At 36.2% G+C, this 144,179-nt stretch overlaps 10 protein-coding genes and 2 long non-coding RNA genes across 21 annotated transcripts; 7 read left to right on the forward strand and 5 right to left on the reverse strand.

Moving 5' to 3' along the window:
* Nucleotides 1-2,225: 2,225 nt before the first annotated feature.
* LOC131435510 (MICOS complex subunit MIC13 homolog QIL1) lies at nt 2,226-2,891 on the forward strand. 2 transcript variants are annotated; one of them, XM_058603491.1, is made up of 3 exons: nt 2,226-2,354; nt 2,416-2,566; nt 2,639-2,891. In XM_058603491.1, exons 1-3 carry the CDS (start codon nt 2,347-2,349, stop codon nt 2,849-2,851), a joined length of 372 nt encoding a protein of 123 aa, XP_058459474.1. In that variant the 5' UTR covers nt 2,226-2,346; the 3' UTR covers nt 2,852-2,891. The 2 variants fall into 2 exon arrangements, with proteins under 2 accessions (XP_058459474.1, XP_058459475.1); XM_058603492.1 differs by having other exon boundaries at nt 2,416-2,542.
* Nucleotides 2,892-3,286: 395 nt separating this feature from the next.
* LOC131435508 (proliferation-associated protein 2G4) lies at nt 3,287-8,187 on the reverse strand. The gene is made up of 6 exons (XM_058603489.1): nt 7,812-8,187; nt 7,295-7,392; nt 5,888-6,024; nt 5,358-5,835; nt 4,718-4,850; nt 3,287-4,408 (listed from the first exon to the last, which is right to left on the reverse strand). Exons 1-6 carry the CDS (start codon nt 7,909-7,911, stop codon nt 3,978-3,980), a joined length of 1,377 nt encoding a protein of 458 aa, XP_058459472.1. The 5' UTR covers nt 7,912-8,187; the 3' UTR covers nt 3,287-3,977.
* Nucleotides 8,188-10,853: 2,666 nt separating this feature from the next.
* On the forward strand, nt 10,854-12,442 carry LOC131435509 (nedd8-activating enzyme E1 catalytic subunit). Its single transcript, XM_058603490.1, has 2 exons — nt 10,854-11,135; nt 11,192-12,442. Exons 1-2 carry the CDS (start codon nt 10,979-10,981, stop codon nt 12,382-12,384), a joined length of 1,350 nt encoding a protein of 449 aa, XP_058459473.1. The 5' UTR covers nt 10,854-10,978; the 3' UTR covers nt 12,385-12,442.
* Nucleotides 12,443-16,671: 4,229 nt separating this feature from the next.
* LOC131437155 (uncharacterized) lies at nt 16,672-17,446 on the forward strand. The gene is made up of 3 exons (XR_009230723.1): nt 16,672-16,787; nt 17,073-17,329; nt 17,390-17,446. It is a non-coding gene; the product is annotated as an uncharacterized LOC131437155 (long non-coding RNA).
* Nucleotides 17,447-17,549: 103 nt separating this feature from the next.
* On the reverse strand, nt 17,550-18,329 carry LOC131437156 (uncharacterized). The gene is made up of 3 exons (XR_009230724.1): nt 18,087-18,329; nt 17,727-17,955; nt 17,550-17,664 (listed from the first exon to the last, which is right to left on the reverse strand). It is a non-coding gene; the product is annotated as an uncharacterized LOC131437156 (long non-coding RNA).
* Nucleotides 18,330-20,411: 2,082 nt separating this feature from the next.
* LOC131435576 (vitellogenin-1-like) lies at nt 20,412-29,377 on the forward strand. Of its 6 annotated transcripts, none has more exons than XM_058603608.1 (5): nt 20,520-20,539; nt 25,393-25,549; nt 28,095-28,340; nt 28,403-29,036; nt 29,098-29,377. In XM_058603608.1, exons 3-5 carry the CDS (start codon nt 28,100-28,102, stop codon nt 29,360-29,362), a joined length of 1,140 nt encoding a protein of 379 aa, XP_058459591.1. In that variant the 5' UTR covers nt 20,520-20,539; nt 25,393-25,549; nt 28,095-28,099; the 3' UTR covers nt 29,363-29,377. The 6 variants fall into 6 exon arrangements, with proteins under 6 accessions (XP_058459590.1, XP_058459591.1, XP_058459589.1 ...); XM_058603606.1 differs by having other exon boundaries at nt 20,537-20,677; XM_058603607.1 differs by lacking the exon at nt 25,393-25,549 and having other exon boundaries at nt 20,412-20,539.
* Nucleotides 29,378-29,400: 23 nt separating this feature from the next.
* On the forward strand, nt 29,401-42,988 carry LOC131434293 (centrosomal protein cep290). Its single transcript, XM_058600957.1, has 13 exons — nt 29,401-29,974; nt 30,050-30,113; nt 33,139-34,243; nt 34,295-34,450; nt 34,505-36,027; nt 36,080-36,233; nt 36,292-36,520; nt 36,575-36,791; nt 36,859-37,241; nt 37,300-37,965; nt 38,022-38,792; nt 42,015-42,187; nt 42,253-42,988. The coding sequence occupies exons 1-13, from the start codon at nt 29,804-29,806 to the stop codon at nt 42,884-42,886; spliced, it is 6,246 nt and encodes a 2,081-aa protein (XP_058456940.1). The 5' UTR covers nt 29,401-29,803; the 3' UTR covers nt 42,887-42,988.
* LOC131435577 (charged multivesicular body protein 5) lies at nt 42,978-44,110 on the reverse strand. Its single transcript, XM_058603613.1, has 3 exons — nt 43,960-44,110; nt 43,651-43,802; nt 42,978-43,592 (listed from the first exon to the last, which is right to left on the reverse strand). The coding sequence occupies exons 1-3, from the start codon at nt 44,026-44,028 to the stop codon at nt 43,136-43,138; spliced, it is 678 nt and encodes a 225-aa protein (XP_058459596.1). The 5' UTR covers nt 44,029-44,110; the 3' UTR covers nt 42,978-43,135.
* A 3,493-nt stretch (nt 44,111-47,603) lies between these two features.
* On the reverse strand, nt 47,604-84,519 carry LOC131434975 (integral membrane protein GPR155). The gene is made up of 7 exons (XM_058602358.1): nt 83,669-84,519; nt 60,055-60,344; nt 59,847-59,989; nt 58,651-59,586; nt 49,015-49,511; nt 48,442-48,951; nt 47,604-48,379 (listed from the first exon to the last, which is right to left on the reverse strand). Exons 1-7 carry the CDS (start codon nt 83,866-83,868, stop codon nt 48,178-48,180), a joined length of 2,778 nt encoding a protein of 925 aa, XP_058458341.1. The 5' UTR covers nt 83,869-84,519; the 3' UTR covers nt 47,604-48,177.
* Nucleotides 66,099-68,832, forward strand: LOC131434976 (zygote defective protein 12-like). Of its 2 annotated transcripts, none has more exons than XR_009230416.1 (7): nt 66,099-66,331; nt 66,391-67,202; nt 67,393-67,651; nt 67,716-67,789; nt 67,853-68,179; nt 68,339-68,461; nt 68,520-68,657. XR_009230416.1 is itself a non-coding variant. In XM_058602359.1 (7 exons), exons 1-7 carry the CDS (start codon nt 66,301-66,303, stop codon nt 68,752-68,754), a joined length of 1,941 nt encoding a protein of 646 aa, XP_058458342.1. In that variant the 5' UTR covers nt 66,101-66,300; the 3' UTR covers nt 68,755-68,832. The 2 variants fall into 2 exon arrangements, 1 of the variants encoding a protein (XP_058458342.1); XM_058602359.1 differs by having other exon boundaries at nt 66,101-66,331; nt 68,259-68,461; nt 68,520-68,832.
* Nucleotides 84,520-90,452: 5,933 nt separating the features above from the next.
* On the reverse strand, nt 90,453-95,602 carry LOC131436348 (probable E3 ubiquitin-protein ligase HERC4). Of its 3 annotated transcripts, none has more exons than XM_058605019.1 (9): nt 95,469-95,602; nt 95,012-95,121; nt 94,766-94,952; nt 94,115-94,508; nt 93,648-94,062; nt 91,961-93,588; nt 91,677-91,902; nt 91,506-91,619; nt 90,453-91,435 (listed from the first exon to the last, which is right to left on the reverse strand). In XM_058605019.1, exons 2-9 carry the CDS (start codon nt 95,078-95,080, stop codon nt 91,283-91,285), a joined length of 3,186 nt encoding a protein of 1,061 aa, XP_058461002.1. In that variant the 5' UTR covers nt 95,081-95,121; nt 95,469-95,602; the 3' UTR covers nt 90,453-91,282. The 3 variants fall into 3 exon arrangements, with proteins under 3 accessions (XP_058461002.1, XP_058461003.1, XP_058461001.1); XM_058605020.1 differs by having other exon boundaries at nt 94,781-94,952; nt 95,377-95,596; XM_058605018.1 differs by having other exon boundaries at nt 95,377-95,596.
* Nucleotides 95,603-98,602: 3,000 nt separating this feature from the next.
* Nucleotides 98,603-102,916, forward strand: LOC131438241 (uncharacterized). Its single transcript, XM_058608115.1, has 5 exons — nt 98,603-98,750; nt 98,808-99,779; nt 99,831-100,242; nt 100,306-101,177; nt 101,235-102,916. Exons 1-5 carry the CDS (start codon nt 98,676-98,678, stop codon nt 101,577-101,579), a joined length of 2,676 nt encoding a protein of 891 aa, XP_058464098.1. The 5' UTR covers nt 98,603-98,675; the 3' UTR covers nt 101,580-102,916.
* Nucleotides 102,917-144,179: the final 41,263 nt, after the last annotated feature.

Consider the following 144,179-nt stretch of genomic DNA (forward strand, 5'->3'; position numbering starts at 1 on the left):
TAGTAGTAAACGTTAGAAAAAAGTTTTCTCTTTCGTCTGGTCTGAAAATTAATTCTCTGTTTTCCATAGCTCGCCTGCAATTTCTTTCAAAAGTGGATGTTGTAAGGTGGTTTATCGGCCGTTTCACAAGAACTACATGATGTATTCTATTTTTTTCAAACTGAAATGACAACCACACTCGCTTTTTGCACAATGTAATCATCCGTTCATTTAACATCACGAGCTCTAATGACGACAATTCAGCTGATTTTCAAAGAAAGGCATATCTTACACAAGTAAACAAATCTAGTTTCTCTTTCAAATGCTTCAAAATCCTACAATTTTGCCTGGAAATTTTGATTCTACAAAAATCTCATCTATAAAGGGTGAAACTGTAATTCCATTTGTTTTCATAATTTTTACCCTCACGTTAATGGTTTTAAATCGTCAAATAAGTAGAAAACAACAAAAAGAAATGCCTATTAAAAAATTTCACCCCATTATAATTACAAAGGTTCTCAGTAAACTTAATTTGAGTTTCGTCAGATTGCTACAACCTCCTTTTTGGGCTCTATTGTTTTTTTTTCTAATAGCATAATGGTATGAAATAAAGTGCTTGTTGCTTTCACGTATCCATTGATTTTTTAAAATTATTTATTTATTGATGTATTTATTCATTTTTAGCTATCTCATACAGAATCATTGTGAGAACCGAGTTTTGCAATCATTGTGAAAACCGAGTTTTGAACCGAGGCCAGGAAGGTCGAGTGTCATATACCAATTTCAATTTCAAATTACTTCCTCAGTTTCAACAAACTTAGGGTCAAATGAGCGGTCTCATGTTTTCATACAAAACTTCTGAAATTCATCTCGATCCGACTTCCGGTTCCGGAACTACAGAGCGAAGAGTGGTGAAAATTTCAAACCCTCATATAAACGCACGTTACGTATATGCGCTGGTTCGGACGAAGAAAATTTTTGCGTTCGATTTCATACATGCGGTAATTATAACGAAAACCTACACCAGCTAATACGCAGCAGATTTTCCATGCTTCGTGATGTATACGAAATTTTATTATCATTATTCTACATAGTATGAATTTCATATATAAAAGCATTTCAAGCGCAGGATTTCGCTTGTTTGATTTTATCAACCAGCTTGAATTAAAACAAAGTCATTGTCTCTATAATCAATATTCAGAATGGAATATTTTTGCCTCTCTCTTGAAAAATCGACTAGTAGAAATTGTCCTATACCATTCGACACAGTTCGTCTAACTGAGTAATGTTCGTGTGTGTCTTGAAGCAGCAAAGCAAAAACCGTAATAAAATTTAAACTTGCCCCAAAACTACTCCAATTTACAAAGTCATTGTCAGTAGACGGTCATACAAACTAATATCGGCTTTCCTGGTTTTCGATTAACGACTGGAGATTGCAGTTATCTATCCAAAATAGGATTACACTCACTTTTCTCGAACCAACTTCGATTATACCGGTTCCCGGATTCCGGTTTCGGTAGTATGATTTCCAATTGGATTTCGAATCAGATACAATAACCGATTCCGAACCGATCTGAGTCGGAATCAATTGATTTGATTCGGAATCCATTTGGAAAATCATACTGGAATCCGCATCAAATTCCAGACGAGTTGAGTGGGAATGATCAAAATTTTAACGCAGAGATGCGAGATCTGCAGAGTTGTCAGAAAATCTATAGATTGTTTAAATTTTACAGCAGCCATTCTTTGTTGCAAACTTTTAAAAAAAATTTTTTTCGCAGACATTCGTCGAAATTTACAGACTTTTGAAATTGACGCAGGTTTCCATCACAAACCCTATTCCCTATATTACCATATTTTACAAATAAATTGAACAGCCCCCTGCTATGACGTCATGAAACTGTGGCCAGCATCATTCTGCAAAAACCAAAACAATGAAGAAGAATGGCTAACAAAAAATTAGATATTACAAACTACTTGTTTATTCAGCACCCTTTACCGCACTTCCCCGCAAATTATCTATCGGAATATCATCACTACGATAGGGAAATTAAGATTTTACTCGATTTGAAATGCTCGAACGTTTGTTTACCAAACTCTGAGCGCTCTGATTGCCCACCAAATGCCCCAGATGTTGGGTACGTTAGCACTTGCTGCGGCGCCCTATCCTTGCCACCAGGCTGGTTTCGAATTCACAGACTAATCCAGCCCTGTCTGAAAAAATGTGAAATTTTCATCTGGCATCTCTGATTGAAAGTGACACCTGCGCGAGTGTCAGTAGGTATTTTCTTTTAAAATAGAATTACGTAAACAATAAATTTGGTGTCCGTACTTTTACCATATGACGGGTCAGCTAGAGGCTTCTAAATGTTAAAGTAAGTATTTAGTCGGAAATATTTTATTTGTATAGTGTTCAACTGACTTAAAACTTTTTAGGATTCTCATCAAAACCGGCCTAGCCGGTAGTGCTGTATATTATACACGCAATGAGGGCATTTGGAACGAAAATACGGATAAAGTATACGAACGATATTCGTCTGCAATGCAGCCCCATATTGCATCGGTAAAGCAGCAGATTCCTATTGATGTACGGCTATATTTGTCTTCATTTCATCCTATGTCATATCATTTTCGATATTAATTGAATTTTCCTTTTTAGGTTCCTGCCTTACCAAAGTCAGGTGAGCTGTGTTTTTTGACCACCCATTACTACAACGCGGGTGTGAAAAACACAATCTACTTCATCCATCGTTTACCGTGCTATCTGGGGCAATGGACTAAACAGACTTCTGATGCAATTAAAAAAGCAATAAACCCGCCAACGGAAGCTTCGCCCACTACACCTACTGCGGTGGCAGGTTCGAAAAAGTGATTGAAGTCAAAAATATGAATAAAAGTATTTAAATGATTGATTACTGTGTAGTATTGTACTAAAAAAATCCATTTGTAAAGTGGGCTAGTATTACTAATTATTACCTATATTCTGGTAATATGATTCTATCGCGACGTGATGTTCAGCTCTGCAGTTGTATGTAACAGCTGTACTAAAGAACTGTAACATTTGCATTTGCTGGAAATCGATGCTAAGTTGTTGTATCAGTGAATGAAAGCAATGAATCCAAATCTGCTGTTCGATGGCTTTCTAATCGACTCATTTCTCAGGAGTTGTAACCAAGTGGAATTGCTACTGTTAATTTCAGAGACGCTATACCATGGGTTTAAAAATTACCTGCAATTGGAATATTAAGAGGTGTTTCGGAAGAACAGAAGAAGGATTACCAAAAATTTTAAAATCAATAGATTCAAGTAGTTTTGTCAAATTTATTACGAAAAAAAAACAGAATTACATTCTTGCAAACGACTTGACTGTGGCTTTATTATACAATATGAATGATTGAATTGTACATTATACTGTTCCAACAAAACGACTTTTGCATTTTTTTTTCAGTAAAAGGTACTAGGTACGTGTTCTACAATCTTTTTTTTCTTCCTGCACTGAATAGAATGAATCATTTATTATGGTTTAGATATACTTTCCAGTGGGAAGTATTAATGATGCGCAGTACTAGTACGGATTGGACTTGAAGCGCTTCATTAAAGGATTTTCTGGATTCTCAAATGATGTTCAGCAGACGTTTTCAAGTCGTGCGTGACGCGATTATTGCTAGCATTCAGTGTGCCAATCGTAAAATTTGACACAAAAACTATCGGACTATGTTTACTGTACGAAGATTAACATCTTTTGACATTTTTTTTAACGTTTTTCATTGAAACAAGTATCGAACGCGTGATTTCTCTAAGCGCTTTTGTAACCAACCAACCAATAAGCAGAAAGAAACTTAGACTATTCTACAATATATGTCGCTGTTGGTGGCGAACATTTAACAGAAGTCGTAAAGAATGGGGAGGCTGGGAGTAGCAGGGAGAAATCGACAAAAACGCGTATCGAATGCACTGAACTTTGTTCAACGAACGGCTGCAGTGTGGGTAGTAGGATATTATGGCTTGATCGCATTTTCCTTGTTTGAGCCCGTCGTCGCTTTCGAAGCCGCGGTTGCTGTATTCGTATCACCAGCTCCAGATTCTGAGGCAGCAGCTGCTGCCGCAGCCTTCTTCTTCTTCTTTTTCTTCTTATCCTTTGCTGCTCCTGTAGTTGAAGCACCATCACCAACGGGTGCCGCTGTACCGGTGGCTATAGTGGTGGTGGTGGTGGCATTCCCGGCGTTCGTGGACGATTTAGTCAAATTAACTACCGCAGATTTTTTAGCATCAGCCAGTACCAGGTCGCTCTCCAGAAGCTTTTTCATGTCTTCGTCCTGTACACTGTACTCACTTTCAAAATTGCTTGAATCGAACGTATTGCTGGTCACAATTTGTAGGCCATTTGGAAGAATCAGTACGGTGTTTTTGAACTGGGCGACGATTTCATCTGCAACGAATCGAAAAATTAGACCGTTATTGATAGTCTTAACAACGTGGCCTTTGCTATAACAGAGCGTGTCCGATTTTTCCTTGGATAGCACCACGGCACAGTGCCGTGATAGGAATTATTCAAAGGAATGTTTAATCACGGTTTGACGAGATGTCGAGCCGGGAAAAAACTATCGATTGGCAAGGAAGTTTAATCGTTTCGATTTGGCAAGGTGTCTGGTCACAAATCCCCGAAATATGGAAGTGCGTAATTCTCCTTGCAAAGCACCACTTACTTAGTTGATACAACATAACTTTTGATACTCACTGTGTTTTTCATATAATACTTGGAAAGGCTCAACCAGTTTGTGGGTTACACATTCATTCACACCCATTTTGGCCTTAGCCTCCTCTTCGAAGTTACGCAAGTTAAATGGCATCGTGCCGTACTTTTTCTTCACCTGTTGAAAAGACCATAAAACTATTATTTTCTTGCGTATGTGTAAAATATATAACCAAAAATTTAGAGCATTTATTTTGTTATAAGGAGACACCCCTCAGATCTCATAATCTTACCTACTCATTGGGAGGTTTTTCTGAGCTCGAAACTATCAGAAACCAAGCAAACCATGAGGACCAATCGGCTTTAGTAATAGTCACAAGACTTTACTAGAAATATCCTTTTTCTCGAAACAGATATTCGCGGCCAATTGATTTGATTTCGCTCACATGTATGCAAAGTTCTTCTTGTAACTCGCCTTGAAAAACACGTACCCCTCAAGCGCTATGGTTTACATCATTGGGGCTCTCCGATACAGAATGACGCTCTTCTTTATCGACAGCAGTTAAAAATTCTGACGGCGACTCGAACAGTGGGCGCAGTTTGACACACCATCATCGGGATTAAACCGACAGAACCATAACTACGACGCGGCTAAAATACGAAAAAACAGGGAAAGCATGATTACCTCAGCATAAAACGCACGAGACGCCTTCAATTTGAGCAAATAATTTTCATCCGTCTTCTTGTAAATGGAAACCTTGGTGCCCAGTTCCTTACCGAGTCCCTCGCCAGTGCTAACGAGTACGTCCATTGCGTACACCTCATACTTTTCAAATTGACATTTCTCATGCTCTTTCTTTTGCGCGATCGTCGGATTCTGAATGATGGTCTTTTCTCCGTCGATCTTGAACTGTTTCAGCTGATGACTGAGCATGCCCTCGATCGGTTTGCACTTGTACTCGCTGGCGATCTTCTGTACGGCATCTGTCACGGCATAGTTGCTAATGCCGTCCTTTAGTAACCGTAGAGCGGCTTGACTGGCGTAGTGTGCAGCCAGTATGACATCGGCCGTACGACCTTTGCACTTATTTTCCGCTGTAGCACCGACTACGATTGTATGGGCCGCCACTGCAATAAAACCATCAATGTGCGCTCCGAGATCACTAAAAAAATATAATTATCAAATTAAATAACTAATTGTAAATCGAAACTTACATCTTCACAACATCGCCCACTTTCAGTGCATAGTCCGGATCGTTTTTCGAGGGCGAGAAATGGCAAATGCAATTGTTTACCGAGAGGCATGTCGGGAAAGCGATTCCTTTTTTCATGTCTTCCTCATTTTTGTATTTCTAAAATAATTTGAACGTTGTTAAAATTCACACAGTAAAAAAAATATCGCTTTCCTCATATAAGCAAACATCACCGAAGTGTTGAGAGTTGCGCTGCCGCCGCCGATGAGAGATAAACATAATACGTGTGTTGTGTTGTTACACACGCGGTGTGCCCTCATATATCATTGTGGATAATCACGGTGAATCAAATACAATCTAGCTCTTCCGTATGGATTTTTAATCATAGGGCAAAGTTCATCTCTCCCCAATAATTCGACGGCACACTTACAACAAACAGTGAGAATTATAAAGGAAAACGAGTTTTTCAAAACCCATCGAGATTTGAACCTCTGACCAATTGCTCAGCGACGATCGTGCTCGTTGCCAAACTATCGTCAAGTTTCTTAACTCTGTGAAAGGTTGGGCTTAAGGTAGCGCTTCGCCGTGGTCAAGTCGAAGCGAGACAACTCACTGCTTCCTCTTGCTTTGTCGCCGAAATTTCACTCTAAATTGCAAATTTCTCCAATACTAACCCGATTCACGAAAAATCAAAAACATACGATTGTAGGTAAATGATTTTACTATGCATTTGGCGAAAAATATTAGTTAGAAAGCTTTTCTTTCGCGAGATTTCGTGCGAGTTTTGTTAAACCTTTTGTTTTCTTTTTTTCCATTTCTCGCTATAAACAACTCGCATATGTAGGGATGTGCTACGTTTTCAACAAAGCGTCAAAGCTAGTAGCGATGAAAATCATTACTGATTTCTGGTTCTACTGAAACACGAATAGAAATTATTTTACAAAGTAGTAACACTTACTTACATTTTCTACTCATCTATATTCAACGTTTACACAGAGAGAACGGACAACGAAAACGAAAGAAATGTTGTTAGCGTCTACCGCATGTGGCATTTTTCACACCCCAATGCATGCGTTGACATTGTGTGCGTGCGAAAGAATAAGGAAAAACTCATTTATTTTTAAAACTCGCACGAAATCTTTCGATAAAAACGTTTATCAGGCACAGTTTATATACGAATCGATAGAAAAATTAATTATCTAGAATCGTATGTTCTTGGAATTTCCTTTTTCTTTACCGTTTTCTCACAATTTTGGGTAAAGTGCGTGAAACCTCGGGATAGGCAGCGAACTCCCGTGACCACGGCGAAGCGCTACCTTAAATACGAAAATGAACTTCGTGTCACTGACAGATTGATATGTATATCCAACATATAGTTGACACTGTCAATGACCAACAGTTCCGTTCGTTAGAGTTATAAACCGTTTACCTTGTTTGCTTCCTGTTCCAGCAGGTTATCTCCCTTCTGACAGAGCGCCTTCGCCGATGCTCCTACTTTACACGACTGGATCAGATTCTGGAGGGTTTCTTGAAAAATATAAGAAGAAGCAAGTGAATTATGTTAACAAGATAAAAAAAAATAGGAAAAAATTGATGCTTCAGTTAATGTTTTTTGAAGATTGTTTCTTCGGTTTCTAGGTTATATTTTCCCAAAAACTAAAATAAAGATTATGGAGTGATTTTTCGACAAAAACAAGTTATAATGAAACAAACGACTTTGGTTAGAACTTACATAAAAAAAACTAAATCTAAATTTCAGAGATTACATCAAAATTAAGCCAGATCGCGAAATCTTCCGAAAACGTGGCTCCTTTCTTTCGAAATTTGCCATCTCCTTCACTCGAATGCATTCGTCGCCCGTGTCGAGAAAGAGAAAACCGGCCTCCTGGTAGGGGTCGCATATCGGGCATACCCGAAACGATCGGAACCACATTCCGGATACTTACTGTTGACGATCGCCCCAGCAGTTTTATACTTTTGCACAACCGTATTGTCAGCAATGGTATTTTCATCCTCCTGTATCTGCTGTTTGTCGTTGTTAACCATTTTGTAGCAGACTCAATCTATTGACAAAAAAAAGTACTGCACTGAGCAATTGAGGCGTCCCTTTGGCAGCAAATTTCGTAATCACCAATGGTACTTAACTACTATTCGGAATTCAAAAATAAATTCACAACAGCGAAAACAAGAAAATTACTTTGACGCGGCAGAAAACTCGTAGATGGAAAGATTATTTGCCTTCTACGTGGGTGAAAAACGCGAAAATGCGAGCTTCTTTTGCACGAGTGCGTGCGTTTAAACTCGGGGGGCGATTCGATAGAACTAAGAAATAATTTGACAATTTTCGATAACTTTTTGACGACTAGGAACACATGGAAAATGACCATGGCGGGATTGGTCCACGTTACACAGAACAAAAAAAATATACTAATTTATTTAATACTTTTGGGTAATTTTGAATATAATATAAACTAACTATAAAAACCGACCTTTGACATAAATGTACTTAGTATCTTTTTAGAAACTAAGAAGTTACAACTAAAATAATTCACACGCATAAAATTTCATTGCATTGTACCGGACCATGTCAGCTTGAAGCGAAATAAATCTCCCGTTCAGCAACGCCATCGCAAGGAATCGTATTTAACAAATCACGTCTAGTATATAGGTGTGCTGTGCTGCTATTTTCCCGTGGGGTTGTTTGAACTATTGATGCGGAACAAGGCAACCAAAATTTCAAATGATCCATATTTTCAATCAAATAGTTCAATCAATCTATATCTATGTGTTTACTAGTGCTACGGATTTTGAAATCTAACGTATCGTATCCTTTTCTAAATCTAATCATAAATTAAGTAAATCTAGATTTCCCACTGTACGGAGACACTAACAGCGCTTTGAATGAGGAACGGGTGTACTTTTTTCCATTAGCTACTGTAGTGGTGTTAAATGCGCAGGCAACTTAATACATACATTTTAGTAGCATTTACGCACCCATTCTCCACCAGACAGGGTTTTTGGTGTCACGGGCTGCTCAATTACATTACGATTCCACTAGGGAATTTAAATGTATTTTATTTATGATCTAACCAAATGTGTAACGTAGCGATTCGTGGTCGCTCTATAGTTCTACAAAATTAAAATAATAATACCCCATTCAAACGGATCACTAATGTTCGGTTAATCAAAACATCAAATTAACACAGCCTATCCCTCAGTTATGTCTTGGCAGCAGTGTTGGTGATTGCCGAAAATTTGACAGAAGCTGCTATATTGCTATCTATATTGTATCAGACCCTGTCAGCTTGGAGCGAAATCAATCTTCAGTTCAACAACGCCATCGCACGGCATCACATTCAACATATCATGTCAATTGTATGGGTGCGCAGCCCTGCTATTTTGGCGCGCATGAATTTGACATTTCTCTCCCCTTCTTCTATGTATGAGATTCGATGCGAACTCACCTGATGGCGACATGCTAGCAAAAAAGGATGTTGCCAATGATTTGTTCCTGAAATGTGAGAGCTGGATATCTTGTTAATATGATGTCTTTGATTGTATACAACATTTTTAATCCGGTAGAAGATGATACAAAAACTCGAGTCTCTCAATGCATGAACCGTGAAAGAATTTTGCTACATTTCTTCGCTCCACTTCATACTCTGAGTATTTCACGCCCTTAAAAAAATTACAGTCTGATAATGATCGTTGCTGTGTGGAATTTTCCAAGAGAGAATCGCAAGTTGACAATTATCGCAGAAAATCGAATAGATGATTCAACTTGATGATTCTCATACTAGGTTGCAATATTTCAAAACCCTTGTGTGGAACATTCACAGACATTTTCATAGACACAACTTATACAAAGGTTATATGCACATAGTTAGAATAAGCGGCAATAGTAAAATGATTCTATCGCAATTGTCAACTGCCTGTATATAATCGGATCGCGAAACGAGAATAAGCGACCGTTTGTTGCTTCAGAGAGGATCCCCACAGCAGCGTGCTAACCTTTGATTCTCAGAGATATCATCGAGAGAAATTCACTCTCGCACTGGTGTCGATTCTATGTTAAATGAGCCATGCCAGGTGTTTGTTGCGATGATTTCCGTTTCTCTTTGATGGCTCTGATTCAATCGTTGAAGAGTTGCCAGTGAACGTTCTTTGATACGATAAAAGCCATCCTTGCTTGGCAGTTTGAAATGGTTGAAAAAGACATCAACTACCAACTCAACGACATCAAAGTATGCTCATGTTTTCTATGCAACTGAATCACTGAGTTGTTATGTTTATAATTGTGGAAAAATATCTTCTATGACATAGAATAAAGCAAATGCCAAATCATCATATCATATTTAAGCAAGTTTGAGTTTTAGTTTTATATCATTCATTCAGAAGGTCGTTTCTCAAGACGGGTAGAAGGAGGACTGGAAATATATTTTCCTGATCACAGAACAATGTACATCCCCAGTTAAAACAAACAAAAATAAATATAATGAGGTTTGCAAATGGTAGTTGACATACTAAATTTAGTAAACTTGTTCCTAATAAGCGGGATAGTAAATATACTAGAGATAAGAACAGAGTACATTGTCATGTTGACAGTGCACCACATGACGTGAAACATGTCCTCGGAAATTCGTCGGATCATTCTGTATTATAATTTGTATTTGGTTCTACATAACGTGCTACTTGGGAAGAATCTTAATTCAAAAGTTTACTGCTCAAAGCAATGTCAATCTTAGAATGAAAGTTTGTCAGTCCTAAAACCATTGTTTATACTCTTGGCAGAAAAAGACCAATGAATACTCATGAATGTGATCTTCTTGATTTTTTTGTTGTTTTTTTTGGAGTTCATTGAATGTAAATTATTCAAAAGAGATCATTTTCTAGTTCCGTGTCGGAACATTAATTCCCATACTGAGTAGTATTACTTGAGCGTGCGTTATTTTTTCCCCGCTGTAATAAAGGCGAGCTTGCGGATCAGCTGTCAGCTGTTTTGTTGCCATTATCTGTTTATAGTTTCGCAATTTAATTTGGACCGGCAATTTTCGCGTCCGTTACCTATTACTTTTTGGCATTCAAACATAGTCTATCTGATTCAGTCATTGAAATGGAAGCCGGCCTACAACTGAGTGAACCACAAAGTAAACGTTGGAGCCATTTGAGAAAGATTCTGGAAAGATCGGGTCCGTTTTGCCCACCGAACTTTGCGGCATCGACCGAAACACTGGAATTTTTACTTGATACTTGCAAGATATTAGTTATTGGTAGGTAAATTCATATTGCCAATATTTTTTGAAACGTTTTTAAATATTTGGTTTAGGTGCTGGCGGTTTGGGATGTGAATTGTTGAAGGATTTAGCATTGATGGGTTTCCGAGATATTCATGTTATAGACATGGACACGATTGAGTTGTCTAACTTGAATCGACAATTTTTATTCCGCCGAGCTGATATTGGCAAGTCTAAAGCTGAATGTGCTGCTACCTTTGTGAATAGAAGAGTACCAGGTTGTGTTGTAACACCACATTTTTGCAAGATTCAAGATTATGACTCCAGTTTCTATCGCCAATTCCACATAATCGTTTGTGGATTGGACTCTATCGTGGCACGTCGCTGGATTAATGGGATGCTGATTTCAATGCTTGAATACGAAGAAGACGGTTCGGTGGATGAGACATCCATCGTTCCTCTTGTGGATGGTGGAACTGAAGGTTTCAAAGGAAATGCTAGGGTGATTTTGCCTGGAATGACTGCCTGTATTGATTGTACACTCGATTTGTTTCCACCGCAAGTAAACTATCCATTATGTACGATAGCAAATACACCAAGGCTTCCTGAACATTGTATTGAGTACGTCAAGATCATCCAATGGCCAAAAGAATGTCCTTTCGGGACGGATATTATTTTAGATGGCGATGATCCCCAGCATATAACGTGGGTTTACGAGAAAGCTCAAGAACGAGCCAATACATACAACATTACGGGACTATCCTATCGATTAGTTCAGGGAGTTCTAAAAAACATTATACCAGCTGTGGCAAGCACTAATGCAGTTATCGCTGCTGCTTGTGCCACTGAAGTATTTAAAGTAGCCTCCAGCTGTTGCGAACCCCTAAACAACTACATGGTCTTCAACGATAGCGACGGTATATACACTTACACTTATGAGGCCGAAAAGAAACCCGATTGTCTAGCATGCAGCCAGGTGCCTCGTCCTGTTGATGTTACTGATCCAAATACCATGACACTGCAAGATTTGATACAATTCTTGTGTGATAGTCCCGACTTTCAAATGAAAAGTCCAGGTGTTACGGCCATTATCAACGGCAAGAACAAAACACTGTACATGGCAGCGGTTAAAAGTATCGAAGAAGCGACTAAGGGCAATCTGACCATGTCGCTTGGTGAGCTTGGATTGAAGGACGGTCAGGAGCTTACGGTCGCCGATGTCACAAATCCAAATGCGATATTAATTAAACTCAAGTTCCTTGGCAACGAAGTAGAAATGGCTTAAAAAGTGTTTTCGAATGAAATATCAATAATACAAAAATAAATAAGCTGGTAGAACCCAATCGTTCGTACATTGTTATTTATTAGGTCAAACATAGTTTGGTTATTAATAGAGTGACTATAACCAGAGTGACGACTTCTCATCCGCAATGTTGGCAAAAATTCGAAACATTCAATCCGAAATATTGGCATTGTCGTTAGCTTTACGTTTTAGTTGACAGGTCGTTTGCTTGTTTGTAAATGGAACCTGTCATTCCAAATGAACAGCTGTCGTCACTCTGGTTAAAGAAACTCTAGTTATTCCAACCCTTGATATTTTTGAAGTCTGAAGATGAGAAAAATAGATTAGGTGAATGTATTTTTCGCACTTTCTTCTAATCCTAACTCACAAACTGTAAATGATGAAAGAAGGAAATCAATTAAGCACTTTACCTGAAATATTCACTGAAAACAAAATCAACAAAAGGCTAAATCTAGGAGAAAGGTTACTTTGAGCCAATTTATCGCTCTTAATCTGTAGTCTCATATTTATCCAAAATACTTCTTCAAAAATATCAGATTATCGTTTATTTTTTAATTTTAATTTTCCGTTAAATTTTCAAATTGTCGATAAGGAATTCAACTATTTTTCAGTGTGTATTCTTTTAGAGCACCCACTTGATTTACTACAACTCTTTCTGGTACCCCATTTCTGTGCAACAGATAGTTTTCGAATTACTACGATTTATAGAAAAAAGGCACAATTCAAATAAACTTATGAAAAGTTAAATGAATTGTATGTATTAATGTCTCGAGAACGGTTACTTCGCTATGAGCAAATTTATTAATTTTAATCTATAAAATCATATTCTACTTTGCATTCGGAAGTTCAATACAAACTGTTAAATAGACGTAAATGTTCACTTTGTTTGAGAACTGTTATTGCACGGACGAGCCGAAATCAAAAAGTAAATAAAAATTAAAAAACGAAAAGTAAATAAAAATTGATAAAATCTACTAAACGTCAAAATCCAGTGTTCAAACAGTGGCGTACCGAGGAAATTTGGCGCCCAGGGCAAAATAAGAGATTTGCCGCCCCCATCGTTGGGTTAGTGAGTAAAAAATAAATCTAAACTCCATCTCCGGAAATATGACTTGGGCGAGCAAAAAAGAAAAAAAGATTGGTTCGCCGCCCCCTAAAAACATTGCGCCTGGGGCGAGTGCCCTCTTCGTCCCCCTAGATACGCCACTGTGTTCAAAAAAGAAAATAATCTTATATCACTTCGTCTACAGACTCGACGCATCGTGCAGTGTACTGGAAGACGCTCATATTCATCATCGGTTATCCGGGACACGAAGTCTCATTTTGTCGTGAATACGATTTACTTACTATGGAGTGCCTTTTCAAAATTTACCCTGTACAAGAAAGGGTAGATTGATCGCGAATATCTCTCATTGTATTTAACGTAGCAACATAATTCATCCGAAATATGGTTAGCAATTCATGATAAAATTTTCAGTAGTATGAGATAACCACGACTAACTCAAAATTGTAGTTTTCTATAATGTTTGGTATGAACGAGCATTAAGGTGAAATTCAGTACCAAAATAAGGTGCGCTAATTGCAACCACTTGAGTTGAACGAATCATCACACAAAGCGTATCGTGCAAAACCGACACATAGAGTGGTTGAGTGCAGTGGGCTTACGATATGTTGTTTCGCTAGCAAAACAGACACTAACTATGTGCTCTTAGAAACCATGAATATTTTTCAATTGAGGGAGACACATTTTGCATGATAGCAATAATTCACCTAGTTGAGTCCGACAATGTATGATTTTATAAAATAAGTGAATATTATTCAAACAAGATCATTTTCATGTGGAATTACAACTAGATTGTAAGATGTTCCCTAAAAATATCTAATTTGTGAAGTGCATATCATGGCAGTATAAAAGTGAATAATACTCATGAATTTTTGGAGAAATTTAAGATACATTTTGTCCTTGGCAGGTAGATATTAATCATTTATATTTAACAATTCTTAAATTCGGTTCAAACAATTATTCTTTCAAATCGTTATACAATATATTTTTTCGAGACGAGCTTGACAAGTAAGGTATTAAAAAAAAGTGACATTTTAATTCCCAACTTAGATCTAGAAATCCTAGATGGCTAAAACATTACGTTGCGTTATGCAAGTGACGTTTTGAAAGTTTGCAAAATTCACCCAATCAACTAGTTCGGTCGATTATCGATATATTAATGTGTGGATAAGTTGATGTGTCTGACATTACCCACTCGTCTTTTATTTTAAATTTTTACCGGGAGCAACTGATGAACGTATCTTTCTTTATTTTGTGGATCTATATTGGCAGTTCTGCTGTTGAAAGCTCGGTAAAAAATTACCGAAATATTCGATTTTTTTTAAGTATTTAGCGAACTTTTTGGGTGTGGATTCCCCACAGAAGTGCTTGGGGAATGCATTCAACCGTCAACCCGGAACTATGCCCAGAATGTGAATCTATTATTAAGAATTGTGTAAGCAAAGCCTGTATATGATCTGAGGCTTTCTGTTGGTACGATCATGTCGCGTGAAAAAGACAAAGATTTATCTCAAACTTTAAAAAATCGCGTACGCTTTCTAATGCCACAGTCTGTAGGTTAACAAATGATTGCCGAAATTGACGAATCAAGAGGCCTGAAAATTCTGACTAAGGAAAACGGTTCCATTTTGACAAGACTCACGTGCTTTCAGTATGAAAACTCGACGGGTTGTAGAGAGGAATCGGCTCATGAACCGATCAATATCTTTCGAGTTGGAACAGCTGCTTCCACTTGTCGTATAAACAGTACATTTGTAGCCCACAACAAAACGGCCTAACTGCAAATGATAGCTTCTTTTTGTTTATTTTTTCTTTCACGATATATCGGATTGATTTTTTATTTGACGGTTTACTCAGTGGTGTACCGAGAAAATTTGGCGTCTGGGGCAAAATTAGATTTGCCTTCCCTATCGTTGGTATTGTGAACAAAAAATAATTAATTTCATCGCCGGGGAGACCGCTTGGACGTCCCAGGGCAATCCCTGCCGCTCCACCTAAAAACGTTACGCCCGGGGCGAATGCTCCTGGGGGCCAAAAAAGTGGGCACTTCGAAGTCAAATGTTCTTCGTGCTAAAGAACGTTTGAATCTTCGAACCTATAAGAAGCAGATACAACCAAAACGTAGTCCGAAACCAGAAGCATTGATCAGGCCGAGGGTTCGAAAGCTGTACAATACGATTCTTGCTGGAAATTTGAACTGCATAATCATGGACGACGAAACCTACGTGAAACTCGATTACAAATCTTTACCGGGATCACAATATTATACGGTGCGAGAAGGGCGAAGTCCGAGACATCGACTGAAGTCGAAAAATTTGGTAAGAAAGCTATGGTCTGGCAAGTAATTTGTAGCTAAGATTTCGAAACCCTTCATCACCACTGCTTCATTGAACAGAGAAATATACATCAAGGAATGTTTACAAAAACGACTTCTACCCATGATTCGAAGCCACAAGGATCCTGTTGTCTTCTGGCCAGATCTTGCTTCTTGCCACTACTCGAAATCAACGGTAGAATGGTATACTACCAAAAATGTCACTTTCGTCCCAAAAGACATGAATTCACCAAATTGCCCACAACTTCGATCAATTGAGGAATTTTGGGTATTAACGAAGGCACATCTTAGGAAACATGTCTCGGCAGCCAAAACCATTCAACAGTTCGAAAAAGATTGGAAAAAAGTGTCAAAACTTGTTGCCAAGAAGTCTATACGGAATTTAATGAGGAACGTTCGTAAGAAGGTGCGCCAGATAGTCTACAATGGCTAAGTAGCAAATGTTGAGAATAATATTCTGTTGTTGTAGTCTAATATTATCAGTATATCGAATTAAATTTGAATATCTTACACTTGTGAATTATTTACAGCGAAATCAAAGTGCGTCCATACTTTCTGAGACAGTCTTTAGTCCAGGACTCAGGGGGTTGTTATCTCAATTGAATTTCGATGACCCATTTCGAGCAAATCGTGCTCCGAGATCACCGTTCTATCGACCGGCCCCGCCTCAATGCAATGTTTGCATCAAATGGATTCAAACATTACAGAAAGACTGTTAATCTAATATATTGATACCTTAAGTTAGAGCCAGATTTGCCATCTTTTTTCAATGCATAGGTTCAAAGGGTAGATGAATATGCATTTGTTTTGAATAGCAGAATAGTTGGCTAAATAATGTGGTGGTACGGATGGTGAGATACTATTCGCGACTACGAAGTTGAGTTTGACAGCTTATGTGTGTGAAGTGGAAGTAAACAAGCAAAAGAAAAAAGTGATACATTTTCAAACGTACCGTTTTCTTCGATTTTAGTTTTACTCTTTGAATTGGTAAGTACCAGTGATTCTTAAAATCTTCGAAGATACTAATTCAGTTAATGAGTATAAAAAAATCGCTTTGTGTGATGTCTATTTTCCCATGTAAAAACAAGTGATCGGTATGCGAAAAAAAGTAAACATAATTTCAGAACAATATTCATGAATGAAAATCTACTGCTTTTTTTGAAAATGCTTTGAATTGTATTGAAACTGCATGTTTTTTATTTGTGTTGAAGTTTTTTTGTCGAAGTGCTAACTTTAAATGTGAAAATAATGCATTTTTCGATTCATCTTCAGGAGCCTTCAAAAGGTTTTACATGCACTGTGTTGATGAATTTGTCGGAAGTTTTTAGCTACGCTGCCGGAGGAATCCGTTCGGATATGGATGGATTTGGTTTATTTTCGACTTGTCTACAGTCATCCTCCAAGTGTCGAGCCGCATACAATAAAAGTTTACACTAGCAGTTAACGCTCTGCTTGGTTATTTGCATGTACTTGCAAAACTAGTGAAGGAAAATGCAAACATGTGATAGCTGTTTGGATCATTGATGGAGGTTTGTTTTTTTTTTAATCCGTGTTCCAGATCACAAAATTATTATTTTTATTTGTTACAGAAACTCGACTCAATAGAACGGTTAACATCCAACGAGATTAAAACGAGCGGCGGTCGTATATTCCGAACCGATAACATCATGTTTGAAGGACATTTGGCATTTGTTCATTAACTACATTTTATTGTCAGATGAATAAATTTAATAAATACATAAATATATAAGTTTATAAATTGACGACACTCGATAAAATTACAGTTCAACTCCTTAGTAGGGACAGGAAGCAACGGGTACAGAAGAAGTCCTCAGAATTACTCGCATAGTTAGGAGGTTCAAACCTGAGAACAGAATACGAATTACAGTTTTGTGAATTTGAGCTAGAACAATATTCAATACTTACTGGGGGGAACACAATTTATTGCCAGAGAAATGTAAATTGCACCCAAGTAGTTTTCGTTGACTCGATTCTGAACCATTGAATCCATATTACGTATCGTTTATTTTACTTGTTTGGGAGGGATTGAATCGATATACTAATTCTGGAACATAACACTGTTCTTATCAGAATTACAAACACTGTCATGAAATGTTTTTGCAAGCCCATTCGAGCAAATTTTCAGATCCATGACCTACAATATTCAAAGAAAAAAATTCTTAAATAAATCTCAATTACCTTTCTCTGTATTGTAATGCACTGGATTGCCGCATTAGAATAACTAAGAATAGTTGTTTGATCATAAAATTTCAAATATTGTCTTACCTATGCGGATTACTAGTGCCGGAAGAGGAGTTTTTCCCGCTTTTTACTCACGAAATACCAGCAATGATGTACCGCAAAATAAGTTTTAATAACTAAATAGAATCTTTTTAATACTTCAACGCTGAAAAAATCAAATGAGCAAACAGAGAATTAACTAATTTTACTTGAGTGAAAAAGTACCCTGCTTTGTTTACATTCACTTCACACACAGATTAAACTTTCATAGATAGCAGCACCGTTCCTTCTAGGTCGCGAATTGATACAATGACCCAACCATATCACTTGACAATCTCGGTGAGTAATGAAACTCCCGCTACTCTAAACTTTCATGTTTATGGATTCTTTTTCAGCAAATGACAATTAAATGATCTCGAGCTTGATAGCATCACGATTCGCTCAACGATTATTTGAAATTACAATTTTTTCACTAAATATAAATTCATTCTCTTCGGGAAATTAACAGATGTTATTTAATATGAGCTTCAATTGTTTAGCAATATCATAAATATTAATAAGTATTCATGTAGATTTTACAAAGATGACAAAATTAGGATCCTATTCAGATAAATTGTTTTTCTGATCCTATTCAGATCAATTGTTTTTCAGTTATTGTTTTTCTGAAACATCGTTTCGAATTTTAAGTTACTTGATGATGGGCGGGTACATATAAATATATATTTGCACAAATAAAGTATCTTCATTCTTATTCATCACAGTTTCGCCATCTCATATATTAAAAATAGTAGTTAGAATGAGTTTTGATATTCCTGTTCAATGTTTCGAATCAAAAAATAATTCAGATGTGATATTGCACGTCTGGACTGAAATAAATTCATTGATTTATAATACATCATAATACGTAGACTACAGACTGAGTAATCAGTTCTAAATAGTGTGGTGGGGACTGGTATAGTGTGATGAGTAAGTAGATGTCTTTCAAGCATGAGTTCGATTCCCAATTGCGCAAATAGGGTCAGACAGTTTTTCAGGCCCGAAGAGGCGAATGACCTTAAGGTTAAAACCTCTACAATTGAAACAAAAATAATGTTGATACAATGAGAATCTATCACTTCATTCAATGACAATCTCGGTGAGAGTTTAATCTTCCGCTTCTCCTAATCAAATAGTTTGATGCGGTTATCTTTCCAGTAATTGATGAAGGAATAATTCAAACTGGTTAGCATTGGCGATCGCTATTAATCGAACACTTATCTGATAGCAAACGAATATTTAAAATGACAAACGTAGCACTATTCCGTTTGGGACCTGTTTATATAATTGTTCGGCTCCGCACGTTGGGTCACCTGGATGGAAGTAACTTATGAATTCAGAAGCAGTCGCCCCTGTTGTTAAGCGCTTGTGTTCGTCACAGTATCGCGGTTTTTTCTGAAACTGGTGGCTTGGGATGCTTCAGAAATGATAATTACTTTACTTTTAAAACTGTTGAATGAATATTCGGTAAAAGTATTAAGTGTTTTCTTTCTCATTTTATTCATTTTGAGGATGTGAACTATTTTGGAGTAGGAGAACTCTGCTTTAGTGGTAAGCACAAAGAGAATCCTGCCCAGAAGGTAAAAAACTATCTTATATTTCATCTCATATCTCAAAATTTCGAATATGTTCCGACCTGAAATTTTTAATAAAAACAAACTCAGATCAAATTACGAAACAAAATGACACTACAAAAATGATTCACTGAGAAATTATTTGTTATTTGTTCTCATATATTACTTGTTATTTAAGAAGATAGAGCTGACCTGTTTATTTTTATTTAATTGAAGTAGAACTTTTGGCATGTATTTTTATCAACAATCATTATCTTTTGTGTACATTTTTGAAAGTCACGAATGTACGCAACTTCTACCAGATTTCTCAAATCTGCAACCATTTCGTAAAACGCAGTAAATGTGTATGTATCCAAAAAAATCGATTACTTCCTTTTCTATTGCAAAGAAGTAGAGAACTATCATTCTTTAGTCATCAGTCAGTCATTCTTAGAGAAGAACTAGTTCTCTTGGACCGTACGTGAACAGATTGTCCATCTCTAACGAATTGCCCATCTTTAACGATCATCTACTTTTTCGTTAATCGAAGATGTAACTTTGTTAAAACAGAACTTACTCGGGCAAAAGGAAACATTACAAACCCGTGCAACGCACCAATTTTACTGAAACAAAGCCGTGATCACCTCTACGGAAAGCAGCTTATGAGTAAGAAATTCTCCAGATATCGCTAGCGCCAGCAACACTCTGATAGTTAATTTTTCCCGCGACGTACACAGCATCAGATAACGACGCACGCCAACGACGCGACGTCAGGAGTTGCATTATACTAGCGAATAAAACCATATCTACGGCAGTGTATAGTTCTAATTGTAGAATAATGAGTATATAAAATTCAACATTTTAACAAGCGATAGATTAGTTCGATCTGGTGTTCCAAAGCGTCGACAGGTACTACATCTGATACTAATCAAAAACTTAGATTCCTGCTAAGTGAGTGTAGCGAGATCGGAAGAAAGTTGGCAGTGATTTGTGCTTATAGTAATAACATAAAAACATATAGTTTGTATGGTGTTCCTTGTATATCAGGTGTGATTTTGATTTTCTGGAATATCTATTGATCGTTAAGAGTACATTGAAATATGTATTTCTGTTAAATCATTCAAAATTGTATGTTTGAAATTAAATTTTGAATTCCAAATATTATACGCTAGCCACGTACTTATGATCATCGAAATCTAAAAAAAAGAAGAATTGTTAGTGTCACTTATTGGAAGTACAAATTAGTTCTGTTCGATTTTTTTGGCCAAAAATGCATTTATTTCAAAATAAGAATTAAAAGATTAATCAAAGTATCGTTTATCGCTAGTTACTACCTTTTTGCACCTCTCAGGCTATTTTCGAATTCTCCGTGGGAACAACTAGTAATCAGAAGGAATAATGTCTCTTAAACGTTTCAAAATATTTTTTCAAAACCTTTGCGACATTAGGCCGAGCGTTGTCATGCAGGAGAATAACTTTATCATGTCTTTGCTTATGTTGCCTTAGAATCAGCTGTTTCAGTTCATAAGGCACCCAACTTTCTTGGTTTTGGATTATTTCCATGGATTTTAATCGTACAGAAACTGCTTGTTGAATCTTTTCCAATGATTCTGCAAGTTTCTTCTGCGTTTGACTCGGATCTTCTTCGAGTAATGCCTCCAACTGTTTGTCTTCGATTTTTTTGGTTGTCCAGAGCGAGGCCCGTCTTCAATGCTGAAATCTCCATACATGAAACGTGGAAACCATTTACTTGGAAATGGAAATATTTACTTCTATTTTCATGCACATATTTGGAGCAGGAAATTGAATATAAAGTAACTCCTCAGATCTTTACTTTTCAATATACTTTAAAAGCAAAACTAACCCCTAATTAAAATACCCACATATGTATGGCTGCCAGATGACTGACTAAACGCTACCAGCGGGCAAAATATGACTGTAAACCATTCTGGTGACCGACTGACTCACCGCTGCCAGACATACACCTCAAACGATACAACCGTATCCACCAGGATTTCTCCACATCGAAATCTTTAACATTTTCAGCGAAGGTGAAAAGATGAAAACGCTCGACTAACTAAGATACAGGCGACTATTTTTTACTGAATCAATTTTAGTAGCCGTCTGGTGGCCATATGGCTGCTCAGGTAGCCAAAAGGCCGTGCGTGAATTCATTGAAAAATCAATTTACTTTCACATCGATGATGGATTTCAATCAAACCTTTGATTCAATTGATGTCTATTTTAAAGTACCATTGAATTACATGTCGTGTGAATTTCATTATTTTTTTCTGTGTATACTGAAGAAAATTATACGTTATATATCAAGTATTTAGACACAATTTTTTACGCTTTGTAAGCAATTATTGACTTGTAACGGAAAGTCAACAATTGCTTGTAAAGCGTTAGAACTTGTGTCTAATTTCGCTTCCAAACATCATTTAATTAGCATTCTTACTATTGGGATATGGGGAAAACCCAAAAACACAACTATATCGATATTTTTTAAAGGTTTTAAGTGAATTTTGTCGATTAAATGATCTTACATGCACATACACACACTAATTTTTTTTAGGTGTCCAGTGATTATTTTGACCATTCTGATCTTTAGAATAGATTGGTGATAGAATAAAATTCGACTCATTGAAAATCCCATAAAAATCGAAGTTATTTCCTATAGAAGAAGTAAGCACACTTTTTACTTTTTTTATAAATACAAAAAATAGGTATAGAATTCGGTATTTCGGAAAAAAATTTCGAGGCCCGGAGGCCCAGTGTCATATACCAATCGATTCAACTCGACAAACTGAGCAAATGTCCGTGTGTGCGTGTGAGTGTGTTGTTAACAAAGAGGTCAAGATCTCAGAGATCACTGGACCGATCAAACTAGTCGCAAATTAAAAGTCTCCCCGCCACCCTGAACGCTATTGAATGGTTTTAAGATCGGATGTTTACTTTTTCAGTTATACGAAGTTTTATGTTAAAATATTTGTCACAATTGATCTTGAAAATAGAATATGTGTTTAGACTTAGATTCCGAATGATAAACGCTATCAAACAAGCCATAGATTGTTGAAATCCGTCCATTTTTAACGGAGATATAAATATTTTTGTTCAAGCGACTTCTCGCCTTATCCCAGTAGTAGGAGTTGATTAAAAAGCGATGTGTCGGAGCATAGTGAAACACGATTTTCAATACTGTTTTATGCAATTGTTTCTTAGCACCTAAAAGACTATGCACAGCAGAAAGATGGCAGTATTTTCAAATTCAATACAATTTTATATTTGTATTGATTTATACTGCTCACAACAATAATTGCTGGTAGAACACAACTTTTTACACCCTTATACAGTTCAAGGAAGTTCGTCTAGATAAGCAAATTTGTGTGTGAAAAATAATTTCATTGATTTTTCTCGGAGATGGCATAACTAATTTCCACAAATTTATACTCATATATATGAACAGTTCTATGCACCCATATAATGTTTTTTAAATTTCATTTGGATACGATTTCTGGTTCCGGAACTGTAGGATGTTATATGTAATGAAATTAAAATAATGTCACTCATTTTGCTAGTAGATGGCTGAATCGATTTCGTCTATCTAACATTCAAATAAAAAGTCTTAAGGACTCATAAAAACTGCTTGTTTTTTTTTATTTAAAAGGTATTTTTATTCAGGCCTATTTGCGTACAAGTTTTACGTGGCCGAATTAGCCGATTTTTTAAATAATGTGTTCTCGTTGTCACTCTTTTTCTAGGAGGAGAGGAGCTTCCATTTCCCTCCTGCGAGGGTTGAGGGGCACTTTGTTCGTGACTCGTTTCGTCATCCATTGCCGCATCGGTGGTTTTGTTGATGATTTCCGTCTTCTTTTCGTTTTCCTTGATGTTCGCAGTCTTGAGCTCGTTGTTAGTTGCTGTAGATGCGCCTTGTTGTACATTGGAAAAACTGCTTGTTGTCGTGAATACGACTTACTTTACTATGGGGCACCTTTTCTAAATTTACCCTCTGTGAGAGTAATAAGTTTTTGATCGTGAACATCTCTTGCTATACTTTTTTTTTTTTTTTTTTCAAATAAAATTTTTATTAGGCTCATTTGCTTTAGCTTAACGTGGCCGATTGTCTTGTTGTTAGGGAGAGAGAAAGGGATGCCGTATTACGGGGCGGCATACTCCCCAGTTAGTAAGGGGACATAGGGAGGGTGGGACCTACACAGTATTGAATTGAAATTTGAATACATCATTGGTTTGTGGCATACATCTTTTAGACACATTTTGCGTTCGATGAATCTTCATGTTTTTCAGCTTGTAGCAATGAAGAGATTATTCTGGATTGGGATGCTTCGTTGGTGTGTTCTGACGTTGATGTGACGTTTTTGGGTAGCTTCCAGCAACTCAGTCAGTTCAAGGCAGGTGCATGCTCCGAAGCATCGTTTACACAGGCCATACTTCCAGCAACGTAAAGAAGAGTGCGGTAGAGCTGTAGACGAGAAAGAGATAGGGAGAGCACTAAATTTGAGCATTGATAGTTTTCAAGAAGTTATAGATGAGAGTCATATAAGGAAGATTTCGAGTTGCCAAGACGTCGCGGACTGGTACGAAGGGTGGTATACCTCGGGCCCGAAGGGAACCTATGAGTTGGGACCTGGCATCACAATACTCGAGACATGTCCAAACAACATGTTCGATGTCATGATAACCCTCACCGCAAACGCAGACACCACTCTCAGCGAGCCCCACACGACGGAGATGCGCGCTGAACATATAATGATTAGACATGAGCCTTGACATTACACGAATAAAGTCTCGGCTCACGTCTAACCCCCGGAACCAAGCTTTCGTCGATACCTGTGGGATTATTGAGTGTAACCATCGTCCCAGAGTTCCACTATTCCATGTATTCTGCCAGCTAGCTAGAGTTTTCTGACGACAGCAACTGAAAAATTCATTGAAGCAGATTGGTCTTTCATAGATATCACCTTCTAGTGCGCCCACCTTGGCTAACGAGTCCGCCCTCTCATTGCCCCGTATGGAACAATGTGAGGGGACCCAAACCAAGGTAATCTGGCATGATTTTGCAGATAAAGCACTCAATTGTTCCCGTATTTTCCCCAGGAAATACGGTGAGTGCTTTCCAGGCTTCACTGAACGGAGAGCCTCAATGGAACTGAGACTGTCCGATACAATGAAGTAGTGATCTGTGGGCAGAGTGTCAATGATCTCAAGGGTATACTGAATTGCAGCTAGTTCTGCGACGTAAACTGAAGCTGGATCACTGAGTTTATAGGAAGCGGTGAAATTTACATTGAATATACCGAAGCCAGTGGACCCGTCTAGATATGATCCGTCAGTGTAAAACATTTTATTACAGTCGACTTCTTTAAATTTATTATTAAAAATTTTTGGGATCTCTTGAGGGCGTACAGGATCCGGGATTCCACAAATTTCTTCTTTCATGGATGTGTCGAAAATCTCTTGCTATACTTAACGCAACAACATAATTTTTCCTCCACGCTATCAGAAATATAATCAGGAATTTGTGATTAAATTGTTAACAGTGTAAAATAACCATACATAACTCAAAATCTATGTTTTCTCAAACTTTTGATAACAACGAGGAAAACTCATCACGTTTGCTTGACTTTTTCGCACCAGGACGACGGTTTTGAGGTAGTCAGGCACAGATCAGTTCAGATGTTCTACTGACCGAGTGTAATAGGTAAATCTTAACCGAGAATTGTTCATTCTTTCTAATACGTTAGATGGAACTGGATATCGTGCTGAGGTTCTTCTACCAACATCAGTAATAATGAGGTGGTAAAAACCTCAAATGCTCAGGTGGAATCAATGTAGCTCTTCTTCGCATTCGGACGTCGTGGCTAGCGGTAAACCAGCAGTAGCAGAGAACTGAATTTTTAGGTAAATTCAAGAACTAATCTCAGAAACTAGATTCTGGTCCACCTGAATTCTGAAGTTAATTTTAAGTTCATACTTCTATTTAAAAATTTAGTTCCAGATTACAGGTTCAGGATTTAAAACTATGACTCTAAAATTGAATCCTATTTCTGGATTTGGAAAATGGTTTCAAATTTAGTTCCTTATTCAGGGACTCGAATCCAGAGATATGATTTAGGATTTTTCAGAATTCATGAACAAAATTCAGGATATGAATATTAGATCTGGATTCTGAAACTACATATTAGGTCTGAACACAGAACCTTGATTTAAAAACTGAATTGAAAATTGCTAAAAATAACTTCAGTTCCTTACTTCTAGAGCTAAATTTATGACCTGAGTTTTTGATCTAGATTCCGAAAATTTGCAGCTGAAATCGGAGCGTGCCCCAAATTTATATATTAGTTCTTTAATTTTAACAGTTATAGCCATTTAACAAATTACGCACAGCGGTTTTTTAGAACCACTAAAATTTTTTCCAAAGGATTTTAAGAAGTTTATTTCTACTAGTATCTAAATCTACAAAACTGTATTTGTTCGGTGTTATTTAATTGTATGGTAGAATATGTTTGCCGTCAATTAGTCGTACTGTAGTATAGATGCATCGTTAAAATTCTGGAAGAGAAGCAATGAAAGTTGAAAAATATACACAATCTAATCTGAATGATGATCTTTATCCAAAAGTGAGAAAGAAACATGTCAGTTTTATTCGTATTCACGTCCTCCAGTTATGTCTGTGACATTACCCACCCGCCCTTTTTTATCAGACCTGACTTCGGATTCAGGAGATACAGAGTGATCAGTGTATTTCACATAAATTTATCGGGTTTATCAAAATTTTGAGAGTCGACGACCAAATAAACTGATTTCAGTTTTACCGGTATTCGGTTTTCGATCCCGGAAGGTACCCAAAAATTTTATGTGGAACGCACTACAATTTCTCTAAGATGGCTACACTGATTTTCAAAAATTACGAATTTAATTAAATCCATTAGGCGAATTTAATTGACTTCGGCTACACCGATTTCCGAAGAAAAGAAGGCCAAAACGAGTTTAATAAACAAAAATTCAAAATCAAATAAACTTATGGTTCCATACAAAATTGATGAATTTTATTCGATTCCGAGTTCCAAATTTGAAATTACAGGGTGATGAGTTTTCAAAATTCAAACCGTCATAGAAGATGTCGATACCAAAAAAAACCTTAGAAGTTGGGCTCAAAACTATTTCAATTTATTCGTTATACTAATTCGTGGACATACAAACTATTTGTGTTTATGCTGGTCTCTGAATACCGTTTTTGGAAGTACCCGAAATAATGACAAAAACTTTAAAATGGAACTCACTTCTACATCTCATGGAATGCTTAATCCATTGTTACACGTTTAGATTGAAAAGAATAATGTTAAGGCTTCATAAAATTTCTATCTTCGATTCGTCTTGCAGTTCCAAAATTTTCATAATTTATCATTAAAATTATTTCATGAAAACTAAACACAACGAAGAATATACACGCAAAAAACACATGCAAATTTTTCTCAATAAAACTGAAAATATTGGCTCCGGATAAGGTCAGCGTTAAGTGAATAAACAAAATTAGTGGAAAATTACCAATAATAACAACATTGTTAAAAGTAGATACAAATAAAAAGCCTTACGCATAACATATTCCTGCATTCAAAATGATGTTCATAATAAGTGAAGTAGCACAGAAAAACAGATTGTCGAGAGTGCAAAGTTCGGGCGGTCAAACAATTCTGAACGATAAAACCGAACCGAACAGCTCTCACATGTTGTTTCATTATTCAAACTTCTAAGCAATGTATTTCCCGTGAGAACATTTGTCGTGTTTGGGGCACTGTTAGTTTTGCACGGGAAGCGGATTCGTCTCAAATGAATCATCTGAGTTAACGGTGCAAGTTACAACGAGCTTTACTAATCTCATGTAAATTGTAGACGCAGCATGTCAAACGGACGGGTCAAGTAGTATAAAGCGTCCGTTCTATGTAGAACGCTCACTTCCTATTTTTAAGATATTCTGAATTTTTTTAAACATTATTCATATCAGCAGTACTAACTTTCCGTAAGATCTATTTACAAGTTTGGTAATTATCGTCTGCTGCGAAATGACAAAAAACTTAAGGAATCATTACGCAGCTTGTAATGCTGATGTAAAATTTGCATCTACCGAATAAGATAACTGTTTACTTTTACTGTTTTTATCATTCAATTTTCATCTTATCCACCAACAATGCAAAACAATAAGTATCTGAACATGACTTCAACGAAATATTCACAGGAAAACTAATGATAAATGAAACAAATCGCTACTTTTTCTTAAGGGGACATTTTATAACATTTGCCTCTATAGGCTTAATTACTGTTATGTTCAGACCGGTATTTCGTCATGACAACGCATACGTATTCTCGTATTAGCTTATCACATTATTACATGTACTTAATTTATACAGTAAAATTTGATTTTACAAACCTAAACTTTTAATTTCAGAAGTGATGGCGAAGTCAGCAACATTATTGCTTCTGCTTCTCTCATCCGCTTGCTATCTGTCGGCGCTCGACTTGAACAGCTTGGTCAGCAAAGCCGGTGATGCTGCGAAGGTTGCAGCCAAAACCACCAAAAGTCTGGTAGACGCGGCTCCCCAAATATTTTCACCCGAACAGCTGCTCGAATTTGGCAAGCAATCCATTGCTGGGGTTCCACTGGAGGCACTAGCTGGAGCAATCAATAAAATTTGTGAGTTGTTGGTGCAATGGTGTAGGTTCGATTTTTTTAAATAAAGATTGAATTTCTTACAGGCTCAATTGCAGTGTCCTCAAATGCTACTGAATCGGAAAACTCAGTTAACATCACGGAAATGAACTACATTCTGATGACCGAGAATGAAAATGTGTCCATTCCATTGCTTGAGTCTGAGGATCTGTGGAGTCATTGGTTGTTTAACGATTCCTATAGTACTGTTATTCTAGTCACCGGTTGGACTTCAAACATCAACGGCTCGAATCGGGCGATCGATACAATCTTCAATGCTTATCGAGCACGGGGAGGCTACAATTTTGTTGTTATCGATACCTCGGACTATGTGGATACCTTATACTCGTGGTCGGCTTTCAATACTAACGACTTGGGTAAAGCATTAGCCGAAGGTTTGGAAGAAATGATCAGATACGTGCAGTTGGATTCAATACATTTGATCGGACACAGCTTGGGAGCTCACATTGTTGGATCCGCTGGACGGTACTTTCAACAAAGAACTAATCAGTCTATACCAAGAATAACTGGATTGGACCCTGCGAATCCATGCTTCAACGAGGGAGAAGCTTTAAGCGGTATCTCCCGTGGTGATGCAGATTTCGTGGATATTATTCACAGTAACGCAAAGGTGCTCGGCAAGCGAGACCCGATGGGAGATGTGGATTTCTATCCAAATGGGTAATGCATTAGTTTGAGAATATCGAGAGGCATTAATCAGTTCGGACAAAATAATTTTCAGAGTTGTATCCGTCCAACCAGGCTGCTTGAATCCATCTTGTTCTCACGCACGTGCCTGGGAACTCTATGCCGAAACCGTTTATCCAGGGAACGAGAATAATTTGCTGGCTATCAAGTGTAACTCAATTCTATCGCTGGACACAGGCGCCTGCCCTGGTAAACCGATTCCATTGGGTTACGCATGCCCGACATCTGCAAAAGGAAACTATTTTCTAAAGACAAACGAAAAAACGCCGTTTGGTAAAAGCTTTGAAAATAAAGTATGATGATTTAATAACGTACAGATTTGTAATTTCCGTGCAGTATGATGTTTTTGTTAGATCACTAATTCCCTTAAACTACAGTCAGGGGTTGAATACACGATGAGAATTACATTTATTTCTACACTTCGATCGTTAATTTAAGTAAATTTCAATACTGTTCATGCCAATGATACTCCACTAAAATATTGCACATAACATTGAAGGCACGTGTAGGAAGCAGCATTATTCTTCTATGAACATTGAAAATAGCAGTTATGCTTCCGCCCCTCTTTGCGGGCGACAAGGATGGCAAGCGCGCGTAGTAACACACCGTCCTAGCAACGAGTCGGCAATAACAAAAACAGTTTCCCAAACAGTGTTTACTCTCGGAGGTGCTGTTAGCAGTTTTCACCAAACGATCGGTTTAATAATTGAAATCGAAACATTTTCAATAACTTTCTAACGATGGATTGGCGCTACATGCTGTTCGTGTCACCACACAATGTGACTGACGAAAGGACGGACGAATTGGCTGTTAATTTGTCCGGTATTCCGACTGATCAAAAAATGGACAGCAAAAGCTGCAAAAAGCTATTCCGACTTTCCCAGGTGATTCTACGTTTCCGTAATGAGCAGGTACGGTGAATGCATGATTTTTGAGTTCGTGTTCCGGTAGTCTTTGATTTGGACCGATTTCTTTTCGTTGAACAGGTTACTCAATTGAAGGAGGAGGTCGAACAATTTATTGCACAGAATGAACAAAGGAAACTGGAAGGTAAGATGAAAATGAAAAAGATTAGTTGGTTCGGTACTTGCAACGATTGTTCGAAAATGATCTGTTTTGTCATGCTGATTTGTGAACAAAACCGATAATTTTCACCCCATTCTACAAGACCACAAAGGCTGCTTATGTCATCTTCGCTTGATTTCATACTAACTGCTGTCAACCCGTTGTTTGAAGTCAGTTTAGACACCATGAACTGGAATTCGGGTCAGTTTTGAAGTTCAGTGAAAATGAAGTATGAAAATAAAAACACCTTGGGCCTGTTTTGGGGTTCTCAAACTAAAAAGACATTACAATTCGATGATTTTCAGTTATTCTGTTTGTTATTCAATATATACAGGAACCTATAAGAATACGAAATCAGGTTCTGAAAGTGCTGAGTGAATATTACTTTGCATAATGCCTGCTGTTCAATTGCCAATAAACTTATAATTGATTTAAAATTTTATATGTAACGGCAATTAAGGGATATATCTTTCCGGTCCAAAATAAGAAGCCAGATATTTTGATTATTCTTGGAAGTGTGAAAATGATTTTATTCACTCTTTCACGACCATAAGATGTCCAGGACAAAATATGCCAGTACAACTCAATATTTTAGCTATTGTGGGTGTAAAGTAAGAGAATATCACCAGAAAAACATAACAGGGTGCATAAGTTTCCTATAATTTTATGGAAAATATTTTTCCCTATGATCCTCAGAAACAAATAAACGAAGAGTTGGGTTTAATTGCTTTGATTATCAGAATAGTACAAATAAATAGTTTGTTATGGTATTCTACGAAACGTGTACTTGTTTAGCACAAATGGACGTTTTTTTCGTTCAGAAACACATTTGTCGTCTTGGAAATAAGTGTTTTACATTAAGTAAAAAAAACATCGATTTAATAATAATTGAAGAATCTATAACGATTTTTATAGAAGGGAAAAATATTTCCTTTGAGCGTTAAGGGGTTAATGAGATAAAAAAAGATTAAGCTATTGTAGCAATACTCATCTCGTTAGTAGAGTCACCATGTTATTTTACCGATTACTCGACTGTGAACCAATGAACTGTGATAAAAACGGATATAATATTTTTGCTTCGGCTCCAAGAAGCGATATCGCAGAAAAAATGGTTGTGCAATATTGCACTTATAGTGATGCGAAAATTCGAAGCGAATGCACCTATTTTTATCTCGCCCTCAAGGTCAATCTATCGAACAAAGACAGAAGAATTCACTCTAACTAATGGTTTTCGTATATGAGATGGCTACTGGAGCTGAGATGAATGAGGGTATCGTCACTCTACAAATGAGTCGAAGTACACAGATAAAAGTATTTTGTGATTTTACATTTATTTTCAAGCACATATTTGGAGCAGGCAATTGAATGGAAATTTACATAACAAAACGAAGCGGTTTGTAAATATACAGTCTTGTTCAATGGAAAATTTGAATGAATTTTAATGTAATTTTACATCAGTTATGGTTTTAAATCAGATTTTCGTTTCAACTGATGTAGATTTCATAGTACAATCGGTTTACATGTCGTGTAAGTTTCATCTTTTCTTTCTGTGTAAATGAAAATCGATTCAGTTACCAACACAGATAAAAATATTTTGTGAATTTACATCTATTTTCATGCACATATTTGGAGCAGGTAATTAAACATAAAATTACTTTACAATTCTGTACGTTTCAATACAATTTAATCGCAAAATAAGCGTTAATTGAAAGATACAGTTATATTCATTGAAAATTCAATGCAATTCAATTTAGTTTTGCATCGATAAAGGTTTTCAATCAAAATTTCGATTCAGCCCATGTCTATTCCATGCTACTATTGATTTACATCTCGAGTAAATTTCATTATTTCTTTCTGTGTATGAGAAAATGAAACGAACTCTGTTTTAAAGTTTTTGACAACAACTTCCATTACTTCCGGAGTAGAAAACTGAGGACCAACACAGTAAAAAATTATGAAAATTACAGCCGACGCAAATCGACATATGACTCAATTCATAAGAACGTAATTCGTAGAAATAACTGAACTTTTCAAGCAGGCGTGTAAATTTATATGTATATCACCTAAAAATATTTCGGAATGCATTAAATATGTGTTATATCAGCTGTATAAATAAGTTTTTTACGCTCAAATATGTCGGTCACAGAAGACGTAAATTTACACAATTTTTTCTAGGTGTGTAAATATTGAAATAGTGTTGAGTCCAATTTAAACGAATTTTGAAGTTTTCTGTACTATCGAACTCATCGCCTTGTTATTCCAAAACCCGAAGTCGGACTCAAATAATGTTCTGTAATTTAAGAATGGGATTATAAGTGCTATTATTTCAATCTGAGTTCACGAAAATCGGGTTTTGCCGAAATCGAAGTGTGCAAACATTACCGCATTTTAACACTTTCTGGTCATTCGTCGCACAACGCCCGTTTTGTTGACCTACAATTGTACTTTATGAATAAAGATTGATTCTTGTACTCTTGAATAAAGATTGATTCATTCATTGATTCCCAAGAAAACTTGTTAACTATTAGCTACTAAGCTTCAAAGCAATTGCATAGGTGTATCTACCAGGCAAATGTATGTGGTATTTTCCGTTTATTAAGTGAAAAAAGAATAAAAATTACTAATGTGGCTACGCCACATCGTTTTGGTTCATGTGCTGTCTGACCTCACTACCGCTCGATCGGACCTAACTAAAGCAAAGAAACCTAGCTTTGAGTAGACCGAGCATTTCGGCGAAATGACATTCGGCGAAATGGCACAAGGCGAAATGGCATTCGGCGAAACGACTTTCGGCGAAATGACCCGCTCCCATCATTCAAGAAATGGTGTTATCTCGATTTTTTTAAATCAACTCGCTAGGATTTAGAAAATGCATATCTGTGCGAGAATCCGGTGCACACGGTACTGTTTTTTCGGTTCCAAATAATATCACTCACCATCTGCGACGAATCATGGATGCACTAATCAATTACCAGCTTCGAACCACGGTAAATTTTCATTTCCATTTCAGAAGCCTCAGAAAAAGAACTGCTACGCGAGCAGGTCAAAGAACTGAAGCGCACAATCGAAAAACTAGATGCAGAGAAGAACGCGAATCGAACGAAAATTAAGGAAATGACGGAAGAGATCGCTTCACTACAGCGGAAGCTTACAGAGAGTAGTCATTTCGGTAGTGAAGGAGAGGATTCACCGGATGCACTGTCTGAGATCGATCGACAGCAAGAATTGTACAACAACATAAGTATGAAAAACAAGCACATAAAGCGTCTGCTGCGGGACATTGAGGACCTGGAGAAGCGAAACAAACTTCAGGTGGATACGATCAACAATTTGCAGGTTAATTTGGAAGATGCTACGATAAATTTGACTGCGTTGACGCATCAATATGAACAATGTAAAACAATGATAAATGACAAGGAAAATCTGTTGGGGGAAGCAAACGACGTGATAAAGAAACTAGAGAAGGAGGTTAACGTGTTAACAGAAGAAAAAAATAAATGCGAAGATGATTTAGAGGACTTTGAAAAACAGTTGGAAGCGAAAATAACAAAATGGAAAGAGGTGTTGGGATCAAAACAAGCGGAGATCGATGAACTACAAACGAAATATTCGGATTTACTGGGACAGTTTCCAGGCTATGACATCGAAGCGGAACGAAATGAATTCAAACAGATTACGTTAAGGCTCAGTGAGAAAGATGTGCTGATAGAACAGCTAGAACAGAAAATCACTTTGCTCTCGCAAGAAATTCTCGCGTCAACGGAACTGATGAACAGAATATCACAAGAAAAAGAAAGTGCTAGTAAAAAATCAACCAGAGTTAGTCAGTGTTGCGAGGAGAGCCGTATTTCTCTCGACAAGGCAAATAAACGATGCGAGGAGATGCAGGAAATTCTTACTAGCGTCGAAGAAGACAATATGTTGAAGTCGAAGCAAGCTGTGGAAGCAATTGAAGCACTGAGACGATACGAAAGTGGTGAGGATGGATTAGCAAGCGCGTTGAAAAAAATCAATAGACTTCATGAGAAGGTTAATGTCAGGGACAAACAAATACGTGAGCTTATTGCAGAAATAAATTTGGCAAACGAAATAGCGTTAGAGAATGCTGTACTAAGGTAAGTTCACAAGTACATTGAGGCGAAGGCTGTTTAATACTGATTTTATAGGAAACGGTTAGGAATTAGCGAAGATGAGGCCATCCCTACTCACTCTGTTTTATCGAAACAAAGAAAAATCGAGAAGGTGAACGAAAGGCTTGCCCTTAAGTTACGAGCTTCGGAGGAAATGCGCTTGCAACTTAAACTCGAGAAAAATGACTTGAAGTAAGTAAATTTTGTGTAACATATCGCTGTTAATCTAATTCGTAAATCAATTAGGAGGAAAATGTTTCAATTGTCTCAATCTCTGAGCAGTCAGAGAGGACAAGACAAGGAAAAATGTGATGAAATGGTTTCTGAAAATGGAGAAAATGTGAAGACAGAAGAGCAAATTCCGACAGATGCTGACGACGTCTCGAAAATCAGTGATCTTGAAGCTGTAAAGTTTTGTGAGAAGTGTATGAAGCAATACAATGTGATCGATAGCATGAAGTATTGCAAAGCTTGTATCTTTAGACAAAATTTTAACTATTGTGATGGATGTCTAATAAAACTGAAAGTGAACATGAATGATGGTTCCAGCTGTAAAGAAGGCCAACAAATTGAGGAACTTAAGAAGAAATACACCGCAATTGAAGAAGAGAATGATAACTTAAGAATAGGAATGCACGAGATTCTACAAAAGCTGCGTGATTACGATGCCATATCTAACCATCTTACGATTGATACGTCTATTCTCGAAAAATTAATTCAGGTCTTGAATGCAAGCAGTTCCAACCGGTGGTATCGCCCAGGAATCCATATGCAAAATGAGCTGCTAGAGAGTAGAGAACGATTCAATCTAAAGAGTAAACAAAGTACACTTTCATTGGGAAGTAGAGACGATTCAGGAAATGTATGCGATGAGGAAGATAATATCATAGAGATCGATCAAGGAGTCGTTGAGCAACCAGATTTCAGTGAGCAGGTTTTGCTGAAATCGGTAGAGATCGAACGGCTCAATGATCAGGTGGAGCAACTGCGAGAGGAGAAGGATGCATTATTGATAAAAAACGATGAGCTTCAGGTCACGAAGAAGTTGTATGATGAACTGCTAGAGTTTACCAGAGCAACGGAGAACGAAAAAGACATCATACTCGTTAAAACGTTAGACCGATTGAAGCAAATTGAGTCAAATATAATCATTTTTCAAAGGAAGGTTGATTTTCTACAAGCAGAGAACGATAATATTTACAACACAATGCGATCTCTTAAGTTGGATCATTTAAATATTTTACATGGACTAAAGTCTGAGCTAGCCGTTAAAAGTGGAGCTCTCAAGAAGTTTGAAGAATCAACATTCAGCACCGACAACAACAGTGATAATCAGGAACCGGAAACAGTTGAAAAGTTGGAAAAAGAAATAGAGAGAATGAAAATAGAAACAACGAACTTTTACACGATATTTTTAAAGAACATTCCGGACATCGACAAAGACAACCTATTTGAGCTTGAGTACGAAAGCTTGTCTCGGTTTGGTTTAGTCGAATCTAATTTGACCGTGGAGTTTATGCCAAAAGATGAATTCAAAAGATTAAAGAAACAATTAGAAGCAACCAAAGAAGATTTGAGAAAGCTAAGTGTCAAGTCAGATCATTTGGAAGAACTATTAAAAATTTCTCAAGAACAAATTCGATCACAGCAAATGTTAATAACTAAGTACTCGGATGAGGAGATCAATATGAGGCATTTGGTTGCAGATCTGCAAAGTTCATCCCATGAAAAGTATCTACTGGTCAAAACTCAAAAGGAATTGGATGCTGGTAAGTGTAAATGGTATAAAACACTAATTACTATCTAAACCTGATGAATTAGTCAAGGAACAAGAAGAGTTGCTGAGATTGGAAAACTCTAAATTGAAGCAAGCCCTGATTGATGGATCAGAAAAAATTGCCAAACTGAAGCAAGATATAGCGCAACAGAAAGAAGATTTTCTTCATTTACAAAAAGATAACAATTTAAAAATCAAGTACGATAACTTAACTAGGTAATTAAACACTTAATTCAAGGAAATTTTTAAATTGAAGGTTTCTCACACAAAGTGTTAAAAAGTTACATGAAAATTACAACTCTTTTACACCAACATATGCAGTAACGGATTTCGTGAAACAATACATAAAACTGTTACAACAAAAAAAGGAGTTGTGTACAGATACGTTTTTTTCTCAGAAACGCAGCCGAGAAGAAGAATATGGGCGATTGTTTGATAAACTAAGGGAAAACTTGGAGGGTAGCCAAATACAGGATAAAATCAATGTAAAAAATAGCTTAGAATTTAGATTTCCAAATGAGACAAAATTTTAATTTTAGTTGATAAAATTCGAAAGCCAGTGTGAATACCTTACGAAGCAACTAATTCTATATCAAGAACAAATTGAGCAATTGCATCGGGAAAATTCAACTCTTAAACTAAGGGAAGTTGAAAGCACAAGACATTGGGATACTATCGAGTTGGTATTCATTGGCGAAGAAAAGTCGAAAAAACAAAATGACAGGTATTTTGACAAAGAAATTCAAGTGTCTGCGGGTAAGTGCAAGATATTAGATATGATGATGAGAGCTCGTTATTCTTATGCTTATCATTTCATGAACAGAAATTAGTCATAAATGCATCAACACAATTCCGATCATAGATGATAGCTTAGCCGAAAAACCACGACAGGGGACGCCACCATCTACGCCAGTTGTCAAACTACCCATGGTAGAAACTGGTCAGATGACAGATTATTTAGATGAACCAAGTGGGTCTTGCAATATAACACAAAAATCGCTTGAATCACAGTTGAAACAAGCAATGATGTTGGCCTCAACTAGAAGTGCACTGCTGTTGGAAACTGAGAGTCGTTTAACCGAATGTCATGGCCGAATTAAACTTCTCGAGAAGACCCTGGAAGATAAAGAGGGACAGTTAAAAAAGGAAAAGTGTATTAACTCAGAGACTGGTGGGAGTGATAAAATAGGTGACGGTATCCTAAGTGTAAGAGCACCAGAAATTCGTAAAAAAACAGTATAAATGACCATGATTATTTTTCCAGTCGACAATCGGATCCTTGCAAGATCTTCTTTTGCAGAAAGACACGACATTATCCAAGTATCAGGATTTATTGGGGAATGAACGCTTGGAACACTCAAAAGCTTACGATGAAAATATCTCTCAGATCAGGTCGCTGAAAAAAACGATTGATGAATTAGAACAGAAGCAGTACGATAAGCAAAAAGAGATAGATAATATGATTACTCAAATAAATGATTTGAATAAGAAAAGCGCAGAACAAGAAGCGAACGCAGCACATGCAACCGTCGTTTCCGGAGCAGGAACCAACAGAACGGAACTTGTGTATACCGATAAAATTATAGAGAACATCTATGAGTTGGACCAGAAGAAGGAAGGGGAGATCGAATCACTTAGAGTTCAGTTAAAAATGTTAGAAAACAAGCTCTCTGAAGCTGCTAAAGATTCTAGGACATTACAAGGGCAGCTAAAAGAGAACGCCAGCAAGGAAAAGCGAATGGAAATGATATTGAGAGAAAAAGAAGCAGAAATTAGAATTCTTAATGAGAAAATCTCGAAAGAACATGATGATTTGAGAGAGTTTACAGATAATGTAGCTACGGCACAGGAAGTGGAACAGTTAAGAGAAATGCTGGAGGATAAAGATCGCCATATACAGGATTTAACGGAGACACTCAGCCAATTTCACGTAAGTTACAATTGAGTTGTATTATTGTGTATTGTCACTGAATCATATGTTTTCAGGATGACCAGCAAAGATTCATGAATGACACATCACTGCACTCGGCAGAACAAGTCTCACATCTGAGTGCAGACCTCAATCGTAGCGAAGCTTCAAACCGTATTTTAAAAACACAAATCGATGCTTTGAAACGACAAGTGATTAGTATCCAACAACGCGAAAAGCAATCTCGTGACCTGGTTAAAACTCTGAAGAATCAATTAATTAAGCGACCGGTAATCGCAATGAAACCAGAAAGGATACCCACACCAAGGGAAGATCAGCTAGCTCGAAAGGTCCAACTACTGGAAACGGAACTGTTGGATACGAAGGACGATCTACGTAAACAAATCAGCATCAATGAGAATCGCCGGGCGAAGAATGCGGCTGAGTTGGATCTGTGGAACAAGCAGAAACGGTGGCAACAAACAGCAGATAAACTTAAAATTCAACTCAAAGATCGTGAGACTGAGCTGGAAAAGTTAAAGGTTCATTTTAATTCCGCCAAATCTGCCATTGTACGAATGGAACGCGAAAAAGCAATGCTGGAGGGCCGAAGTATTCGAGGAACCAGTGCGGGGTCGGCCAAGAGCGGCAAATGTGGTTCCACGACTGATAATAAGTACACTATCGCTGAGTCTCCGGATTGTTGTACGAGCGAAAGTACAGGGTCGGACGAAGCCAGCACAGAGCTGAACACGTTTGCTCAGAACAGCAAGGAGATTATTGAAGCGTTGAAGAGTCGAATAGAATCTCAGCAGAGAAGGATCATCGCAATGGAACTAGAGCGAAAGGTAATATTTGATACGATTTAAGCTGCAAGCGAGCGATTTTCGTAGAATTCTACCTATCTAAAAGTTTGATAGATAGATCTTCTGGAATATAACATATTTTACAGTAAGTAGATCACTGTAAAATTTGTTAAATATGTTATATATGGATCTTGCTATAAACTTTGTCTACGGTTCCTGGATATCTAAGAATTCTAGATGCACTCGAACTAGGCTTCTTTTACAATATTCTTCCTGCATTTCTTCTTATTTCAAATTATTTATCTGGTAAAAGTTTTATGTGATTTTATTTTGTCATTTAGTCATAATAAGGAATTATGACTTTCGGACATAAATGTTTTAAATGTATTCCAGTTTGCAGAGGAAATTGTCCAAGGCTTTTATTTAAGATATTCATAAGATAGTCTTAAGAAATTCACAGAAATGTTTGGATGAGTTCCATAAGTTACGTATTATGATAATCATTTTGTAAAATTGTAAACTTTCTGCAAATGGATTAGAAACTTGATTTTATCGAACATCTCACGAAGTAACTGTTTAAAAACAATTCGAAAATATTTTTAGTATAAACCACTTGATTTTGAAGACTCTTAGCATATAGAGTAGAGTAGAGTAGAATATACAAATAAAATTTTCCCTTGTGTTGTGATATGTTCTAGATGCAAACGATTCTCCAAACAAACCGTCTCCAAAGTAATTTTTTGCAGTTGGATTTTATTCTTGGAACCAAAATTATTCCATCCTCATTCGCATTTAATAGATAATAGACAACAATTAAGAAAATCATAAGACTGTTTATGATAATTTCTACCACTTAATGGACTTAATTTCTTCTTGGTTAATAAGTCCTAGTCTGATGAAACTCCTAATTATTTTTTTAATTAGGTGTAGTTATTGAATTGGAATGATAATGAACTAGCTGGTCAAAAGCTGTTCAATGTGTTTTCTAGTGCAACGGGGAGAAAATATTTCTTTCTTCTAAAACCCGTTACTTTGTTGCAACATGGGAAAGTTATCATAGTAAGAGGTGATGTTTTAGTCGTTTTTATTTGAAAAAAAAAATCTATTTTCTCTCATTTGTTTTAGCTCAACGTGGCCGATTTTGTACTGGGGATGCTACGGACAGACGTAGAAAAAGTGCCGTTGTCCTTGGTGATGATGTCTGTGTCTCGCAAGTTTTATCATGTAATGAACAGGTTTTTGACAATATTGACATGTGGCCAGTTGATTGTGGTAGGTGACAAGCGATTCACATGGAATTCTCGTGTCCTCACCAAGGCACATAAGAAGGCTCAGACTTCTTTGAAGTGTATGCGTAAGAAACGTACACCACACTTCATTTCGATGGAAAGTATCTCTTCGTACTGGTGTTTCGAATAATAACCGTTAGCGACAGAGGGTAAATCATTCACACACACCGTCTAAAGATCGAATCGTAAAAACATCATTATTTCGATTTAAAATTCTGTATGTAAAGCCTTGTCCAAACGGAACAATATCGACCCATTCCTTAATCAGCTGATGATAAAGAAGTAGGTCCCATACGGAATATTGTGCGAAAACCATCGTGGTCAAAGCACGATAAAGTAATTCAAATCACTACTGTCAACAACTGCACCGTTTAAAGTTAACGATTGATCAGAAACATCTAGAACTGGTGAACAGAAAACGTTTCGGTTTCCATCAGGCCAACGTCAGGCCACACGTCAATAGAGACTCGTAAGAAATTCCTTGAAAATTTATTACTAGCGTTTTTCAACAATAGAAATCAAGATTTTTATGACAGAGGCGTTATCGAAAAATCGGTAAGTTCTTCCCGACCATAAACCTGTTGCTCCAAATTCAAGGTTTCTTATATTGGATGCCGTTTAGAACATCATGTAGTTCAAGTTTTTGGATATACAGGCGAATTGCTATCGAAATCATTACGTTCTCAATTTATCTCAACAAAATAAAATTCAAACAGGTGTAAAAATGCAACAGATCGAGTACTTTGCTTCCTGTAAACTCCTCCAACTATTTCTTTTCTTCGCGAAAAAAATTAAAGTAAACAACAAAATAAAGATAATCTTTCAAGGTATAAGAAGAATATCATAAAAGAATATAGTTATTTTATTTTATTCATTAGGCGCAGAAAAAAATCTAATCTATAACTTCAAAAGGCGCAAAACCTTCTCATCTTGCACACCAGCATGTTTACAAATGGGTCTGTCTACTGGGTTTACAAATGGTCTGTCTACTCAAACTTGAAGCGAATAAATTAGAGTAATACGAATAAAAATGATGAGGTGGGTATTTTTTTTTGCGTATCAATGTATCTCTGTATACATCGCGCTGTAGGGAAACAGTATGAGATTCTTAAAACGGCCAGGTCCATCTCTGCTTTTAAATAAAGGCCCATTTAATTTACTTTATCTACAGCATTCATTTGGTCATGTACATTTTAGTAATTATTTGCTGGAATCAGTGGTGTACCGATTTGGTACCCGAGCAAAATAAGGTTTTGTGAGCAAAAAAGCTGGACTCCATCTCCAGAAAGATGACTTGGACGTGTAAAAAAAAATAAAGTGTAAAGGATTGGTTTGCCGCACCCCTAAAAACGTTGCGCCCGCTGAGAGTGCCCCCTTCGCCTTCAAAGAGGAGTTATTCTTGATCAAAAACTTGATTTCAAGAATCACATCAACTACGTAATTTTGGAGGCTTTCAAGCTCATGTGCTTCATATGTCGGATTACCAAAAATTTAGTTAACATACACTGCTTGAGAACTCTTTTCTTTGCACTATTCCGAGTGCACAGATTTGAAACATTGAAAGAATCTGATGATCATAAGTATGAAAAAAAGAATCTCCAGCAATTATCGCCTTTTACGACATGGAAGTAGGAATCCAATGGATCTATTATTGGATATTTTTTTCAGCCGGATTTCACACGGTCTGTAGGCTTGCCCTGTCCGTAGAAAAATGATAGGTTCTATAAATCTTCTAATGAACCCCATCCCCTATCTATTCAATAATGTAAATATTTTAAAAAGATAAAGTGAAATATCAAGCTTGTTTTATAAGTCGGCCCCATTTGTAAACATGCTGGTGTGCAAGATGAGAAGGTTTTGCGCCTTTTGAAGTTAGAGATTAGATTTTTTTCTGCGCCTAATGAATAAAATAAAATAACTATATTCCCATACATTCGTAACATACATATATATTTTTTTAAATTTCTTGAAACAGGGCTCCAACTCTATGACACACGAGCTGGAAAGGATGCAAGAAAAAATTTCAAGTTTAGAAGCTCAAAACATTCGTCTGGAGGCAAAAGCACTTCAACTCCAGTTGGACAATGACATGCTTCGACAAAATGATGAATCCGAACGATTACGGAGTCAAACTAGGCACTTAGAAGAGTAAGTCATCTCAAACAGATAACTGGTACTATCTGATAACACTTGGCATTAACTCAAAACTTTAGGTACATCGTTGTTCTGAAGGAGGAATTGACTAAAGCATCAGCTGGCTGTCCGGAAACAATAAATTTCGAGAATCTGTGTCAACGGTGCGTAAGGTCTAACGCTGGAGGCACACCAACGAACAGTGAGTTAGCAAGTTACAATGCTAAGCTGGAGCAAACTGTAATCGCGCTTCGCAGGGTTGTTGAAAAGCTCAAGGTGGATAATAAGCAACTCAAGGAAACGAAAGTGAACGCTGGAGTTCGCTCTATTGACAAAACTTCGATGGCTACCTCTAATGAAGACTATGATCGTTTGAAGAGAGAATATGATAAGCTTCAACAGAATTATACGGAAGCGATCAATCGTGTTGCTGCACTTCAAGTTGAAGTTGAGTTGCTGTCCAGTGCCAATTGTCCACGTTGTTATCCTAAGGAAGAGAAACAAGACTTACCTGAAGGAACCGCAGAGGACAAACAAAAATGCGAAGAACTGAAGGAAAGTTTAGAAAAGAAAACACAACTTTTAGAAAAGGCAAAATTGCTGCTTACGAGAGCAGCTGCTAAAGAGCGCTATTTGAAAGAGCAAATTTCATTACTAAGACGAAAATGTTCAGATTTGCAGAATGTACCTGTTATAGACGAAATTAGTGAGTAAAGAACGTACAGACACTGCCAATTCATTTCCATTACTAACATTTTGTGCTAATATTTTGTGGTTTGTTCACTCATATCAACAATTACCATAATTTACAGACAAATTACTATCATTTACTGTATTTTCAATAAAACAAGAAATTATACATATTATTTAAATTGCGTGCAGTTATTTTACATACCGTAGAGCGTACTTCTTCAAGCATTCAAAAACGAATTTTTAAAAAATGACGTCTTACACCGAAACAAATTAAGAGGTTTTCACTTGCGCTGGAATTTGCGGCAAACCGAACTCATCCACTAGGATACCATCTTTGTTTGTAACGCTATCCGCCCCTGGTTCCTTATCCGGTGCAGCTGGAGCTTTTACCACGTCGTCTAGATAGCTGGTGTCATCGTCCAGCGCAATTTCGTCGCCCAATGCATCCAATTCTGCCTGCAGTTCATCGTCATCAATCTCAGGCATTCCGTAGGCACGCCCCATCGCTTCTTGAACTTCATCTGCCTGCTCTAGCATATCGGCCATATCATCCTGTATATCTTCGATTTCTTCAATGTTAATCTTTTTGAACTCTTTCTTCATTGATTTCATGCCATCCTTCATAGCGGCAACTGTATGGTGTGTGTCTTTGAGTGTTTGAGCTGCAAAATTGGCCTGTTCCATGTTGAACGATTGATTTCGAAGATTCTCTACCTGATTTTCATATCTGAAATCATGTTAAAAATGTGAAATTTCGGTCAAAATAAATAACAACATAAAATTACTGCTTGCGTTGCTTCAGTACACGCATCGCCTTTTGTTTAACGGCATTTTTGGCAGGACCTTCACGCATTTTCGCCATTTGATCCTTGTACTTCCGCAGCTCGACATCGAGAGTTTTAATTTTCTGATCAATTGTATCTGCCCTTGCATCGACCTGTTCGTAAATATCGAATAATTTATCAAAGTTACCAACTTCGAACACATATTTCGAGTATTTTCCAACCACACAATAAATTAGTCAGATGAGTCATGGTGTGAAAAAATGCAAAATCGATCCACCTTCAGCAGGAATGATTATCTAGAAAACTTACTCCTTGAATACAATCGTTTATGCTTGGCCCTGGTTCCTTGGGTTTTGATTTTCCGAAAAGTCGGTTCATTTTTTGTAAAAAATCACAATTTAGCGAGCGCACAAGAAATTTATCGAAAATTTTGTTTACTCTAGTCGTACTGCAGAAACAAAACAAAGTGTTCTGAAATTACTGTCAAAATACATGATGTCTGAATCAGACGATGATACGAGTTGTGTAAAGTTTTCACATGTAGATGTCGCTTTCCATTGAGCATAAATTAAGTAAATCATATTTGATGTACGATCATAGGATCCAGTGATTTAGGACGGAATATGTTATTATAATAACAGGTATCCAAACTATCGTAATCATCATCGGACTCGGTTCCCATTTCATTTTCGAGGATCGAATTTCATCGAAACATTTATAAAATTCTATCCTCGGACATTAGTATTGTGAGCGTATCAAATAACCTAACAGTAGCTTTAAAACTAGTCTAAATCTTTCGAAATTGATTCGTCACTTATATTATTCTATCTCCGGAACCGTAAGTGACAGCCATTCGATTTTAGAACTTGATCAAAAGTCCGATTAGCACATTGTCGCAAAGCTGATTTACCGGTAGCGACACCTACCGATGCAAAATGGAACCAAGAAAAGGAGGATTCTTTCGGAAATTTTCATATCGGCAATAGTGATTTGCAACATTTTTATCGTTTATTCAATAGTACAAATAGATATCAGCAATAAAAGTACACTCGGAGTAGAAGAAATTTACTTTCAAAGTGATTACTACTCCGTTTGTTAGTGTAAACTACGATTAAACATGGAAAATCTTCAGAAATGTGTGAAATTGGGTGAGGTTAGCACAGACTAACAGACATGACAGTATGAGTAAATTCTTATAAAAATCATTTTTCGTGATGCACTAGTTCCACCTATATTGTACTGCGCGAACTATTTACTATCTGTACACCCCTTGTGTTATGTAAAAGTTTTTTTACTAGTTGGTTTCCCCTCGTTTGTCAACACCGATCAGCTGCTTGCAGGGATGCCTGATTTCATCAAAATATTTGAAAATGAATCGTCACAATAAATTATTGGATTACGTTGATAATATATTTAACTTTTTCGCAATGTAGGAAGGTAGCCGTTTATTTGACTCAACGTTGTTCATCTAGACTATTTTCTATTATGTTGGTAGTTTTCACTCGAAATTAAGTGGTGGCAGACCAGAAAATATTGTAAATATTGTAACAAAAAGGGTTCGTTTTTGTATTGCGTTGGAGGATGAGAAGTAGGCACAATTATGTATATAGTTTTGGCAATATGTATTAAATCTGAATCCTGCATGAAATTCGCATGGACATATACAAATCAATACACTACAGGTAATTCTGTATGAACGGCAACTCTGTTGGTAAATGAAAAAATAAACACAGTTTAGATGACAGACAGGATGTTTTTGATAGGGTAACGTGGCGCCATCATGACACATGTGAGTACTGTCCCAAATAAAGGAATATTCGAAATGACCGTTAAGATGATTGAAGAATCTAATTTGAGTGTCCTGTCTGTTAGTCTGTGGTTAGGTTTTTTCGGATCAACATTTTTTTAAACAGAAACCAGTGTAATGTTCATTTTTTCGAGTACTAGAATGTATAGCGATCGAGTACTATTTATTTTGGATACTTTATTTGTTATTTCCAGGCATTTGAAAAATGGTATCAAACCAAGTTTAATGCTCTATTCTGAATAAACGGTAGATTTCGCACAATGAACTAAGATCAACATTACCACCTCGGAGTAAAAACTTTTTCTTCAACTTCTACTATGATTTTTCAAATGAATTTGCTCGTTTTCATTAGAAATCGTTGAAAAGGTTGAGTGATTAGAAATTTCCCTACCGATTTGAAAGCTCTTGCTGAAAGTATCATCTCTAAGCAAGCAGCGCCTCTACATTTCAGTTTTGCGACAATATGCCAAGGAGCTTTCAAACAAGTCTAAGCTTGTTGAAATCGGTTCAGCTACACACTTAAATTTTCTTGCAGAATCTCGGTAAAAAAATGCCGAGATTTGCACAGCCTAGTGCTCGGTAATCGCCTCGGCAAAATGTATAATCACTGAGAATCTCGGCAATCCAAAATTTGTTAATTGTCAATTATTGCCGAACTTGTCAGAAGAAATTTTGCTGTCAGCTCGGCAAAAGTTATCAAGATGGAATCATGAATTGCCGAGTCATCAGTAATCAAAAAAAAGTATAGATTTTTCTTTATTATTGTATGAAATTAATATCACAAAAGCTAATTTTGATGAAAGGGGTGTTTTATTGATGTTCATTTCAATTCATCAAACAAAAAAAAGCAAATGTATAAATATTTATAAATATATATGCAAAATAGATAGTTTTTGATCTCACTTATTTTTTCATAAAATATACAAATCTTCTTCCTTCATCCAATTTACATGTTTTCCAGTTCCTACGAGCAATGGCGAGGTGATGCGACGTGAATCGAAATGAGACATTAGATGATAAGTGTCTCACCGAGTTTCAGGAAACGGTTTTGCTGATCTCGCTATATTTGTTACTGACAGGTTCAGTATAATATTATGTCAAACTTCGGTAAAAGAACGCGTTGAAGCATTTTACTTCAACGATTTTCGGCAAAGTGCATGTAGATTACTGAATGATCAGTTAAATGTTGTGTTGCCGATCTAGTTCGGTATTTCATTATGCCGAGCTCGAGAAACGGTTTTAAGAGTGTATCTCCGAGAAAATAGAGTGTAAAAAAATTGGAGGAGTGCACATATCCCGATCTCGTCGAGCTGAGTTGAATGGTTTATAACACTATGGGTCTATGAGGCTCACTTCATACTGGTATTCCTAGTACAAGTATTCACCAAACTAATACACACTACTCATATGCGAGCCTGTATATTCGTTATCTGTGATTGAAGGTTTGGATACAATTGATACAAAATAGAACATTGGGTGCAAACTGGCTGGTTGATGAAGTGATGATCTCGGAACACGATTTGTTCTGTATACGAAACGGGTCATCGGAATTCGATTAAACTAACCTTGTTTGTAATTTGTTCAATTCGTTCTTCTGCTGGTCACTAAACTCTATTTATATTGCATTAAAAACTCTAACTTGAAGAAGCAAAATATTCAAAACATTATCCAATTTCAGTTCCGATCAACAACGATCTAGCGTGTTTATGAAAGTTTAGGAACGATTGTGCGGGACAGGAAAGTTTTGGATTAATTTGCGGGCTCAAGAATGTTTCGGGAGGATTGTGCGAGATCAGTAAACGTTAAGCGAGATTTGCAAATAGTATAGGAGGGGTTGTGTTGGAAAGAAGTGAGTCGAAAGTCCAGTTTGTGCTTGACGCAATATTACCAAAAATTTAATTAATCATTTCTTTATCGAATGCAGATCATAATGGTATTAGAGATGAGTTAGATTACTCTCGAAAATTTTCTTTACGTTTTTGCGAGCAATAAAACAACTTGACAACCTTCCGTTTGAAATATTAGCGATATTATATAATGAAGGAAAATAAAGTTGAAAGACAGTGGAAATTAAATATTCAAATTGCATTTGAAATTCTGCCGGTATGTCATCATAATTTAGTATACATAAGTATCACTCCACTGCTTGCGAATGTATAAATACATATAATTTTTTATTTATAGCAGATATTTAGATGCTCAGAGGTTTAACAAAATTGTTACACAAGTATTGTTTATTTGAGAACATCCTCTCAAACTTTAATATACTCTTTACAATTTTACAATTTGAAAGCTAGGCTTTTGTAGGCTAGGAATTACTTAATATTTATAAACATTGGTCTACCTTCCTTACGTTGATAAAAAGCTAATATTTACATTTCTTTGTTTGAATTTCACTGCAATTCAAATAATAATAATAAATACTTAAAATTCAAGTTCGAGACGAAATTTACTCTATGGTATCCCTCTTAAATTTTCATACAAAAACTATGCATCACATTACTTTCCAGTTTCGTCATTTTTGGTATAACATTTATTCCAGAGTCCTTGGTACTATCTGTTGACTATCCCTAGAAATCTTTGTAGTTTTAATTTGTTTACTAATTATGAGCTTGGTAAAATTTCTAGAAATACTGGCTGCAGCGAGATAGAGCTAAGCACTCCAGATTTGGTTCTGTGTTTAAAAGCAGAACTAAAACATAAAAACTAAAGCCTACAATTTACAAGCGATCGCAAAATGTGTACAGTAAGTTACGATCGTGAAAATGGTACACATTATTTATGTGTCGTAAAACTCGTCCGTCTACTAAACGACGAGCATAGTGAGTCGCATCCGAACGATCTTTAGCGAGTCCCAGTTCCAGAAGCCAGTCCACGAATACATTGCCGTAGAAAACTTTCTTATAGGTTTTGATGCGCCATCTGAAATAGGGAAACAATATAAGTGTAAACTTTGGAAGGTAACATTCAGTAAAACAAATAACCTTTTATCTTTGGCAATGGCCTTTCGACATTTATCCAAGTGATGTGTTGTGAATTGATCACAAATAAGTCGCGTTTCGGAACTGATATCGCTCCATATGGGTAACTGTAGCATGTTGGCACCGTACCAGATTTTACGCCAAAATTTCATCAATGGTAGCAATAATTCCCCTGTATCGGTTATAAACACTGCCAGCACGATTATAGATTGACCGAAATTCAGGAATGCATCGAGAAATGTTAACTCTACATAAATTCCGGACATTCCTTCCATGATCAGGGTCCATACTGAGAGAGCCAGCCCAACGAACATTGAACAGAGTAGCAGAATTAGAAGAACCATGTGCTTGAGAGTTTGATGTTCATCTGCGTCGTTGTCTAATTCTAATGGTTCCAGGCCGTCGCTAGCATGCTCACGATATCGATCGATAAGTGATTGACACTGTTGCTTCGATGATGATGGACAATTGAATTGGGATGAGCACATTCCGTTGTCAGCAATGGATTCTTCGCTGAAGGTTCCAATAAATGTTTTAATACCAAATATTTTCTGCTAGTGAATAAGATAAACTTACCTTTCTATGTTGTTCACACTCTGTTGAATTATCAAGTCTTCAATATCTACTACAGAACGAACGGTGTTTCGGCTTGTACAGCATCCATTCGAGTTAGTTCCATCACAGCCTATCTTGTCGTTGGCCCGCAAGATTTCATCGTCGCTCGACGTTAATGAATGTCTTCGCCTATGCACTTTGTCATCATTATGGTGAGTTGATTCTTGGATTAAATTAGTCACCGAGCTTGATCCCACGGTACTGCTATCCATATCAGGAGACGATACTTCCCTTGACAGGGTCATATACTTCTCGTGTCGTTTCTTGAATCGCTGATGAAGGATCAAACATCCAACGGTAACGATGAAGCACATTACTAGTAGAAACACGGCAATCGCAGCCTGTGCGTTGCCGTACTGAAAGCTAGGATTGCGTTTTTCTGTAGGCGTAATGTTTTTAGAATCCAGCAAAAATAACAGTGACACAATCAGTGTAGGCAGACCCCAAGCTGCAGCAATCTGTTGGAAAAAGTTGTTTAAAGTATTATTATGATAACCGAGTTTTATAGACCAATAGGACTAACAAAGTATCATTCAATAAGTTAATGTGCGATTCTAATTACTGAAGCTACCATCAGTTCAAGGCATTACCAGTGAATGCGGGTAGACTTACAGTAGATCCGAATTTGATTATCAGATAGCTTTCATATAATTGCTGTTAAGAAGGTCAAAATGGGTTTTGAGGACCCGGCGCCTTCCAGCAAGAACATCCGACCATATAACAAAGAATTTCGCTGTACCAGCTTAAACCCGCCCGGTGGTTTGTTTGTTAGAAGTGTGCGTCTTACTCATTTCAGACTTTCAGGGAGAAACATAAAGCTTTCCCCACGTGACTCAGGTTGGCAATCCACTTCATCATCCAGTCATTCACTTGTAAGATACCCTGTTGTACTCCCTGCCCCTCACCAATATCGATATAATTAATCATAATACAATATAATATAATATCATACAATACAATGTAACTTAATTTAATATAATACAATACAATATAACATAATATAATATAATTCAATATAACATGATAAAATATAATATAACTACAGAGAACAGACATCCAAGCTAGTACAACCTGTTTAAAAAGCTGTGTAAAGCATACATGTGAAAATCCTTTAAAAATCACCATTGCACACAACTTTGTACGCATGAATGTCTGTTGGATATCTGTTCTCTGTGATATAACATAATGTAATATAATATCTATATATATTTATATATATATATATATATATATATATATATATATATATATATATATATATATATATATATATATATATATATATATATATATATATATATATATATATATACATATAGATATATATATATATATATATATATATATATATATATATATATATATATATATATATATATATATATATATATATATATATATATATATATATATATATATATATATATACATATAGATATATATATATATATATATATATATATATATATATATATATATATATATATATATATATATATATATATATATATATATATATATATATATATATATATATATAAGGAGAGCTCTTCTGGGCCTTGGATAGTCTTTTTTAGACGTATATCAAAGCCATTAAACATTTTACAAATTAATAAAGGTTTGACATCACGATACTCTTCAATCAAAGAGATCATAAAGGTAAATAATGATAAAATTCGTGTTGTAGTAAATAATTTGAAACAAGCGAATGATATTGTCTCTTCGGAACATTTCAATAAAGAGTATAAAGTTTACATACCCTCCAAAGATGTCGAAATTGACGGTGTTGTTACCGAAGCGAGTCTTTCGGTAGATGATTTACTCAAGCATGGTGTTGGTCGTTTCAAGAACTCTATGCTTGAGGGTGTGAAAATACTGGAGTGCAAACAACTGTACTCAGTAGTTCATGAAGAGGGAAAGAAAGTTTATCGCCCATCAGACTCGTTTCGAGTGACATTTGCCGGGTCTGCGTTGCCGTCCCATGTCTATGTCGATAAAATTCGCCTCCCTGTTCGGCTTTTTGTTCCAAATGTAATGAATTGTACGAACTGCAAAAAATTCGGCCACACAGCTACTTACTGTAGTAATAAACCAAAATGTATTAAGTGTGAAGGGCCTCATAAAGATAATGATTGCAACAAGGAAATTGAAAAATGTATTTATTGTGGGGAAAGTCCTCATGAGGATATTTCAGTATGCACTGCATTTAAAGTACACAAAGACAAAATTAAGCTTTCTTTAAAAGCACGGTCTAAGCGCACATATGCAGAAATGCTTAAAACGGTCATTGATGTCCCCCCTTTGGAAACCGAAAACGGGTTTTCAAATCTAGAGGAACCAGAGGACTCTGACTCTGACGAAAATAGTGAAGGTAATTCGTTTATCACTACCCAAGGGTCAGTTAAGAGAAAGAAGTCTTCTTCCAAATTACCAAAAAAGGCACCTAAAATTTCATCTTCAAAAAAAGATCCCCGTGTTAAACAAAAAAAGTCAAAACCAAAGACTGTGCCTCCTGGTTTGTCAAATTCACAAACCAATCCAGGATCTAGCACAGAAAAAGGTAATAATCCTGTGGGCTCTATTTCACAGCCACCAACAGGATTACTGAAGTTTTCGGAAATTGTTGAATGGATTTTCTCAGCATTCAATATATCTGAACCCTTAAAGACCCTCATAATGGCATTCCTTCCAATAGCTAGAAATTTTTTGAAGCAGTTATCAGCTCAATGGCCAATTGTCTCAGGTTTTGTATCTTTTGATGGATAATTTATCACCCGCCGCAAATGATACAATCACTGTCCTGCAGTGGAATTGTCGAAGTATCATGCCAAAACTTGATTCATTTAAAATTTTATTGCATAGCCAAAAATGTGATGTATTTGCTTTATGCGAAACATGGCTTACTTCAAACATAGCTTTAAATTTTAATGATTTTAACATTATACGTCTCGATAGAGACTCTCCGTATGGTGGAGTGCTTTTGGGAATTAAGAAATGCTATTCCTTTTATAGATTAAACATCCCTTCAACTTCTAGTATAGAAGTTGTTGCTTGCCAAATAAACATTAAAGGCAAAGATATTTGCATAGCTTCGGTTTATATTCCTCCAAAAGCACAAGTTGGACAGCGACAGCTTAATGAAATGGTTGAAGCCCTTCCTGCTCCACGATTGATTCTGGGGGATTTGAATTCGCACGGAATGATGTGGGGTTCCGTTTACAATGATAGCAGATCATCTTTAATACAAAACATTTGTGACAATTTTAGCATGACGGTATTAAATATGGGTAGCATGACACGGATCCCAAGACCTCCTGCACGCCCAAGTGCATTAGATCTATCTCTTTGCTCAACATCAATTCGACTAGATTGCACCTGGAAAATATTGCCTGATTTACACGGTAGCGATCATTTACCAATCATCATCTCAATTAGCAATAGCAATTGCATTGCTACTTCAGCTAGTATTCCATATGATTTGACAAAAAATATCGACTGGATTAAATACCAAAGTAGTATCTCTAGTATTTTGAATTCAATGGAAGAGCTCCCTCCACTTGAAGAATATGACTTCCTCATTTGTTCGATTCTGGAGGCAGCAGAACAATCCCAAACTAAACGCTTTCCTGGGCCAACGACTAACAGAAGGCCTCCCAACCCCTGGTGGGACAAAGAGTGCTCAGAGGCTAAACTCGCAAAACAAAATGCTTGCAAGACGTTTCTAAAACGGGGAGGAGGAACTCCTCAGAATTTTGAAAAACTTATGGCTTTAGAAACCAAGTACAAGAGCATACTTCGAGCCAAAAAATGTAGCTATTGGAGACATTTTGTCGAAGGTTTGTCAAGAGAAACCTCAATGAGCACTCTTTGGAACACGGCCAGACGAATGAGGAATCGTAACGTGGGCAATGAGAGTGATGAATACTCGAACCGATGGATATTTGACTTTGCTAGGAAAGTTTGCCCAGATTCTGTTCCTACGCAGAGCATTATAAGGGAATCTCCTCCAAATAATGGGTTTATTAATAACCCATTTTCAATGATGGAATTTTCTATAGCACTCTTGTCTTGTAACAATAACGCTCCTGGGTTGGACAGAATTAAATTCAACTTGGTGAAGAATCTGCCCGACCTCGCAAAAAGACGTTTGTTGGAATTGTTCAACAAGTTTCTTGAGCAAAATATTGTTCCACCTGACTGGAGACAAGTGAAAGTTATCGCCATTCAAAAGCCGGGGAAACCAGCTTCCAATCACAACTCATATAGACCCATTGCGATGTTGTCCTGCATCAGAAAATTGTTCGAAAAAATTATTCTACGACGTCTCGACACTTGGGTCGAGACGAACGGTTTGTTGTCAGATACTCAGTTTGGCTTCCGTAGAAATAAAGGGACGAATGATTGCCTTGCATTACTTTCGTCTGACATCCAAATTGCCTTCGCTCAAAAGCAACAAATGGCATCTGTATTTTTAGACATTAAAGGAGCATTTGATTCAGTTTCCATTGATGTTCTTTCAGACAAGCTCCACCAACATGGACTCCCAGCGGTTATAAATAATTATTTGCACAACCTTTTGTCAGAGAAACGCATGCATTTTTCATATGGCGATTTGACAACATTCAGAATTAGCTACATGGGTCTACCGCAAGGCTCATGCCTCAGTCCGCTCCTTTATAATTTTTACGTGAATGACATTGACAGCTGTCTTGTAACCCCATGTACACTAAGACAATTGGCAGATGATGGCGTGGTTTCAGTTACTGGACCCAAAGCTATTGATCTGCATAAACCATTGCAAGATACCTTAGATAACTTGTCCGTTTGGGCTGTTCATCTTGGTATCGAATTCTCTGCGGAGAAAACAGAGTTAGTCGTCTTTTCAAGAAAGCATGATCCCGCGCAGCTTCAGCTCCATATGATGGGAAGAATGATCCAACAGGTTTTAACTTTTAAATACCTCGGGGTGTGGTTCGATTCCAAATGCAAGTGGGGAGGACACATTAGGTATCTGATAACGAAATGCCAACAAAGAGTAAATTTTCTTCGAACAATAACAGGATCTTGGTGGGGTGCTCATCCGCAAGATCTAATAAAATTGTATCAAACAACGATACTTTCAGTGATGGAATATGGATGCGTTTGTTTTCGTTCCGCTGCAAACTCTCATATTATCAAACTTGAGCGAATTCAGTACCGTTGTTTGCGAATTGCCTTAGGCTGCATGCATTCAACACATACAATGAGTCTTGAAGTTCTGGCGGGAGTTCTTCCAATAAAAGATCGATTTTGGGAGCTTTCATCACGCCTGCTAATAAGATGTGAGGTGCTGAATTCCATGGCAATTAATAATTTCGAACGACTAGTCGAGCTTCGATCTCAAACAAAATTCATGACAGTATATTTTAACCATATGTCACAGGAAATCAACCCTTCAAGATATATTCCTATCCATGTCAGCCTCCTAAATGTCCCTGACTCAACTTTATTTTTCGACACATCCATGCAGCGCGAAGTGCGTGGAATCCCGGATCATCTACGCTCGACGGAAATCCCAAAAATATTTTCAAGTAAGTTCAGGCATATTGACTCTGAGAAAATGTTTTACACGGACGGATCGCGAATTGAAGAAGCGACAGGGTTTGGTATGTTCAACAATAATGTTTCGGCCTCATTTAGGCTTCAAGAACCTGCATCTGTTTATATAGCAGAGCTAGCAGCAGTTCATTATAGTTTGAGTGTAATCGTCACATTATCTCCAAACCATTATTTCCTCTTCACAGATAGTCTGAGTGCAATTGAAGCCATTCGCTCAAACATGACTGGCAAGACTGAACCGTTTTTCCTGGGCAAAATAAAACAGTGCCTGAACGACATATTGAACAATAATTATCTAATCACTATAGTCTGGGTCCCGGCTCATTGCTCCATTCCTGGCAATGAAAGAGCCGATATTTTAGCCAAACGCGGTGCTATTGAGGGTGAAATTTATGAGCGACCGATTGCTTTCAACGAATTCTATAGCTCGTCTCGCCAAAGAACACTTGCCAGCTGGCAAGCTTCTTGGGATAGAGATGATCTGGGTCGGTGGATGCACTCAATTATTCCGAATATATCGACAAAGTCATGGTTCAGGGGACTGGATGTGAGTAGGGATTTCATTCGTGTGATGTCCAGACTCATGTCCAATCACTACACGTTAGATGCACATCTCCTTCGAATTGGGCTCTCCGAGACTAATCATTGTGCTTGCGGAGAAGGTTATCGGGATATTGATCATGTCGTTTGGACATGCGTGGAGTATCGTGATGTCAGATCTCAACTAATAAATTCTTTGCGTACCCAAGGTAGACTATCCAATATCCCAGTTCGAGACATTCTTGCTTGTCGTGACCTTTCATACATGAAACTTATTTATCATTTCATAAAGAAAATTGGAGTTTCAATTTAATAAAGGCCCCTTTTAAGACCTAGCTCTGATCCCAGCTGCGTCCATGAGTTCAACCAATAGCTAAATTAGAATAAAAATTATGTAATGATACAAACAAACTCGAAACAGTTTATGAAATTATCAACAAAATGTCAAAAAAAACAGCTTATTTTATAATTTATAGAAGGTAATCGTTTGGTTCAAATAATATTTCCGAGTAGATTTCATAATTAATGACGAGTTACTTAAGATGATATTTAAGCTATAAGAGAATATGTTTTAATAAATTCAAAACGTTGTGACTATGTTAGAATTAAATTAGGATAAGAATATTATGTAAAAGTGATGCTACGGCGAAGAAAAACTTATGTAAACTGCCTTAAGAAATAAACGTATTTATGGAAAAAAAAAAAAAAATATATATATATATATATATATATATATATATATATATATATATATATATATATATATATATATATATATATACATAACAAATTTGAAATTTTTTAAATGAATCAATGAAAAGATTGTTCTGTAGAAGCGCTAATGTCAAACTAATAGATTTTCCTTGCATTTTGCTTTCTAATGATTTAGCGCACACAATAAGTGGCAATTTGATATCAATGTTCAATATTATTATCGTAAAGGATTTATACTGCCATTTTATATTAAATATTCTGAGAAGAGTGTTCAAATGGGTAAGATCAATACCTGAACAATATCCATCTTATTAGAGCCCTAAAGTACGCGTGGCACTTTTTGGCAACTTGAATATACAGAACAAGTTCTGAGAAAACTTTCTCGCTGCTCAAAAACTGTACAAGGAACTGTTTCAAAGTTTATTCTGTTGCGTCGGGCGAACATTCAAGTATGAGCAATCCCTTAAAATGGACTGTTCACAATGCTGTGTATGCTTTGTGTGTATGTGTTAAGTTTATCAATACGAAATTCTGATTAGTGAGCTTTCTATCCATAACCGAAAGCAAAAATCACATCTGGAAGAGGAAAAAGCGTGACACCTTATATCTATTATGTCGAAGCTATTAGACAGAAATTCTTTATTGACTCAAAAGATGGGATGACAATCTGTGCATTTGCTCAATTTTATCTTAACAGAAGTATTTCACATTTTCACATTAATTTTGGGTGATATTGCTTTTTTAAGCTAAAGCGAACGTGTGTCGAATTCCGTTGGTTGTAGGTTAAGTAATCAGAAAAATAATGGAGCCAAACGTAAACCACTTAGTCGTTTACTAATTCGGCTGTCCGAAAACATAAATTCGAACAAATGATTTTTGGGAGAGACGAAGTTCGACGGGTCAGCTAGTAAGACGATAATATATGAAGTAATATGCTATGATACAATATATAACAGTTGATATCGCAGTGTAAGTTATGCTCTTCTTTCGTCGCAGTACGGCAGGAAATATGATATTTCTTTTTTAATAATAATAATAATAAAAATAAAAATAAAAATAATAATAATAATAATAATAGTAATAAAATAATAATAATAATAATAATAATAATAATAATAATAATAATAATAATAATAATAATAATAATAATAATAATAATAATAACAATATATAATTCAATTCAATATATAACAAATAATGCAACAAACAACAGAACCACATGCTGCAATATACTATGATAAATATTGCACTTTAGGAAGGGCTTCAACCTACAAGCCATTTTGCACCCTCTCATTCTGCTACTACCGCAGAAGGCGATAGCACCCAGTCGACTTGTAAGACCAGTGCCGTATGCATTGAAACGGGATGCGAGATAAAAAAAGGAGAGATATAATTATTATTTTGACTCAGGGTCAACCAGTAGCTTGAGTAAAATTTATGATATAAGGTATTTTTCTTCTTTCCCCAAAAACTAGTTTTTTTAAAGATTTTTTTTATTAATTTCTATGGTTTTTACAAATTCTAGAAAGCTGTTTATTATTTAAAACTAATCAACTTTTCTGAATGTGTTATGCCTCCGTCATTTCAATTTGGTGAAATGGAACACATATTTTTTTCCATAATTACGACTCATTTATTTTCAAATGTGTCAAAAAGGTGCAGATGAAATTAATTACATATGCAACTGCTTCAAAAGAGCTTTCAATCCGTGGTCAAATTACTCGCCTGCGATTTTTGGCAGGATGTCAAATTCGGTTTTATTCTTTTCACATTTCGTTGTCCTTACTAATATCATACATGTCAATAACACTCGCTATGATGCAGCTCTTTTTCTAGTTAATTTCTTCTACATAATTTTGATGAAAATATATTGACACTGAACCAAAATGATCTTTGTTTCTCACTTTTAGGGTGAATAATTACATTGGTAAATCAAATTTTCAAAAGATGACGTAAAATCAAATTTTCAAAAGAAGAACTTTGCTGAAGGTACTTTACCCGGAATATCTCACTTTCATGGTGTTATCAATTAGAAGCGTGAATTTGAGATTTTGTACTACTGGGCAATGATCAAGTTCAAAGTGACGTAAGCGCAGAAGCATTCTTTTGTGAACTACCCGAATCAATCTTAAGGAATTTATATAAAAAATGAACCCAAATTTACTAAAAAATTATCGTAATGGAAAAAAGCAAACAATGTTTTAATGTTTTCTATATTTCTGTTTCAAATTTGATATTGACACCAACACTTGACATTAATGCGATTGTTGCCCTTTCCGAAAATGAAGTTACAACTAAAACAATTGACAAGTTCAGAAATAAAAATTGTCATGTAAACACTAGAATATGATTAGACAGTTCAAGAACGATTAATTGGCTTATAATGACTTTTTACCTAAAAGTAGCCGTTCTCGAGGATATTCAGACAGATACATTTTTCTTTAATCAGTAAATTCATATTCTAGTGTTTAAAAGACTGGCTTGAGCAATAACTCGTAGATTATAGAGATAAAATGACTAGTTTTCAGAAAGAACTTGAAGTTTTTCAAATGCCTGTGAATTGAACTAGTTTTCAGAAAGAACTTGAAGTTTTTCAAATGCCTGTGAATTGATTTACATTTGTTTCTATTTCAAGCAGTGCAGCTGCTCTGCCATCTAACCATTAGTTTTATAAGGGGTCTTATTAGATATTATATATTTAAACTATAAACATGTTTTATTTAAAAAAAAACTTTGGATACTTACGAATAACGGCCACAGTTTCAGCACGAAACACAGACTGCGGCACTGCAGGAACAGGATCGATATCGCTAGAAATGCTGTCCACAACCGGCTACTGTAGCAACCGATCGTAAAGAAGTAGAACTGCAAATACATCTTCCATCCGCTTGTTTGCTCGAACGATGACCACATGATAACACCGATGTTGCAAATAAGTTGCGATATAATCAGACAGCTCGTTATACGGTGAGGCATCTTGCGCACCCTGCGAGTGAGTGTAAATAGCAACAACATCCACACCGAACAGCAAATAGCAACGATGCTGATGTCGAAGGCGAACTTGTCCAGTTCGTTCAAGTAATCCGAAGGATTCAGATTAGTGATGGTGATCATTTTAGCCGAAATAAACATCAACGGGGCGCTAATGAAGGTGGATGCCACCATACTGCAGGCAATCAAATCCACATCCTGATTGTACTGCGAAGCAATCACAAACACCCCCGGGGCTGCTGGAAACGTTCCATACAGAAATCCAAATGTACTTAAATCAGTCGTTTCTGAGAAATTTGCTCCAGCATTCATTATGTTGACGGTTTGGCGGGTGACCAGCGGAAGTACTAGCAGTTTCGCTATTATTAGAATGCCTGGTAGAATAAAACCCGGTCCTTGCAGAGTAGACGCATTGCCAACCATTCGCAACCCAAGTAGGAACAAAGCTGTGGCCGAGAAAGAGTTTCCCAACACTTGTAGAATGCTGGAAAGGATGACGGGTAAGCCGTTGCGAAAAATTTGTCCACCGATTACTCCAAGGACGGTCATCAGCAGCACCGGGTTGAAGAATACAGATTCGATGGTTTTTATAATGACTAGAAATTTTCCGCGCAGTAACTTCCTCCTGGACCCATCCGGATCAGATATCTGTGAGCATGGAGGTAGGGATGGGCGGCGAGATTCCGGAGCCTATAATGTAGATAAAATTACACTTCATTTCGTGACTTGAAGCTATTGTTGAGTTAGTCGTAGTGTGTACATATGAAATTGTTCATTATACAGAAAGACACGCTCATTAAGTCAATACATTTATTCGCTTTTGTTAACGGTAGTAATTATAATTGAGTGTGTAATTTTCGTGAAACCGTTTTGCTTTGATAATTGGAATTGAATCATAAAAAAATAAAGCAGTAGGTAATCCAGAATTAAAATTCAAATGGTCTACTTACTTGATCGATTGTCGCTTTCGCTTTAATTTTCGAAATTTCCATGAGTATGTATCCGATTGGATTTAAAATCGCCAGCGAAATTGGTGCCAACAGGTAAATGTACGATGCATACTCCGGATGGATTTTGGAGTACAATGCCGTAACTGAAACCAAACAGGCGTGTGAAATGGAAACCGTATAATATGCTTTGTCATCGACCTCAACTTACCAATAGGAAACCCGATAGCGAAATCATTACTTTGGGTGCAGAATATCGCCAGCAATCCCGCCCGGCCATAGTTGGTGGGCCGAGTGACCAGTAGGGAGATGATCGCTACCGCCACGAACACGATTGTTTTGGAAATCAGAATCGCCAGTAAGAAATTCCAATTGACCGTGCTCCAGTTCAATTCAGCCAGCGAGAGGAAGATCACTGACGGCAGAGCGAATGTTCCGACGAACGTATTGAGTCCTTTGGCCTCCGTGTTGGTGATTATGTTGAGCCGACCAGCAAGATAACTGAAAAAGAAGTGAAATAATAGGGGGGTTGGGATAATTCGTACGAAAAATGGCATGCTTTTTACGAAAATTAACGATACAATCGAATAGTTTCTAATGATATCAATGGAACATCACAGTTTATTACTCAGATAATATTATGTAAATTTTTTACAAAGAAATTTTAAAATATACTGCAATGGTAGTAATCACACGGAAGTGTCTCGGAAAATGTAGAACTTAGTGTTGGATCATCTGAAATCGAAGAATCATAGTTCATTAGATAAAAGTTTTCTCAGTTCGTTTGCACATCTCATCCACGTCAGTCGATAAAACAAAATGGCTTACGTTGGGGAAGAAACCAAGTACACTATTGTGTAGTGAACAATAGAACGATCTCGAAATGAGTGAACCAAACGAACAAAATCTGCCGCCGCTACTACGAAAGCAGAACAAGGTACACCAGCTGCAGCTAACAACGCACCCAACACATGGACAAATAAAGGTAACAACGATGATTCCGCCAACAACAGTGACACCGAATCAATGGATGGGAACGAGAATTGCGAACCACTGCTCCCCCTTATAATGCTGGATAGCAATGAAAACGTCTCTTCTCCTAGAGAAAAGATGACAACTAGATATATTTGTTTTTTATTAGTGTTAAACGGCCACGATAAGCTTAAGTGAATCCGAGCCGAAATAAAAAATCTTAATAAAAAAAAGTTTTCTCCAAAACTGCTCGAGGAACGGTGAAAACACGTTGAAAAAAAAATTTAAAAACAGCTCGAAAAAACTAATTGAAAAACGGTTAAAATCTATTGAAAAATTGCTCGGAAAGCCAATAGAAAAATTGCTTGAAAAAGGATACACCGTGAACGATATACAACAAACTGGTCTGAAAACTCGAGGAAACACTGCTAGAGGAACGGTTAAAAATCGATTTAAAAAACTGCCCGAAAAACGATAATCTACTCTAGAAATTGTAAAAAACGATTAAAATAAACTGCTCGAGTAACGGTAAAAAAACGATAAAAAGAACTGCGAAAAACTACTTCAAAATTGCTCGAGGAACGGTGAAAAAACGATTGAGAAACTGCACGATTTTTTGCAACTGTAAATTTTTTTTAAGAATTTGGAAGAAAAAACTCCTGCTTCTATTGTGAAAAAAAATCTCCTGAAATAGTGTTATACTTTATACTGAAACCGAAAATTATACCACAGACTAACAGACATGACACAATGAGTAAATTATTGTAAAAATAAATTTTCGTGATGCATTCGTTCCACCAATATTGAACTGCGCGAACTATTTACTATCGGTACATCCCTTGTGTTATGTAAAAGTTTTTTTTTCCTATTTGTTTCTCCCTCGTTTGTCAACACCGATCAGATGCTTGCAAGGATGCCTGATTTCATTAGACTGTGTAAAATTTGAAAAAAATAAATCGTTGCAATAAATTATGGGGTTACGTTGATAATATGTTTAACTTTTTTAATGATGTTGGAAGGTAACCACTAATTTTATTTGTGTTGGTTATTTTCACCAGAAATCAAACGGCGACCGACAAGAAGTAAGTAAATATCGTAACAAAACATTCGAATCGGTTCGATTTTATATTGCATTGGAAGAGGAGAAGTAGGCACAATTCTGTTTTTAGTTTTAGAAATATGTATTAAATCTGATACCGTTTTCGTTTATTGATCACAGCAGCCCGATAGCTGACCCAGAGTCGCCAAAACAACTTTTGAAGAGTTTGTTTTAGCAACCTGGTGTCGCTCTAGATCGGACTCCAATCGCGTAGTTTCGCTCTGAAAATTTTCTCGGGTCGCACCACGCATCCATGCAAATTTGTTTATTTTTTCTTTTTTATATGAGTTGTTGTCTAGGGCGCGTAACACGTGTTCGTTTTACTCGGATTCAGAGTTGCCCGCGTGTAGGTTCTAAAACGAAAACGGTATGAGATGTCGAGATGTAGCTAAAAAGGTCAAAACGTCACATATTTTCAGTCAAAAGGGTAAGAAATCGGAAGGATAGAGGACGCGCGTAGGCTTTTTCGAACAAAATTTGATTACCCATGGATGATGATCTTGAGTTTTATACTACATTACAACGTCAACGCGGGGTCAACAATCATTTCAAGACTAAAACGTGTTCGCATTTCTCTTAAAAACACATGTTTTGGCAGGCTATTTGCAGTTGTGCTTTGAACATCAAAATCACCACAACTACAGGTACGACTTGACTTACACCAACTTGACGTCAATGAATGGCTCTGAGAATGGCTACAACCGAAAAACCAAAAGCACATGAAATTATAATAGTATATTGAAAAGTTTGAGTAACTTTATATTCAATTTCGTGCTCCAAATATGTACATGAAAATATGTGTAAATATTTTATCTGTGTAATTTTTATTCAGATGAATGTTTTCTCTAATGATTGTAAGCCCTGATGAATAAATTCGGAAATGGCATTTCCGGAAAAGTTATTTGAAAGCATACAGCGACCGAGTAACTTCCTTGATAGTAGCACACAATTGCTAGATTAGTACTCGTTATATCTAAGTATAGCTTTGTGTTCGATCACATTGCAGTTTGTCAAATAAGACGTGTATCAGAGCACACGTGACATTGTAGCAAAACTTAACCACCACTGGTTGATTGCAAAGCGAAGTTACAATAATTTTGTTGAAATTGGGTGTTTTCAGTATACCGCGTGCTATCATTTTTACGGAAAAACATCATCAAGCAAAAGCTTCTAGCTATTGCCTAAACTATACGGACGTATTGTATTGATTGCATAAAAATCAAGCGACACCAATCTATCAATCGATTACTGAGTAGTCCAGTCATTTCCATTCACGGGAGACTATTTTTGTGGTTTTTGCTATTCGCCACTTCTGTTCGCGCCAATCTGCAGCACCGTAAATTAATCGGAATTCCCCACACGTAGTACAAAAAAAAACAAAAATACGAGATACTACCTGGTCTGGCTTCGCATGGGCATTGGGTCGATGTGCTACCTTCATCGCACTCGTGGACAATTTTAGCACCTATTAGTGTAAGTTCCTGATGTCTAGTGGAGTCGGGCTGTAGTATTTGACATGATAATCATGATAAGTTTAAAGCTAAGAGTTCTAATTCGGTCAAGTGGCATATATGTATACAAATAAATCTTCAAAAAAACGCCTATTTATAATCCACCTAGTGATGTGATAATGCTTTTCTCTTTAATCAAAACAGTCTCATTCAAATATTTCTTGTCTTCTTATTAAGATAATTTCTTACCCTAATTTGGACTCATGTTGGCACCAATTTATTCAGATTGATTCGAAAAGTGCACAAAAACATGCTTCGGCTTTTATGTCACATATTCAGACACATTTCTCAAGAATTTTCTCTGTATGAATTTTGCAAATTTTTAATGCTTTATTTGCAGAATTCTAACGGTATAAGGCGGAGGCATACCATAGCAAAAAATTACAGAATTGTACAGGGGACAAGACCAATTACGATGACAATAAAATGCAATGTTTTAATTCATTTAGATGAGAAATATCCATATCAAACCGGTGCATAGTGGTTCGGTCAGAGGCCAAAAATAAGAAAAATCAACTATTTATTTTTTTCAAATTGGATATTTTGCCTTGATTGTCAAATAGTTACTTAACCTTCCCCACCCCCTCCCTCCCTTGAATTCTCGCCCCACTTGACTCCCCCCCCCTTTTTGGACCCCTCCTTTGAACCCCCCCCCCCTTCCCTACCCCTTGAATGATTCCTGCGCACGGGCCTGGTTTGTTGCTAATCAAATGTGTTAGTGGGAGTAAGCTGAAACTGAAATAATTTTTCTCGAGCAGTTTTCAGGAAAACGGAAGAATTTTAGACTAAGGTTTTCGCATTTCTTGAATTGCAATTCTAAGCTAAATGAACTGAGTAAGTATCTATAATACCTCCAAAAATAAAAAAATCAGTCAAATATAATTCTCTCATAACCAAGGATTTTCACACATAAATAAAACGTAATGAAACAATTATTATTATATATCGTTTATTTAGACCCGGCTTTAACCTAATTATGGTCGTTCACCGAGTGCAATGAAAAAACATTATTATACTTCACCGCAGTTTTCCTCAGCCTAATCTTCTACAATTAATTTTTTTGAAGACCTTCGAATACGGGTTGAAACTAAGGCTGTCACCATTTCGCGATTAATTTTAACTTTTGGTTCAAATCTGACACTCGAGCAGTTAATTTGATGTTGTCAAAAATAACCCTGCTCGAGAGTATGGTTATTTTTGACAGATCGATGGTTATTTTCCGATACTGAAAAAAATCTTGCAATGAAAATTCTTATATTAATTATTTAATTGAAATTATTTCCAGTGAAAAATAAACCCAAACAACTTTCCGTGTCAGGTTTCATCTAAATGTTAAAAATAACCGTGAAATGTTTCACAGCCTAAGTAGTTCTAAGCCCCAAAACGGTACAAGTAAGTAGAGGTACGCATTAGCACAACCTTGTGGTTTATTCGAAACAACTCCTATCTATGGTTCTTGATATAAAATTGATCATATGAAAAAGATCTGGATATTATTCAGTTATTTTAAATGCTAAGCTAAGTGAAGTATTGTCATCATGCCAAAGATTTTGGTTTGTATCAAGGAATGAACAATTTCGCTATAGGCGAGAAAATCAATTATAAGACCAGTTTGATTTAAATCATATGACTAAAGTGACCGCCGTTAGTGCTTGGTTCATTAGCATACAAAACGTGTCGTAAGTCTTATGTGCTCAACCACTGAAAATATTCCGTATTTCTATGTGTCGGTTTTGCACGATACGCTTTGTGGGATGATTCGTTCAATTCATTGCGCGCCTTATTTTGGCCCTGAATTTCACCTTAATGCTCATTCATACCAAACAACAAATCAACTTTTTGATTATTTAATGCTACTGAAAAATGTATCACAAACTGCTGAACATATTATCGATGATATGGAGAAAAAATTATGTTGCTGTATACCATCATATCTCCGGAACCAGAAGTCACAGTTATTTGAACTTCGAACTTGATCAAAGACCCAAAGACTATTAGTAACTTTCAAACGAGATTAAGGTGGCTGAAATCGATTCTGCCATATCTGAGAAAATTCAACGGTTCAATGGGTTTTGTCGGTTACGTCACTTATACTATCATATCTCCGGAATCATAAGTCATACCCATTTGATATTCGAACTTGGCGCAATAGTAGCTTTCAAACGGGTCTCAGTTTAGGGAATTCGGATGAGCCATTTTTGGTTCATTTTGAAATTATTGAGAAATTTTTTTTTTCAGTGTATATTTTTTTAGAGTGCCCAATCGATTCCCTACAACTACTTCCTGAACACCATTTTTGTACAATTAACGGTTTCCGAGTTACAACGATTTGAAGAAGGCAATTTTTGTGAAATGCAAAAATACATACGCCCTTTTTAAAAATCAGTCGTGAGTCGGATTGACCTCTCCATCGGTTCAAAAACTTATGGTTTGCCATACTGATGCCATGTGCAAAGTTTCATCCAAATCGGAAAAGGTCGATTCTGATTTTGTCACTTTTTCGTCTACTCATTCCTGGAATTGCTCTATTCGAACCTGATGATTTTTACTTTCGATCGGGTCGGGTTCGGTTTTGAGAAATTTCTTACCCGACCATCTCTAGTACATACACACACAGACATTTACCGATCTTGTCGAGCTGAGTCAAATGGTATATAACACTATTGGTATCCGAAGCTCCGTTAAAAAGTAGGTTCTTCCATCAATTCTATTACCTTTCTAAAAAGGTTCTAAATATATTAGGTTTCCCAGTAGTTTTCAGTAGGTATCGCAGCAAGCTGTAACACATTTTAACATTAGAAACATCTACGTGCTTGTCATTTTTCGCTTCGGATATTTTTTTTTCAAATCAGCTTCTCAAATTTAAAGGCGTAATATGAGCACCATTGATTCTAAGTCCTTCAAGAGTAACTACGATAGTTTTACCACACCAGATTGTACAGTACTAACGAAAACGTTTTTTAAGCAACGAAAATTATAACCTCCAGAATTAACTCAGGTGTCACGAATGTAACGAAGAGTCCCTCCTCTATCAGCAATAATCAAAACCGTAACTCGGACCGCACGCAAAAACCCACAGCAACCCTTCAAAGGTCCCGTACAACCAGCAGAGAAAGCACACCAACAAATTGGAAACGTCCGGGTAGCACATCATCCTCGTTGCTATGTAGTACATCAAAGATTGGACTTCCGGATGACAGGCTTCAAAAAGGAATCCATAAGCTTGGTGCGCTTCCGAGTTACTTGCGTTCTGCGCGACCTGCGACGGCTCATGGAAGTAGCAAACCAACGGCTGTAGTGAATACGAGAAAGAATGAGAATTGTGACAGCACTCAAAAGTTTCTCGTACAGGAAAATGCTCGTTATGAGAAGATCAGAACTGATATTGGGAAAAAGTTTCGCAAGTATACGAAATCAAGGGAAGCACTTAACACAGCAGATACGACGAAGAGTACTGAAAAAGAACAGTTAAATGTGCCAATGGTTGATGGGGAACTTGAACAAGCAGTGGCTCTTGTTTGTGCTGAAACGGATCAGATTATTAGTGCTGACGGTCCTCCTTGTGAGGGTACAGTCGATGTCACGCAGCTGCGAGCAGCGCTTCACCATCGTGAAACGGAAATTCAAGAATTGAGAGAAAAGGTACGGGTACTAGAGGGAACATGTCGATCAATCGAAAGCGAACACCAGAAGCAGCATAAGCTTATTAAGGATTTGAATTGTGAGATAAACGCGAAAACATCTTTGGTCCTAGAACGAAATACGGAAATAGATAAGGTAACTCAAACTGTGATTACGGTTTAAAGTTTGATACAAATGGCGGGACATGGACATGATAATTTTAAAGATCATTGGAGTTTCAAGGAATATTAGATCAACTTATCGTCATTTTTCATTCAATCTTCTTTGTGTTTCACATTAAAAACATTAATATTCCGCATTAGTAATAAAGTATTCCTAACCACAGCTTAAGGCATATTTAAATAGTCTACGTTCGACTGCAGCCACTATATCTCCTGAAGAAAAGCAGTATACTGATAATAAGTTAGTGGAGTTGCGTACCGCGTTAGCGCAGAAAAGTGCAGAATTAACGGAAAGTTCTGATCGGATCACGCAGCTGAACATGAAACTGGAGAAATTGCAGAATAAACTGGAAGAAATGAAAAATGCTCTTGACAAAGAGACAAACTTCGGCATCGAAGTCAAAGCGAAATTGGACGAGAAAGGTAAATGTGCAGTCAAATTTGTCATGTAACTAACTTGCAGGCAGCGTTTTTATGTTTATTACAGAATCTGCTTTTGAGTTAGCATTGGACGAAAAGAAGCGACTTTCTCAAAGTAACCAAGAAAAGAAGGCAACTATTGTAATTACCACCACCCAAAGAATATTTTCGATATATTAATCTTCCTTGTTTAACCGGTGACAGAAAACCATGAAACTGCAAATTTTCAACATGAGTCGGGAAATCGCCGATAAAGATAGACAAATCGGCGATCTCAAAGCATCTGGTGCGGTAGAATTTCCCAGAAGTTCTCTGGAAGCTTCTCCAGAAACTCAGCAAGCCAAATTGGTGGAAACTTTCCAGCTGGAGGTGAAAAATTTGCGAACCGAATTAAGTGTTCTCCAGGATGCCAAAAGAAACGATGACGTGCTGCTCCAGGTACGATCAAAATTGCTGGAGAGCTTAGAATCTACCAAGGAATCGTTCAAAGCACGCTGCGAAGTTCTGGGCAAATTTGAGGATGTCGATGAGGTAGGCAATTTAATTCAGATGCGTTCCTTAGAGTAAAGGGTCCAGAGTGATGCCTTGTAGACTTTGTTCTGATGTGTAGGTTACCAGTCGACAACAGCAGACTATTGAACGACCCGAAATGCTGTGCGACTCTGTTCACGATAAACAATGGCATTGTAGGGAAGAAGAACAAATTTTCAGTGACATTGAGCAGAATAATCGAAAGTGTAAAGCGGTTCGATCGAAGATCCTACAAATGGTGAAGCAATTGAAAAAAGAGAATCGAAAAATGAAAGAGGTCATGTAGGTATTGGAATATTGTATAATCGAGATGTTTACCAAATAGTATTGCTTTAAGCAGCAGTAAGGGTGACACCATTCTGTTGAAGGAAAATCAGACAACTCCAAATGATAAGCAACGGCAAACTCAGGATCAATTATTGGAACAGGTCCGCCAATTGTTTCCTCATGAAATGGCTAAGGAAGAACTTTCTGCAAATGATAACGTCAGTGAAGAAGAAATTACTTGCCGAATAATATACGACAACCAAATTGAGAGTGAATCCGAGCCGAAGATGATGAACATGCTTTTGTAAATGTAGTTCACTAGTACTTTATTTTTATATCAATTTATTTTGAGCTATATTAAAATAACTTGTATTTCGGGAATTCAACATTACAGTGTTTGTATTGATTTAATAGGATAACTCGGTGATGTCTCGTGACAAATTTTACTGGTTGTGAACTTCTTATGTCGTATGACATCAGATGCTACAGTTCGTTGTAAGTGAAAACTAAAGATTGAGAAACGAATATTCACTTGTGTTTTTCAATACAAGGATATTTTTTACTAAACTTATTTCGTATAATCGGTACAATAGAAGGATTCGGCGCTCTGCATGTCGAGCAAATCTATATCTATGTATATAAAAATGCAGAGATCATTCTTTGTAATCGCATCACGTAAGAACGGATGGACGGATTGAGATGATTTTTTTTTGTTTGATCAGTTTTTAACCCCCATTGGGTTCGTACATCAAAACAATTAGGAAAACTTACCGGAAAAGTGGGAAAAACCAATAAAGTTATTTTGTATGGACAATGGAATTTTCCACTGAAAAAGTCGCCCATGCTTGCTAGATCATCTAGGTGTTTGGCGCGCAACGTGTTGCATAAGTCTTTGGTCGTCGAAGAAAAGAATACTAGATCGTAGAAAAAAATCTTTTGGCGCGCAACGAATAGTTTTGTGTGGAGATTTCATATGCATGCTTGATGTGATGTAATTCGTCATTTCGAACCACGTGGGTATCGAAATTATTGCTTGCCAAATGATTCAATGACGGAATGCATATGACTGCTCTAGAAAACCGCTGTTGGCATGAGAAAAAGTTCTGATATCATTTATCAGTTGATGGTTTGTATGTAATGGAGACAGATGAATTATATTGGACATCGAGGGCGTGAGTTTAACAAATCAGAAAATTTTTGAATGAATCAATGTATAGGTTGTGCTTTAGAAATATTATGGTCGAACTAAGAGATTTTCTTTGCATTTTGCTTTCTAATGATTTAGATTACACTAAGCGCACATATTAAGTGGCAATTAGATATCAAGGTTCAAAATGATTACATTAATGGACGAGCAGCCATGGACCGAGTTATGTGGAGACGTATGCTTGATACAGCAAAGGACACCCCAGGCCTATAGCTGTTAGGTACAGGTACAGGTAATGGATTAAGACTGCCATTTTATATTTAATATTTTGTGAAGATTGTTCAAATTGGTAATTTCAATTTCAAATTAAAATTTAAGCGTCGTCTCTCCAAGCAACCAAAAATATCCATTTTGGCATCTTGAATGAACATAACAAGTTCTGAGAAAACTTTCTCACTGCTTAAAAGCTGCACAAGGAACTTCCAAAATTTTCTGTTGCATCGGAAATGAGTTATTCCTTAAAAACGTATTGCTCAGAATGCTTTGTATGCTACTTTAGGGGGTGAGGGGGTGAGGTTATGTTAAAAAAAATCATCATTTTTGCGATTTTTTTCCAGAATTATCGTTCAACAAAATAAATTCAAATGTTTTTCATGATAAAAAGCATCATTCGAACAACATTTTGTAATTTTTTCGTGGAAAAATATTGATATTATATTTTCGAGAACGCTTCTTAAAAATCATGATTTGCGGTGTCCACTGTATCTCAGCGCAAACTAATCAGAAGTGAACAAACGAACGCAGCATAGTTAGAGTAGAAGTTTTTCTAGACCCCAACGTTTCCGTTGATTTTTTTTTTAAATTTAATTTTAATAATTTATTATAACGAAACATTTCAAGAATGTTTTGTCAAATTTGGAAGTCAATCGAAGTAGACATCATGGGCCTGTGCGCCGCGCTCTTGCTTCTTTGTAGAATGAGATAGCCATAGATAAAGGTCCATAACATCCAGAGTTTCGTTCCAATAGGCTTGAAAATTTCACAGAAAATTCTTCAAATATTTTATTATAAGAAAATATAAAGAAAATAAAAAATGATTTTTCAAAAGTGTTAGACCCTATCCGCCCCTTAAGCCAAATCTATCTACGAACTTTTAATTACTTGGGCTAAATACAAATTGTAAATATATCCTATTCTATCGAACAACTCCAGAAGAGGAACTTTTCTTTTATGTCGAAGCCATTAGAGAGGGATCTCTGTTCAGTGCATTCATTGATTCAAAGAATGAGATGACAATCCTTGCATTTTGCTTAACAGAAGTATTTCACATTTTCACATAAATTTTTGGTGATATTTCTTTTTAAAAACGAATGGGAGTCGAATTCCGTTAGTTGTAGGTGAAGTAATCATAAAAATTATTGGGAGAAACGGTTATCACTTAGTCGTTTGACAATTCTAATGTAAAAAAAAGAAGATTCGAACAAATAAATTTTGGGCGAGACGAAGTTCGACGGGCCAGCTAGTATATATCCTTTGTAATCGCATCACTTAAGAACGGATGGACGGATTTACATGATTCTTTTTTTGTTTGATCAGTTTTTATCCCCACCGGGTTCGTACATCAAAAAAGTTAGAAAAATTCACTGGAAAAGTGAAAAAAATCCATAAAATTGTTTTGTATGGACAATGGAGTTTTCCGTTGAAAAAGTCGTCTATGCTTGCTAGATCATCGATAGGTGTTTGGCGCATAACGAGTTGCATAAGTGTTTGGCCGTCGAAGAAAGGAATACTAGATCGTTGAAAGAATCTTTTGGCCCGCAACGAGTTGTTTTGCGTGGAGATTCCACATGCATACTTGATCTACGTGATTTTTCATTTGAAGGCACGTGCTTAATTGGGTATCAACATTATTGCTACTAACATCTTTTTCGCTTGGTAAAACTGAAACTGGCACAGGGTAGTTTCATCAAGTAAACACTTTTCACGAAACTAAGTTGTGTTCGCACTTAACAACGGGGTTGTGAGCAAACCAGATATAACAATCAGACCCGAAACTGGCTCGATTTTCAGTTTAATTACGTTGAAACTAGTTTCAAAACTGATTTCAAATAAACGATTTGACAGCAGTTGGGGTGGAAACTGGGTTAGGTTAGGCATCCAGCGAAAACGACATAAATGACTGGCGGAATCTGATATCTGATATCGTTCACCAGTTAATGGATTGTGTGTAATGGTTTTAAAGGAATAATATTGGTTAATGTGAATCAATGAAAAGATTGTGCTGTTGTATCTCAGCGCAAACTAATCAGAAGTGAACAAACGAACGCAGCATAGTTAGAGTAGAAGTTTTTCTAGACCCCAACGTTTCCGTTGATTTTTTTTTTAAATTTAATTTTAATAATTTATTATAACGAAACATTTCAAGAATGTTTTGTCAAATTTGGAAGTCAATCGAAGTAGACATCATGGGCCTGTGCGCCGCGCTCTTGCTTCTTTGTAGAATGAGATAGCCATAGATAAAGGTCCATAACATCCAGAGTTTCGTTCCAATAGGCTTGAAAATTTCACAGAAAATTCTTCAAATATTTTATTATAAGAAAATATAAAGAAAATAAAAAATGATTTTTCAAAAGTGTTAGACCCTATCCGCCCCTTAAGCCAAATCTATCTACGAACTTTTAATTACCTGGGCTAAATACAAATTGTAAATATATCCTATTCTATCGAACAACTCCAGAAGAGGAACTTTTCTTTTATGTCGAAGCCATTAGAGAGGGATCTCTGTTCAGTGCATTCATTGATTCAAAGAATGAGATGACAATCCTTGCATTTTGCTTAACAGAAGTATTTCACATTTTCACATAAATTTTTGGTGATATTTCTTTTTAAAAACGAATGGGAGTCGAATTCCGTTAGTTGTAGGTGAAGTAATCATAAAAATTATTGGGAGAAACGGTTATCACTTAGTCGTTTGACAATTCTAATGTAAAAAAAAGAAGATTCGAACAAATAAATTTTGGGCGAGACGAAGTTCGACGGGCCAGCTAGTATATATCCTTTGTAATCGCATCACTTAAGAACGGATGGACGGATTTACATGATTCTTTTTTTGTTTGATCAGTTTTTATCCCCACCGGGTTCGTACATCAAAAAAGTTAGAAAAATTCACTGGAAAAGTGAAAAAAATCCATAAAATTGTTTTGTATGGACAATGGAGTTTTCCGTTGAAAAAGTCGTCTATGCTTGCTAGATCATCGATAGGTGTTTGGCGCATAACGAGTTGCATAAGTGTTTGGCCGTCGAAGAAAGGAATACTAGATCGTTGAAAGAATCTTTTGGCCCGCAACGAGTTGTTTTGCGTGGAGATTCCACATGCATACTTGATCTACGTGATTTTTCATTTGAAGGCACGTGCTTAATTGGGTATCAACATTATTGCTACTAACATCTTTTTCGCTTGGTAAAACTGAAACTGGCACAGGGTAGTTTCATCAAGTAAACACTTTTCACGAAACTAAGTTGTGTTCGCACTTAACAACGGGGTTGTGAGCAAACCAGATATAACAATCAGACCCGAAACTGGCTCGATTTTCAGTTTAATTACGTTGAAACTAGTTTCAAAACTGATTTCAAATAAACGATTTGACAGCAGTTGGGGTGGAAACTGGGTTAGGTTAGGCATCCAGCGAAAACGACATAAATGACTGGCGGAATCTGATATCTGATATCGTTCACCAGTTGATGGATTGTGTGTAATGGTTTTAAAGGAATAATATTGGTTAATGTGAATCAATGAAAAGATTGTGCTGTTGAAGCGCTCAGGTCAGATTTTTCTTGCATTTTGCTTTCGAATGATTTAGATTACACTAAGCGCACATAATAAGTGGCAATTGGATATCAATATTCAGGATAGATTGAGACTATTTCATATTCTGAGAAGCAGTGTTGGTGATAGCCGATAATTTGGCAGAGAGCGGCTCGATATTTCTCTACATTGTATACAACACCGTTAAAATATGCTACAAGAACTCGCTGCCTCTGAATGCATGAACCGTGAGCGAATTTTTCTACATTTCTTCGCTCCACCTCATACTTTGAGTATTTTACGGCCCTTACCAAAATAGATACAGTTTTGCAATGATCGGCGCTGTGTGGAATTTACCAAGAGAGAATCGCGAGTTGACAACTATCGCAGAAAATCTAATCGATTCGACTTGATGATTCTCATACTAGGTTACAATATTTCAAAACCCTGGTGTTCAAGACATTTTCATAGACACAACTTATACAAAGGTTATATGCACATAGTTAGAATAAGCGGCAATAGTAAAATGATTCTATCACAATTATCCACTGCCCGTATAGAATCGGATCGCAAAACTAGAGTTGCTTCAGAACGAATCCCTACAGCAGTGTGCTAACAGGCCATCATTGCTGAGACGAATGTTTAAATTGGTAAGATCAATATCACCTTAAAATGTAAGCGTCATATCTCCAAGTCACCAAAAGTTCCTTAGTACCTGGTTCAAAGTTTGTTCTGTTGCGTCGGGTGAACATTAAAGTATGGGTGATTCCTCAAAAACGGACTTGTATACAGCTTAAGCTAAATCTTTTTTTAAAAACTTTTGGTTACTTGGGCTAAATACAAATTGTAAATATATTCTGAGATGACAGTTTGTTCATTTGCTCTATTTTTACTTAACAGAAGTATTTCACATTTTCACATTAATTTTTGGTGATGTTTCTTTTGTTGAGCTAAAGCGAATGTGTGTCGAATTCCGTTGATTGTAGGTTAAGTAATCATATTGGAGAGAAACGCTAACCACTTAGTCGTTTGACAATTCTGCTATACGACTACATAACTGCAAACAAATAATTTTTAGGCGAGACGAAGTTCGACGGGTCAGCTAGTTTATGAATAAATTCATCAATAAAACCGCTTCAACGTTGCAACTGAGACAGCAAATTTTGCATAGAAGTTCTCACAAAGTCCCAAGCCTCAAAGATAACAGCAAATCCCAGCTGCTGAGCTGAGTAATTCCTTCTTTTCTTGAATTTGTACAGTAACTCATGTGCACGAGAAAGACACTAACAAAACGACAAGAGATATTTGAAATCCTTAGCTGGATGTTTATGAGATGTTTAGAAGATTGACGAGACATCACTGGATAAAATAATAAGGAGTTAATTTAATTGTTTTATTTTCTCATATAGAAAGGTTATACAATGCACTGAACACTGAGAAACCGACTTTTTGAATCGAAACCCGGAGGGTCGAGCGACATATACGTCCTTATTCTGAATAACGTCGTATCGTTTTATCGCTCGTTTCATATGGATCTGACTTTCGGTTCTGGAAGTACTGGTTCTGGCGAGTGAAACAAAAACGGAAAATTTAATAGTTTGCTTTTCTTCTACAAAAGCTAAAGTGTAAAGATGAGCTAATTTTTCAAAAACAGTAACTAAATTATTCTAGTTTTTAGGTCGCGCAAGTTGACAACCACACAAACTCACATTGGGTTTATCGGTCCTCGGGATCCGGTTCCGGAAGTAGCGGAAATAGTGGTCAAAATCCCAAAAACGGAATCGAAATGGCTTAACCGATTTTCTCAAACTTAAAGTCAAATAAAAGGTCTTGCGGTTCTTTACGAAATTCCTAAATTTTGTCTGGATTTTACTTCCGATTCCCGACTTACAGAGTGGTAAGTGTTTGAAATTCCTATCAGACCTGTAGAGCGACGATGCAAAAAATCTTCTAAGTTGGGCTCAAAACTGTTCAATGTATAGGCCAAGTAAGTTGCTGGCCAAACGAACCGATTTCGGCTCTAGAACTGAAAAATAACTAAAAAGATGTGAAGTTAAGAAAGGATACTAAAAAATTGATTCAATAATTTGGAAAGAAAGAACTCTTCCTTCGTCAACTCCCAAATTTCATCCGGATCCCACTTCCGGTTCCGGAATTATATGGTAAAGTGTTTTAAAAATTGGATACCGTCACATGAAGCGGCGAAACGAAACACCTAAAAAAATTCTTAACTTGCCTCGAAACTATTCCAATCGGTAGCCATTGTCAATAGACAACCAAACAACTCGATTCCGGCTATGCTGGTTTTCGTTTTCTGATTCCGGAAGCACCGGAAATAAAAAGTAAAATGACTTTTCGTTTGAGTGTTTGAACAGAATGATTTTACAAGGATAAATTTTTTAAATATTACCATTTAATTCTGTTATAAGTATATCACGTCACTATACAAATTCACTATGTATCTCACGACACTATAAATCTTGTATAATAAACGTCACATCACATATGCGCATTTCGAATACAATTTTTATTCTTCTTCAGTGGGATAGTTTTGTTTAGTTATTGAAAGAATGCTGCAATGTTGTTCCTTTTATATGAAACGGAAGTAGGTAGATTCCTACAACAGGTATAAATACCTCGAAAAAATTATCTAATTTGTTTAGGGTAGGGAGAGGTTAAGTGTTTTCTATGTTTGTCTGTCCCCTGTGTGTAGGTAGTAACTTAAAGAGCCAGGAAGACCTATTTCCTTGGTCTCTGTTTAGTAAAGAAGTGGATTTATGTTTGAAAATTTCTAGACTTTCTGCCGAATCTAATTTCCATTCACTGCAAATGAAAGCCTATTTTTGTTTACTTTCTCTTTCGATTATTACGCAGCCATTACTGCAATTTCTTGCAAGTTTTTCAATATGAATCGAAAGCTTGTAGTTTTAACTTAAAAGTTTTGCCAAGAGTAAGGCATCAAATATTATATCAATCCGGTAAATCGCGAAAGAAAAGTAAACAAAGAGAAACTGTCATATGCAGGCCCTTTTCTCATGGGCCTGTCGAATTACATTAAAAATAAACATTTATTTTGTACATGATCTTATAACTGTTTCAGGCTTGTTTGTATCAGTACATCACTTTTATTCAATGTAAGATAGCTGTCTATTGTTTGAACTCATGGAAGAGGAAGGAGTTTAACATAAAATAAACATTAAATTGGAACTAAAAGTTGGGATCTTTTTTTTTTGCTCGTCCAAGTCATCTTTCTGTAGAGTTCAGCTATTTTTTTCTCACTCAACCAACGATGGGCGCGGCAAATCTTATTTTGCCCCGGGCGCCAAATTCAAATTTCATCGGTACGCCACTGCTCGACGGCGGCCAAATAAAGTACGATTCAGACAAACAGTTAGCTTCTGTTATCGTCAAAGGGAACGTTATCGTTCTTCACGATGAGTTTAATTTTTTTTTGCCGGAATAGATTAAAAAAACTGTACAACGGAAAAATAGGATTCTTAGAATTTTTGTCTTATATAATCAAATATATTCCGAAACCACAGGGATCCAAAAACTGTTATAATTTGTGTGACTTATTAGTTGATAGCCTAATATAGTTACTTGTTTTCAACCTAGAATGAAAGGAAACATTCCGATGATTTCCACATTAACGAGAAAAGCAACATTACTTCAGTATACATAAAACAACAATAAACTTCCAAGGTGTCTGCAATAGAGCCTCGGATTGTGTTAATAGCTTTAAATTCATTTAAAACTTGAATAACTAAAGAGTGTTCAATTTTATATCCCTATTTGTTCAGCTTGTATATAATCTCCAAAGAATTGAGGTAATTGGTTTTCATATGTACATCCCATTTCCATGCAAACACAAGTATGACGTTCGTAAGAAACAGTTGAGTAAACTTGAGCATGGCATACGTATTTTATACGCAAAACAGCGAACAAAATTATTTAAAACAGCAACAGTATTCATTGCCAGCCTACACCGCATATCGAAGAAATCCGTCTCAGTTCTTTTTTAGGCCTGAGGACAGTGGGTCGCGTATAGATTTTGAATCTCCCTCCCCGGATCCCTCAATTCCCTTTGCGTCGGAGTCTTTAGGACCCTTATTGAGTAGCTTTTATTTCTCTCCTCTCCTCTTCTTTTTTCGAACACTACCAGAAAATTGAAGCGAACGAAATGGCGGTCGCATTAAAACACACTGTTTTTTACAGCAAAATATAAGACTTCAGTTTTAACGGGAAAACATATATGTTTTATGTACTAATCGTATCTAAACTAAATAATCTAGACTTTGTCACGGTAAATTCAAGATATAAGCCTTCAAAGTCGAAATATTCGATGAACAAGTACAGGTTTTTCATTCCAAGCGTTGCAATTTTCAGCAGTTCTTCAGTCCGAAAAAATACAACACGAGCGGTAACCTCAATCAATCATTCTGAAAATTTCACGGAATATTCTCAACTAAATTACGAAGACATTGTCAGGTGGGTTTTTCGATATTCATCACGCGTTTCCAAGGAAATTTATTTTGAAACGGGAAAATAGCAGAAAACCTACGTCTTTAGCGTACTGTACTCAGCCCTGTTTTTGCAGTACCATTATAAGCTCAGATTGACTTTGGGATGTTAAGATCCACAAAGTAAAACATTTTATGAGAAAGCGCATTTGTTTTATAGCTGACATTGGTTTTTAGCATTTATTAAACCGTAACTCCGAAACCGGAAGTAATATTTAAATTAAATTCAATGGCAGCTCTAAGTGAGTTCTTTTCGAGCTATGTTGATAGGCCGGACATTGGTGTTAATCACAAACTATTGAAGTGGTATTCTCACCTTTCAAGATGATAACTGCTAGCATAAGATTGAATATAAACTCAGTCGTGATAAAATTGAATACTGCTATATAATAAGGTTGTTCACTCAGAGTAAAGTTCAAGATGGTACAATATGAGTATGACGATGGTATCAGCTGCGAGGAAAAATACGTGCTGCGTTCCAAACTTCTTACGATGTTTGTTTAGCTAAGATACACGTACAAATCCTATTATCCGTTAATTCTCTAACGCTTCTTCTGTCCGTCAATAAAAGAAGTTGCAACAAATAAAATATGAATCTCTGCACACATTTTCATACAAATAAGTATAGGAAACTTTTGCAGGTGCATGATTTCCTTTAGAAAACCATGCTAATTTCTTTCACCGGATTTTACGCCCAAAGTCTTTATCTGATTTATTTTTTAATACAAACAAAACAACTTAGATGGGTCTTCCACATAAAGTAGCACTTGTTAATTCTACACTGCTCATAAATATAAAGTGCTCTTGAGTGAAGTTTTATCAATATTGGTTTGAACTTCTCTATCCACTCCTGGACCGGTTCCGAAGTGTGAGACGGAATATTATCATGAAGAAGTACCACTGTCCTCTGTGTGGTGTCATATTTTGATCATTTTAACTATATTATTTAATCAAATCGATCATTTTTAGTTTGTAGCGTTGAGAGTTAACGGTTTCATTCGATCACTTTTCATTGCTGCAATCGAAATCCGATGCAAAAAAATTTATCTTTTGTATCTTTTAGATGACAAATGGTTAGACAGTTTTTTTTATGTCTTCAAGTCAATTCATGTAGTTCCAAATTTCCCATCTTATGCACTTTGCCCATACCTCTCAGACGGTCGGAAATTACTGCTTGAAACATGTAATGTATCATGTCTGGAATTGGATGTCTTCAATTTTTCGATATTTTAATCACCACTTTTTGAACTTCGATTAATCATCACTTTTTGAACTTTGAACCAAACTCTGGCACGTTTCTATTATTACCGAAAGCTTACTCAAGTATTCGATGTGATTCGGTGGTGGATTTCTTCAAACGTAAACACCAAATCGATACGGTCTGTCGTATACAGAACAATGTCGACAGATGTCGAAATAATTTAAAAAAAATTCATTTGATGCTTAAATACCGCATAGTCCAATAGCAGACCTAGGAAAGGACCAGACACCTGGCTTCTATTTCCAAGAAGAAATGCATTTTCTTATTTTTGTGAATCCCTGTTGTGAATTTGAAAAGCCTCTCGGTCAACATTGGCAAAATATAGGCAAGGTGAAGTGTATTCTATACTTTTTATTACAATTCATACACTCAAATAAAAATTTCCGTTCGATTCACTTGAAAAATCACGTAAACTGATTTCAAATGTCAAATTGAATGTTTTACGTGACGAAATTTAATATTACACGAACATCCCCTAAAATGAATAGAGTCATCACATAAGATTTACGTGAATTGACTAAACGTCAAACAATCTACGTGAATTTCCATTGTGAAAAACTCGATTTTGAAAATGGCGAACAGTGGCCCTCAAAGTGTGAGTAGTGCAAATATTTGCGAGAAATGTTATTTAATTACAATTTTTTACTACATCGACCGGACCGTTCCAGTATGAAAGTTTCCATGTGTTCGACTGGATCGAGTGCCTGCGTGAGTCCGGAAGTGTGCCCGCTCCTGTCGAATGCTTCAAACAGGCCGTTGGTTCACCGATAAACGAGTTCAGAATTGGTATGAAGCTAGAGACACTGGACCTATGTAATGCGAACTCAACCTGCATCGGTAGTGTTGTGGGACTTCAGCTGTAATGCGAACTCAACCTGCATCGGTAGTGTTCTCGACTTCAGCTTCGGTTGGATGGCAGTGACAACAAAACGATTTCTGGAGGGTTGTCGATTCGAGATCCCACGACGTTATTAGTGGCTTTTTATTTTCAGCCGTTAAAATTCTTTGCTAATTTTCTGAAATTAAAGTTTTATTTTTCATAGCATTTTTCATTTCCTAGATTTATATAAAAATCTGAAATCTCCCTTTTGACTTCAACCAATACATAAAATAGTAATTCTCTGGTATCTAAATTTGATATGAACTGATAGGTAAATGTGATATGAAATACATTACGTTTTATCTATGAAACACGTAGCTTTTACTGCATTATGCATTAAACAGTTTTTAAATGCCAGTCCATTAAAACCTACGTGAAAAGTAGGGTGGAAAATATTCACATAACTTTTCACGTAACTATAACATGATTATTATATTGAGTGTATGGAAGTTATAAAAGGTTGAACTTGAGTTCTGATTTTTCGAAATGTTTCGATTGCAAAGTAATGATTTTCACTTCATATTTATTTCATTTACAGATTATAGCAAACAGTGAATAACTAAGCACACTCATGGCGTTTTTCATTGAAAAACACTGGTGGTATGGATTGCTCTGGTGAGCAGAAATGGCAATAAAATAACGTCAGAATACTGCATTTCTGCTGGAAAGTGCCAAATCAGAGCGCCACCAGTGTTTTCCAATGAAAAACGGCATCAGCTTCTTCTACATTAAAAACAAAACAATCTAATGTCGGTGATCCTGACAACACTTATTTCATTCTTCAGTAAAACTAATTTCAAAACCAAATGCTTGCTTATACCAATTTCAACCAATCACGAGTTGGTCAACTTCTAGTTCCGGGAAAAACTGTTTTAAAATAGAAATAGAAATAGAAATATAGAAAAATTTACACTTAATTTTCTCAGAGATGGCTAGACGACACAAAAGTTTACGCAATCTCAAGATTGGTATTAAAACTGCTCAAATTAATAGATCTAGTTTGTTTTTGTTTAAACAAAATGACTTTGATTTGGTCAGTCTTAGTTTCCTGGTTCCGGTAGCACCGAAAGAATGGGCACAAATGTATGCGATTGGTTCCCATAGGTGGGAGAAAGTCCACATATTGGTAATAGTAGATAGTTGGCATTCCCATTCCCCCTATTAAAAACGTTTCCATTGAGTACCTTGATCCTTTGAATAATAGTACAGGTTAAAATATTTTTCAATGAATACTACAATATTATGAATAGAGCTGAAAAATTTGATAAATAAACTAAACTTTTGTAAAGCAAACACTATTTGAATTTTACAATGAGCCGCATGATCTGAAAAAAAGTATATTTTGGCGTAAAAACGGCTCAATTCACCATAGGGGCCTTTTCAAAACTCGCCCTGGGGAAGATGGTTCTGAGCCTAACTGCTCCTACACGTATGCTGTGCAGAAGAATAAAAACTATACAGCAAAATTATGAGGAAATTCGAACATTGCATTGCATACATGCATTCAAGGATTTATATGTATATGAATTATGAAACTGAAAGCAGTTCAACGAAAACATTTCAAAAGGGCCTAAAAACAAGTAACAGATTCTCTTGGTTTACTTTCTCTCTCGACTACACACCAAATCATATTTATGGATGTCAGTGAAATTTCACTGACTTTCAAACTGCTGACTTTTCAGTAATCAGTTCAGTAAAAGTTTCATTTGCTGAACTATCGGTAACGTTTCTCTGAACATCCTCCTGTCAAAATTATACTGACTTGTTCGTCATTCATTACCGACTTTCGATGAAATTTACAAATAATACATAAATAAACGAACTTTGTAGACTGTTACTGTTTTTCGGTAAATTTCACTGAGACTCGTAAAATTAAGGGACACATCAACTAAAATAAGATAACTTATGTAAAATTTTCGTCCAACATGTTAATTTTTTTATTATTGCTAGATTCAATAATGATTGATACTAATATTATAATTGCGATTTAATCATTGATCATATAACTTGCTTAGGCTCTACGATTCCGAGGGCGTTTTGATAATAGTTGACGGTAGAGCTGAAATATGGACTTTAGATTGCATTAAAAGTGTATATACTGAATATCTTGCTTAGCATCAGGAAATTACAGGAGTTATAAAGAAATGAGTGTTTTTCGTACAATTTTAGGTAGGCCAGGTTAAGTTTTTACTTCTTCACTTCCTAAAATAAATCAATTTGACAGATATGATTCTTACCGAAGTAGTCAGTAATGTTCACTGAAGTTCTTCATCATTATTAATTGATTCACCGAAATTTGGCAAATTTTTCACTGAATTAGGAAAGTGTGGTCACATTTTGATGTTATCAGATCATGTCAGTAAAATAAAACCGTATATTCCGAAAAGTTTTAATTGAATTTACCGAAATCCTGTAATTCATTGGCAGATCAGTCAATTGGATCAGTTTTACAGACAGAAAAAAAGTTACTGAACATCGAAAGAGGAATTTAGTGTGTATATCTGCGTTATTATATCAAAGATAAATTTTGATTATATATTTGGTATCGTTAGTAAAATAAAAAAATTGTCTTTCATTCTACACGAATATTTTGCAAGTAAACGTGGAATTTAAGGAGTTATTAAGAGAAATTAAGCAAAGAAAAACTCTCATTGGTTTATGTGACCTTATGAAATTTTCACGTCGAAAACTCTTTAGGCACATCAAAGAACCCGTTTAATCTTCCATTGCACATTCGCAACCTTTTGATCATATAAACATTGAACAAAGCATCAATACAGTCTGTTTAGTGATGAAATTCGTGAGCTCGTGAGGATGAAAGTTACCTTACAGTACCATCACTTTCACATTCTCACGACATAAAACATGCATTTAACAATAATGTATGACACTTTTTAAGTTCGTAATATACTAGGTACTTGGGAAAATTGGAGACGAATCGCCATTCGAAAAAAGATTGTTGAAGGACGCAGACGAACTGAGCTCACTACCGCCACTGAAAGGACGGGATAAATTACTCCGAAATGGAAGTTGCATCATTAATACATTAGGTGAATTTAACGGTCTCTTAGACAAAAATAAAACTAAAACAAACAAGAAATGATTTCCGATAATATTTCAATTTGAAATTGCGCTGCTCATGATTTCGTGAAGAGTGCAATCTAATGTAGAGACATCATGCACTTTCATTTGCACAAATTTTCTGCGAATTAGAAAATTATCAGACGAATACAGCTTACTAGTTGACAAAGCTTCTAGCCCTAATCCTTTTACCCTCTCGCGACAGTCGCAAATAAGTGAGCTCGTTTGCCTCTGTTCAAGTAAGAACGCATTTAAATCGCTGGTGATTCACAGCCACTTCCTTTGCAAATATTGTGTGAAACATTCAAGATAAAACTGTGAATTGCAAATCATCGTTGCAAACGATTCTGCAGACATGACTATCTCTGGCAGATTATTGCTAGTTGGAGACAATTTTCATTGAAAACTTAAACGTTTCTATTTGGGGTGTTGAAGGTATTGAAGAGACTAAAATTTATTTGATCGAAAGTGGGTTTTTAAATTGTGAAAAATATGTTCGATTAACCAAATATCTGCAAAATTACTCACCCACAAATGATAATCGCAAAGCATTGGACCAGTGCCGGGTAGAGATTGTCCATCGAAATGGTCGCTTGATCGCTGTCATGATCATCATCTGAAGATTGTCCGCTGGTGTCGTTGGCTGAATCCAGAACCAGGGAACCCAACACGGGTTGACTCATCATGACCGACAAACTGCCGGCCACTGCAGCAGCATAGGTTTTCATTCCAGAATTTTTCTTTATTTTTTTTGTATCACCGTGGTATCCAGAAATATTCAAATGCTCATTTGGCACTGTTTAGTAGTACACCTTCAATAAGTTTTTTTTCTTCATGTTTACGAATTCTATTATGCTATTTTTTCTTTTAGCTGAAAAAACACTTCAATTCTGAGACACTCGTTTTCCGAAGAAATAACTCACGATTTCTTCAGCAAACACCTTTCTGTCGCACAGACACAATTAATTATCTTTTCTAATAAGTATCATCGACTTGGTATGTAAGCTGCTTATAAAATGGTTAGCGATCAATTAGTTCCACGTGTTTCGTATACCGGTCGACTGGTAGACAAATAAGCCAGCGATGCATATTGTTGACGATTCAGTAACGAGTGCCGCTAAACAAGCTTTGTTCCGTCGATCTGGATTGAATAATGTTATTCAACGCAGCAAGTCTCGCGAAGGCACTGCCACAGTGGAGAGCGGAGTCTTCACTTACTCACTTAATTAAAAGGCAAATACTGATTACGTAAAATTATCATTGTTTCATTTGTCCAACCGAACAGAACCGTTTCTTCAAAGCGTCTGGTCGGACAAGAATTGTACATAGTTCGAGGTACAAGTTTCATATACATGTAGCATGTTTTGATTGACGAGAACCTACGGTGAATATTATCTTGAGAATTGAAATTGAAACTTGGATAATCGTTTCTTCAAAGGTTGTATTTTAAATACAAGCAAGGCAAAACTAATATCAGAATTTGTTACATTTTTTTCCTGATATAAACTTGTTGATCGGGAAGGTCAGTATACCAGAAGTTGCGTACGAGTGTAGTTCGGTCTATTAGTGTTTATAAATAATTGTTTGAACCAACAGGAAATATCTGTAATTACATTATAGATTATTGTGAAACAATACTGTGTACCGAAACAATACTGTGTACCGACATTGACAACAACGAACTACAACGCACTACTTTAGATGATTTTTTTTTCAATAAATGTTATTGATGAATGTTATTCACGATTCAAGCCATCTGACAATAAATCATTCACGAGTAGCTCACCTGTCTGGGATTCAAGATTTCAGATTGAAACCTTGACTCTTCTGATTCTAACCGTGTCGGTAGAGTCCTGAATAACATTTTCAACAGGGCAACGTTACGTCTGATAGATCAATAAATGAAATAGGTACTGACAAATTTACAATAAGATCTTGTGCCATGGCAGAATGACACGAATGGCACGTAAATTTGCTGCAGAAACAAAACTTTCTAGCGAACATCAAAGATTCGTAAACTATAATTGTCGGTAATGAAACGTTTGTTCCGATGCAGCTCCGATGAAATATGAACAGAATTTGTACTGCCACTCACTACAGCCACTACAAACTGTGAAAGCGCTGAGATACATCATTGCCGTGAAAGGACATTATCGATTTAAACCTTGAACCGCAGGCAAATCTAGAATGGCAAAAATGTCAGCTGATTCACACCAAAAGGGGAACTCTACCACAGTGTGATCCACCACAAAACTATTATACACCTCGTTTCTTAGTACCAAGTGGCTGCAGTAGCCTAAAATGACGCAACTGCACACTAAATTTGATGGAACGGAACAAACGAGCTGCGAAATTTTGCACAATATATTTTTCCACTTAGGTATGGTAGCCCACATTCAGTGACAACGTCACAACACTTTTCTCAAGCTGATTGGTTGGTAAATATTGTGTGCTCTGCGCTACTGCGCATCCAGCGAACCGTACCGCACAAACCTGAGTTTACGTGTTTACCGAATGAACTTCCACCGTGTACTGACGTCTAATCAACTTGGCGATTGTCGGCAGTTTTCGCAAAATATAATGCAACAAGCTGTTGTAGCTCTACCGTATATAGGGTGTTACGAAAATTCGTAGACAACCTGAAGAAGTAAAATAAGTGACACTCTAAAACGGAATGTCAGATAGCAACTGTATGGTGGCGATACCTAGCGGAAAACATTGCAGTACAATTTAGAGCAGTACACGCTAAATTTTAGCTTATACAGACTTTCCGTGTGGAAATGGAATTATATGTTTTATTTTCACTTGATTTCAAATCGATATGAATAAAACGTGTACATTCGGATTTTGAATTACTTCTCATATGAACAAAGATACATGGCAAGAATTTAGTTTTTTTCCAAAATATGTTAGTGGTTTAATATTTTTATGGTGGATACATCTTGCTCTACTATGGGACGTCTATTCAAAATTTACGCTTTAGGAGAGTGATAAGATTTTGATCTTGAATATCTCTTGTTGTATCTGACGTATCAACATAATTTTTGCTACGTGTAATTTTTTGATGAAAACTTCACATTTTGGACCAAGAAAACGATTATGTTAGCAAAATATCACATAGAGCAATATAGGAATCGAGTATAAAATGCGGATATAGTTACTAACATAGTATTTTTTCCATAAACAAACCTACGGAATGGGTAAAACTTTTGCATTCATTCAACTTGTGCATAAAAAGTAAACCTTTAATTTCTTCAATACTTAACTATATTTAGATGAGTTAAATGAGCTATGTCATCAATTTTCGTAAACGAAATTAAAGGTTTAAACAAATGGAAAGGTTGAAAAAACGGCCAGAGAAATTCAGAGCGGTGTCAAGAAGTAAAGTCAATATTATCAATCTGTAGGTCATTCTGAAAGCAAAAAACTTAGATTTATTCTCAAGCGGAATATCAAAAATATTGGTTGAAATTCTGGTTGATAGAAATCAATGTTTTTTTTCTAATTGCAACAGAATTTTTTTTGATTATTCGAATTTTAACTACAAATAAATAAAACTTCACTGGAGAATAAACATTTCTATGTATTTTGACAGCTTCATTAGAAAACATCATCGTTTGTACAACATGTACATGTGGAACTGTCGTTAGAAGGCCAATAGAAATAACCGATATTTCGGAACATAAATTTTATTTTTAAAAATTGAAGATAGATGTTTTATGCAAGTTTTCACTACAGAACTCTGACAATAGATATACAATTCATATGGCAAATATGAATAGTCACCGAGTACGGTGAAAATCATACTGTCCGCAGCCCCGTACCCAGGATTTCATTTCGGGAGGGGCCCAAAAATAAAAAATAATATTACTGAAGATTGCTTTTGTACCAAATTCTCAGTGTGCCTGTTACGGGTGTTTTTAACAGAAACTTAAAACTTTTCCACTGGAACTGTTATTGTATTACATTTCTTTACGTTTACAGTCTTGTTATTTCTGTAACACATGTGTCTGAGACCTTCTAAATAATTATATATCTGTTTTTGATTTCGGGAGGGGCCAGGGCCCCTCGGGCCCCCCCTCTGGGTACGTGACTGACTGTCCGTATTATAAAATTATCATTCGAAAACCAAGCTTCTGTAGATACTGATTGTTGTCATATAGTTATTAAAATTTTCAGTAAGTGTTATTTTATTAACCAAACCAACAAAATTTTGATGGGTTCCTCGAATGGATTAAGGTACAAGAGCACAATTTTTTAAAACATTAGAAAGCGCTTTTTGTTTATTAATAGACAAGAAATAATTTCGTATCACTTGTTCACTTGCTAACACATATCGTTCGAGGATAATTTCTGGCTGACTCGATGTAATGTGCAGTCCGGTCCGGTCAACCGGGACATTTTTTTCTCAGCACTTTTGTTTTTCGGTGGATATACAGAGCAATAAAATCATAACCATGACTGATTCGAATTTGTTGGTGGCGTTTTCTTCTTCTTCCGTACCAGTCCAGCACGTACGGATGCGTACCGATTTTTTATCAATTTGTATGACAGTTTGAAAGTATTGATACTCATTTTCTACAGTTTCCAAACCGGAAGTCGAATCTGGATGAAATTATACAGTAACTTTAAAGAAACTGAGAGCTTTAATATGAATCATGATTTTTGAAAGCTTTAATTTGAATCATGTTTTTTGAAAAGTTTAGTTTTGTCGTTGGACAGTGTTTTTTGTTGCTATCATGTTCTTTCTTCAGAATTTGTAATGTGGAAGTTGTATGTAAAACATGTACATTCAATAATTCACCCTCAATCATTTTAACGACCGAATGCGATACGTTCGAAAGTACGATGAATTCGTATTATCGTTTACATTCAAATCAAATGGGTTACTGTTTACGTACGAATAGTCAAATATACTATATATCAATGTGGATTACTCTTGCGATCCACGAGAGACCTCGCAGTAAAGTGCGGTGGCAAAAAAGGTTACTAATACAATTCAATTTTTTTAATGCACATGTGACAGCTTTCTCAATCAGTACACTAAACCAAACAACTTCAAATCTCGATATACACTGCACGAAAAAAATAAACTGTAAATACGGTTTAGAATAGCAATCTGATACTAACTCGGAAGAGAACACATTGTTTTATTAAAATCCCTATTTATATAAATGTGTGCGAAATGTGCACACAGAACTTAACAAATTAATCTTAATGCTAATTTCAGAATTTTACCAACATTTCCGAATTAAGTATTACAATTTCTTGATTTGAACAATAATTCCATTTGTATTCATGTTTGATGTGATAATGATTACTGTATTGCACTTATCATACTATTTAATAACATTTTTTCAGTGCTAAACAAACTTTCTGGACCTGATTACAGGTGTCACTACAAGGTGAAAACCTAGTGAAGTGACTGTGACCCTTATTATGAGTATCACTTCACGGTGGAACTCAAGTGAAGTGAATGTAGGTCCTTATTACGAAAGTCGTTTTAGAGACAAAAGTAAATACTTGGATGAACTTGATGTCATTATTACCATCACGCCACCAACATTTTGTTGAAAAAAGTTGTTTTTTCCACCACAGTGATCACTTCACTATGCGTAATATTGGTAATAGGTAAAATAAAGTGAAGTGACATGTAAATGAGGTGAATGTGAAAGTGGATGTGAGAACGGTAATACGGGCCTCTATTTGTCGAATTTTGGAATGGGTGAAATTCAACTATTTTTTAGAAAATAAATATAAAAACTCAAATTTTGACATAAAGTTTAAACTATTCTCAAAACAGCTCACAGCAAGGGTCAGATCGCTTAGTATATGAAGGTTTAATTCATAGACAATTTACTTTTACATTCTAACTTTTCCTGAGAAAAGATAATGTGCAGTTAATTTAAATTCAATGTAATGAACGCAATGAAAAAAAATATCGCAATCAAAGTAACTTGTAATACACCGTTCATTTCATTTTAATTTTGTTGATATATTCTATTTATCAGAAGTGATCTGGTGTAGGCTATAGGTGTCGTCTTTTCAGCACTATTCATAACATTCACGAGCAAAGTTGAATACTACTTTATAACTCTTGAAAGTAAAGACGATAGGTCTAAAAAAGCGTAATTCTACATTATTTATAGGCAATATTTACTTTCGCCAGAAAAAATACACTTCAGTATAAAAAAATTCACACCTCTATGTGGGCATCATACTCAATCATTTTTGACATTTCACTTCTAGGTGCACGCTAAACGCACCACTGTTTAACATGACTGAACTAATAGCCTTTTTCATCACGAGATGGTGTTACTGTGATGTCTTTTTCGATTTGTATTGGATTCGTTAAAGTGATCCATATTGATATATAATATATTCGGAATAGTGTTGTTTCCAAGGAAACATGTGTATGCACTCATACACATTCGAGTGAAAACTAGACTGACTTAGGTACATGAGAAGGTATTCATACGTACGAATGTTCGATACGGACGTAAACAAAAATGAGGATTACTTATAAATTCATTTTCATCATTTAGGTGTTAACCTTAGTTTGTGTTTAGGGTACATGTTTTTACTTTTCTTTACGTTTCGTCTTAGACTCGTCAGTGCTTTGCAGTTCAAATTGAACTGCTTAGTGAAACTTAAACTGTTCAACTTGAACCGCTGAGCAGACGTAAAGTTATTTGTAAAACAATTTTTAAATTGGCACCGAAATGCCATGTCTTTGCTGACGTGCCGAATAAAAACGCTATTTTCGGCTAATATTGGCCGATTCAGGTATGGTCAAATAATATGAATGTGCAAATAATTGTTTCGCAGGAGTCTAATCAAGTATAAAATGCGCAATACTAAGTAAGATGTTTCACCTGTGATACTTGTGGAGTGCGCGGTAGTTTATACGGCCTCTGGTAACAAGTGTTGGACTAACATCTCTTCCCATTCCTTAATTAATCTACGTCCGGGCCTGGCCGGCACCCGTACTGATTAACGAATTCTGGGATTACCAGTAGATGTACATTGAAGGATGATTGGCCAGTCCCAGGTCTGATCCTCTGGAAATTATCTGTACGATTTCAGCTCAGCCCGATCAGTAACGGATTAGCAACCAGGAGTGGTCGCTCAAGCTCAAATCTCGGATAATTCAATCCACGATGATCTTGTAAGCGAATATAGAACAAAAAAAACTTACTTTGAACTATGAGTACATCGGCTATCGGATACGCTTTTTTCGGTTGTGCAGGGTAAGGGGTTTGTTATGAAAACGAAATTTATTACCAACAAAATCGATGAACAATAAAATACGTATTATTTTTTTTTTTGGTTTTCAATCTCTAATCTCTAGTCAACAATCGAGAATTAAAATATTCAACTTTGTATTATTATAACATAAATTTCGTTCCAATAAAGTTGTTCTTAACCATATTAACGCTACATCTTTAGGTAACTATTTAACTATTGCCATGTTGAAGAAGTACTAAATTAAATTGCCGAACTACGTGAAAGTTCTTGTTACTCTTCAATCGGATTTCAAAATTAGAAGAAAGATATTTCAATATCGATTCGAGAAAATTATGCATAATATAATTATAATTTGCAAAGCACCATCGTCTTAAGATTTTACAATTATGCAGAAAGAAACTATGATTTCATAATGCAAGATTTGTGTTTCAATTTGGACATGAATTAGGACGCAATCTTAAAATACAAAAGTTTTATCGATTTGAGATAAGAAATCAACTAACAACGCAAAACACTCGTGCTCATCAACTTATATAGTTGATTCTTGTATTAAAACTGAAACATATATGCATCAAGCAATAAAGAGTATACTGTGCAATTGACCTATTTCATTCAAGAGGAAACACCTTACCCTATGGTTCAGTCAGTGAATTCAAACGCGATTCTTTTCAAACACGCATTCAAAGAACTCACCAGAAAAACAGATTTCTTACCGTTATTCTAAAGAATCGTAGTTTAGAATTTTCACCATTTATCCGTGATCAAAAGCATGTATAAAACAAATAAATACCTTAATAGATCAACGTTCGTTAGTTTTTTTTTCATTAATCATTATCTTAAGGACACTCATAACATACAGTTATCTCGTCACTCACGCATAGCACCGCACACAATTTATACCAAACTGAAACCCTGAGTCTGCTGGATCGCTTGAAGCAGTTTGTACTTGAGCCTTTCTTTCGTTTGGTACTGAGGCAAATCCAGTAGGTTGAAGCATGTGTGAGCGACAGGAAGAAATTTTTCGTCGTTGGTGGGTTGTATGTATATCTAAAATTCAGATGTTGAGTACACTTACTGTGCTGTATGCTTGGTACGATTGCGCACCGAATCTACTTACCTTAATTGCTTTCATTCCCTGAATAGGTATTCGATCACAGCCAGTTAGAAAAAGTAAAAAATTCTTTTTTTCTTCCAAAGGCAACTCGTGGAACACTTCCCAGAACCAGCGAATCTGAACGAAAAACAAACTAATGTAAATGTTGACTCACCGGTCCCGGAAAATCATTACCGTTTGATCGCTGGATTTGTATCCGTTTTTGTATTCGGCTTGCTCCTCCAGCGCAAGCCAATCGTACTCCTCGTTCCCGATAACGACCGCCATCAGTTCCTGTGCTTCAAACAGTTTAAGTACACGGCCACCACATACTTTCATAAAACCAGCATAAAACTGCTGGAACGATTTGGCTACTGATTTGTTCAGCTTATAGTCCACATAAAGTCGAACAAATTCGTCCCTGAGAATAAACAGATGTTGGCAGTTCAATGAATAATACGAATACAGCTAAACCATACTTATTTTCCTGTGTGACTTGAATGCTTTCACCACCCGGCTTAAGTTCGATTGTTTGCATTTCGCCGAAGTAATCCCGACTAGTGGAAAAAGTTAGGTTAAACACCTCTTCCAAATCTGGTTCTGAATAGTCCAATATACTTTGCATTGAATTGGCTACCGTAGGCATTAGCTCTTTCAAGTCGCTTAGATCTACTTCTTCACCAAGCAATTTTTTGTATAGTGCTAGAGGAAACGGTAAATTGATAATCGTGAAATTATAGATTGCCAACCCGCACAGTATTCCAATAAGCGCAAACATGTTATCTTCAGAATCGAAGAAATCTTCGGTAAACCAAATCGCCCGCGAGTCCTCATATGTCTTGAACATCCCGTACTTCGGATCGATCACATCCTTGAGAAGTAACATGAAGAACTCTTTCCGTACACCACCGGCATCTTCGGCTTCTTCTCCGTGGAAACGAACTTTCAGAGGTTTCTTCAGATCGTTGGCCGTGTACTGAGCCAACTCGCGGAGTGTATCCTGAACAATGTTATCCCTGGTTACGTTTAGCACGATAAATTGCGATACGGCCATGTCGGATCGAAGCATGGCGAAAAAGTTAGCATTTACCGCATTCTGCATAGCTTGGTGCATCTGTAGGCCCTGATCCGTTTGAAGCAGCAAAGTCTTCGACGATGCATTGAAAATGAACGGATAGTTACACAACGAAAAGCAATTCCCGCTGGTGTCCATCACCCAGCGAACGTAGTCTAAACGAATATCGATTAGATCGTCGATTTCGTTAACATGGAACAGCTGTTTGGGCAACTTTTGCGATCTCTCGAAGTGATTGATTTTATACAGAATTGCCAGTATATTTAACATCGATACCAAATTAGGCTCGTACCTAATTTCCTGTTTTTCCTCGCATCCGACCACTTTAGGGAACTTGAAATGTATTATATAAAGTATCACACTCTTGAAATTATCTACAAGCCTTTCAAAATACTCCCTCGTTTGATTCGACCACCATAGACTGACGATTTTGTGTGGAATTTTCTGCAGATTTTGAAATGCTTGACTAAATGGTGAATGTAGTTTCAAATAGTTCTTGGAATTGATAAACTCATGGTACATTGGCAGTGTTAGATAAACACGCAGTGTTTCCACATCAGCTGGCGATGGCATCAACGAATTGATCAAATCCGTGGAAACCGCTTCCCATATCAATTGCTTAAGAGTGTCATGTTCAATTTTACGAATATACTCGAAGGCTGCTTCAGCTGCATCAACATCCACCCCCGGATGTTTGGATGTGCAGCAGAAATGTTTGTCTTCTGGCAATAGCCAAGAAGCATTAAAACATGCTAAACTTTTGAACACAGTTTCCACAAGCGTAATCAGGTCCATGTCGACGGTTTCTTCTGGTTGAATAATGGCCAGTTTCCTGCTGTCATCGACAGATAGTGAGCATATTTGCGTTCCGATGGCGTAAAGACGATAGTCGGCGGAATGTTCGTCCAAGCAGGCTTCCGTTAGTAGAGAAACGAAACATTGATCACCCCCTGAGAATATTTTTCCGACAATCAGCTGCTGAGTTGGAGATGGTAAGCTTGCTCGGAGGTTGAGATCCGAAAAAGAATCGATCTACAAATATGAACGATCGAGTTATCGGTTATAATACATATATGATGAAATTAACTAACCCAGGGTCCTCGCACTATTTGCGGCGTATTGAAATTAGAATTGCCTCCCACTCCTAGCTGACCGACTCCGCCCAATCCGAAACCATAAATCTTTCCGCGGGAGGGTACAAATGCTAACGTGTGTCTTCGTCCGCATGCAATTTGAGTTATTTTGCTTCCCATCAGCTCGAATACCATTCGTGGCAAAATTTCATTGCTATAAGTTCCATGACCCAGTTGACCGAATGTTCCTGCTCCACAAGTAAACACTCCACCCTCCTGGGTAAGAAACACAGAAAAATCATCACCACAACTGATGTATTTCACGCCAAGGCTGCGCAATGTTTTCAATTGCGTTGGGTAGCACCGCGAGTTGAGATCATTCAGGCCCAGCTGACCGAAAGTGTTCTTTCCCCAACCGAATATTGCACCGGATCTGCAAAATTGAATTCATCATGAACACATCGAACGTAGTTGGTAAATCTTACTTGGAAACAGCGAAACTGTGGTATCCGCCACAAGCAATAAATGCTATCGGAATACCGGCCAGCGATTTAACAAGTGTTGGAACTAAAATCTTCTCGTTTGTCGTTCCGAGGCCTAGTTGACCGTGGCCGTTAGCTCCCCATGCGTACAGTTCACCATTGTTGGTTAAGGCCAGGCTGTGCATCTGACCTGCTGCTACTTGAATTACAGATTTCGTAGCAATAGCTTTGACCATCCGAGGCGTAGCATAACTGCTGTTTTCTAGGTCATGCCCCAGTTGTCCGAGTGCATTTGAACCCCAGGTGAACAGTTGTCCCCAGTTTGTGATGGCTAATGAGTGTGCTGTTCCGCAGCTTATATGCGTTATTATGTAGTTTTCTAGTGATGACACAAATTCTGTTTAGTGTGAAGAAAAAACTGTAGTCAGCGAAATCAGATTCTTGGCTACAAGCGATGAAATACTGTAAGCTTAATTCTTCTACAACATTGGAATTTCCTAAGAAAATGGTTTGAAGTCATAGTTTTGGAGTAATCAAAGTAAAACAAACAAAATAAACAAACGTTTTAGGTAAAATAACTTAAACAACGAGAGTGGCATAAACGGAATTGGACACAATTGTTTTACATCTCCACGAGGCAAAAGAATGACATACTAAACCGGGACATACGTGGCCTCTTGTTCGGTACATCGTTTGTGAGGTGCCCCAGCTGGCCTAGGTCATTGTTGCCACAGGCGAACAGTTTGCCATCCTTTGTCAACAAAAGAGTATGTGAACCACCACAGGCTGTCTGCTTCACGCCGTCGGCGTGGCTCCAGTTCATTTCACGGGGAAGCATAACCTACAAGAAAATTGTGTTTAGAGAAGCGTTTACATTAATGTACTTAATCTTTCAGTTACTTGTTCCTCTTCAATTCCACCCAGACCCAGCTCTCCATGGGCGGTATTGCCCCAACAATACACTGCCATGCTAGTATGTTAGTTAAGTTTTTGTATTGGCGCTTCCGGAACTGGAAAAAAAATACAATCGAAATACAAGTTATATTATTGAACAGCAGTTACTTTATTGTACAATAGCTATACCGTCTTCTGTATGAAATATATTGAAATAGTTTGATTTTTACTATACAAATTTCCCCAAAAAAATGAATAACGAAATAACCTGTGAGAGAATCCGTTAATGAGTTAGTGCATAACGGAATCGACCACAATGATTAAATTTTGATTTATCTTGCGATAGATTGCAAATAATTGCGAAAACAAACCTGATTCTGTTGTTGTTATATTCCGATGAGAGATTGTTCTGGAGAATTTCAGCCATACAACAGCAATATTTTTTTAACGACACGATACTAACCGCAATAATGATAAGCTGCTAAACTTGATAACAGAGCACAATTTACGAAAACGCGTAAAACATAGATTCAATTTGACTACTAATAAATTGGACGAGAACAGATTAAAAATTTCTTGTACTTTCTTAACTTTGACAGCTGATTTAAAACTACGGTTTTTTTTTAAAGGGCGCAAACAGCACGTGATTGCTCGTCGGTAAGAAGGTTCGTAAAAAAATTACGTTCACGCTTCACAACAAAATACACACTGTACGGCCAACTTATTTTTCGTACCGTACCGTATACTAATTTTCAAAGTTACGAGAGAGTTACAAAATTTTTGTATTGATGAGATTGGAGTTTAAATTCGAAATCAAAATCGATTTTTTGTTGATACCAGACAGATCAGAAGTATATGAAACTGCGAAATCTGGAAATCGGAAACATTCTGTGAAATGGCTTAAAAAAAAATCCGAAAATTATTGTTTTGCTAACCCATTATCCCTGAAATAGTCCTAGAAAACAACTTTTACACTAGAGGACCGTGGGGGAGGTGTCTAAATGATGAAAAATAACATCATTTTTGAGAATTTTTTTCAGAGTTATCGTGCAACAAAATAAATTCAAATTTTTTGCATGATAAAAAGCATCATTCGAACAACATTTTGTAATTTTTTCGTGGAAAAATATTGAGAAATAAGTCGGTGAAGAGGTATTTTTGAGAACGCTTCTTAAAAATCATGATTAGCGGTGTCCACTATATCTCAGCGCAGACTCATAAGAAGTCAACAAATCAAAGCAGCATAGATAGAGTAGATGTTTTTCTAGACCCCAACGTTTCTGTTTGATTTTTTTTTAATTTTTGGTGGTTTTCACGAAAAAATTCAAAGTAACAAACAAGGAAAAGGAAAACGTTGGGGTCTGGTTTTTTATATGTAGAAAGTGTGTGCAAAATTTGAAAAAAATTGGTGCAGTAGTTTTTGAATGACGATGGACACGGACTTTCAAAACCTGCTTTCGAGAAAAACGCTTTCAAAGTTTTTTGTCTATAAAATCAATGGAAACAATTTATTACTCAAGGGAGCCCGTAGGGTCTAACATTTTCATAAAATCATAGTTTTTCTTTTGTATTCTTTTATAATGAAACATTTCAAGAATGTTTTGTCAAGTTTTTAAGTCGATCGAAGCAAAAATCTTGGACCTGTTTGCCGAGCTCTTATCTCTTCACAGTATGAGATAAGCAAAGATAAAGGCCCATAACACTTGCCGAGTTTTTCTCCGATAGGCTTGAAAATTTCACAGAAGATTCTTGAAATGTTTTATTATGATTTTTCAAAAGTGTTAGACCCTTCCCCCCTATAAGGAACTATAGTTGAATAATTCAAAAAGTACAATTTACGTGCAGTTTACGAAGGAACACGAATCGGAGGTAGCCAAGATTGCGCTGGAAAATAAAAAAGTCGACTGCTTAACAATTTCAAGTAATACATAGCCTTCAATGCTGAGGGCAATGGCTTTTGTATGCGTGTCCCACACCCATAACTTAGCGATAGCTTTATTGAAATATGATGCAGTACGGTGAGGATCTTTCCATCTAGAAGGAGGGGTAGAGAAACTTTTTCTCTGGCGTACCGTACGGTACTACGTATGCGTTTGGAGAGGTCTGACTTGATTTTCAAAAGCACCACAAAACGCTGATGACATACGAAAATCAACTGGCCACGTGTCAGTACTGTCAGAAACCAAACCATTTTGGTAGGCCTACATCCAAGGATACGAAATGCTATTCTAAAATCTCAGTGCTTCTGTTGCGAGAACTGATAACAAGAATATATAACAACATGGCACGTTCGCTACGGCTAACAACGACATCAACAATACAACTTATAACGATGTTCATAACAACAAACATAACAACGTAAGCAAAACAAAGGACAAAAGCACGACGAAGCTTAACCAGATGGTGGGAAAACTTCCTCTCTTCCAAGGGAAAGAGCATTGAAAAGAATTATCCATAATGATTTCGTATATACATGAATTACAAGGCGTTGTATTTAACCCTTATTCCCCGGTCAAAACCGGTTGTTAAATAAAGCCTATATAATAACATAATAAAACCAAGTGTGGGTTATCATAACTGACTCTATTCTGAATTTCGATCGAATCGGATTATTTCGATCGAATGTGGAAATTGGCGTTCTGTATTTCGATTGAGTGTTGCTTTTCATCCCTATTCTGTCCCCTTTGATCGAATCGGAATATTTTAATCGAATGTGAAAATTCACACTCTGTATTTCGATCGATTGATGCTTTTGTATGGAAAACTCGAGTTCGATCTAGCTACAGAATACATAATTTCGTATTCGATCGAAACCATTCGTTTCGAACGAAATACAGAATCGGGGTGTTTGTATGGAAAATCGAACTCGATCGAGATGCGGAATGCAAAATATTACATTCGATCGATGCATCTGATGATTCAAATTGTACTAGATTAAGGTAGTAATAAAACACATGTATTGAAAAATGTCAAAGTTAAGCAATTAGAGGGCGTGCCATATTCTTATGTTACTCGTACCGAGAACTCAATCTCAATATTATTACGAAGAATGTATCATGCATTTGAATAATTATTACATTCCAATCATTTTTTTTTAAAAGATCAAAAAATCTCTTAAATAAAGTAAACAAACAAACATTTAAAATAGTTTGGCTTTGGTCAACAATGTTTTTCACTTACAAACCCAGAATTCGTAGGGTCACTGCTGTCACTTTTAAACAATATTGACCACATTGAAAGTCACCATTTTCAGAATATTGAAAATATTTTCCGAATATGCCAATAAATGGTGTTTGAATTTGTGAAATGCTGTCCTGAGGTAGGTAATTGGTGCTATCTCTGTAAAAAGCGTTGAGTTGAGAACTGGTGAGGCATGATTGCGAATGTCTGAAAACTCAAACTCAAGCAAATTCAACAGATGGTTGCAATACCAGACACGCTAGTTTGCCCGACAACTGCTATTAAGAATGTAGGCCAAGGTCGGAAACGATTTCCCTACTGGCACATATCCGTAGGCCAAACAAAAATTTGTTTCAGCCGATATTCGTTTCGATTTGTTTGATCAATAATTATTTTACTTTTCGTTGTGAACTCGAACGAAAACTCACGTTTCTCATTTTTATCTGTTGTATTTTCCTTACTGAAAGGAGTAAAAGTGAAACCCTACACTATGGAAGTTATGGAAGAAGGAAATCTCATGGACAGGATTCCCATCCTGCTCCAGAGAGATCTACAATATTATGGAGTAATAATACTACGATCCAATCTTGTCCAATTCACGTAACAATGTTTTTTTTCCAAGGCCAACCAAAAGGTTTTGCAAGAAAATATCTGCCCAGGTGTTGTGGGCGGTAAGCTGGACTTTCCGAGATCTGCTTCATTTGCTTCAGTGAAAATCGTTGTTTGGTTAGAGGACGAATATTATGCAGCCTACCGAAAAAACTCGGGACTACTTCATCTCGATGACGTACTGCTGGATCACCAGGGCAAGACTGAAGATGAAGCGGCAGGATGTGGCGGTATAGTTAAGTCTTCGGATCCGGAGAAGTTCGTATTACTGGTTGTCAAATCGGTGGACAATCTGCTGGAACATCTTCACACTTTGTCTCAAGAAGCTTTGGATCATGCTGACCTAACTGTGCTAACGGCCACGATTGGTGCGGCAGCTTTAGTAAAGAATAGTCTCTTTGTATGGCTTGGTTGTGTAACTAAGAATGTTTGCCCGCCGAAAGGAGATGAAAAAGGTGGATCTCTCAAAATGAGTTATAAACAGTACTCCGAGATGACTGAAGCATTGGCGGAACGTTTACTTGATCTACATTGCCGTCTTTTGACTTTGTACATAATTCAAGATGCTGACTGTCTGCACTGGGAAAGCCAACATCCATTCTTCGAATCCGAACGAGGGTCCTACACTATTCAAATGTGGTGGCTCTACATGCAAGGAACTAAGGAAGATCTTTGGAACTCAGTTCCTCCCACTATGGCGCAGCGGGTGTTCGCTGGAATGCTGAATGAAACACTGACAGTTTTGACGGTTCGATATACTCAGACCATCCCGAGTCGTGCCCGATCTATGCTATTGTTGGTAGATATTTCAAATATTTTGCTGTGTGTTGGGGAACTTCTCCCAGCAATTTGTGAAAACGGCGAAGCATTTGTTGGACTCAATATAACCAACCAAGGAAAAATTATTCGCGATATTCACGCCAAATGCCAGGAGCTATTTTGTTGTTTACTACTGCGTGGTGTACCCTTGGGAGTACTTTATAAGGTAGCATAAATTTACTTGCCAAACTTTTAACAAAATCTAGAATGTTTTCAGATTACCAAAAAGGGTGTGAACGCGATTGCCATGTTTAATCAACGTCAAGGTCTTATTACGCCGTGGACAATTTTCGTTTTGCCGAAGCTGTTTCCTGTCAATCAAAACGGTCACTGGGCCACCCGGTGCTCGGAGCTTCCTACCAATACTGCACTTTCCTTAGAATTGAAAGTTTTGCTGGCGGCACCGCAAGCTAACTGGTGGTTACTGTTGAAGGTCCTACTAATGCGCGAAGCTCACCTGTCATCGATGATCTTTCATCATTTGATTAAAAATTTGCCTTCATGTGACAACTTCATTCCCAGTTCCAAACAACCATCTATAAACCGCGAGAGCATGTCGAAAAAGTGTGAAGGATTCCTTTGTGGTTTGGAGTGTAACGATATTGTACAGTGGTCGCTAGAACAGCAAGGTGAGTGTGCACATTTTTAATCTACTCACATTCACCTGTCTTCGAACGTGTTTTCTTTTTAAGATCCCATTGGTCAAACCAACTATCAAGTTCTGATGGGTCTTACTTACATTGTGATTATGGCTGGCAAAACGTCTGACGTGAACAAAACGCTGATCTCCGCCTTGGAAAAGAGCAAAATGAATGACTGGGCTTCCTGTCTGGATCGTCGTCAGGTTTGGAATCAGAAGCGACCACCATGGCTCGAAGCAATTCTTCATCTGATCTATCCAATTTTGGATCCGATCATTGTAATGCTCGTGTCAGCAGTGCAAACCACTGCCAGTGTCTATCAGGCGATGTCACTGTCCTTATCATGCTTCTCGGAAATGTGGGACTGCATCCCAGACTGTTTATACACGATGATAAGCTGTTTGACGGAGATTTTACCAGCCGAGATCAGGCCATTAGGTGATTCGGTACTGATTCAGCTTCTCTACATGGCTTTATACTCAAAACTGTTGGAAGCGGCTGATAGCGAGTCTGATGCTGAACAACGGCAGTCTAAGGAATCGGCATCTCAACAACCGTCACCACCATCCGCCTCAGACGGTGGTACAACGATTAATATGAAGCCAAAGTCTGTGATTTGTCAAACACTTGCCGAGGCGATCTGTTGCATCGATGAAGATAATAAGCACACCGATCAAATCAATTCGTTGATCAATCAAGCCAGGGAAAGTCAACGGTCAGCAAACACTCTGGAGAATGAAATGGAAGAAGCTGTTGGATTAAGTTTTGCAAGTACCTCTAAAATTGATGAGCTCGATGCGTTTATTCACAACACACCAAGTGTTCGATCGGAAGAGGAGTTTGATGTAGAAAATGCGGAATATATAGCGGAGATGTTGGTGAGTGATATTCTGGTCACGGGCGTTGGAAAGCTGAGCATGAAAGTAAGTGGTGTATTTCCATAATAAAACGATACGTTTTATAATTATTATCGGTTTCAGATGATTTATCAATACATTCGTAAGAACTTTGAATGGATTATGCAGCAGCTAGGGGTTAGCGATGTGGAGATCAATCCATTGCAACCAGCTCCTGGTCAAAGCATCAAGGAAAAACATCATACACTGATCGATGTTATGTTTCACATCGGAAATCAATCATTTGATCAGTTGTTGAGCGGACAGTTGGACATAGACTATAATAGTTGGTTCCAAACGCCCATGTCAATGAGTGCGGAAAAAGCCTGGCTACAGGTTTCCCAACGGTGGGAATTTCAACCAACGGCAACACTATCCGTTCACGAAGCTTTGATGGTATCCTTTATAACATCTCAATTAAAGCCATAAAAGTCAAACTGAAAACTGTAAAATTTGTAATTTGTGGTTGTAAAATTATTCGAATGTGTGTTCTAGAAAATGTTATTCTTGTCGATTGTTTGCCCCAGATAGCGTTACATCACTTGAGAATTGATTTTCGTTTATAATTAATAAATATCAAAAATAACCAGAAGCCACGCAAATCGTGGAACAACTTGCCCACACATTGAAAACTTCACCAAAAGGCTGGAAATTATCTGAATCTCGATATTCTGTTTTTAGTCTTGTTAAGGCGTCTTGTACTAGTTTTAAATTTGATCAGTGTCTTACGAAGAAAACAGATGGGAAAAATGACATACGAAACCACTATGTAATGAAAACCACGAAAATGTTATCGTAGATACGGGACACGAACCCGCAGCTAGCTTCTAACCGGGATAATTGTTTTGACAAGTAAACTACCCTACATATGAAAACACATAAAGAGATAACCTAATTGACTAGAAGAACCATGCATGCTTCGCTTTACTTGGCCACCACAGCATTCACCCAAGAAAACAACACACACCGCATCACAAGTATATCTTCACTTTTTGCTTTGCCGTCAGACTGTGATTAAAGATTTTGGTTTTATCTCTTTTGTTCCCGTCTCTGCGGGAGCATTTTCGCGGTTTTCATGACATAGATGCATTTGCATGTCGTATCCGATATTCGGATATTTGAAATTCGTAGAGCAGTATATTGATAGACAAGGGTAAACTAAAGTTAGGGAAACGAACGAATTGCTATTTACTCACTATTACACATTGTTATTCATTAATTAGTTCTACTACAATATTGCAAGATCACTACACTTGTACTATGTACAATAAACGTCACCCAGTGTGAAGGAAAAAACAAATTTTTTAATTTTTTCGCAAGTGATTTTCAGACAAAAAAGTCATTAATCAGGAAACTCACTGGATAAAAGTTCACCCTTGATTTTTTACAAACGCGATTCTCACTAAAACTAATTTCACATGGCAAAAAAAACAGTTGAGAAAAGTTCACTAGCAAACATTCTGATGATATGATTCTCGAACAGAAGATTTTTAGAAAATGAATTTTCAACGCTTCGCAGGACACGTGATGAATAAATTCGCCGATGAACAAACACTGAACCTTTCCGAAAATGTTCAGTGCGCGTAGGGTGGTTGAAATGAACAACCAATGCTAAATTTTCTCTTAACACATGGATCAATAAGTCCCGAGACTAACAATGGAAACAACATTTTTTTTGCAAAATTTTTTTTTATTCATGAACCTTTTAGGGTGATACAATGGTTCCAACGTTTTTTTTTTTTTCGATAATCTGCTTTTTGAATCATCGACTCGTTGCTGTTTTTGTTCCATCTAAAGCAATCGCGGCACCCACTTGTAAAAAACCTTTTTCATGCTCAATTTTTCATGAAGGATAGTAAATACACTTGCATATGATATCTGTGTCATCTCAGCAATCTAACGGAGCTTCACTTTACGATCTTTCATTATAATTTTTGTCACTTCACTCACATTTTCCGGTGTAACGGCTTCCACTGGTCTACCCGAGCGTTTCGCGTCCTTTGTGTCGGTACGACCACGTTTAAACTCGGCGAACCACCGAAAAATCGTTGCTTTTGATGGACAAGAGTCCGGATAACATTTTTCAATCCATTGATTCGCTTGCACGGTGTTTTTACCCATTAAAAACAATGTTTTTTCAAAACACGAAACTCGGTTTTTTTCCTTTTTTAAACAAACTACAAAACGACTTTACTCTAACCTCGATAACTCAGCTGTTTCTGGTCGGATCGACTTAAAATTTTGACCCGTTTCAAGTAAAGGTTAGTACTCTAGAAAGACGTGGTTACTGGTTTACTATGAGCGCCATCTCTGCTTTAGTCTCGGGACTTATTGATCCATGTGTTACAGTTTGATGCTCTTTTTATAAGTAAATCAATAGTGGTGATTTAATCAGCAATACAATACCGTGGTGATGAAATAATATCATCATTCACAGCAGCAAGTTCTGTGATTAAGAATAATTATGATGGTAAAAACATTAATAAAAAAACCAATCACAGAGTATGTTATGCAGCTTTAGCTTGAGTTGTATATACGCAGAAGTAACAGGAGCGTAGACTATCACTACGCCAATTCAAACGCTGCGCCTGCGGTGTGTTCCAGACCTGCAAAATCCTGCTCTCCTGTTACTTTTATAAATCAAATTCATGCTTAATAGCTTTTTATTGGACAATTATGGTTGTTTTTTGATTTTTTTTGGAGAGAATTAAAACAACCCAAGTAATAAATGTAACTTATCAAAATTTCAAGATGTTGTTCAGTTGAAAGATTGGAAAACATATTAACATCGGTTGTTCAACTTATCACTGATGAGTTTCACAATACTAACGAAAAAAATAAATAGGATCTGTTTGAAATGAGCTCAAAACTTACAGACATAAGAATAATATCATAAATGTAGCAGAAATACAACAATTACATACGCAATGAAAACAAACTTAATTAGAAAACTTGTGTATGGTTTACTCTTTGCTGAAACAATGAGAAGACCTGACATCACTTTCGAAATATATTGAACGAAAGGATAAGTTTATCAAAGTTTTTTTGTGTATATTACAGCTTAACCAACTTGTTTGTGCAACTACAGTACACAGGCTTACCAAAACTAATAGCTACAGTGCGTATCACAAACATAGGGTGGAAAATAAGAATAAATATACTGCGTTTTAGTTTAATTTAACTGGTTCGATAAATTATGAAACATAAAGCATTTCTTATTGCGAACGTGTTTTTCCTGAAATATTCACATATTTATAATTCCTGTTATTTATATAGTACAAAGTATTGCGTTGCATGAACCCATTTTTATGCAACACACTGTTACGATCAGTGGATCTTTTTTGGATTTATCAGGAAAAATAAAATAAATTTGATCAAAATGATCTGACAATTTCTAAGAATGTGTAGAAATTATTATATGCATATTTTAAACACCATTCCGATGATTCACATTGAAGAAGAATAGCTTTTTATTTTTACAAAAATCGGTGCACAACCACCAAAAACATTTATTCGAAGGCGCTTAAAAATTTTAGGCGTACAACTACATGTTTCACCATTAAAAAGTAGTTCGTTGTCGGTTTTTTATTCTCAAATAATCGGACGATCAATACAATATTTAAAATTTTCATTAATTCATATAAAGAAAATATTTTAAAATTCATGTTCGAGAAGTTGTTTTGTAATTCAAATATGAAACTTGTTCATTAGAAATTATGTTTGTTATGATTTTGTAAACATCAATTCAATACTTGTTTACATGACGTAGTATTTTCCTTAAGTTCGACAATTGTTTTTTCGTTGTTTTTATTGCTGCATTTGTAATGTGACGGATGCGTGAGTTTTACAATTGATTCTTCAAGTTCATATGAACGTTCGTAAAACACACGTATGTATATACATTTCCCGAACAAATCATTGGCAACATCATTTTTTGCGAGCATGGCGCCCTCAGGCGAGTCCGCATCCAATCTCGTACATAGAAGAAGGGGAGAGAAATGTCAAATTCGTTTGCGCCAAAATAGCAGCATACAATTGACATTTTTTATTTAAAACATATTTTTATTCAGGCCTATTTGCGTACAAGCTTTACGTGGCCGATTGAGCCGAATTTTTGAATGAATTTTTTTTGTACCCTTTTTCTAGGGGGAGAGAAGCTTCCATTTCCCTCCTGCGAGGATTGAGGGACACCTTGTTCGTGGCTCGTCTCGTCATCCATTACCGCTCATCCATTACCGCTTCGGTGGCATTGTTGTTGATTTCCGTCTTGAGTTTGTTGCTAATTGCTGTAGAAGCGCCTTGTTGTACATTGGTTGCAGTTGTTGGTTGATTGGAGGGTAAGTTGTTAACTGCAGCTGGTGTAGTTTGTTTTATAGGGGATACTGATGGTTTCGTTGAAGAGGGGGGTTGCTTGGGGTTGATGTGAAGGAAAAACCGTTGTCCTTTGGTGTAGTTGTCTCCTTGTCCAGTTTATCACATGGCTTACCGTAGTGAACTGCTTTTTGGCAATATTGACATGTGGCCATCTGATTGTCATAGATAACAAGTGATTTGCACGGGACTCTTGTATCCTGACCGAAAGTTACATAAGAAGGTATAGGCCTCTTCAAGCGCATGCGTAACAAACGTACGCCATTTATAAAACCGGGGAAACAGTTCTTCCACTTTTCTTTTACGATAGAGAGAATCTCTCCGTATTGGGAAATAGTTTTTCGAATATAAGGATCAATGACGCTTGAGGGAAGATCATGCACACGCACTTCTATAGCACTATCTTCCATATATACTGGAATATTGTACTTAATGTTTTCGTGTTCCACATAGTGCACATTGTTATTGTCTTTTGCGAATTGAATTGCATCCAACTCAAAGATATGCTGCACAACACCGAAAAACAGCTGAAGCATAGTAAACCGAAATTTTATGCTGAAAAAAACAACTTTAAGAACAGTGTTTGAATTCTCACCGAAAAAAGTTCAACCATAATTGAACAAAGTTGCGATGATTGGAACAAATAATGGGTTTTTATTGAGTTTAATCAAAATAGTGCGGCTCAATGGATAGGGCGCTGGTCTTACAAACCAGTTGTCGTATGTTCGAGCCCCGACCTGGAAGGATTCGTAGTGTCAGTAGAATCGTAGCCCTAGCCACGCACGCAATGGTTCTGTACACTCTGAATCGGCTGCGAAGTCTGTTGAAACAGAAGGTCAAATTTCACTACAGGAATGTAGTACAAAGGCTTTGTTTTACCCTGTAGGAGGAATGGGGAGAATAATACGTTTGGTGGGGGTAGGTTTACATTGTATATCGTTACCTTTCTTTTAAATACCATCACGCCCATGTTTGGTTTTGCTTCTAGTTGATGTCCAGTGTACCTTTATAATGACTCTGGCTTCTCAATTTCTTACCGGTACTTTTCGCACTCCGCACTTGTAGTCCTTGAGCCTTGTTAGTACTCTTCAAATTAAATTTTCCCAATGCACGATAGGACTCCGGATGTAAGTATACAAACCATGTAAGTATGCAAATCATTTTACGCGTCTTCATTTGACTCATTTTCATTTTAGTCGCTAAATTCCACACAACTACGTAATTCACAGGGTGTAGATAAAAACAAGTCATAAGCAGTTGCAAGTGTTGTAATAATTTCTTGTTCGCCCTTAACTATTTTCCTTTACTTAGGTTCAAAGAGAAAATTGTTGCAGAATTTCATCCAGATCTGAGTTCCGCTTTTAAAACTATGAGTGGATGAGTAGTATCTCAAGCTAGATTTCGTTTTCTAATAAGGATGAAGGTTTCCGAACAATTTTTCGGCATTACCGACGCATTCCTTTTTAGGACATAATAAAAAGTGTTGTCACTCATTACCAATGTAAATAAATATTACTTATTTAATGTCTACTATTGAACTAAGATATGAAAAGAATAAATGCAAGAGTTACTGCTACTAAAACGTCCATAGATGTGATCATTGCTGATTTCTGTTTTCTTAAATTTCGATTAGAATTCAGAATTCCTAGATTAATTCTCATCAATACACTGTTCTCATATATTTCGCCCAGGGTAGTTCGTACTCATCGTTCAAAAACACCTAGTTCTTGAAGTACTGTTTCGAGTATTTTCCACATCTCGATCCAGTATACTCAGATTTACCGGTTTTACTTATCAGTATTTTGTATATCATACACTTGGTACCTCACGACTTCCGAAAATAATACGTCTTTGAATAGCTTTACTGCATCGTGGTACTAATGGATGAGTCGACATGAGTTATAAGAATTATTTATATTACCAAGATTATATCTAATCATTAAGTGATGCATTATCGTTTGTTAACAACAACAAAGATATGTTTTTCTGAACAAAGACGTGTTAGAAAATTCTAAACTGTTTCCATCTAAGAAATATTCGTAACATTCACGAGCCATAAGACAAATGGGACATATTCTTTATTTTAGTGATCTTCGAAAAAAATGCCTGTAAATAATCCCAAAAGACCTATAGTCGTATCCACGTACAGAAAGGCAATAACCCTTAGTTAGACTGAATTGGACATTTTCCATTTGGTTCACGCATTCTTACTTGTTGCCATGGTTTACCGTCCGCGACTCACCCACAGACTCCAGTCTTGGCAATGTTTTTCATGGGTACAAACATAATCCATCCTCGGCTCAGCTTCCTTTTCCCGGTTCACGCGTTTCACGTTGTAGAGGTACCAAATGAAGGTTCGCCAATAGGCACTAAAGTTGCGAAAGCATACATGAAACGGTTTACTTTTATATGTCACTGTCTATGCCGACACCGATGCTTGCCTATAGCAGAAGCCAGCTTTTGCATATTTTATCAAACGATTTACCATCCCGTTTTGTAGGGTTTTATGGCTCTTGAGCAAATTCACACAAGCTTCTCCGTTTCCTGTCGCAATCGACTGATGAATGATTACAACACAAAACGGTGCTACTGGAAGTATGTACTCAATTAAAGGCACGGTAGGTAGATAACAAATTTATTACGTTGATGAATCTCAATTTAAGAAATACTATTCCATTAGGTGACTGCTCGATTCTCAGCTATATGAATATACTCGAGCGAAAAATTGTACCGTCGAAGAAGTGAGCTTAAGTATCAGTAGGACCATAGCACTAGTCCTGCAATTGTCTATCATTCTTTTCATAAGCATCTTAGAGTGGGATATTCTATCTCTGTTCGATACCAAGGGTAAAATGAAATTTAAACATAATATCAGTATCGCGCATTTGTCGATGTTTTTTTGTGATATTGCTTCTAAGAGCCATCAGATTTGATCACAAAGTAGAGTAGAAAGAGTTATCTGCGAAATAACCTTTTGAATTTACTAATGAGATGACTATTAGTTCAACAATCTCACATTTTTTAACAATAAAATACAAAAAAAGCAAATAAAAAAAGAAGTGTGTTCCACCGGAAATGATGGATATAATTCGATCAAATTTAACAAAGGCATTCTTAATAAACAAAAAGAGCAATTTGTATCATTATTTCACCATTTTGATTCTAGCTTTACTTTGAAGAATGGCATAAGCAAATATCCCAAGAAAATATTCGAAAAAATCCTAATCTATCCAGTGGTGTGATAATACCATTCTCTTGTTATTCAAATAGTCTCATTAAAACACTTGTAAGATTGTATCGACCAAAGGTATTTTGAGCTTATCAAATTGTCTAGTAGTTTTCAAACGAGTCTAAGTCTTACGAAATCGGTTCTTTCATCGCCGAGAAATTTTGTTGAATTGAAAAACACTAGGATTTGTCGATTACCTCACCATTATATTTCCGAAACTAGAAATGACAGGCATTTGATCTTGAAACTTGATCCACATTTCTATAGTAGCTTTCTAATCAGCCTAAGTGTTTTAAAATCGGTTTAGCTATATCTAAGAAAATTGGGCGGTAACTATACAATCATATCTTCGGAACCAGAGGTGACAGTCATTTGATAATCGAATTTGATCAATGGTTCAATAATAGCTTTCAAATGAGCCTAAAGTTGTAGAAATTGGTCAAGCCATCCTGAGTGTTACAAATATCTTTTAAAAATGCACACACGTATACACACATACGTGTTCCGATCTCGTCGAGACGAGTCGAATGATATATAGCATCACGGGTCTCCTTTCAAAAGTCGGTCGTAAGATAAATTAAAAAAAATAAATTTTTAGAATAAATATTTTTTGAAAGGTATACGCCAAATTTTGCTAAATGATACACTGATTTTCCAACGTCGTTTTAGTAAAATCTTCAATTTTTGTTTGAGTTTTGATAATCAAGAAATAAATTTTAATGAAAAAGTAAACAATTTTTATTTTATTGATTGCATTTTTTCGGTTACATGATAATTATCTTGTGATATTAGGTTGTATATAAAATATGCATTGTAACACATCTCATTTCATTGATTTTCAGTTACTTTTTCCTCATATTTTCTACAATAATTAAATTTGAGTCGTATTGAAAAATGCGAATTCAAATTGTAAAACTCGTAAGAAAAAATGAACTGAAAAAAACAACAAAGAAAATCCAGAAAATGGAGAAGAAAAAAACGATATGCAATACAAAAATTTGAATGAAAAACAAAGAAACGGGAAAGGAAAGAATGACATAAAAGGAATGAAAAAATATAACTACGGAATAAGGAGAAGAGATAAATGACAATTACAAGGTTAGAAAAACTAAGCAGAAAGGAAAAGTTAGTACGAACAAGAAAGCATGAATTAGGATAATGGATGAATGATAATAAAAGAAATAGAAATACAAAGAAAAAATGGAAGGTATGTTAGGAAAAGATAAAATGAAAGGTAAGCAGGAAGAATAAAATTAGAAAAAAAATTAAAAAAGAAAAAAGAAAAAAAAAGAAAGAAAAAAGAAAAACGAAAAGAGAAAAAAGAAAAAAGAAAAAAGAAAAAAAGAAAAAAGAAAAAAGAAAATAGTAAAAAGAAAAAAGAAAAAAAAAATAAGAAAAAAGAAAAAAGAAAAAAGAAAAAAGAAAAAAGAAAAAAGAAAAAAGAAAAAAGATAAAAGAAAAAAGAAAAAAGAAAAAAGAAAAAAGAAAAAAGAAAAAAGAAAAAAGAAAAAAGAAAAAAGAAAAAAGAAAAAAGAAAAAAGAAAAAAGAAAAAAGAAAAAAGAAAAAAGAAAAAAGAAAAAAGAAAAAAGAAAAAAGAAAAAAGAAAAAAGAAAAAAGAAAAAAGAGAACAGAAAACAGAAAACAGAAAAAAGAAAAAAGAAAAAAGGAAAAAGGAAAAAGAAAAAAGAAAAGAGAAAAAAGAAAATAGAAAAAAGAAAAAAAGAAAACAGAAAAATGAAAACAGAATAAAGAAAAAAGAAAAAAGAAAAAAGAAAAAAGAAAAAAGAAAAAAGAAAAAAGAAAAAAGAAAAAAGGAAAGAGAAAAAAGAAAAAACGAAAGAAGAAATAAGAAAAAAAGAAAAATGAAAAATTAAAAAAAAAGAAATAAGAAAGAAAAAAAGGAAAAAGATAAAAGAAAATAGAAAAAAGAAAAAAAGAGAAAAGAAAAAGAGGAAATGAAATAAAGAAAAAGATAAAAAGGAATAAGGAAGAAGAAAGAGTTATCATTTACACTGACTGCCACAGATGCCTTTTATAATGTTCCCCATATTTAATTATTTTACCATCCAAATCCTGAAACTTCCAACGCGCTATTCTTGAAAACTCGTCTTAGAAAGTGAAGGGTACGATTACGGAACATCTGTTTCAAGTGAGCCTCAACTTGTTAATCAATCAATGATTCACTAATAGCGTTCAAACGAGCTTAAGTTTGTTGAAATAGGTTGGAATCTTTTAATAGTGCTCACACATAGATATTTTCCAGTCTCGTTGAACTCCTTCTAATGCTATGTAACACTAAGAGTCTTCGGAGCTCCGAACAAAAGTCGGGTTTTCTAGCAATTCTATATTCATTCTCCAGAGAAAGGTGAAACAACCTATTTAACATTCACCGCATCTCGAACATTTCAACATTTAAACTATTCTAGTTTTAATTATCACGCAAAGTTCTGCATGGAATAGAAAAAAAACATGCAATTTCATGGTGGACCCTAAGGGTTTAACATTTATCTAATTAGACTTATTTTCCACTCTGAAAAGTATCACTCGATGTTGCCAACGTTGATGCTGGAAACTATTAACATTTGTCAAGCAGAAGTACTTGCGAAGCATTTTTTCCGCATTTCAGAGTTCAAAAAATGCATAAATTATCAAGTGGAAATAATGGCTTCTCGTATCATGTCATGTGCTCCGTCTATGGATACGTCTGTTGCTGATGCATGAGCTCTTGAGACATTACCACCTTCTGTTGGCTGACCTGAGTTTTTTTCTGGTGTTCCCCTCTGATATGCTAAAACATTGCACGATAAGTGAACAGGTTGCACAAACCCTTGCAGAGAAGCAAGGACATTTTTTTCGGTTTCGTAATTAGGAGTCCCGGTATTTTAAAACAGTTGATTTTAATGAGTTTCCGAGAGAGCTTTTTGCGGTGGCTGCATCAGATTTGGATGAATATCTCAACTATTTTCGTTACAAAGGGTATGATGAAATGCAATCCGAAAATTAGCCTGATAATTTTGTATCTCGTGTAAAATGGTTATGGAATTATTCGAGAATCGCACTTCTAAGCAAAACCCGTGTAATTCAAATCGATTGAAATGCAAAACTTGTTCGAATTGGCGCATTTCAATAGGATGGATGCAATACGAGGTGAAGGAACGTGTCCGATGTGCTCATGTCACCGCTAAAGCCCTTTTGGCTCCTTGCGACACAGCTCATCTTGAATCGTGCAGTACTAGATCGTCGTGAGGGATGGGATTCATTCGATTGGCGGTTCTGGGTGGAATTATTTTGCTGGTTGAGTCTACCCTTCAGTCAGTAGCGTAGCGGCTATCGCTATAGATGTAGGTTCGAGGTATTTTGGTCGATTGTACAGTTAAGTATTCGCAGCTAATTGAGTGGGAGTAGCAGAGCGCAATAAGCAGTAGCTGATAGATGATTTTCTTCCAAAGGGGTTTGTTTGGTTGGGTGACGGCAGTGTTTGTTTTCCTACTTTCTAAGCGCTAATTACGGGGTTGTGAACTTTGTATATCTGTGGTTAAGTTTTACCGTTCATTTTTAGCTACGACAGGGCCCGTCGATGGCGTTGAATGTCCCGGCACGTAAAGTGACCCAAGATTAACTGATTGTGTTTAATTTTCTGGGTGTTTATTTGGTTTCGTTCTTCTGGAAGCATGTTGTTTTGCCGGGAATGATTGAGATTATTCAAATACTTCTTGTCTACATTTAAAGTTATATCGATTCATGAGTTTATGTTAAAAGTATTTCATCGTACATTTTCCCAAACTTTCTCTATGTGCAATGTACAATGGATTATAATTTTCATTGAATGAAATCGAACCACAAACGTGTAGTTGATTCGAAGAAAAAATGTACATAATTAATGGCATCCAGATGCTTTTCAATACCATCTATTGATACCTGCATGTTATTAGGGTGACGAATGTATAATAAATCATACTTAGATGATCGAAATTTGCACCCTCACTATCAGCAGTCTAGACCTAGTAAGTCATAGAATATTTTAGCCCAAAATCACGGACATTAAGAAATATGATGAGTTGCGAAGTTGGAAGTTGGAAGTGAAAAATAAGTTGGAAGTTGGAAGTGAAAAATATAGGATTGCATAAAGAATGATGCAGTATTGCATACCTCAGTGTTTGACATTTGAGCTCTGTCCGACTACGTATACCTTTAGTCACCCTACTCACTGACTGCCTCTGGACAAAAAGCTCTTCTACCTTCTTATCCTATTCTCTTATGAGATTGCAGTCTACTTTAAAGTAGATATACTGTACATGTCATATTGTAAACTCTCTCAGACAGTGCATAAACATGGTTAGTTTGAACGCTATAGCAAAATGGATGTAGAAAGGAAGCTGTTCTCAACCTGTACCATGTACATATAGGACCGACCGATAGTTGAACTATACACCTATAATCTCACACAATATCCCTCAAGTTGTCTATTCATATAGAGCAACAGAAGATACTGCATGAAAAGAAACAGGATTGCCATGTCTTGCTACCCGTTAGACTACCTTGAGTTATGAAAACAAGCGGAAACTGGCACTGCTTTCAGTTCTATCATTGCCCTTGCAAGCTTCCTTAATGTGAATGTAAACAAAGATTTAAAGGATGAGGTTTTTTTTCAGCGTGGATTGTACTCACGCAATCATTTCAGGATCGATTTGTTACAAGTATTAACGACCTATGATTAATTTTAACAGCAACTACAGCGCCACTCTATTCTATAGGTATATATTATCAATTCGAAAATTAATTGTTCATCTTGTAGTAATTTATTGGCATATGTAAAAGGATCTGAAGAGTGCAATGAGCGCACACAAAAAAAAATTTGGATCCTATTTCTTTGCACTTCGGCATCGGCTCATGAGCGCTTTGCACTATTTATGCAACCTTTAAATCAGGAATGAAAACAAGCAAATTTTTTGATTCACAGTAAATAAAAATAGTGAGTATTATCTTTTCATATCACATGTTTCATATTATAATGAATTTTGAAACGAATGGTTTTTGATAAGATATATTTCGGTTTTACTTAGTATTTAAAAATGTTTTCAACGTTGTTCGAATCAATAAAAACGTGAACATAAATCAGTAGCTGCCAAACCGTTCTTTTAATGCATATAGTTGCTTTTAAGGAATTATTTACAAATATATACCGCGTAATTTGATTCTATCCCTAATTGTTCATGGCCTACTTTGACAAAAAATAACCATAACTTTTTTTTCTGAAGAGATAGAAAAATTTTTTCTTCTGCAAAGTTTTAGAACTGTTGATAATAATTTACTTTGTCAAATATACCAAAAGTCTAGGTCGCACCGTTTCGGATATACAAAGCGTTTTTATGGCAACCCCCTTAAAATCGGGATTTTTTTTGTAACTTGTTTCGAGTTATTTTGTTATGCATGCTTCGTTTGGAATAATTGTAGAAAATGTAAAATCCCATAATTGTGTTGAAGGTAGTGCATAGGTTTGTTCTTTCCTGGCAAAATTATAAACATTTTCAAGATATTTTAAATATGTATTGAACTTTCGATAAATTTTCGGATTTTCAATAATTAAAACTAACTTTGAAAAGGCCTAATAAAATTGCATCGAGTTCCACTTAGATTTTTTCCTAATATTGTAAATTGTCAAAAAGTAGACAAAATAAAGCTTGTTTATGCGTGTTTAGGCGAAATTTTTTTACGGTTTTTTGCTCTTTTCAGTGATGGTATGAAATTTTTAACACACTTTAACCTATATTTCCTAATGCTGAAGTCGGTTCCGGATGAAATTCAGGAATTACGTATGGGACCACAGGACCTTTCATTTGAACCTAAATTTGTGAAATTTTGCCAATTTTACCCCATAACTCCAGAACCGGAAGTCGGATCCAAATAATATTCAGGAATTTTATATGGGACCCCAAGCCCTTTCATTTGAATCTAAGTTTGTGAAAATCAGCTCAGCCATCTCCGAGAAAAGTTAGTACAAAAAAACGTTACACACACACAAAAATTTTGCGTACTCGACGAACTTAGTCAAATGGTATACAAAACTCGGCCCTCCGGCCTCGGTTCAAAAGTCGGTTTTCACAGTGATTGCATAACCTTTCTATATGAGAAAGGCAAAACAGCTTATAATAAAGGGTGATTTTTTAAGAGCTTGAGAACTTTTTCAAACAATAAAACGCATAAAATTTGCAAAATCTCATCGGTTCTTTATTTTAAACGTTAGATTGGTACATGACATTTACTTTTTGAAGATAATTTCATTTAAATGTTGACCGCGGCTGCGTCTTAGGTGGTCCATTCGGAAAATCCGCTTTTTTATCGACAAATTTTGTTCAGCGATGAGGCTCATTTCTGGTTGAATGGCTACGTAAATAAGCAAAATTGCCGCATTTGGAGTGAAGAGCAACCAGAAGCCGTTCAAGAACTGCCCATGCATCCCGAAAAATGCACTGTTTGGTGTGGTTTGTACGCTGGTGGAATCATTGGACCGTATTTTTTCAAAGATGCTGTTGGACGCAACGTTACAGTGAATGGCGATCGCTATCGTTCGATGCTAACAAACTTTTTGTTGCCAAAAATGGAAGAACTGAACTTGGTTGACATGTGGTTTCAACAAGATGGCGCTACATGCCACACAGCTCGCGATTCTATGGCCATTTTGAGGGAAAACTTCGGAGAACAATTCATCTCAAGAAATGGACCGGTAAGTTGGCCACCAAGATCATGCGATTTGACGCCTTTAGACTATTTTTTGTGGGGCTACGTCAAGTCTAAAGTCTACAGAAATAAGCCAGTAACTATTCCAGCTTTGGAAGACAACATTTCCGAAGAAATTCGGGCTATTCCGGCCGAAATGCTCGAAAAAGTTGCCCAAAATTGGACTTTCCGAATGGACCACCTAAGACGCAGCCGCGGTCAACATTTAAATGAAATTATCTTCAAAAAGTAAATGTCATGTACCAATCTAACGTTTAAAATAAAGAACCGATGAGATTTTGCAAATTTTATGCGTTTTATTGTTTAAAAAAGTTCTCAAGCTCTTAAAAAATCACCCTTTATTAACAAACATGCTGCAATGAAGAATAATTATAATGATAAGAAAATCATGTCCAATCACAAAGCGCGCTATGCAGCTGATTAATATTACCGTATTTAGCTTAAATATCATACACAGAAGTAACAGGAGTGCAGGATTTTGCTACGCCAATTTTAACGGACCATTCAAACGCTGCGCCAAATGCTGCTATCATAATAACTTTGTTTTGAATCTAAGTTCGTGAAAATCGATCGATACCAGTTCCATTTTGGTTATAGTTTTAGACCACCATAATTTTAGATTTTTCTATCGTGACTCAATAACAAAAAAGTTTTTTGCGGCTTAATACACATATTCAAGTTAACATGAATGGACATGAATGAAACATAAATTATTATAAAAAAAAATCTCTGTGTATGATACTGTTTGAAAAATAGCAGATTTAAAAACGTGATTGAGCGTTATATGAACGGCTGATAAGTGCAACCTTCTAAGTAGTTTTAAGTACGAAAACCAAATTAATATGTTGTGTGCAAAAATCGGACTTAAACTTTCCAGAGTAGAAAACTTTTAAAGCTATTTTTAGTACAAGATCCGGACAAAAAATGAATGGGATAACCGGATAAAATCTTAGCCGGTGCTTTAAGAGCAAATGTGTTGAATTTTACATGGAAACTTTCTACGTGTTTCCCTCGGCTGCTGGATTCCACATATTGAATGTTATGTATTTTATCTAACAGATTCAAAGTCGTTTGCTGTATTAATTAAACGTATGCGCTTGCAACCCACTGTTTATCCTACAAGTTGTCTGCGGTTCAACAATGTTTCGAATAGTGGCTATTGATGACGAACCTTTCATTTTAATCTAATTGTATAGCAATCAGATAATTAAGATAATTAAGTTCAATAATGACTATTAAAATATCTTTCGAAATCAAAATTAATAAAAGTGTGAATTATTATTCCAATTATCAGGTTTGAAAAGTAGTAGTTTAATATAATTAAAATTACTAACGTGATTACTGTATTTAATTCTAGATCATGTCTCAATGGTTTTTTATGCATGACCACGCAAACAATTTTAAATAAATTTTAAGGTGATGTGGAGCAAGATTTAATTTTAAGAAGTAGATAAAAAAGCTTTAAAATGATTGAATAGTTACAGCTACTCTTCTCCGGTTTTGAAAACCTAATTATTAACAATTGTCTCAGAAAAGACAACTGCCAAAAATGTAGGGTTTAATATTCCTACAAAATTGTATAAATGTTATTAAACTGGAGCACCCGTACCTCGTTCTTGGCTAAATGCGTCGAGAGCGAACGAAGCGTTGTACATTCTTTTCTGCCGCGGTACGAGTTTTTGTGAGAGCAGCTAAAGCTCTTCACCTGGGCATGGTTGTCTTCTGAGAATGAGAACAAATTTGTTTCAGCTCAATAAAACAAGCGCATATACATAAGATTTGCTGCTACTCTGTGTAATAGAGTCTAATGCTAGTGAATTCTACAAAAAAGTGTTGTATTTTTACAAAATTGGTCAAATGTTTGAATAAAAATATCGGAAAAATTTCTATTCAAATCCTACACTGAAAAAAATCACTTTTTAAAATTTTGTTCTATTAAAAAAAAACACAATTTTCGATTTGATTAAAATTTTGTCCCCATAGAGGCAATTATGTTCGCTATTAACAGTTCATACATTGCAAGATGGACACCCGCAAGGAAAAAACCTATTGCAATCCACCTAGTGGTTTGATGATGCCTTTGATATATTACTCATATTTATCGATAGAGGACACTTTCAAAACATTTTATTTGAAATTTAAATAAAAACTTGAAAGCGTATTTGGAAATAAACAAACATAACCTTTTCAATTTGTAAACAGTCTTGAGTTACATTCAGAAGAACTATTACCTATTTTGCATTGTCATTCTAAATAACGGTTTGCAATTTTCAACACACTTCATTATATAATTCCAGAACCAGAAGTCGTATCCGAATGAAATTCAATAGCGTTCTATGGGAAAATATGACCTATAATTTGAGCCTAAGTTTGTGAAAATCGTCTGAGAAAATCAAGTTGAGCACAAGTTTGTAAAAATCGTCTGAGAAAATTAAGTTTGTGAAAATCTCTGAGAAAATCAAATTCATGTTTTTGTCACATAGTTAGGATTTTTAAGTTGTTCTATGTTGAAATAGAATACATCCGTCTGGCATACCCTTTATTTACTTATCTTTTGAACAGCCAACAATATGTTTGAAAATGATTATTGTGAATCAACAATTTTACTGTAAAAAACTTAGATTAAAAGCAGCGAAAATGTTTGAAATTTTACATATAAAGCCATACGAACTAGGCCGATAAGATGTTTGACCCTAATAACAGAAATAAATTACTTCAAGAGGACCTGGAACCAGGAAAATTACATCGCCACTTGGAAATGGCGCTGCTAATCTCCTATCAAAAATGTCTGAGCCACCGTGAAGCGCGAACTCAATTTTTGAAATACTACCTCCGCCTTTTTTCTGGAAGAACAGTTTACTATCTTACTAGAGTTAATAAAATTATTCTAAGCATTAGAATATCGTACTTCTGTGAACAAAAACTAAAACCATTTTTAATTCATTAATTCAATTTTTCTAGTGGTGTAATGATGCCTTTCTCATATTACTTATATTTTTAAAAACATCACTAGAAGATTCTGTCAAGTTTCTTTTTTCAAACTCGAATCAAATCAAAAATTTTGTTCGGTATAAACTACCATCAACTTTTCAATTTTCAAACACTTATGCCAAGTTAGTATAGATTTAAATGTGGCAACCCTGCACGCTATACAAAATTGAACAAAACACACTGTGCGCAAGGCGGTCGCGTTTTCTTTCTCCGTACCGATGCGTACCGATTTTGCCTTATTTTGTATGACAGTTTGAAAGTTTCAATACTCATTACTCTATAATTTCGGAACCGGAAGTCGGATCTGGATGAAATGGCACAGTATCTTTCAAGACACTGAGAGTTTTAATCTGAATCATGATTTGTGAAAATCGGTTTAACCGTTGCTGAGACATCGAAGTGTGTTCCGTTTTTGGAGCTTTACTTTACTATTACCGGTGCGTTCGGAAGCGGAAACCGGGGACTAGTAATCCCAAAGTAGATTTATATATCCACTAACTAATAAGGTCTGGCAACAAGATGAATTTACTAGTAGATTTGTACCTCGTTTCGCCATCACTTTTGAAAAAATCCTCATGAAACACTTATTGCGCTATAACACCGGAACCAAAAGTCGGATCTGGATAAACTTTTCGGGGACTTTTGAAAGAATTTCAAGACCTTTCATACGCATCTTAGTTTATGAAAATCGGATAAGAAATTTTAGAGAAAATTGCCTGCGCATTTTTTTATGGATTTGCAGGTATTGCCTTGTAATTCCGGAACCGGAAGACGGATAAAGATAAAATTCAAAAGTGAGTTTTGGGACCGTAAGATCTTTCGTTTGAAACTAAGTTTGTAAAAATCTGTCACGCCATCTCTGAGAGAAGTGAGTGACATTTGTTTTTCATTTTGATGGTGCATATCACCCTGTAATTCCGGAACCGGAAGTCGGAACTGGATAAAATTCAATCTATGGGACCATTTGGCCTTTCAAACTCAGATTCAAATGAGTTTGTGAAAATCGGTTCAGACATCTCTGAGAAAATCGAGTGATATTATTAGTCACATACACACATACATACACAGACAGACATTTGCACAGTTCAGTCGAATGGTATATGACATTCGGTACTCCGGGACTCGGTTAAAAAGTCGGTTTTCACTGTGATTATATAGCCTTTCTGTATAAGAAAGGCGACAATGTTTCACGCTGCGTTTATATTTCGTTACACTTGGTTGTTTTCCTGTTTTCTCGAAAGAAGTGTTAAGAAAATTGTGTTTTCTTAAAGAAAACGAGTATTATTTACGACAATACTTATCACAATATGGGGAGTTTTTTCTACTATACTACTAGGATTTAGTGTGTTGCATATGCGTTTAAAAAAGCCTATTCCTTCTTACGTGGCCTTCGGTCATGACAGAAGGTTTCTCTGTAAATCGTTATTCGTCAACGAAAATCAATTACTTACTATGCTGAACCTTGTGAGCGATTCGACAAAAAGACATCTACATTCTTCATCAAACTGCACCAGTTTCACTCCTGAAACAACTGGTACTAAAAATGTTACAGTAAAAATACATTTACCAACGACTAAACCAATTTTTAACAAGGTGCGTTTGACCTCACTGCCAAAGTTTGGGTAGATCTCATGAAGGCAATCGTTTTGGAATTTGTGAATACTTTCAAGAAATTGAAATAAGAATTTGATTAATATTGGGTGTCGTAGTCGTGGTCTTCTATGAAACGTTCCAAAAGTAAAACAACTCTTATGTTCTTCAGTGTCACGGTGAGAACTAAATAAATTTATATATTATTATTAACAACCAAACGCAGCCTTTTATTCAATTTCCGTTATAATTTTTCAACTCTCACTACAAATGTGGTCGACATATACATAAGCACAGACTCTCATATTAATGGATTTGTAAAGTTAGGTAAATAAAAAATCAAATTAAATTAAAATAATACCGCGGAAAAGTAGTTGAGGTTGAATTATTACAAAAGCTCTTGTCGCTTTGGATCCCTGAATATGATTCGACATTATTCTTTTCCATTCTTGAAATACAAGAACGAAAAAAAAACGAACTGGTAAACGAAAGGTTCAGTTTTAATTATGCCCGGTAGCACAGGGCACTGGAGCTAAAATCATTCCTTTTCACCCACAAATAGGAAACAAATGCATTGCCAGCGTACATTTTCAATTCAAAAACCTCCCGCGACAGGATCTGTCATCATCGCGTCTCGTTGATTACAATTTCAGGACTGTGAAAGCTTTCGCTTCCACCACTTGCACACGGTCGCATAGCTACAGTGCTCGCATCCAAAGTGTATACATATATGTAAACAGTGCTCAATTCCCATGTCATACATCAAATCGTAATGAAACCCAGCGCGTCGAATTCAAAGATTTACATCCCTGCACGTTCACTGCGCCGTGTCGAGACAGTAAGTGACATTTGATTACAGCCGGCTCGTCTCAACCCTTTTTTTTTGCACTCGACAAACGGTCGATGGGGCCCAGCCTGCATTTCGCAGGGAAACGCGAAAAGAGAATATAATGACTTGTTTGGCATTGAACTTTGACGCATCTATTTGTTCCCGCCGAGTGTGTTCAGTGTTGAATCAAGCAATGAGTCGTTATACTCATTTGAGAAGCATTGGGTGCAATTGGATTACAGCCCAAATGGATTGGGCTGTTCGTATTTAAAATGTAGCTGTATCCTTATAGACGGATTACGCATTAAAAATAATTCGCTATATGTAGTTCATTCATCTGAATTAAATTCTTAGTATGATTTGTAAAGGGTATGTTACTATCAAAACTATTCAGTCATTCAGAAGCAGCAGTACATCAATGTCGGGAGATAAAACTGGTAGCAGATTGGAAACCAACTGAAGTCAATGGCTCTCCGGAAACCCTGAGGATACTGATCTAGAACATTCTGCTTTCGAATTTATGGGTTGAAGAGTGCAGAAAACTCCTTATGGTCACCTCAGCTCTGTCATCTGATATACAAAATATATTAGTCAGAGTCAAATCTGCTTAATACGTTCGATAGATTGGTTAGAATTAGGCCAGCAACCAGTTTTGGACCTGTACTAGCCTTACCATTACCTGGGTAAAAGAAAAAAAAAGTCACTGCAGCGTCAAAACATTCGGGTAATTGGCGAAACTTCGAAAGCTGGGTTCAAACAATAGCATTTCACTAGATCAAAATACAAAAATATTTGGGAACCTATATATATTTTTGGACAAAATAGGGCAATTTTATTTGATAAGTTTGATTTGACTCCGAAAAATTAAAGAAGAAGAGAGAATGGACAACAAAGTTGTGGTCTTTTTTTGTTAAATAGTTTTGATCATGCTACCGTTTCCGAGACAATATTATAACTATAGAGGAGAGTGTTCGGTTACCGGCACCCTTTTCATTTAAGCTTACAACTTCTGACTAAGTGCACATTATGCGGACATATATACATCAAAGGAAAGCTAAAGTCCTTAGCTAACAACTGAATAAGAAAATAAGTTGATTCAATCGCTTGAAAAAACTTTATTGTCAATTTAGTAAAGTGATAAATTTTGGCTATTTCAAAAAAGGTGTTAGTAAATTTTCCTCGATTTGTGTAAAATGAATAAATTAAATTAAATTTTCCTCGATTTGTGTAAAATTTGTTCAATTAGCGTGGCGAACACTTACAGATGTCACCACGATCGACACGGGGTGCCACCACGATTTGGGTACCGCTTTCACTAGCCACAATTTTGGGTGCAACATTCACTTCACGCTAGATTTTTGTTTTGCTGTTGGTTAAAATGACAAGTTTATTTTTGTTTTATTCCGATCGAATTCTCATATGATTTATGCAAAATGGAAATAAAATTGTCTCTAACACTTAGGGAAATCGAGTGATAAGTGTTGAAATTGTTGTAGTTGGAATATTTCTATAACAGGCAGGAGGATTTTGTTATCGTTCCGGAATTTTGAAATTTACACAGAATTTTGAAAAATTTTGTTCGAGCCTGTATATCTGTTATATGTGGTTTAGCTAGCAAAAATGAAAAGATCGCGCCAATTTTCAAAAGTCTGTAATTTCTAACGAATGTCTGCAAACAATCGAAGTTTCAGAAATCTGTAAAAAGTCTTTAGACGAAAAAAGGTTTACATGTTAACTGAGAAACTTGATAATTTAAAGACAAATTTGCAGATTTGGCATCTCTGCAAATCACTGACATTTTGAAAATGATGAAAAAAAACTTTGGTTGCGAAAATAGATCGATTTCACCACATAAGTAAGCAATACACTCACCTTTTCGATTGATGCTTTTCAATTTGTGATACTATAAAAAAGTCATAAAAACTTTTGTGTTGATTTTCACGCAATTAAAATTTATTTTAAGCGCAGCAAAAAGTACAAGCGTCTGTTTGCTTTAGTATTCGGCACAAAAAGAACGTGCTGCTATTACACACACACATGACATTTGTCGGAATGACGCTATCTGCTTTCTGTTAAAAGTTACGGTGGGGTGCCCGCAACCGAACACTGCCGGCAACCCAACATCTTCCCCTAGCAAAGCAAAGCCTTGGTATTACATTCCTGTAGTGGAATTTGACCTTCTTTTTCAACAGACTTCGCAGCCGATTCAGAGTGTACTGAACCATTGCATGGCTAGTGCTACGATTCTACTGACACTACGAATCCTTCCAGGTCGGGACTCGAACATACGACAACTGGTTTGTAAGACCAGCGCCCTATGCAATGAACCGCCAACCCGGGACATCTTCCCCAACTATTCTTGAATTCGAAGGTTGTTATTTTTGTAGTTTTTCATTTGACTGAATTTTTACATAAACATTCTTGATAACCAAAACGGAAAACTTGCAACATCAGTTCACAATTTTTACTCTAGTCTAACGTTTAAGCAGAGCCAAGGCAAAAACCCATTGATTTACTTTACGTTTCGTTTTCGACTCGTCAGTACATAACAGTTCATGTTGAAACGTTATGCCACCTAGCAGTTCACCATATGATATGCTGAATGAAAAAAAAACAGTGATACAAGCATTTGAAGCAAGCCTAAAACTACCAAAAATTAAATTCAAGAAAATAATCGTGATTAAAAATGGAACCACTCAGCTCACACCATTCTAGTCAGGACACTGAAGGGACAATGTAAACTTGTCTACTATCCAGCGAGCGAGACATTATTTGAGTGACCTTTGTGAACTCGATTACGGAACTTCAGATCACTTGATATTCGACTACCCGGAAGTAAAGCAATCGCGTGGTTTTTTCATGCGGAGAATACGTACCGCACAAAAAATCGCATAACTTTGAAAATCCGCGTGAAAAAATATCTTCGGAAATCCGTGTAGAAAGAAACCACATGAAAAAGAACCTCGGTGTATAAGGAAAAAGTTAATAAAATCATCCAAGAAATCATTAAAATGTTTTGCCAAAAATTCAATTCCAAAATTCCAAAAAATTCTATAAGTTTTGTGTCACTTTTTTAATAGATTTAATTAATTTAAACATATTTAAATGATACTTTGACGTATAACATATAATACAATGAACTTAAACTTATTGTATAAAAATGGTAACAAATGAAGTTTTTTGGCATGATCTGTGCCTTTGAAATATTGGGCGAAAACGTCATAATACAATAAAACATCGCAGAATCTAAATCCGTTGAAAAAGTTGCCGTCCAGCAATTATTTTTAAACTTATGACGAAAAGAATGATTCGCGGCCTGATGCTTTTACCAGTGCATTTTGAACATTGACATGTGGGTCGTTTTTTCTATACACTGAAAAAAATTTGCACGTTCGCATCATGTGCAAAGCATTCGATCTATAACTGCTTGTAGAACACATGAAATTCTTGAAAATAATCACTTAACTCATAAAATGAGTGTAAAAACTGTTGATATTTAGTGGAAGTCATGCTGCGTTTATATGAAATGCACTTAAAAACGATCAGATATATCGTTATCTCTAAATTCTATATGCATTTCATGCGAATGTCACATAGTTTCCCACATACATTTCAATTGGAACAGAGTTGACCGATTCAAGTGTTTTGCACATTAATTTGCGCTGTACTCATTCGCACTAGAAAATGAAGTTTATAACACGTGTAGTTCGAATAATTAGCAAAACACATCACATCCAAATGAAAAACACATCAAAGCTAAGTGAAAAATAATCTAGTCTCGCTTCTTAGTGAAATTTCACATTAAATCTTGTAACAAATCGCTTTGGTTATGTATTATATCAAAAAGTTAATAAAAACGAAATGGTGTTTACATATGAATCGATCGTGCAAATTTTTATCAGTGTACACTTTGCGTTCTTAGCAATCATTAAAGTATGCATATATATATATATATATATATATATATATATATATATATATATATATATATATATATATATATATATATATATATATATATATATATATATATATATATATATATATATATATATATATATATATATATATATATATATATATATATATGCATACTTTAATGATTGCTAAGAACGCAAAGTGTACACTGATAAAAATTTGCACGATCGATTCATATGTAAACACCATTTCGTTTTTATTAACTTTTTGATATAATACATAACCAAAGCGATTTGTTACAAGATTTAATGTGAAATTTCACTAAGAAGCGAGACTAGATTATTTTTCACTTAGCTTTGATGTGTTTTTCATTTGGATGTGATGTGTTTTGCTAATTATTCGAACTACACGTGTTATAAACTTCATTTTCTAGTGCGAATGAGTACAGCGCAAATTAATGTGCAAAACACTTGAATCGGTCAACTCTGTTCCAATTGAAATGTATGTGGGAAACTATGTGACATTCGCATGAAATGCATATAGAATTTAGAGATAACGATATATCTGATCGTTTTTAAGTGCATTTCATATAAACGCAGCATGACTTCCACTAAATATCAACAGTTTTTACACTCATTTTATGAGTTAAGTGATTATTTTCAAGAATTTCATGTGTTCTACAAGCAGTTATAGATCGAATGCTTTGCACATGATGCGAACGTGCAAATTTTTTTCAGTGTATAGAAAAAACGACCCACATGTCAATGTTCAAAATGCACTGGTAAAAGCATCAGGCCGCGAATCATTCTTTTCGTCATAAGTTTAAAAATAATTGCTGGACGGCAACTTTTTCAACGGATTTAGATTCTGCGATGTTTTATTGTATTATGACGTTTTCGCCCAATATTTCAAAGGCACCGATCATGCCAAAAAACTTCATTTGTTACCATTTTTATACAATAAGTTTAAGTTCATTGTATTATATGTTATACGTCAAAGTATCATTTAAATATGTTTAAATTAATTAAATCTATTAAAAAAGTGACACAAAACTTATAGAATTTTTTGGAATTTTGGAATTGAATTTTTGGCAAAACATTTTAATGATTTCTTGGATGATTTTATTAACTTTTTCCTTATACACCGAGGTTCTTTTTCATGTGGTTTCTTTCTACACGGATTTCCGAAGATATTTTTTCACGCGGATTTTCAAAGTTATGCGATTTTTTGTGCGGTACGTATTCTCCGCATGAAAAAACCACGCGATTGCTTTACTTCCGGGTAGTCGAATATCAAGTGATCTGAAGTTCCGTAATCGAGTTCACAAAGGTCACTCAAATAATGTCTCGCTCGCTGGATAGTAGACAAGTTTACATTGTCCCTTCAGTGTCCTGACTAGAATGGTGTGAGCTGAGTGGTTCCATTTTTAATCACGATTATTTTCTTGAATTTAATTTTTGGTAGTTTTAGGCTTGCTTCAAATGCTTGTATCACTGTTTTTTTTTCATTCAGCATATCATATGGTGAACTGCTAGGTGGCATAACGTTTCAACATGAACTGTTATGTACTGACGAGTCGAAAACGAAACGTAAAGTAAATCAATGGGTTTTTGCCTTGGCTCTGCTTAAACGTTAGACTAGAGTAAAAATTGTGAACTGATGTTGCAAGTTTTCCGTTTTGGTTATCAAGAATGTTTATGTAAAAATTCAGTCAAATGAAAAACTACAAAAATAACAACCTTCGAATTCAAGAATAGTTGGGGAAGATGTCCCGGGTTGGCGGTTCATTGCATAGGGCGCTGGTCTTACAAACCAGTTGTCGTATGTTCGAGTCCCGACCTGGAAGGATTCGTAGTGTCAGTAGAATCGTAGCACTAGCCATGCAATGGTTCAGTACACTCTGAATCGGCTGCGAAGTCTGTTGAAAAAGAAGGTCAAATTCCACTACAGGAATGTAATACCAAGGCTTTGCTTTGCTAGGGGAAGATGTTGGGTTGCCGGCAGTGTTCGGTTGCGGGCACCCCACCGTAACTTTTAACAGAAAGCAGATAGCGTCATTCCGACAAATGTCATGTGTGTGTGTAATAGCAGCACGTTCTTTTTGTGCCGAATACTAAAGCAAACAGACGCTTGTACTTTTTGCTGCGCTTAAAATAAATTTTAATTGCGTGAAAATCAACACAAAAGTTTTTATGACTTTTTTATAGTATCACAAATTGAAAAGCATCAATCGAAAAGGTGAGTGTATTGCTTACTTATGTGGTGAAATCGATCTATTTTCGCAACCAAAGTTTTTTTCATCATTTTCAAAATGTCAGTGATTTGCAGAGATGCCAAATCTGCAAATTTGTCTTTAAATTATCAAGTTTCTCAGTTAACATGTAAACCTTTTTTCGTCTAAAGACTTTTTACAGATTTCTGAAACTTCGATTGTTTGCAGACATTCGTTAGAAATTACAGACTTTTGAAAATTGGCGCGATCTTTTCATTTTTGCTAGCTAAACCACATATAACAGATATACAGGCTCGAACAAAATTTTTCAAAATTCTGTGTAAATTTCAAAATTCCGGAACGATAACAAAATCCTCCTGCCTGTTATAGAAATATTCCAACTACAACAATTTCAACACTTATCACTCGATTTCCCTAAGTGTTAGAGACAATTTTATTTCCATTTTGCATAAATCATATGAGAATTCGATCGGAATAAAACAAAAATAAACTTGTCATTTTAACCAACAGCAAAACAAAAATCTAGCGTGAAGTGAATGTTGCACCCAAAATTGTGGCTAGTGAAAGCGGTACCCAAATCGTGGTGGCACCCCGTGTCGATCGTGGTGACATCTGTAAGTGTTCGCCACGCTAATTGAACAAATTTTACACAAATCGAGGAAAATTTGATTTAATTTATTCATTTTACACAAATCGAGGAAAATTTACTAACACCTTTTTTGAAATAGCCAAAATTTATCACTTTACTAAATTGACAATAAAGTTTTTTCAAGCGATTGAATCAACTTATTTTCTTATTCAGTTGTTAGCTAAGGACTTTAGCTTTCCTTTGATGTATATATGTCCGCATAATGTGCACTTAGTCAGAAGTTGTAAGCTTAAATGAAAAGGGTGCCGGTAACCGAACACTCTCCTCTATAGTTATAATATTGTCTCGGAAACGGTAGCATGATCAAAACTATTTAACAAAAAAAGACCACAACTTTGTTGTCCATTCTCTCTTCTTCTTTAATTTTTCGGAGTCAAATCAAACTTATCAAATAAAATTGCCCTATTTTGTCCAAAAATATATATAGGTTCCCAAATATTTTTGTATTTTGATCTAGTGAAATGCTATTGTTTGAACCCAGCTTTCGAAGTTTCGCCAATTACCCGAATGTTTTGACGCTGCAGTGACTTTTTTTTTCTTTTACCCAGGTAATGGTAAGGCTAGTACAGGTCCAAAACTGGTTGCTGGCCTAATTCTAACCAATCTATCGAACGTATTAAGCAGATTTGACTCTGACTAATATATTTTGTATATCAGATGACAGAGCTGAGGTGACCATAAGGAGTTTTCTGCACTCTTCAACCCATAAATTCGAAAGCAGAATGTTCTAGATCAGTATCCTCAGGGTTTCCGGAGAGCCATTGACTTCAGTTGGTTTCCAATCTGCTACCAGTTTTATCTCCCGACATTGATGTACTGCTGCTTCTGAATGACTGAATAGTTTTGATAGTAACATACCCTTTACAAATCATACTAAGAATTTAATTCAGATGAATGAACTACATATAGCGAATTATTTTTAATGCGTAATCCGTCTATAAGGATACAGCTACATTTTAAATACGAACAGCCCAATCCATTTGGGCTGTAATCCAATTGCACCCAATGCTTCTCAAATGAGTATAACGACTCATTGCTTGATTCAACACTGAACACACTCGGCGGGAACAAATAGATGCGTCAAAGTTCAATGCCAAACAAGTCATTATATTCTCTTTTCGCGTTTCCCTGCGAAATGCAGGCTGGGCCCTATCGACCGTTTGTCGAGTGCAAAAAAAAAGGGTTGAGACGAGCCGGCTGTAATCAAATGTCACTTACTGTCTCGACACGGCGCAGTGAACGTGCAGGGATGTAAATCTTTGAATTCGACGCGCTGGGTTTCATTACGATTTGATGTATGACATGGGAATTGAGCACTGTTTACATATATGTATACACTTTGGATGCGAGCACTGTAGCTATGCGACCGTGTGCAAGTGGTGGAAGCGAAAGCTTTCACAGTCCTGAAATTGTAATCAACGAGACGCGATGATGATATATATATATATATATATATATATATATATATATATATATATATATATATATATATATATATATATATATATATATATATATATATATATATATATATATACCTAAAACAATTGTTTCAGTTGAGGAATTGTTGCTACGGAACAATTTTGAATCACCAATCATCCTTCGGAAAACGAAAACAGCATAAAACACAAATTGCACTCGATTGGTTCGATTCGGTCCTCATTCAGCATCGATGTGGGTCGATTGGAATAATTGAATCGAGCAGATGAATTATACAATCGTTTCCGATGGTACCGTTTGGTTGTAGAACAAAGGATTTCGCTTAGATGCATGGGGTGCCTATTGCTATCGTTAATAGTGATAATAGTCGGTAAACAAAAACGGCTGTAGGTGAGCTTTTAGATTAATTGAATTTTTGTGCATTCCATGGGATTGGAATGTGGTGGCCGCATATTTCTGTTCACAAAAGCTGTTCGATATGACACAAAAAAAGAATAATTGTAATTATATTGAAATGAGAAATTTTTATGAATGTGACAATCGTTGCGATGTGTTATCGTTTCCACTATAAACTTCTCAATTTTACAATCAGGACGTATAGTCATTCTATAAAAGTCACTTCAATCTATTGACTTCAATTTCAAATAAATTCATTTACCCAGTTCAATATTTTTTTCAATTATTCTCTAGCGGAAAATTGGTTTTTTTTAAGTCCAAACAGAGAGATAGCGATTGTTTAAATGTATCTGCTATCATAATTCACTCTGCCATATGCCACAACTTTTTCAAGCTTTCATCTAATAGATGAGTAATGTATTGAAACCAGCCTCAATGGGCTTTGTGCATTTTCAATGTGCTCTCTGATGAATATTTCACGTCGTAGACATCAGAATTTATGACTTGATGCTTACTTTGATCCTTGATCTTTGACTACAGTGCTCTCTACAGAATATACTATCCCTGAGACCCTTCCACGTTGCATGTATATTGTTTGTGTTTGTATCATCTTAGTAAGCTTTAGGTTTTTTCCCCTTTTCTCATTTTGAAAGGCTATTCACCTTGAAATGCGTTACTCGGGAGGCCGAGTTCCACTTGAGTAAAATGCCTGCGGGCATAAAGCGAGTATAATTTAAAGATTTAAATCGTCATATTTATAGGGAAAAGTTTTCATAACATAATTATATTTTTTAAGCTTCGGGAGGGCTATCCATAAAACCAAAAAAATATGTTTGCTACAAATTATAACATGGTTGCTCCAAACAAAGGTTGGTTGCTTCAAAAAACATTGGTTGGATTAAACCAGAATCACCAAAATAAAAATCGATAGAAATACCTAGAATAAATTTATGTTAACAATATTTTTTTTGCTGCTTGTGTTGGGATTTATCACTAGTAATTAGTTCATCCTGATACGATTTTCGGAATTACAGGGTAGAGTGTGATAAAAATTGCATACCTGCGCGGTATACCTCTAAATGGTCGATAATACAGAAGCTTCCAAAAGCTGAATAATTTTGTGGTAGCACATTGGGGGTCCGGGATATGACCACCCTACCCTAACATTTTCCGATCCTATCAATACTCCTGTTTGTATACAATGTCCTATTTCTCACCAATCGCATCCAAACATTCAGTTTTCGGAACCGGTCAATTACACCTTTGGGACATACAATGATATTGCAAAAGTCTGAAAATTGTTCTTATAGACGCTCCCATACAATAAAATAATAATAATAAGAATAGAACGATTATTAATACCCTAACAGTTATTCACACTCAAAAAAAGTATTTTGCTTGAAACGTCGTATTTTGATTTATACGTCGAATTGTTTAAGGATGGAAATTGATTTATATTATAGACCACCCATTTTTTTCCATAAATACGTTTATTTCATAGGCAATATACAGAATATTTTCTTCGCTGTGGCATCCACAATACATAGTACTTTAAACCTAATACATTTCGAATATCATATTAATATTTTGGTATTCATTAGTTGATCTAAACACTATTTTTATCAAGCGATTTGCTATTATAAATTAATTAAATAAAATAAATTCATTTTGTACATGATCTTATAACTATTTCAAGTTTGTTTGTATCAGTTCATGAATTTTATTTAATATAAGATAGCTGGCTATTGGTTGAACTCATGGGAGAGAAAACAGTCTAACATAAAATAAAATTTTAATTGGAACTCCAATGGACTTAATGAAATGATAAAGAAGTTTCATGAAAGGAAGGTCACGACAAGCAAGAATGTCGCGAACTGGGACATTGGATAGTCTACCTGGGGTACGCAAGGAATTTGTTAGTTAAGCTTTGACATCATGATAATCCACGCATGTCCAAACGACATAATCAATATCGCGATAACCTTCACCACAAGCACAATGATTAGTCTCGAAAAGTCCAATTCGAAGGAGATGTGCATCTAACGTGTAGTGATTGGACATGAGTCTGGACATCATACGAATGAAGTCCCTACTCACCTTCAGCCCCCTAAACCGTGCCTTTGTCGATATTTTAGGAATAATTGAGTGTATCCACCGACCCAGATCATTTTTATCCAAAGAAGCTTGCCAGCTTGCAAGTGTTCTTTTGCGAGACGCGCTATAGAATTCGTTGAAAGCAATCGGTCTCTCATAAATTTCACCCTCAATAGCACCACGTTTGGCTGAAATATCGGCTCTTTTATTGCCTGGAATGGAGCAATGAGACGGGACCCAAACTATTGTGATTTGATAATTATTATTCAATATGTCGTTCGGACACTGTTTTATTTTGCCCAAGAATAACGGTTCATTTTTGCCAGCACCGTTAGAGCGAATGGCTTCAATTGAACTCGGACTATCTGTGAAGAGAAAATAATGGTTTGAAGATAATGTGACGATTACACTCAAACTATAATGAACTACTGCTAACTCTGATATATAAACAGATGCAGGTTCTTGAAGCCTAAATGAAGCCGAAACATTATTGTTGAATATACCAAACCCAGTAGCCTCTTCAATTCGTGATCCGTCCGCGTAAAACATTTTCTCAGAGTCAATATGCCTGAACTTACTTGTAAATATTTTTGGGATTTCCTTCGAGCGTTTGTGTTCCGAGATTCCACGCACTTCGCGCTGCATGGATGTGTCGAAAAATAAAGTTGAGTCAGAGACATTTAGGAGGCTGTCACGGATAGGAATATATCTTGAAGGGTCGATTTCCTGTGACATATGGTAAAAATATACTGTCATGAATCTTGTTTGAGATTGAAGCTCAACTAACCTTTCGAAGTTGTTAATAACCAGGGGATTCAGTACTCTTATTCGCAGTCGCGATAAAAGCTCCCAAAAACGATATTTCAATGGAAGAACACCCGACAGAATTTCAAGACTCATTGTATGTGTCGAATGCATGCAGCCTAAAGCAATTCGCAAACAACGATACTGAATTCGCTCCAGTTTGATAATATGAGAGTTTGCAGCGGAACGAAAGCAAACGTATTCATATTTCATCACTGAAAGTATCGTTGTCTTATACAACTTTATTAGATCTTCCGGATAAGCACCCCACCAAGATCCTGTTATTGTTCGAAGAAAATTTACTCTTTGTTGGATTTTGTTATCAGATACCTAATGTGTCCTCCCCACGTGCATTTGGAATCAAATCACACCCCGAGGTATTTGAAAGTCAAAGTCAAAGTTTCTTGAAAAGACGACCAGCTCTGTTTTCTCCGCAGAGAATTTGATACCCAGATGAACAGCCCCAACGGACAAGTTATCTAAGGTATCTTGCAATGATTTTTTCAGATCAATAGCTTTGGGTCCATAGTAACTGAAACCACGCCATCATCTGCCAATTGTCTTAGTGTACATGGGGTTACTAGACAGCTGTCAATGTCATTCACGTAAAAATTATAGAGGAGCGGACTGAGGCATGGTCGAGTGCCGGACGCTGTATATTAATGCTTAAAAACAATTAATTGAGCTTTGATGACAAAACACGAAATATCTCATGTTGAACGCAAAATCGAATCCATTGTTGACGTATTACCGGATCTTTTGGAAACCAGAAAAGGTTAAGTTTGGATAGAAATGCTTAGTGTGACCACAGTGTGGAACACAACAGTTCATTCTTCTCGTAAAACTAAACACACTTTCGAGTTTACACTAATTTAACAAATCTTTTTTGGTTACACTTTTATTCACTTGCTTGATGCTGATTTTAAGTACACAGTGCTGCCACTGTAAACATTTATTACAAATGAGATTGGAAAAAAGTGAAACATCCTCTAAAAATTTTCATTTTCATTGGTGAGCTAAAATTATACACTTTAAAAAACTTGTTTTCAAAAGTTTTTTCTTTTCACAATGTGCGGGTAGCAACATCAAAATCAGCCAATCAGAAACTGGTCCATTTTGGAACAAAAGCAGCCCCCCCAGTTGTCAGGTCTTGTCATAGAATAAAACTAAAACGGATTGCTGGGGATACGTTTGTTTCAGTTTCATTTACATTATAGACCACCCATATGAATCTTGCAGCTGAATTTGCTCTTAGGCTGTATAATTTATTTGCTTTTGTGAAATCGTAGTGACTGTCAAAAAAGCGGTAGACATGACAACAACATCAAGAAACCATAAATAATCGATGTTAACGTGCGGTAGTGCATCGAGACAACAATGAACGCAATCGACTCGTTGCTGTGGATCATGGGTTCGAAGTGGATCACGGTTTCTCATTATCCATAAAAACCAGAGACTAATTGACCGTATCACAACAGTTTATGGAAAAATACATGTATTGTAAAATTATGAAGGTTAACTTCCAATTAGAACTATTTGCCGTCGCCAAAACAGACGACAACGGATGCGAGACGCTCTACAAGCCAGCAACTTTGGGACAGCTTGGCGCCAAACCGCCAAGAAAAAAAGGTCTTATTGTTCTTGCCCAGTTTAGGGGCAGCAGAAATTATGGGCGATGCTATAAGCAATTAATTTTTTTTTATAGTTAAAGCTTTCAACAGCAATCGTTAATTCAAAAGGCTAATCATATGGTTGTATAATCAATTTAGGTGCTCTAGTGTTTCAATGATATTTTCTGTAGTGATAAGAGCAGAAAAAATCTGTACTTTCACGTCATTTATGCAATCGGTTTTACTTATTTTGGATACCTGCATGTAAATAAAACGCACTGCACTGATTATATTATAATTACTCGAATTACAATGAAGTTGACATCGCCAATTTGTTTGTTCAAACTTTCCATTAGAGCATTTTCCTGTCATTTAATTGAAATTGCAGATTAATTAACATTCAACTGTTTTTACAGGCATGGCTCGTGGAATGTACTTCGCGAATGGGATCATTTGTGTTTTTCACAAGAATACGATTCGGCAATTTCGCTGCTTTCAATATAGCACAGAATCATTATCAAATTATTTTCGAAAAGCCTTGGCGCAGGAGGATTTATTAAATTATGGTGACGGTTTTTGTTCTACAGTTTGCAGCTCATGTGCAGAGTTGAAACTTCGAATAATGCAGTATAGGAGGTAAAATTTTTCATTTATTCGGCTAGCTGCAGTGCCTGCAGGTTTACTTATAGCAGTTACAGTAACAGTGTCGGGATGGGTGCTGATTTTTTTTGGATATGGTGACAAAAGTTTATGTACACGAGAAGTGGGCATAAATAGGTGCATGTGTGTGAGATTTAACGGCACAGATTTCGATGGGAAATCGCATATTTACGTTTCACCATTTGTATTATTGACGCTTCATTTAAGATGATTTAATACTTTTTACATACTGTAACATCATTTGCTTTGTTTATTTTACTTCGTCTCAGGTGCATGATGCAAAAATTGAAGTACGTAATTCAACAACAATACGGAACGTACTGTTGTTGAATTATCAACAAACGAAAAGTTACGAAAATCCCTGCATCTATGCTATGTACGCAAAATTATCAACCGAAAATTATTACTCGTCCTATATAATGATATTCAACACTTCGTTAAAATATTGTGCCACCAGCAATTGGCGAGACACAATCAAAGGCTGGCTTGCTAATTGGTCACAATTTTGATTTTCGTTGTAGGAAACTTCTAGCATGAGATATGCGATAAAGCGCAGCAAACAATCCGTAAACACAAAAGCTTAATTCCATTATCTACAAAGTATTTCAAAACAAAAGGGCATGCGACATAAAAGATGGCGATGAAATAAGGCAAAAAAAAGGACGCACTCCTAAAACGCAATGGTGAAATTCGGTGGAGAGGTGAAAAGTGTCGTTTGTCGTCGCCGTAGTCATCGCAGGGCAAAGTATTTTCCGCTAAGTGGATGAAAAAACTTATCGAAGCGTGATGGTATTTTTCCTTTCGTGCCATCCAGCCAAATACATACCGCACCGGCACCAGTAGCAACATTAAGCATATCCCGTTGCCTCAGTGGAACATATTCGCATAGCCTCATGTGCACATTCCGTTCCTCATCCTTTCGGCGAGGCAGAGATGGGGAAGGATAAACTGAATAATATAAGCTTTGGGAAAACGCATACATTGGTACCATAACATAGTATAACATTGTGGATGTATAAGCAACCGAATGATTGCGACATGCTAGACCATGTCCTGTTTTTCCGGAAAGCAAACTATAGCATTGTCGTTACCAGTCTATCATAAGGAGTGAACTTCAACCTCAAACCTGTTGCAGATGGCCACAAAGGTAGACAAAAGAATGGTTAAAAGGCAGATGCGACATTAACTGAATGTCAATCTAATACACTCAATGAACATACGAAGCTTCTTATTCAATGTTGAATTACAGTCTTGAGAAAATAAGAATTAATTGAGAGTGAAAAACAAACATTGAAAGAAGTGAAGAAGTGAAGAAGTGAAGAAGTGAAGAAGTGAAGAAGTGAAGAAGTGAAGAAGTGAAGAAGTGAAGAAGTGAAGAAGTGAAGAAGTGAAGAAGTGAAGAAGTGAAGAAGTGAAGAAGTGAAGAAGTGAAGAAGTGAAGAAGTGAAGAAGTGAAGAAGTGAAGAAGTGAAGAAGTGAAGAAGTGAAGAAGTGAAGAAGTGAAGAAGTGAAGAAGTGAAGAAGTGAAGAAGTGAAGAAGTGAAGAAGTGAAGAAGTGAAGAAGTGAAGAAGTGAAGAAGTGAAGAAGTGAAGAAGTGAAGAAGTGAAGAAGTGAAGAAGTGAAGAAGTGAAGAAGTGAAGAAGTGAAGAAGTGAAGAAGTGAAAAAGTGAAGAAGTGAAAAAGTGAAAAAGTGAAGAAGTGAAGAAGTGAAGAAGTGAAGAAGTGAAGAAGTGAAGAAGTGAAGAAGTGAAGAAGTGAAGAAGTGAAGAAGTGAAGAAGTGAAGAAGTGAAGAAGTGAAGAAGTGAAGAAGTGAAGAAGTGAAGAAGTGAAGAAGTGAAGAAGTGAAGAAGTGAAGAAGTGAAGAAGTGAAGAAGTGAAGAAGTGAAGAAGTGAAGAAGTGAAGAAGTGAAGAAGTGAAGAAGTGAAGAAGTGAAGAAGTGAAGAAGTGAAGAAGTGAAGAAGTGAAGAAGTGAAGAAGTGAAGAAGTGAGGAAGTGAAGAAGTGAAGAAGTGAAGAAGTGAAGAAGTGAAGAAGTGAAGAAGTGAAGAAGTGAAGAAGTGAAGAAGTGAAGAAGTGAAGAAGTGAAGAAGTGAAGAAGTGAAGAAGTGAAGAAGTGAAGAAGTGAAGAAGTGAAGAAGTGAAGAAGTGAAGAAGTGAAGAAGTGAAGAAGTGAAGAAGTGAAGAAGTGAAGAAGTGAAGAAGTGAAGAAGTGAAGAAGTGAAGAAGTGAAGAAGTGAAGAAGTGAAGAAGTGAAGAAGTGAAGAAGTGAAGAAGTGAAGAAGTGAAGAAGTGAAGAAGTGAAGAAGTGAAGAAGTGAAGAAGTGAAGAAGTGAAGAAGTGAAGAAGTGAAGAAGTGAAGAAGTGAAGAAGTGAAGAAGTGAAGAAGTGAAGAAGTGAAGAAGTGAAGAAGTGAAGAAGTGAAGAAGTGAAGAAGTGAAGAAGTGAAGAAGTGAAGAAGTGAAGAAGTGAAGAAGTGAAGAAGTGAAGAAGTGAAGAAGTGAAGAAGTGAAGAAGTGAAGAAGTGAAGAAGTGAAGAAGTGAAGAAGTGAAGAAGTGAAGAAGTGAAGAAGTGAAGAAGTGAAGAAGTGAAGAAGTGAAGAAGTGAAGAAGTGAAGAAGTGAAGAAGTGAAGAAGTGAAGAAGTGAAGAAGTGAAGAAGTGAAGAAGTGAAGAAGTGAAGAAGTGAAGAAGTGAAGAAGTGAAGAAGTGAAGAAGTGAAGAAGTGAAGAAGTGAAGAAGTGAAGAAGTGAAGAAGTGAAGAAGTGAAGAAGTGAAGAAGTGAAGAAGTGAAGAAGTGAAGAAGTGAAGAAGTGAAGAAGTGAAGAAGTGAAGAAGTGAAGAAGTGAAGAAGTGAAGAAGTGAAGAAGTGAAGAAGTGAAGAAGTGAAGAAGTGAAGAAGTGAAGAAGTGAAGAAGTGAAGAAGTGAAGAAGTGAAGAAGTGAAGAAGTGAAGAAGTGAAGAAGTGAAGAAGTGAAGAAGTGAAGAAGTGAAGAAGTGAAGAAGTGAAGAAGTGAAGAAGTGAAGAAGTGAAGAAGTGAAGAAGTGAAGAAGTGAAGAAGTGAAGAAGTGAAGAAGTGAAGAAGTGAAGAAGTGAAGAAGTGAAGAAGTGAAGAAGTGAAGAAGTGAAGAAGTGAAGAAGTGAAGAAGTGAAGAAGTGAAGAAGTGAAGAAGTGAAGAAGTGAAGAAGTGAAGAAGTGAAGAAGTGAAGAAGTGAAGAAGTGAAGAAGTGAAGAAGTGAAGAAGTGAAGAAGTGAAGAAGTGAAGAAGTGAAGAAGTGAAGAAGTGAAGAAGTGAAGAAGTGAAGAAGTGAAGAAGTGAAGAAGTGAAGAAGTGAAGAAGTGAAGAAGTGAAGAAGTGAAGAAGTGAAGAAGTGAAGAAGTGAAGAAGTGAAGAAGTGAAGAAGTGAAGAAGTGAGGAAGGGGAGAAGGGGAGAAGGTTATCTCGGGAAACGAAAATTGGACTCATGTTAATTTTAAGCGTAAAACTCGAACCATGCTAACCGTCACCTAAGCGAGATTGTGTGGGCTCTCAAAGGATTAGTATACTACGAACTGTTTCTTAATGTTGGAAAGGGAGCGGGTCATTTCGCCGAAAGTCGTTGTGCCGAATGCCATTTCGCCGAAGGTCGTTTCGCCGAATAGGTCATTTCACCGAAAGTCATTACGCCGAAAGAATCATTTCGCTGAAAGGGTCATTTAGACGAAAGAGTAATTTCGAAAACATCACATATATCGTGGTAATTGATGTGGCGCAGCTACATAACCTAATCAAGGCTCGGCGGCACAAAACAGCCGAGATGACGCTAGCTGAATTCTCACACACAAACCTATAACCGCCTCGTTTGACCGGTCTACTAAAAGCTAGGTTTTATTGCTTTAGTTAGGTCCGTACATGCGGTAGCGAGGTCGGACAACACACGAACCAAAACCATGTGGCGAAGCCGCATCAGATATTTTATCATTTGCACTCAGTAAACGAAAAATACCACAAACATTTGCCTGATAGGCGAAAACGGCTTTTAGCGAAACAGCTTTCGGCAAAATGTCTTTCGGCGTAAAGATCCTGGCCCGTTTGAAGAGGGTATTTTTTCAGTGGGCAAGTTGACAGAACCGTTTCGAATCGGTTCTGCATTTTTAACGTCTTGTTTTTATTATTTCAATAAAAAGTACATATCAAAGGCAATAAGTTATTGCACTTCATATATACTAATGATGGAAAATGTTATTGCCAATAACATTGCTTTCTCACTACAAAAAAAACATATCCATATTTCAATCTCATTTACCTCGTCTCAAGATTCGTTTTTGTATGTACATGCGGGATTGACGAATATCAAATGAAGTCGAATAAAAAAAAGAAAAAAGAAGGAAGAGAGAAATAAACAAGACACGTACGGCGAGATAATGACGCGATTTCGTCTGGACAATTTTGACAGCAGCCGGAATGCAGCCAGCCTTCTAACGGTTGCCAGAACTCCTCACAAGCGGGAAGGGTTCTATCACGACAACGCTCGGTCACATGCTTTGACTCTGATCCAAAACAGCTTGAAAAACTGTGTCGAAAGAATGCTAACTAAATCTGGAACGATTGAACGAAGCGTTGTAATATTCGAATTTTCACATCTCAATCTTCGATTGTATGCCCTAAAATCTTCCACTGCCCCGTTGAATCGAACTGTGCCTTGAGTCGACAGCTGAGGTGAAAAGTTTTGCTATCTATTCTGAGATAAGAAAATCCCACAAGGATTTAGATGCCGGTTCAATTTCCAAGCTTCGTGGGGTAGGTCTACTCTGATTTAATTTGCTCGGCACACAGTTTGACAGGCAATCGTGTTGAACAAAATGTTCGGCTCAATCGATTCTGCCGTCACTCCAGCCATGCAAATATTTCAATCTGGAAAGTTTTACCTTCTATGCTACCTTTGTTGTGTTATCAATTTGTGGTTTTTCTTGTCGGGGACAATTTTTCCTTTCATCACAGTCGACTCTTACATACTCTATCCTGAACTCAGAGGAACTTGATTCTGCCACTCGGTAGCCTAATATCACAAATTGGATCAATTGCTTTCTCATATGTCCTCTGTGTTTGAACACTATTTGGCAATCTATTTATCGGTAGATAGAGTAATTGTTACAACAGTGAGGGACACTCTTACCTATCTTGACCGCAAAAACTCATTCGGAAAGTCCAACCAAACATAGTGATGTGGGTTGCGGTTAGATTGCAATGTGGTCGAGCAAAACTATTTTATAGAGAGGATTTTGATATGATATTGTCAGCTTACTAAGACCGCGGTTATTAGCTACTATACTGGCTTTAAAGTTTATGAATTGGTTGTATAAACCATTACATTCTTTGTATACATCCGTAAATCGTTGTATACATAGTTCAGCTACTTTAGTACATCCAGAAATGAGAGTTTGACATCATAACCATATTGAAAATTGAAAGCAAAAAACGAAGAGGGAGAGGTGAAAACTCTCTTTTTCGGAAAACTGTTGAATCAGAAAAAAGAACAGGAAATTTCATCTGCAGATGACAATTTTCCAACTGCCAATCTCGCACTGGTTGCTTCACCATCTCACCACATGGTTACTCCACACCAGACAGTATGGTAAACTTTGTTGAATCAAACTTGGCCTAGATTAGCTTATGATTTGTTCGTCTCTGAAGCATCAAATCCCTTAATAGGTTAAGTTTCATGGAACCGCTGCTAGTCGAGAAGTAAATGTGGTTTATCGGTTGAGGGTGGTATTATGGATCAAAGTTTTGAGAATGAAATTAGCTAGATATGAAAACCTAGTTTGAGATGAAAATAGCAGAACGAAAGCTATATTATTCAAATTTCGATTAAACATTTCCTACAAGTATGCCTTAACATGCTTGAACTATAGTGTGGCTCTCTCTGCTGGGGAATTTACAGATATTAGTATATTTTCAAATCACCAAAATCAAAAAATATTTGCTTGTAGAGCAGTTAGATATCGATATAAATATTCCAATGCCCAAAATTATTCAAAAATTCCCATTTCTGTTTACGGTCCTATTTACAATCTTTAGTTTTTTCGTAATGGCAAGATAAATCTTCGTGAAAAACAAATGATTTTATTCACGAAAATAATCTAATTGATCCAATTATTCTTTTTAGAATTTAGATAAATCTTCGTGAAAAACAAATGATTTTATTCACGAAAATAATCTAATTGATCAAATTATTCTTTTTAGAATTTCCACTTATCGTCAACTGAGAAAGCTGCTTTTGCATTTTTCAACATTGGCTGTTTCCCTAAGATTGCAAATCGCCCCTTAGGCTAAATAAATCGTGAGTATGCGGGCAAGATTTTATTGTCCATAGTGTTGAAGTTCAGTATTTGCTCTCGAAAAACCCCCAAAATAATATCTTCTGTGGTTAGATTTACACTCTTAGAAAAAATGAAATTTACGTTTGACGTTAATTCAAGTATGCCGTAATTTCTTCGTTGGTGACACAATATTATCTACTAACAAGTAAACAAAAATTTTGCATCTGTATCGCTGTAACATTTTCTAAGTACACACACAACGAAAAAATGTAAGTTTACGTATCATTAAATGCACATAAAAGGAGCGTTGCAATTTACTTATATTTGCATCCAAAAGAATGGAATTATTGATTGTTTACAGCTTATCCAACTGAATTCCACGGCGCAATAGACACAAAACTTAAGCTTTCGTTGTAACGGATGTAATATTCTGTTATCGTCCCAGAAAATACGGCATGCTTGAATTTACTTCATGCGAAATTTTCGTTCTTTTTCTTCTAAGAGTGTAGTGCATTTGCTGCGGTGCATCGAACTTCATAGCTCGTCGGGTAGCCAGTCTTGCTGAAGCAAATCTATGGTCAGTGGCCTCGCAAGGAGGATTGGACACCAGACAGAGAACGGTGCCAAAATTATATTATTTATAGCCTATGATACTTTTATCATGCCTGTGGAGTAGCGATATTTCTATTTTCTTAGTTATATGAACGGTTGCATTCTCCACGACTTGTTTCAACAGTTCAAATGAAAAAACATTCATGTTTCACAGTGCATGATTAATAATGGCCCTCTTCGGAGCAAGAGAAATGCCAGCAACTTTGTTATTGCAATAGTTATACTACAGTCGAGTGGTTGTGAAGAATACAACCCGTTGGTTAACATTTTAATGAATTCAAAAATGGATATAAACTAAACTTAGTTTCCCCCTAAATTTGCTGGATAGCAACGAAAACCCCTCTCCTCCAAGGAAGAAGATGACAACTAGATCCAGCGTAATTAATTTTTTTTATTAGTTTCAAACGGCCACGTTAAGTTTAAGGAAGTCAAACAGGCACACTAAAAAAATGAATTTCACAGGTGACTTAATCCTTCATACGATGTAATTCATAAAGACCTAATTTGTCAAATGACGGAAAAATTCATTATAATTACTTAATATTAGATCAACATGAATTTTACTGGTTTCGACTGTGACTTACATTCTGCTAGCGGTGCAACTGTATGCATTTAAATGCACTTTTACCAGCCGAGCAGATGTGTGCTTCTGTGGCTTAGTCGATTAACAGACGTACTTTGTGATCCACAGATTCTCGGTTCAAGTTGCGCGATGGGCGCAGTTTTCATTTTTGATTTTATTTTAATGGCTTTCATATCATGGAACTTGAGACATAATATTAAAAGTTCTCCCTCGTAAATTTGCGTGAACTGCGACGCTCCATTTATGTGCATCTAATAAGATGTAAAATCACAGGGTCGTCAAATGGTGAGATAACTAAGTCCTCACAAGTTTCTATCTCATGCCTCCCCGTATGTCTATGATGACATATGGTCAATAGAACGGCGTCGACTGGGTGCTATCGCCTTCTGCGTTAGTAGCAGAATGAGAGGGTGCGAATTGACTCATAAGTTAAAGCCCATCCTAAAGTGCAATGTTTATCATAGTATATTACAACATATGATTCTGTTGTTTATTACATCATATATTATTATTATTATTATTATTATTATTATTATTATTATTATTATTATTATTATTATTATTATTATTATAATTATTATTATTATTATTATTACTATTATTATTATTATTATTATTATTATTATTATTAGAAAAGCGTAACTTACACTGCCACATTAACTGTTATATTGTATCATAGCATATTATTTCATATATTATCGTCTTACATGTTTTTTTGTCTTTTATGTTATTATATAATATGTTGTATGGTATTATACTGCATTGCATTATATCATATTATATTATATTATATTTTACTTATAAGTTATCATTTTTAAAGTAATCTTTTAACTAAATATCAAGGTCGTCACAAGGTGAGCTCGGTCCTCACTGGTTCCTGTTTCATGCCTACACGTGTGTCTGTGGTGACAATTGATCGATGGAATGCGTTAATGGCAGAATGAGAGGATGAGAAATGACATATAAATTCAGTAATATAATATCATAGCATATCGCAACGTATCATTTTATTCATTCTATTAATTATTATATATTTCATTGTACTATATTATATTGTTTTTTATTATTATTTTCATTATTATATTTATTGTTATTATTATTAATTTGTCATCAATAATAATAACATATATTATTTTTATAGATGTGGATATTATCATTGTTATTAGAAGAGAAATATTCTACTTCCTGCAGTATTGCGAAGATAGAAGAGCATAACTGACACTCTACATTAACTGTTATTTTATATATTGTTTTATAATATATTATATTATATTGTATGACATTGTATTATATAATATTATATTATGTTATATTATATTATTTTGTAATCTATCATCTATCATTTTATGTTATATTAGTTTCATTACACTATGTTTCATTGTATTTATCAATATAAAACATTTATCACGGGGACGTAAAGGGGAGGGAGCATCAGGGCATCGGACGAATTGATGACTGGACGAGGGATTGTGGATAGCCAGCCCAAGTCACTTGAAGGAAACTTGTTTCCTTCTGAAGGTTTGAAATGAGTCTGACGCGTCCTTCTCAAACAAACCATCAGACGGGTTCAAGCATGTATAGCGATATGCTTCATCCATGCACTGGATATTATGGTTGGAAGAGCATCTTTTATTCCCGCGGAATACGAGTAAGTGACTCTACTTACATATCCGCCCAACCCTTTTTGTTCGCTTTTCGGTAACAGCTATAGTAAGAAGGTGAATGGATGAGTCATATCGGAGCTACTGTAAGTCTACCCGCATCCACTGGCAAGTCCTTGAACTGATGGTGGCTTCACTTCACATCACATCACATCACATCTAATAAGATGTAAAATCACAGGGTTTTTTCGAAGCGTGTGTATCATAGAGTAAACATAATCTTCTCAACAGTGAGAGTTTCTTTCAACAAACTAAAATTAAGTAAACAAATTTTGTTGTTGCCAAAAGTAGAGTGACTATAATCAGAGTGACGACAG

The sequence above is a fragment of the Malaya genurostris genome, chromosome 3 (assembly GCF_030247185.1).
Source record: "Malaya genurostris strain Urasoe2022 chromosome 3, Malgen_1.1, whole genome shotgun sequence".
Taxonomy (NCBI): Eukaryota; Metazoa; Arthropoda; class Insecta; order Diptera; family Culicidae; genus Malaya; species Malaya genurostris.

Coding starts and splice junctions, on each gene's coding strand:
- LOC131435510 (XM_058603491.1), top strand. Junction 2,567..2,638: donor AGCAGCAGATTCCTATTGAT/GTACGGCTATAT, acceptor TTTCCTTTTTAG/GTTCCTGCCTTACCAAAGTC.
- LOC131435508 (XM_058603489.1), bottom strand. CDS start 7,911: ATGGTTAACAACGACAAACAGCAGATACAGGAGGATGAAAATACCATT. Junction 5,836..5,887: donor GTGGGCGATGTTGTGAAGAT/GTAAGTTTCGAT, acceptor ATATTTTTTTAG/TGATCTCGGAGCGCACATTG. Junction 4,409..4,717: donor AGTATTATATGAAAAACACA/GTGAGTATCAAA, acceptor GATTCGTTGCAG/ATGAAATCGTCGCCCAGTTC.
- LOC131435509 (XM_058603490.1), top strand. CDS start 10,979: ATGGAAGCCGGCCTACAACTGAGTGAACCACAAAGTAAACGTTGGAGC. Junction 11,136..11,191: donor TTGCAAGATATTAGTTATTG/GTAGGTAAATTC, acceptor TATTTGGTTTAG/GTGCTGGCGGTTTGGGATGT.
- LOC131435576 (XM_058603607.1), top strand. CDS start 28,100: ATGGCGAAGTCAGCAACATTATTGCTTCTGCTTCTCTCATCCGCTTGC. Junction 28,341..28,402: donor TGGAGCAATCAATAAAATTT/GTGAGTTGTTGG, acceptor AATTTCTTACAG/GCTCAATTGCAGTGTCCTCA. Junction 29,037..29,097: donor GTGGATTTCTATCCAAATGG/GTAATGCATTAG, acceptor AATAATTTTCAG/AGTTGTATCCGTCCAACCAG.
- LOC131434293 (XM_058600957.1), top strand. CDS start 29,804: ATGGATTGGCGCTACATGCTGTTCGTGTCACCACACAATGTGACTGAC. Junction 36,234..36,291: donor GATAACAATTTAAAAATCAA/GTACGATAACTT, acceptor TTTAAATTGAAG/GTTTCTCACACAAAGTGTTA. Junction 42,188..42,252: donor CAAACTAGGCACTTAGAAGA/GTAAGTCATCTC, acceptor TCAAAACTTTAG/GTACATCGTTGTTCTGAAGG.
- LOC131435577 (XM_058603613.1), bottom strand. CDS start 44,028: ATGAACCGACTTTTCGGAAAATCAAAACCCAAGGAACCAGGGCCAAGC. Junction 43,803..43,959: donor TAAACGATTGTATTCAAGGA/GTAAGTTTTCTA, acceptor ATTTACGAACAG/GTCGATGCAAGGGCAGATAC. Junction 43,593..43,650: donor GTACTGAAGCAACGCAAGCA/GTAATTTTATGT, acceptor ACATGATTTCAG/ATATGAAAATCAGGTAGAGA.
- LOC131434976 (XM_058602359.1), top strand. CDS start 66,301: ATGAGCACCATTGATTCTAAGTCCTTCAAGA. Junction 67,203..67,392: donor GAAATACGGAAATAGATAAG/GTAACTCAAACT, acceptor TCCTAACCACAG/CTTAAGGCATATTTAAATAG. Junction 68,462..68,519: donor CGAAAAATGAAAGAGGTCAT/GTAGGTATTGGA, acceptor TGCTTTAAGCAG/CAGTAAGGGTGACACCATTC.
- LOC131434975 (XM_058602358.1), bottom strand. CDS start 83,868: ATGAAAACCTATGCTGCTGCAGTGGCCGGCAGTTTGTCGGTCATGATG. Junction 60,345..83,668: donor TTTGCGATTATCATTTGTGG/GTGAGTAATTTT, acceptor CTTCTTTTTCAG/TTATCTTGCTGGTCGGCTCA. Junction 49,512..58,650: donor TGAAACTGTGGCCGTTATTC/GTAAGTATCCAA, acceptor TTTTTCCAACAG/ATTGCTGCAGCTTGGGGTCT.
- LOC131436348 (XM_058605019.1), bottom strand. CDS start 95,080: ATGGCAGTGTATTGTTGGGGCAATACCGCCCATGGAGAGCTGGGTCTG. Junction 93,589..93,647: donor AAATAGTGCGAGGACCCTGG/GTTAGTTAATTT, acceptor TCATATTTGTAG/ATCGATTCTTTTTCGGATCT. Junction 91,620..91,676: donor ACAAATCCAGCGATCAAACG/GTAATGATTTTC, acceptor TTTTTCGTTCAG/ATTCGCTGGTTCTGGGAAGT.
- LOC131438241 (XM_058608115.1), top strand. CDS start 98,676: ATGGAAGTTATGGAAGAAGGAAATCTCATGGACAGGATTCCCATCCTG. Junction 98,751..98,807: donor GAGATCTACAATATTATGGA/GTAATAATACTA, acceptor TTTTTTTCCAAG/GCCAACCAAAAGGTTTTGCA. Junction 100,243..100,305: donor GTGGTCGCTAGAACAGCAAG/GTGAGTGTGCAC, acceptor TTTCTTTTTAAG/ATCCCATTGGTCAAACCAAC.